The sequence below is a fragment of the Nerophis lumbriciformis genome, linkage group LG32 (assembly GCF_033978685.3).
Source record: "Nerophis lumbriciformis linkage group LG32, RoL_Nlum_v2.1, whole genome shotgun sequence".
NCBI lineage: Eukaryota > Metazoa > Chordata > Actinopteri > Syngnathiformes > Syngnathidae > Nerophis > Nerophis lumbriciformis.
This window is the reverse complement of record NC_084579.2, coordinates 5,915,952-6,060,130: the sequence shown is the minus strand read 5'-3', so window position 1 is coordinate 6,060,130 and position 144,179 is coordinate 5,915,952. Positions and strand designations below refer to the sequence as shown.

The 144,179-nt window shown below is 39.4% G+C and overlaps 4 protein-coding genes across 9 annotated transcripts; 2 read left to right on the top strand and 2 right to left on the bottom strand.

The window, feature by feature from the left end:
* Positions 1 to 3,909: 3,909 nt before the first annotated feature.
* LOC133574518 (sodium- and chloride-dependent GABA transporter 2-like) lies at positions 3,910 to 18,120 on the top strand. The gene is made up of 14 exons (XM_061926674.1): positions 3,910 to 4,093; positions 4,282 to 4,416; positions 4,555 to 4,695; positions 4,793 to 4,865; positions 4,937 to 5,069; positions 6,273 to 6,407; positions 6,491 to 6,594; positions 7,759 to 7,883; positions 7,959 to 8,071; positions 8,157 to 8,294; positions 11,224 to 11,323; positions 14,033 to 14,133; positions 17,752 to 17,922; positions 18,016 to 18,120. Exons 1-14 carry the CDS (start codon positions 3,916 to 3,918, stop codon positions 18,118 to 18,120), a joined length of 1,752 nt encoding a protein of 583 aa, XP_061782658.1. The 5' UTR covers positions 3,910 to 3,915.
* A 4,030-nt stretch (positions 18,121 to 22,150) lies between these two features.
* dmtn (dematin actin binding protein) lies at positions 22,151 to 49,436 on the bottom strand. 2 transcript variants are annotated; one of them, XM_072912088.1, is made up of 15 exons: positions 49,302 to 49,435; positions 48,630 to 48,659; positions 48,482 to 48,565; positions 48,274 to 48,417; positions 48,157 to 48,201; positions 44,629 to 44,740; positions 44,514 to 44,558; positions 44,290 to 44,424; positions 44,119 to 44,219; positions 39,859 to 39,964; positions 39,720 to 39,775; positions 39,592 to 39,642; positions 26,133 to 26,198; positions 25,993 to 26,073; positions 22,151 to 22,509 (listed from the first exon to the last, which is right to left on the bottom strand). In XM_072912088.1, exons 2-15 carry the CDS (start codon positions 48,636 to 48,638, stop codon positions 22,396 to 22,398), a joined length of 1,149 nt encoding a protein of 382 aa, XP_072768189.1. In that variant the 5' UTR covers positions 48,639 to 48,659; positions 49,302 to 49,435; the 3' UTR covers positions 22,151 to 22,395. The 2 variants fall into 2 exon arrangements, with proteins under 2 accessions (XP_072768189.1, XP_061783318.1); XM_061927334.1 differs by lacking the exons at positions 22,151 to 22,509; positions 25,993 to 26,073; positions 26,133 to 26,198 and adding an exon at positions 39,050 to 39,518 and having other exon boundaries at positions 39,600 to 39,642; positions 49,302 to 49,436.
* An 8,516-nt stretch (positions 49,437 to 57,952) lies between these two features.
* pbdc1 (polysaccharide biosynthesis domain containing 1) lies at positions 57,953 to 61,651 on the top strand. The gene is made up of 6 exons (XM_061927337.2): positions 57,953 to 58,002; positions 58,294 to 58,359; positions 58,422 to 58,481; positions 60,505 to 60,645; positions 60,729 to 60,840; positions 60,907 to 61,651. Exons 1-6 carry the CDS (start codon positions 57,973 to 57,975, stop codon positions 60,996 to 60,998), a joined length of 501 nt encoding a protein of 166 aa, XP_061783321.1. The 5' UTR covers positions 57,953 to 57,972; the 3' UTR covers positions 60,999 to 61,651.
* A 3,389-nt stretch (positions 61,652 to 65,040) lies between these two features.
* Positions 65,041 to 143,741, bottom strand: xpo7 (exportin 7). Of its 5 annotated transcripts, none has more exons than XM_072912074.1 (28): positions 143,658 to 143,741; positions 128,157 to 128,303; positions 121,978 to 122,071; positions 121,724 to 121,890; positions 121,598 to 121,663; positions 121,416 to 121,520; positions 117,267 to 117,432; positions 117,118 to 117,191; positions 111,437 to 111,556; positions 111,223 to 111,369; positions 110,980 to 111,152; positions 106,194 to 106,387; positions 105,927 to 106,032; positions 103,224 to 103,359; positions 101,838 to 101,911; positions 101,667 to 101,747; positions 101,459 to 101,522; positions 101,273 to 101,381; positions 96,016 to 96,122; positions 87,338 to 87,426; positions 87,149 to 87,256; positions 85,987 to 86,069; positions 85,694 to 85,908; positions 85,477 to 85,615; positions 75,486 to 75,643; positions 75,322 to 75,420; positions 75,113 to 75,240; positions 65,041 to 66,120 (listed from the first exon to the last, which is right to left on the bottom strand). In XM_072912074.1, the coding sequence occupies exons 1-28, from the start codon at positions 143,700 to 143,702 to the stop codon at positions 66,027 to 66,029; spliced, it is 3,288 nt and encodes a 1,095-aa protein (XP_072768175.1). In that variant the 5' UTR covers positions 143,703 to 143,741; the 3' UTR covers positions 65,041 to 66,026. The 5 variants fall into 5 exon arrangements, with proteins under 5 accessions (XP_072768175.1, XP_072768174.1, XP_072768171.1 ...); XM_072912073.1 differs by having other exon boundaries at positions 106,188 to 106,387; positions 111,437 to 111,569; positions 117,119 to 117,191; XM_072912070.1 differs by having other exon boundaries at positions 121,598 to 121,890.
* Positions 143,742 to 144,179: the final 438 nt, after the last annotated feature.

The window sequence follows — 144,179 nt, the reverse complement described above, 5'->3', positions numbered from 1 at the left end:
TTGTCCACCTATAAGCCGCCCGGTGTTGTAAGCCGCATCTAACTGCGCTAAAGGAATGTCAAAAAAACAGTCAGATAGGTCAGTCAAACTTTAATAATATATTAAAAACCAGCGTTCTAACAACTCTGTTCACTCCCAAAATGTACGCAAATGTGCAATCACAAACATACGTATATCAACATGGACAGAGCTGCGTGAAAAAAGCCACCCGGCCTCTTCGCGTAAACTTAAACTTACCTTAACCACTCGCTCATCTTTTCTTCATCCATCCCTTCGAGTCAGCTTTTATGATGACGCCGGCTGGAAAGGTCTCTTTTGGCAAGGTCTTCCTTTTGAATATCACCATGGGTGGAAGTTTCTGGCCATTAGCCTGGCAAGCTAGAACCACAGTGAAGGATGACTTCTCATTCCCTGTGGTGCGAATATTCACCGTACGTGCTCCCGTTGTATCCACAGTGCGGTTCACAGGAATATCAGTTGCTGTGAAATAGTAATCCGTGTGTGGATGGAGAGATTGCGTCTTTTCATGAACCGGATCCCTGATGCTTAGTAGGAGCCATTTTGTGGTCTTTACAGATGTAAACACACAAAGGAAATGAAACGTACGGTATATCCGCGCGCTTTTTCTTCTTCTACGCGGGCGGGTGGTTGCTTACAGTAGAAGAAGAAGCGCTTCCTGTTCTATGGGGGCGGGTGCTTACCTTGGCGGTTGCTTGCGTAGAAGAAGAAGCGCTTCCTGTTCTACCGGGAAAAAAGATGGCGGCTGTTTACCGAAGTTGCGAGATCGAAACTTTATGAAAATGAATCGTAATATTAATCCATATATAAAGCGCACCGGGTTAAAAGCCGCACTGTCAGCTTTTGAGTAAATTTGTGGTTTTTAGGTGCGGCTAATAGTGCGGAAAATACGGTAGTCAGCGGCGAGGCTCTTTATCCTGTCGTCCGTAATTACTGCCAGGTGTCTTGATTGATGATTGTCTCCAGCTGCGGCGGCATGTGGGTGCGGTCTGCACAGCGCGTGTGGGTGCGGTCTGCGCAGCACGTGTGGGGGTGTGTCTGGACGTGCTCAGAGTGGAGCTGCTGAGTGCTCCCGCAGACGAGGGAGAAACGGACTGTGCGTGTGTCGTAACACCGAGGAAGAAAACACTGACTAAACTGCCTGTAACTTCCAGTAGGAATGTCGTAAAGACATGAAACAAAAACTTCTATGTCGGTCTTACTTAGACCTACATTTCATATATTGACAACCCCCCACAAAAATCAACAGGAAGTTTGCAATTCCCCCTTCAAAACAAACGTTTTGTAAAAAACGGTCACCTTTTTAAAAAAAATAATCTCCTCTGAGCGCGTTTGTCGTGTCGGCTTCAAACTAGCACAGGAGAGAGATTGAACCCTTCTGATTAAAAGTTGACAAAAAAGTTTTAATTCTAATTGACCTCTTTCGTAACAAGGTTAATGAATAAGTATCTTGTCTTTGCAGTCTATTCATTCAATTGAATATAAGTTGAAAAGGATTTGCAAATCAATCTGTTTTTAATGACCATTTACACAACTTGCTAACTTCACTGGTTTTGGGTTTTGTACACAAACGTATGGCAAACACTGCACTCGACAGTACTATCATTGTATTCAAATAATAACACTCTTTCAACTCAAAATTCTCACTGGTTTGTGTTCAGTGCATGTCTGAACATATTTCTTACAAAAATATGTACAATCAAATCATTGTTTTAACCTGTTCCAAAACGTCAGACAACAACTAATTCTTATGAAAATATAAGCAGTTTTTTTCCATAACCATTTTTGAACCATTTCCCTTCGCCGTTTGCTAAGAGTTATTTCTTGAATTCAATCGTTTATCTCACCTTCCTTATCAAAAGCAACATTCTGTGGCTGTATGTTGACTTATCCAATAACTCGTTAAATAAACAGTGTAGTCTGAGTCACCAAGATGATGCTTTGGGTTCGGTTTAATGACATGTGAGCTACCAATCTAGTTTGTTACGAGCACTGTTTAAACATGACAACAATTCTAAAATAAAATGTTTTAAAAATCTTATAGAAAAAGTGTTAGGTTTGAAAACCAATGTTTGACTGCGAGTGTATGTACATTAGAGATGCGCGGTTTGCGGACACAACCGCGGAGTCCGCGGATTATCCGTGGGTCGGGCGGTTGAAATAAAAAAAATTAGATTTTATCCGCGGGTCGGGTCGGGCGGTTGAAATAAAAAAAAATTTGATTTTAAATAGATTCAGGCGGGTGGCAGTTAAACCAATTCGGAAATATATATACATAGATAAATGTTGTTACCCACATACGAAAAACGAGCAGGCACCTGCAGCATATGCCACAACAGAAGAAGAAAAAAAAAAGAGATGGACACTTTTACGGAGCGGAGATGGGACGCCTCGCCGGGGTCCGGGACCGAGGCCCCTTGCCCCGAGAGGGCCCCACCGGGAGCCGTAGCTGAGGTGATCCGCGAGAAGGGCCCGACGCACGTCCAGGGTCACCACCGCGCCCACCGCACCGACACCCCGCCTCGTCCGCCTTCGCCGCGGCCGGCGTCACGCGCAGCAGGTAAGCAGCTTACCTGCCCGCCACCCCCGTGGCCGGGGGCTCGTAACAGGGGTCACTCCGCGCGCTCCGCCCGCGCAGCGTACCTGCCCGCCACCCCCGTTGCCGGGGGCGGGTAACAGGGGTCACTCCGCGCGCAGTGCGCTCACGAAAGGGGTGGGGCTCACCCTGGTGAGCCGAGTGGGCCACTTTTGGTAAGCAGAACTGGCGCTGCTGGATGAACCCAACACCGGGTTAAGGCGCCCGATGCCGACGCTCATCAGACCCCAGAAAAGGTGTTGGTTGATATAGACAGCAGGACGGTGGCCATGGAAGTCGGAACCCGCTAAGGAGTGTGTAACAACCCACCTGCCGAATCAACTAGCCCTGAAAATGGATGGCGCTGGAGCGTCGAGCCCATACCCGGCCGTCGCCAGCAGTGAGAGCCGCGAGGGCTAAGCCGCGACGAGTAGGATGGCCGCCGCGGTGCGCGCTGAAGCCTCGGGCGCGATCCCGGGTGGAGCCGCCGCGGGTGCGAGGGACATTGCACCTCCACGCGGCTCCCAGATGATTGCGTACTGGTGTGCGTCTGGGCCGTGACAGCGTGGCACGCATTGAATGTCTCTGCTGCATTGGATCAGTCTCCTTTCTTTAACAGGCAAAAGCTTTATAACCTCACTAATGCCTTGCATCGTCTATGTTAGATATATAACAACGGGCGGGTGCGGGCGGGTGCGGTTTTGATTAAATGTTAGATCGGGTGGATGGCGGATGGTTGACGACTTTCGTGATGCGGTTGCGGATGAAATAATTGCCTATCCGCGCATCTCTAATGTACATATATTTTAGGGGGTGGAAATCACCTCAAGCCCTGCGATGAGATGGCGACTTGTCCAGGGTGCACCCCGCCTTCTGCCCGAATGCAGCTGAGATAGGCTCCAGCACCCCCCGCTACCCCAAAAGGGACAAACGGTAGAAAATGGATGAATGGATGGAAATCCCCTCAACTTAGACCAGATGACATCTATGATTAGCATCCAATTTGATTTGTAATTGGAACACAACTGTAATTATGTTAATGTAATGGCTACCTATGTTTACTTGGAGAAGAAAATGTGACAGTGTAGTTGGTAGTGTATTCATTTAACTTGTTTTGAGTAAAAAGAAGATACCATAAAGAGAGTCAGATCCTGGAAAATGCTCTTCAAAAAATCAATTCATTGATAAAGTCTTTGTTGGTGTTATGCCACTACTATCTTTTAATCCTAGTGACACTCCATTTACTTCCAGTATTTGCACATTTCAACTCAAAACTTGATATTGTTACAGTTTTATGACACCCACCCTAACTAAAGGTCAACATGGATCACTTCCCAATGAACCCAGAAAACCTTGAAAGTAAAGCAGAACCGGCACCCAAAGGCCAGCAGAGGGAGCGGTGGTCCAAAAAAATAGAGTACTTCTTGGCTGTGGCTGGTAGTATTGTTGGCTATGGGAATATCTGGAGATTTCCATACCTTTGTTCCAAAAATGGAGGAGGTAAATATAATTTCTTTAAATTTGAATACAAAATAATTTCTGCATGTGTGTTTTATTGCTACATTTCAGAATAAATACATAGCAAGATGAACCGTGACGGTAAACATAGGTGGAAATAAACTGAGCAAAATATGAATGAGAAAAGTTTGAGGACTATTGAACTAACAGATTGAATTTTGGCTTAAAAGGAGTCTTCCTCATACCATACTTTTTGTTCCTGTTCACCTGTGGCATCCCTCTCTTCATCCTGGAGACATCACTGGGCCAGTACACCAATCAAGGTGCAATAACATGTTGGAGGAAAATCTGCCCTCTTTTTGGAGGTGAATGACATGACATCCGTCTTTTTGACCTGGCTGGACATAAGCATGATATGTTTATGTACAGGTATAGGAAGACATAAGCATGATATGTTTATGTACAGGTATAGGAAGACATAAGCATGATATGTTTATGTACAGGTATAGGATATGGCAGCCAGGTGATTGTCGCCTGCACAATCATTTATTACATTATCATCCTGACCTGGGAATTCCTCTTCCTCTTCTCGTCCTTCCATTCGGAACTTCCGTGGGCTAACTGTTTCAACAGCTGGAACACAGGTACTATAAATATATATATATATTTTTTTTTTTTTTTTTTTTTGTGGTAATACACTATACTAATGTGTACAAATTAAACTCTCACCTCGCATGAAAGATACATGTCTGGGACGCAATCAAACTCTGCCAGAGTCCACAAACAACACATCTTCAGTTGTAGAGTATTGGGAGTAAGTACCACATCACATGTGTGTGTGTGTGTGTGTGTGTATGAGTGTTTTTCCTCTAATTTCTGTCACAGGAGAAGAATTTTGGGGCTATCAAGCGGCGTTGATGAAATGGGAAACATTCGCTGGGACTTGGCCCTTTGTCTTCTTCTTTCCTGGATATTGGTTTACGTCTGTATCTGCAAGGGAATCAAGAACACAGGCAAGGTGAAACAAGTTTTGAATACCTGACACTTAATAGCAATTTCATATACAATAATATTTTATTGGAAAACCTGCACTCCACACAGAAAGATCTCGAGCCCGGGATTGAACTCAGGACCTTCGTATTTTGAGGCACATGCACTAACCCAGGGGTCGGCAACCCGCGGCTCCGGAGCCGCATGCGGCTCTTTGATTACTCTGATGCGGCTCAGCAGTTTACTTGCCGACCCACCCAATTTTCCCGGGAAACTTCCGGATTTCAGTGCCTCTCGCAGGAAACTCCCGGGATTAATAGTCTCCAATTTTCACCCTTACAATTATAATAAGGGCGTGCCATAATGGTACAGTATTTAGCGCTCGCTACAATTTGCATTAACAGCGTGCCAACCAGCCTCTTATTATATAGTATGCATCTTCCGCTTGCACACGTACGTGACAGCAAGGCATACCTGGTCAACAGCCACACAGGTTACACTGACGGTGGCCATATAAAACAACTTTAACACTCTTACTAATAATGCGCCACACTTTGAACCAACACCAAACAAGAATGACAAACACATTTCGGGAGAACATCTGCACCTTAACACAACATAAACACAACAAAACAAATACCCAGAATCCCATGCAGCCCTGACTCTTCCGGGCTACATTATACACCCCTGCTACCACCAAACCCCGCCCCCACCCCAACCCTGCTCCCTCACACATCAACCCCCCCGCCCCCCTCCCCCTCTGTGCGTCGGTTGAGGTGGGCGGGGTTTGGTAGCAGGGGTGTATAATGTAGCCCGGAAGAGTTAGGGCTGCATGGGATTCTGGGTATTTGTTCTGTTGTGTTTATGTTGTGTTACGGTGCAGATGTTCTCCCGAAATGTGTTTGTCATTCTTGTTTGGTGTGGGTTCACAGTGTGGCGCATTATTTGTAAGAGTGTTAAAGTTTTTTTTATACCACCACCGTCAGTGTAACCTGTGTGGTTGTTGACCAGGAGGATTTTCCACTAATTTAAAGTGTTTTGCCAAGAGGATTATTTGTAATGTGTAACTTTTCAGAATGTGCGTGTTCTATTTTTGACCAAAGTAAGACAAGGAAACAATTGTCTTTATTTTTTAATTATTATGCCACGATTTTACTAGTCCGGCCCCCTGGGAATAGATTTTCCTCCATACGGCCCCTGAGCTAAAATGAGTTTGACACCCCTGATCTAGGTGCTGTACTTCACTGCCACGTTTCCATACGTCATACTTTTGGCATTGCTTGTTCGTGGTCTGACGTTACCAGGAGCCAAAGATGGGCTGACCTTCTACCTCTACCCAGACTTGACACGCCTCAGCGATTCAACGGTAGTAGAATTTTTGCTATCGCATGATGTTATCGCCACACTTATCGAAGGAGATCGTGCTGACAGAACTTACTTAATCTTCAGGTTTGGCTTGATGCGGCCAGCCAGATCCTATACTCCTACGTAATCGGCAGTGGGGTGCTGACATCTTTAAGTAGCTACAACAAGTACAACAACAATTGCTACAGGTAAGTATTTCACTTTTTCATTTGCACTTGGTGCAAATGCACTCTTTTTCAGCAATTTCTCAAAGAGACTATAGTATATACATGAATACCTGGATATGCTTTAGAGTAGTCAATGTATACTGGTATACCACCAGTCTATTTGGAACATCCCACAGGTGCCATGATTGGGTATAAAAGTAGATTCCATGAAATGCTCAGTTATTCACAAACAAGGATGGGGCGAGGGTCACCACTTTGTCAACAAATGCGTGAGCAAATTGTTGAACAGTTTAAGAAAAACCTTTCTCAACCAGCTATTGCAAGGAATTTAGGGATTTCACAATCTACGGTCCGTAATATCATCAAAGGGTTCAGAGAATCTGGAGAAATCACTGCACGTAAGCAGCTAAGCCCGTGACCTTCGATCCCTCAGGCTGTACTGCAGCAACAAGCGACATCAGTGTGTGAAGGATATCACCACATGGGCTCAGGAACACTTCAGAAACCCACTGTCAGTAACTACAGCTGGTCGCTACATCTGTAAGTGCGAGTTAAAACTCTCCTATGCAAGGCGAAAACCGTTTATCAACAACACCCAGAAACGCCGTTGGCTTCGCTGGGCCTGAGCTCATCTAAGATGGACTGATACAAAGTGAAAAAGTGTTCTGTGGTCAATTGTACGGAATATGTACTGTACTGTGCAATCTACTAATAAAAGTCTCAATCAATCAATCAAAAAAAGCACTTTATTAGTAGAAAGGTTTTGATAAGAAACCATTCTGAGCCTTATCTTATTTAGTTTTAATTGTATATATGTTGACCACATTAACCCTGGCAATGGACCCTGTGTGTATATGTATGTTATGCCATTGCTTATAAATTTGGTAAATAAATAACTAAAAAATGTATATTTTGTTGTTTTCTTACTGTACCGAAAATGAACCGAACCGTGACCTCTAAACCGAGGTAGGTACCAAACCGAAATGTTTGTGTACCGTTGAAAATGACAGTAAAAAAGTCAGTAGATTTTACAGTACAAACTGGCTGCTCAATCAGCAGAATTTTATTGTTGGAAATTGGTATGTTTTTGTTCCATTTACAGTACTACACTGTAAAAAAAAAACACCATAGATTTTACAGTTAAACAATTGGACCGCACTAACTGGCTTATATTTGACCCAACAGGGACAGTTTGTTGCTGTGCCTTTTAAACAGTATTACCAGCTTTATGGCCGGCTTTGCCATCTTCTCTGTGCTCGGCTTCATGGCCAAAGAGCAAGGCCTGGACATATCCATCGTGGTCGAATCAGGTATGGAAGATTGCCTCTACATTTTTTGAATGAAAGTTCCCCAGCTGTCATGTTTGACTGACGTGATGTGTGCAGGTCCAGTACTGGCGTTCATTGCGTACCCTCGCGCTGTGAGTCTGATGCCCCTCCCTCACATTTGGGCCATTAGCTTCTATTTAATGATGATTTTTGTAGGACTAGACACCCAGGCAAGACCACCTTGAACAAAATAAGATATACTACATGTTCGGGAGATCAATTGCAATAATAAAACAATCTGTGTCCTTGCTTTAGTTTACATACGTCGAGACGCTGACCACCAGCATCCGCGATGTGTTTCCTTCATTCTTTGTCAATAAGTATCGACGTCAGTTCCTTCTTCTCGCCATCTGCTTTGGAAGCTTCTTTGCAGGACTTACAATGGTCACAGAGGTGAGCTGTAAGTGAAATGTCTTCAACTTTTTAACAGACAACCATTTTATGCAAACTAGCCTGTAGGGCAGGGGTGTCCAAAGTGTGGATTAGAGGGGCATTTGTGGCCCACTTCTTGTTTTTTATTCAAATATGCTACGTATTAAACTTTGAGACTGTTTTTATGAGAATAGTGTAAATAATGTTAACAGGTGGACTTGCCAACTTTATTTGTGCCCGTCGAAGATACACACAGTGCACCACATTAGGTTAATATCTGTATACACAAGTGTAAATACTTATTATACTGTTATCTAATTACCGTAATTATCCAATTACAAACTCAAAGTATGTATCATATATTGGGCTGGGCAGATAAAACAATATCAATATATATCACCATAGACAAGTAATCTATATTAATAAAAAATGTGTTCGATAAAACGTTCGATATTATGTGTGTGTGTATATATATATATATATATATATATATATATATATATATATATATATATATATATATATATATATATATACACTGCTGCTCACTGCTCCCCTCACCTCCCAGGGGGTGATTAAGGGTGATGGGTCAAATGCAGAGAATAATTTCACCACACCTAGTGTGTGTGTGACAATCATTGGTACTTTAACTTTAACTTTATATATATATATATATATATATATATATATATATATATATATATATATATATATATATATATATATATATATATATATATATATATACATACAGGCCTCAAATCTTTTCTTTTCAGGTCAAGGCAAGTGTTACCTTAAAGGAGGGCTCATATTTTAAGGCACCAAGGCAAGTTATTATTTTCTTTCGAGGCAGGGGCTCTAATGCATATATATATATATATGTATGTATATATATATATATATATATATATATATATATATATATATATATATATATATATATTAGAGATGCGCGGATAGGCAATTATTTCATCCGCAACCGCATCAGAAAGTCGTCAACCATCCGCAATTCACCCGATCTAACATTTGATCAGAACCGCACCCGCCCGTTGTTATATATCTAATATAGACGATGCAAGGCATTAGTGAGGTTATAAAGCTTTTGCCTGTTAAAGAAAGAAGACTGATCCAATGCAGCACAGACATTCGCGTGCCACGCTGTCACGACCCAGACGCACACCAGTGCGCAATCATATGGGAGCCGCGCTGAGCGCACCTCCAAGCGCGTCTCGCTGCCGGCGACGGCCAGGTATATGGGCCCGACGCTCCAGCGCCATCCATTTTCAGGGCTAGTTGATTCGGCAGGTGGGTTGTTACACACTCCTTAGCGGGTTCCAACTTCCATGGCCACCGTCCTAGCTGCTGTCTATATCAACCAGGGTGAGCCCCACCCCTTTCGTGAGCGCACTGCGCGCGGAGTGACCCCTGTTACGCGCCCCCGGCAACAGGGGTGGCGGGCAGGTAAGCTGCGCGGGCGGAGCGCGCGGAGTGACCCCTGTTACGAGCCCCCGGCCACGGGGGTGGCGGGCAGGTAAGCTGCTTACCTGCTGCGCGTGACGCCGGCCGCGGCGAAGGCGGACGAGGCGGGGTGTCGGTGCGGTGGGCGCGGTGGTGACCCTGGACGTGCGTCGGGCCCTTCTCGCGGATCGCCTCAGCTACGGCTCCCGGTGGGGCCCTCTCGGGGAAAGGGGCCTCGGTCCCGGACCCCGGCGAGGCGTCCCTTCTCCGCTCCGTAAAAGTGTCCATCTCTTTTCTTTTTTTTTCTTCTGTTGTGGCATAAAACGAGCAGGTGCCTGCTCGTTTTTCGTATGTGGGTAACAACATTTAACTATGTATATATATTTCCGAATTGGTTTAACTGCCACCCGCAAAAAAAAAAAAAAAAAAAAAAAAAAAAATCTAATTAATCCGCCCGACCCGACCCGCGCGCGGATAAAATCTTATTTTTTTTAATTTCATCCGCCCGATCCGCGGATAATCCGCGGACTCCGCGGTTGTGCCCGCAAACCGCGCATCTCTAATATGTATGTATATATGTACGTATATATATATATATTGAATGTTTTCTATGGTTGTGTCGACATTTCCTTTTCTTTCTGCCTTGACGGCTGAGGAGATTATAATCAGAAGAAAGTTACATTTGAAAAAAAAAAAAAAAGTTCATATTTTATAAATGTTTGTACTGGTCCATATATTTCCATATATACATGTATGTGTGTGTATGTATATGTATATATTTATATATTTATATATTTATATATATATATATATATATATATATATATATATATATATATATATTTACATTTGAAAAAAAAAAAACATATTTTATACATTTTTGTACCGGTCCATATTTTCCATAGGTCATAAAAAATATCAATAATTATCGATATCGACCAATATAAAAAACATGTATAATGATACGGTGTTCAGCCATATCGCCCAGCCCTAATCATACACAGTATATGTATGAATAAAATGCATTTAAACAATATCAGCACACATATATTCAAGCTATTAATATGTTGTAATTTCAAAATATAATTTCTAAACTAGCCACATTAGCAACAACTAGCGTTAGCAGTGAGATGCTAGCTAGTAGCTACTGAACATCACAGCTGTAGTTTCGACTATAATGTTCTGAGAACGCCACTAAAACATTACAATAACTTAATAATCGCCATTATTACTTCAAACGTGTCTTGTACAAAGTCCAAATACTCACATAGTCATTGACTAGTTGTGTGACTGCAAGAAGGGTAGAGAAAACAAGTCGCCTGAAGTAGCGCAAGTCAGGGAGGAAGCGGAAGTGACACTATCAGATAAAATGCTTCAAAATAAAAGCAAAATGTAAACAAACATGGAGTATTCTTAACAAAATACTATACATTCCTTATTAATGGATGTGTTGGCGGTTTTGTGGAAGTGAAGCATTCTCTACTTTTTGCAGGGAGGCTTCTATGTTTTCCTCTTGATGGACTATTACACCTACATCGGGAGTATTTTCTTTTTACCCGTTCTTGAGTCCCTCTGCATCGGATGGATCTACGGTATGCACTGTTGGCCACCGTCATTCGCCAGGTCGGGGGTCTCCAACCCGTCAGTAGCTGGTAACGCATTTCATTAAACAATGCCGTATTATGATGTCTTTGCTGCACACGACGCCACGTCCGATTCGCAGACACGACACCGGCTCATGCACTTGGCTGGTAAACAAGCACCCTGTGGGGACTCCGCCGGACTGCTTCTAGCTATTGTTACAATTTTACGTGCCAACAAAGCAAAACACACCTGATAAAAAGCGTTCAAAAGTACAGAAAGGTTCCGCATTTGCTCAATGCTAATTTACATTGAATATATAATAGACCTGCTACTGATGATTATATAAATATATCCATCCATCCATTTTCTACCGCTTGTCGCTTTCGGGGTCAGCTGCACTCATGTGTGTGTGTGTGTGTGTATGTATATATATATATATATATATATATATATATATATATATATATACACATATATATACAGTACAGGCTAAAAGTTTGGACACACCTTCTCATCTCAATGCGTTTTTTTTATTTTCATGACAATATACATTGTAGATTGTCACAGAAGGCATCAAAACTATGACACCTCCATCAATCCATTTTCTACCGCTTATTCCCTTCGGGGTCGCGGGGGGTGCTGGAGCCACACCGGTGAAGTGAAAACCATTTCAGGTGACTACCTCTTGAAGCTCATCGAGAGAATGCCAAGAGTGTGCAAAGCAGTATGGCTATTTTGAAGAAGCTAGAATATAAAACATGTTTTCAGTTATTCCACCTTTTTTTTGTTAAGTACATAACTCCACATGTGTTCATTCATAGTTGTGATGTGACAATCTACAATGTAAATAGTCATGAAAATAAAAAAAACACCTTGAATGAGAAGGCGTGTCCAAACTTTTGGCCTGTACTGTATATATATACAAACGTTTGTGTGTGTGTGTATATATATATATATATATATATATATATATATATATATATATATATATATATATATATATATATATATATATATATATATACTGTTGCGTTTGGACCAGTTGTTCCTCCCAGGGAATTCAAGTTGCTGGTCACTCCCAAGCTCTTTTATGACACGTAAAGCTGAGTAGAAGAACCACCAGAGACAGAATAGGTATTTTGTAATTTTATTTCCAAAGCTTTGGAAATAGAATGAGACCAGTCGAGCATAGAACATTCAATCGCGCAGCTAAGATGGTCTAACTTTTCATACGGCAAAACTTCTTCTTTTATCTCGTCTCTCTTGCCCCCCACCCTCTTGTCCCTTTCTCCACAGCTGGGCAAAGGGAAAGATAAGAGAAATAATTTATTACTTCTTCTCCTTCCTCCTTGCTCACTCAAGGTCCCTTTTTGTTTATTATCTAAAGTCGGTTTTAGACGAAAAGCAGAGAAGACCTCCCCCTTGACATTCTCAAAAGTTGGCACACAGTATTTGCAGACAACCAAAAGCTAACAAATAAAGAACACTAGCTGTTTTGTACTATGACTATGGTTTAAAAGAAGTAACACACAAATATGGATATATCTAATTATCTGCCTCCGTCAATACACACACACATACATATATATATATATATATATATATATATATATATATATATATATATATATATATATATATATATATGTATATATGTATATATATATATATATATATATATGTATGTGTGTGCGTATATATATATGTGTGTGTATATATATATATATATATATATATATATATATCCATCCATCCATTCATTTTCTACCGCTTATTCCCTTTCGGGTCGCTGTAGCCTATCTCAGGTACAATCGGGCGGAAGGCGGGGTACACCCTTGACAAGTCGCCACCTCATCGCAGGGCCAACACAGATAGACAGACAACATTCACACTCATATTCACACACTAGGGCCAATTTAGTGTTGCTAATCGACCTATCCCCAGGTGCATGTTTTTGGAGGTGGGAGGAAGCCGGAGTACCCGGAGGGAACCCACGCAGTCACGGGGAGAACATGCAAACTCCACACAGAAAGATCCTGAGCTCGGGATTGAACCCAAGACTGCTCAGGACCTTCGTATTGTGAGGCAGACGCACTAACCCCTCTTCCACCGTGCTGCCCATATATATACTGTATATATATATATATATATATATATATATATATATATATATATATATATATATATATATATATGTCTTAATAAGGTTATCCAAAAAATAGTGCTCGATACCGTAGTAGAGCGCAATATATATATATATATATATATATATATATATATAAATCTGGCTTTTTTTTTGTTGTTGTGTTTTTTACTCGAGACTAGTTTGGGGACCCCTGATTTAAGGGATGGTCTGAAACTGACTTGGCCATATACTCGACTTCAAAACATAACAACTGGACGGAACAGTTATCATTACGAGCTCAGTGATAAATGTGAAATTACCCAATACCGGGATGTTATTATTAACCAGTTAACAAAATATTATCACACGGACATACACAAAAGTACTCAGAATTTGTACGGTTGAGTACTGTATTGACAAAACCATTTTACTTTGCTCGTTTTAGTAAACGATGAAAATAAATGTGACAAAAAATGAGTAGCTCTTGGCCATTTTCATTTCAAAACATTGTTGGAGACCCCTGACCTCGATGGACTTGTGTTTTATAGCAAGATATTTGGTGTTATTCTAATCAATGGTTTATTTTCTGCAGGTGCTGACCGTCTGTATGACAACATCGAGGACATGATTGGCTATCGACCGTGGCCTGTTATGAAATACTGTTGGCGGTACATCACACCAGCTCTCTTCCTCGTAAGTATAACTTCACTTCTGGAAGCTACCCTACTCAGACACCTACACTGACTACTTTAAAGTATATCCAAGTTTGCTTTCTATAACCTTGTCCCTGCAGAAGAAGAAAGTAATCCAATACGTACTCACTTAGTATGTCAGATTTTCTGAGCCATCATAAATACCGTATTTTTCGGACTATAAAATCCTTTCATTTTCTCAAAACTTGACAGTGCGCCTTACAACCCGGTGCGCCTAATGTACGGAATAATTCTGGTTGTGCTTACCGACCTCAAAGCTGTTTTATTTGGTACATGGTGTAATAAGTGTGACCAGTAGAGCAAAGTTAAAGTACCAATGATTGTCACACACACACTAGGTGTGGTGAAATTTGTCCTCTGCATTTGACCCATTCCCTTGTTCACCCCTTGGGAGGTGAGGGGAGCAGTGGGCAGCAGCGGTGGCCACGCCCGGGAATCATTTTTTGTTATCTAACCCCATATAATAGTGTGAGAGTCCAGTCCATAGTGGATCTAACATAATAGTGAGAGTCCAGTCCATAGTGGATCTTACATAATAGTGAGAGTCCAGTCCATAGTAAATCTAACATAATAGTGTGAGAGTCCAGTCCATAGTGGATCTAACATAATAGTGTGAAAGTCCAGTCCATAGTGGATCTAACATAATAGTGTGAAAGTCCAGTCCATAGTAGATCTAACATAATAGTGTGAGTCCAGTCCATAGTGGATCTAACATAATAGTGTGAGAGTCCAGTCCATAGTGGATCTAACATAATAGTAAGAGTCCAGTCCATAGTGGATCTAACATAATAGTGAGAGTCCAGTCCATAGTGGATCTAACATAATAGTGTGAGAGTCCAGTCCATAGTGGATCTAACATAATAGTGAGAGTCCAGTCCATAGTGGATCTAACATAATAGTGTGAGAGTCCAGTCCATAGTGGATCTAACATAATATTGTGAGAGTCCAGTCCATAGTGGATCTAACATAATAGTGTGAGAGTCCAGTCCATAGTGGATCTAACATAATAGTGAGAGTCCAGTCTATAGTGGATCTAACATAATAGTGTGAGAGTCCAGTCCATAGTGGATCTAACATAATAGTGAGAGTCCAGTCCATAGTGGATCTAACATAATAGTGTGAGAGTCCAGTCCATAGTGGATCTAACATAATAGTGAGAGTCCAGTCCATAGTGGATCTAACATAATAGTGAGAGTCCAGTCCATAGTGGATCTAGCATAATAGTGTGAGAGTCCAGTCCATAGTGGATCTAACATAATAGTGTGAGAGTCCAGTCCATAGTGGATCTAACATAATAGTGTGAGAGTCCAGTTCATAGTGGATCTAACATAATAGTGAGAGTCCAGTCCATAGTGGATCTAACATAATAGTGTGAGAGTCCAGTCCATAGTGGATCTTACATAATAGTGTGAGAGTCCAGTCCATAGTGGATCTAACATAATATTGTGAGAGTCCAGTCCATAGTGGATCTAACATAATAGTGAGAGTCCAGTCCATAGTGGATCTAGCATAATATTGTGAGAGTCCAGTCCATAGTGGATCTAACATAATAGTGTGAGAGTCCAGTCCATAGTGGATCTAACATAATAGTGTGAGAGTCCAGTCCATAGTGGATCTAACATAATAGTGAGAGTCCAGTCCATAGTGGATCTAACATAATAGTGAGAGTCCAGTCCATAGTGGATCTAACATAATAGTGTGAGAGTCCAGTCCATAGTGGATCTAACATAATAGTGTGAGAGTCCAGTCCATAGTGGATCTAGCATAATAGTGTGAGAGTCCAGTTCATAGTGGATCTAACATAATAGTGAGAGTTCAGTCCATAGTGGATCTAACATAATAGTGTGAGAGTCCAGTCCATAGTGGATCTTACATAATAGTGTGAGAGTCCAGTCCATAGTGGATCTAACATAATATTGTGAGAGTCCAGTCCATAGTGGATCTAACATAATAGTGAGAGTCCAGTCCATAGTGGATCTAGCATAATATTGTGAGAGTCCAGTCCATAGTGGATCTAACATAATAGTGTGAGAGTCCAGTCCATAGTGGATCTAACATAATAGTGTGAGAGTCCAGTCCATAGTGGATCTAACATAATAGTGAGAGTCCAGTCCATAGTGGATCTAACATAATAGTGAGAGTCCAGTCCATAGTGGATCTAACATAATAGTGTGAGAGTCCAGTCCATAGTGGATCTAACATAATAGTGTGAGAGTCCAGTCCATAGTGGATCTAGCATAATAGTGTGAGAGTCCAGTTCATAGTGGATCTAACATAATAGTGAGAGTTCAGTCCATAGTGGATCTAACATAATAGTGTGAGAGTCCAGTCCATAGTGGATCTAACATAATAGTGAGAGTCCAGTCCATAGTGGATCTTACATCATAGTGTGAGAGTCCAGTCCACAGTGGATCTAACATAATAGTGTGAGACTCCAGTCCATAGTGGATCTAACATAATAGTGAGAGTCCAGTCCATAGTGGATCTAACATAATAGTGTGAGAGTCCAGTCCATAGTGGATCTAACATAATAGTGTGAAAGTCCAGTCCATAGTGGATCTAACATAATAGTGTGAGAGTCCAGTCCATAGTGGATCTAGCATAATATTGTGAGAGTCTAGTCCATAGTGGATCTAACATAATAGTGAGAGTCCAGTCCATAGTGGATCTAACATAATAGTGTGAGACTCCAGTCCATAGTGGATCTAACATAATAGTGAGAGTCCAGTCCATAGTGGATCTAACATAATAGTGTGAGAGTCCAGTTCATAGTGGATCTAACATAATAGTGAGAGTCCAGTCCATAGTGGATCTAACATAATAGTGTGAGAGTCCAGTTTATAGTGGATCTAACATAATAGTGAGAGTCCAGTCCATAGTGGATCTAACATAATAGTGTGAGAGTCCAGTCCATAGTGGATCTAACATAATAATGAGAGTCCAGTCCATAGTGGATCTAACAGAATAGTGTGAGAGTCTAGTCCATAGTGGATCTAACCTAATAGTGAGAGTCCAGTCCATAGTGGATCTAACATAATAGTGAGAGTCCAGTCCATAGTGGATCTTACATAATATTGTGAGAGTCCAGTCCATAGTGGGGCCAGCAGGAGATCATCCCAAGCGGAGACAGGTCACCAGCACAGAGATGTCCCTAACCGATGCACAGGCGAGCGGTCCACCCCGGGTCCCGACTCTGGACAGCCGGCACTTCATCCATGGCCACCGGACCTGTGCCACCCACCCCCCTCCACACACACACACAAGGGAGAGGGGGGCAGAGCAGAAAAGAAAAGAAATGGCAGATCAACTGGTCTAAAAGGGGGGTCTATTTAAAGGCTAGAGTATACAAATGAGTTTTAAGATGGGACTTAAATGCTTCTACTGAGGTAGCATCTCTAACTGTTACCGGGAGGGCATTCCATAGTACTGGAGCCCCAATAGAAAACGCTCTATAGCCCGCAGACTTTTTTTGGGGCTCTGGGAATCACTAATAAGCCGGAGTTCTCTGAACGCAGATTTCTTGCCGGGACATATGGTACAATACAATCAGCAAGATAGGATGGAATACGGTACTTTAGACTGTGCTTGTTTCTTACAGTGCACACTACTATACAACACCATCACACACCAACCGCTCAAAGTCAACAACACCTATGAATACCCATGGTGGGGATACGCAGTCGGCGGAGTCTTGGCCCTGTCGCCATCACTCCTGGTCCCACTGTGGATGGTCTACGCTGTCAGTGTCACGCCTGGAACTCTAAGACAGGTGTGCCCATGTGGGGGACAGACATGTGTGATGTTTTGTAGCTAAAACGCCATATATTTGTATCGATTTGATATGACCATTTCTCCTTTGCAGAGACTCAAAGTTCTGTGCACGCCAGCAAGTGACTTACCTTGTGCAGCCTTGAAAAGGAAAAGGGCCGACCAAGAAGCACTTCAGACCTTCACAGAGACCCTCTGAGTGAGAGAAATGACACTCGCCACAGACGGCAGCGCTCTGTCCAATGTACATCAACGCGTTATTTTGTATTAACGATTCATCCACAACCTCAATCTAAGATTCTACTACGTCGGTCTGTGCTTGGCAAGTTGGCCTCCCGGAAGATACATATTGACACAACATTGTTTCAATAGGCAATCGAGAATAAAAACATATATTAAAGGGGAACATTATCACCAGCTCTGTTATTTCCCGTTTTTTCGACTGTTTTCCGTACCTTGGAGACATCATGCCTCGTCGGTGTGTTGTCGGAGGGTGTAACAACACGAACAGGGACGGATTCAAGTTGCACCAGTGGCCCAAAGATGCGAAAGTGGCAAGAAATTGGACGTTTGTTCCGCACACTTTACCGACGAAAGCTATGCTACGACAGAGATGGCAAGAATGTGTGGATATCCTGCGACACTCAAAGCAGATGCATTTCCAACGATAAAGTCAAAGAAATCTGCCGCCAGACCCCCACTGAATCTGCCGGAGTGTGTGAGCAATTCAGGGACAAAGGACCTCGCTAGCACGGCAAGCAATGGCGGCAGTTTGTTCCCGCAGACGAGCGAGCTAAACCCCCTATCGACCCTAGCTTCCCTGGCCTGCTGACATTGTTGCGTTTTGGACCAGTTGTTCCTCCCAGGGAATTCAAGTCACAATTTGCTCCCAAGCTCTTAAAGCTGAGTTGAAAAACCACCAGAGACAGAATAGGTATTTTGTTGTATATTCTCAAAGCTTTGCCAATATACATTGATTGAGACCAGTCTAACCCTAGAACATTCTATTGCGCCTCCCAAAATGGTCTGTCCTCCCAACGCCAAAAACCCCTTCTTTCCTTCCCCCTCCCTAGCCATAATACAAGCACAACGTCTCCCTAGCCATAATACATTCCAAAGAACTCAAGGTTAACACACACAGTATACTTGCTGACAGAGCATCAAGAGAAGAAATGGAAAACACGAGCTGTTTTCAAATATGACTAAGAAATAAAAGAAGTACAACTTAAATTCGGATATATGTAAATATCTGCCTTCGACAACATCAACTTTAAAACTGGACAGATCAGCTTTCAGGAAAAGAGCACGGATGAGGGTATGTCTACAGAATATATTAATTGATGAAAATTGGGCTGTCTGCACTCTCAAAGTGCATGTTGTTGCCAAATGTATTTCATATGCTGTAAACCTAGTTCATAGTTGCTAGTTTCCTTTAATGCCAAACAAACACATACCAATCGTTGGTTAGAAGGCCATCGCCGAATTCGTCCTCGCTTTCTCCCGTGTCGCTGGCTGTCGTGTCGTTTTCGTCGGTTTCGCTTGCATACGGTTCAAACCGATATGGCTCAATAGCTTCAGTTTCTTTTTCAATTTCGTTTTCGCTACCTGCCTCCACACTACAACCATCCGTTTCAATACATTCGTAATCTGTTGAATCGCTTAAGCCGCTGAAATCCGAGTCTGAATCCGAGCTAACGTCGCTATAGCTTGCTGTTCTTTCCGCCATGTTTGTTTGTGTTGGCTTCACTATGTGACGTCACAGGAAAATGGACGGGTGTTTATATAACGATGGTTAAAATCAGGCACTTTGAAGCTTTTTTTAGGGATATTGCGTGATGGGTAAAATTTTGAAAAAAACTTCGAAAAATATAATAAGCCACTGAGAACTGATTTTTAATGGTTTTAACAATTCTGAAATTGTGATAATGTTCCCCTTTAACGTTCTTCCCTTTGGGTAACACACGGCACACTGACAAAGCTGAACCTATTCTTACCATAACAATCTACAATCCATTTATCTGCTTTCTTTTGGGTATTTCAAGTTATCATTACATATATGTGTTGTTGCATTTGAAACAATTGTATTGTTGATAAAAAAGGTAATTGTCAGAATAATTGTATATAAGTTATCACCATATTTGCCAACCCTCCCGGATTTTCCGGGAGACTCTCGAAATTCAGCGCCTCTCCCGAAAACCTCCCGGGACAAATTTTCTCCCGAAAAACTCCCGAAATTCAGGCGGACCTGAGTGACGTGTTGACAACACACAACAACAGTGTCTACCGTAAAGCAGTTCGTCTGCCGTAAACAGCAATGTTGTGACACTTTTAAACAGGACAATACTGCCATCTACTGTACATGCATATGTGACCCACCCATAATCTGTCACATTTTTGTGTTGATTTATTTATTTTATTTTGTGGTTTGAATTCGTTTTTGGAGCTGTCATTACACATGCATCAGTATTCACATTGGTCAGTAGGGGGCAGTAGGGCGTTTCTTCCCAATTGAATGCTATCACCTGCAGACCGGAAGTGTCTTGTCATTCTGATGAGCGCGCCCACTCTGTGAACAATTGAAACGTCCTGTGTGCTTTTTCCTCCTGTATAACAGGTTAGTTTTGGTGAATCAACTCACTGAATAATATCCATGTGATCTTTATAAGTTTAAGTACACATTCTGATGGTGGAGCCTAACTCTAAAGTGTTTGTGAGTTGTAGTTTGTAAATGAACACTGAAATTCAAGTATTTATTTTATTTTTATATATATATATATATATATATATATATAGCTAGAATTCACTGAAAGTCAAGTATTTCTTATATATATATATATATATATATGTATGTGTGGGAAAAAAATCACAAGACTATTTCATCTCTACAGGCCTGTTTCATGAGGGGGGGTACCCTCAATCATCAGGAGATTTTAATGGGAGCATTCACATACCATGGTTTATATAGGGCACAGAGTGGGTGGGTACAGGCTGGCCTAGGGGCGTGGTGATTGGCTCATGTGTTACCTAGGAGGTGTTTCCGTCTATGGCGGCATGTTGTTACAATTTCGCTGCGCTTGTTGAGGGATGACAGGTCTGGACGGTAAATAATAAACAGTTTCTCTTTCAAGCATAGGTTGCATCTTTTATTACCACTATTGTAAGGTGTGCTGGATGCAAGAATTTGCCATGTTATTGAATATTCAACATTATTGTCTTTGAGGTCCCAAATGTGTTTGCTGAGTTCTGTGGTATTTCGCAGGTTTTTGTTCCTGAAAGAAGCCTTGTGATTGTTCCTTCTGGTTTTGAATTCTCCCTCGGTTAATCCTACATATGTGTCGGATGTGTTAATGTCCTTGCGTATTACCTTAGATTGGTAGACAACTGATGCTTGTAAGCATCCCCCGTTGAGAGGGCAATCAGGTTGCTTTCGACAGTTACAGTCTTTGTTGGTTTTGGAGTCGCTCTGTCTGGGGGCTGACGGCTCATTTGCAATTGTTTTGTTGTGGTTTGAGATGATTTGTCGTATATTGTTCATGCAGCTGTAGCTCAATTTAATGTTGTTCTTGTTGAATACTTTTCTTAGGGTGTTGTCTTTGGGAAAGTGTTTGTCGATCAGATTGAGGAATTTGTGTCCAATGTTAGTTGAGACGTTTTTGCTGTATGGGGGGTTGTACCAGATGATGTCGTTTCGTTTTCTGTATATATATATATCTTAACCACGCCCCCGCCCCCCACCTCCCGAAATCGGAGGTCTCAAGGTTGGCAAGTATGGTTATCACACAACTTGTTTGCTATGAGTTCAGCTTGCCCTGCGTGAAGACAAAAGCTGTATTTGATCTTATCAAGCAAAGGGCAGACTGCTTGTAAACCTCCACTGTGTGCGATGGAATGCACCATGGAGGTGTTGGTTTCTTTGATCTATTGGACTGCCACAGGAAGGACCTTATCAGGACCCAAAATCTATCCATTTACCATGAATTGATTAACTTGGACCCCGACCTAAACAAGTTGAAAAACTTATTGGGGTGTTACCATTTAGTGGTCAATTGTACGGAATATGTACTGTACCGTGCAATCTATTAATAAAAGTTTCAATCAATCAATCCTCCTTATACCAAATAATATAATGCGAGAATCGGTTTGAATCGAATCGAGTTGTTATTATTGCACTCTCAGGCTTTTATTTTGAAATGCTCCCAGCGCGTGGTTGGAAAATGACATCAGTCAAGTGTTTGTGGGCGGTTTATTGGCAGCAGTGAAACATCAGAACCTGAAACATGGCGGCGAGCAACACGTGAAAAGTCCAAAGCTGTGATCGGATAATTCCTCATGGGAGGCCGGGGAGTCGACTGGAGAGCGCCGCCACATCGCGGTGGCGCTGGTAACCATGACAACACAAGCTGCTTTCTAAGTAGCGTTTGTTAGCGTGCTGTGGTGTAGCCAAACACTTGCTTGGCCGTGATGTCACTTCCTGTTAGAAGAGCAAGGCCTTCTTCTTCAGGTCATTTCGTCTCCATAGAGATAGGCGGTCGAATTCGCCAGCGCTCATCCCGAAAATTTGCTGGAACTCGTGCGGCGCCAGATGTCTCTGAGGGCACGCACCACAAGCACGCTTAACATGTGCGACACACACACACACTTTTGTATTTGTTACCTTCTTGAGAGAAAAATGAGTTGGAATTTCACAAGAAAAACTTAGAATTTTGGCAGTATTATAATAAAAGTCGTAATTTTACTCAACGCAAGTCCAAAATTTACAAGAAAAACTGAACATTTGTGCAACATTATGATAAAAGTTGGAATTTTACTCAATGACAGTCGCAATTTTACAAGAAAAGCTTAAACATTTGGCAATTTTATGAAAAGTGTCAGAATTTTACTCGACAAAAGCCACAATTTTATAAGAAAACTTAAACATTTTGGCAATATTATAATAATATTCGGAATTTTACTTGGCAAAATGATGACAAAAGTCATTTTACTCAAAAAATTTCACTATTTTACAAGAACAAAAAAAATTGGCAATATTGTGATAACAGTCAGAATTTTATGTGACAAACGTCACCATTTTGCATTAAAAATGTATAATTTTATATTAAAAAAGTAATAATTTCACTTGGTAAAAGTCATAATTTTACTCAAAAAATGTCACTATTTTACAAAAACAAAAAACAAAAATTGGCAATATTGTAACGTCACCGTTTTGCATTAAAAAGTAATAATTTTACATTAAAAAAAATAATTTTACATTAAAAAAGTAATAATTTTACATTAAAAAAGTAATAATTTTAGGAGAAAATATTGCAATATTACAGAAACAGAAAAAATATGAGAAATTGTTCCCAATTTTATAAGAAAAAAGTCGACACATTGTGAGAAAAAGAGTGCTTTTAGTTCATTTATTTTTGAGGGAATTTTTTGTTTGTAATTGTTTTTTAATCTTCATTATTCAAGTTATTACAGTATGTCCCTATGTACACATTTATTTTATTTTTTGTATTAATTTTGGCCAAAGGGGGCACATTTCAATTGTTACTCAATGACAGACCTTTGGCAATTTTATGAAAAGTGTCAAAATTTTACTCGACAAAAGTCACAATTTTATAACAAAACTTAAACATTTTGACAATATAATAATAATTGGAATTTTACTTGGCAAAATAATGACAAAAGTCATCATTTTACTCAAAAAATGTCACTATTTTACAAGAACAAAAAAATTGGCTATATTGTGATAACAGTCAGAATTTTATGTGACAAACGTCACCACTTTGCATTAAAAATTAATAATTTTATATTAAAAAAGTAATAATTTTATATTAAAAAAAGTAATAATTTTACATTAAAAAGTAATAATTTTAGGAGAAAATATTGCAATATTACAGAAACAGAAAGAATATGACAAATTGGTCCCACTTTTATAAGAAAAAAGTCAACACATTGTGAGAAAAAGACTGCTTTTAGTTCATACATTTTTGGGGGAATTTTTTGTTTGTAATTGTTTTTTAATCTTCATTATTCAAGTTATTACAGTATGTCTCTATGTACACATTTATTTTATTTTTTGTATTAATTTTGGCCAAAGGGGGCACATTTCAATTTTTACTCAATGACAGACCTTTGGCAATTTTATGAAAAGTGTCAAAATTTTACTCGACAAAAGTCACAATTTTATAAGAAAACTTAAACATTTTGACAATATTATAATAATAATCGGAATTTTACTTGGCAAAATGATGACAAAAGTCATAATTTTACTCAAAAAATTTCACTATTTTACAAGAAGAAAAAAAATTGGCAATATTGTGATAACAGTCAGAATTTTATGTGACAAACGTCACCATTTTGCATTAAAAATTAATAATTTTGTATTAAAAAAGTAATAATTTTATATTAAAAAAGTAATAATTTTACATTAAAAAGTAATAATTTTAGGAGAAAATATTGCAATATTACAGAAACAGAAAGAATATGAGAAATTGTTCCCACTTTTATAAGAAAAAAGTCAACACATTGTGAGAAAAAGACTGCTTTTAGTTCATTTATTTTTGAGGGAATTTTTTGTTTGTAATTGTTTTTTAATCTTCATTATTCAAGTTATTACAGTATGTCTCTATGTACACATTTATTTTATTTTTTGTATTAATTTTGGCCAAAGGGGGCACATTTCAATTTTTACTCAATGACAGACCTTTGGCAATTTTATGAAAAGTGTCAAAATTTTACTCGACAAAAGTCACAATTTTATAAGAAAACTTAAACATTTTGACAATATTATAATAATAATCGGAATTTTACTTGGCAAAATAATGACAAAAGTCATCATTTTACTCAAAAAATTTCACTATTTTACAAGAACAAAAAAAAATTGGCAATATTGTGATAACAGTCAGAATTTTATGTGACAAACGTCACCATTTTGCATTAAAAATTAATAATTTTATATTAAAAAAGTAATAATTTTATATTAAAAAAGTAATAATTTTACATAAAAAAGCAATAATTTTAGGAGAAAATATTGCAATATTACAGAAACAGAAAGAATATGAGAAATTGTTCCCACTTTTATAAGAAAAAAGTCAACACATTGTGAGAAAAAGACTGCTTTTAGTTCATTTATTTTTGAGGGAATTTTCTGTTTGTAATTGTTTTTTAATCTTCATTATTCAAGTTATTACAGTATGTCTCTATGTACACATTTATTTTATTTTTTGTATTAATTTTGGACAAAGGGGGCACATTTCAATTGTTACTCAATGACAGATTTTTGGCAATTTTATGAAAAGTGTCAAAATTTTACTCGACAAAAGTCACAATTTTATAAGAAAACTTAAACATTTTGACATTATAATAATAATCGGAATTTTACTTGACAAAATGATGACAAAAGTCATAATTTTACTCCAAAAATGTCACTATTTTACAAGAAGAAAAAAAATTGGCAATATTGTGATAACAGTCAGAATTTTATGTGACAAACGTCACCATTTTGCATTAAAAAGTAATCATTTTATATTAAAAAAGTAATAATTTTATATTAAAAAAGTAATAATTTTACATTAAAAAGTAATAATTTTAGGAGAAAATATTGCAATATTACAGAAACAGAAAGAATATGAGAAATTGTTCCCACTTTTATAAGAAAAAAGTCAACACATTGTGAGAAAAAGGCTGCTTTTAGTTCATTTATTTTTGGGGGGAATTTTTTCTTTGCAATTGGTTTTTAATCTTCATTACTTACTTCAAGTTATTACAGTATGTCTCTATGTACACATTTATTTTATTTTTTGTATTAATTTTGGCCAAAGGGGGCGCATTTCAATTTCTTACACACACTTGTTATTACATATGTTGACCAGAGGGGGAGCACTTTTACACCCTCATGTTGATAGATGTCACCAGCAGGGGTGCCATTGAGACATTGTCTATTAGATGCAATGTTATTGGGACCATGATTTATGTCATCACTTGTTCACACCTCCTCATATGGAAGATACTTTTCCTTCTTCATGTCTCAAGAAGGGTAGAAATACAACACACACACACACACGTCATTGTTGTCCCGCCTCACCTCTAGACGAGTGCGGTCCACTCCGGGAGGAAGTTTGCATCGCCCCCTGTGGGTGACTATCAGCGCCTCGTAGGGATACACCTGCAGGGAAAGGCGCACAGGTGAAAGTGGACGCGACATGGCGGCACGGCGCGTCTCACCTTCTGCTCCAAGATGCTCGGCAACGAGTTCCCTCGATCCATGCGCTCCCTTTGGGCCTCGCCATTCTGTACACAAACACACACACATTCTTGTATTTCTGACCTTCTTGAGACCTCCGAAAACTGCCTACCGCTTTAAGAGCAGCCTTTCTAGATATATCAAGATTAGTATTTACAACATTAATAATATATACATACTATGCACATATAAAAAAGGTAAGCTTTTAGTTCATTTTTGTTTTGTTTAGTTTGTTTGTAATTGTGTGAATGCTCCAAAACATTCACACATACGTTTTTTGATTCCACATTTTTCACCGGATTCAAACCATTCCAACTTCAAACTGTTCAGGCTATTCGGGAATCGCAGGCTTTCCCTTGAAAAATTCCAAAAATTCCCAGATTTCCCAGAATTCCAGGTTTTCCGGGACATTTCTCCCATTCAAAATGAATTGGCCATTTTTCAAACTTCAACATCTTTCAACCCACTTCAACTGTTCCATCATCAAAACATTCCTCTTAATCAGGACAAAAAAACTAAGTTATTTTTTTAAATGGAAAAATTCCAAGGTTTTCACAAAATTCCAGGAAATACCATTTCTCAAGTCAATATGTTACTACTTCAACATTTCTCGACTGATTTTAAAAAATTCCAACACCAAACTTTTCAACCTATTCAGACCATTCAAGTTTTTTACTATTTAAAAAAAATTTTTTTCGCTTTTCCTGAAATTCCCAAATTTTTTTGGAAATGTCCCATTGAAATCAAAGGGACATTTTTCAAAGTTCCACAACTTCCAAATTTTTATCTGATTAAAACTGTTCCCACTTCAAAATATTCAGCCTTTTTGGGAAATTCTGTGCTCTACTTCAACAATTCTAAAAAAAAAATTCCAGGATTTCCCAGAATTGCTGTTTTTCTAAAACCCTATTTCCACCCTTTTTTCTGGCGACTACTCCTTCCACATCTTTCAACCCACTTCAACCGTTCCATTATCAAAACATTCCTCTTAATCAGGACAAAAAACTAAGTTCTTTTTTTTAAATGGAAAAATTCCACGGTTTTCACAAAATTCCAGGAAATACCATTTCTCAAGTCAATATGTTACTACTTCAACATTTCTCGACTGATTTTAAAAAATTCCTACACCAAACATTTCAACTCATTCAGACCATTCCAGTTTTTTACCATTTAAAAAAATTTTTTTTCGCTTTTCCTGAAATTCCCAAATTTTTTGGGAAATGTCCCATTGAAATCAAAGTGACATTTTTCAAAGTTCTACAACTTCCAAATTTTTGTATTTGATTAAAACTGTTCCCACTTCAAAATATTCAGCCTTTTTGGGAAATTCTGTGCTGTACTTCAACAATTCTAAAAAAAAATTCCAGGATTTCCCAGAATTGCTGTTTTTCTAAAACCCTATTTCCACCCTTTTTTCTGGCGACGACTCCTTCCACATCTTTCAACCCACTTCAACCGTTCCATCATCAAAACATTCCTCTTAATCAGGACAAAAAAACTAAGTTATTTTTTTAAATGGAAAAATTCCAAGGTTTTCACAAAATTCCAGGAAATACCATTTCTCAAGTCAATATGTTACTACTTCAACATTTCTCGACTGATTTTTTAAAATTCCAACACCAAACATTTCAACTCATTCAGACCATTCAAGTTTTTTACTATTTAAAAAAAAATTCAGATTTTCCTGAAATTCCCAAATTTTTTGGAAATTCCCATTGAAATCAATGGGACATTTTTCAAAGTTCCACAACTTCCAAATGTTTTATCTGATTAAAACTGTTCCCATTTCAAAATATTCAGCCTTTTTGGCGAATTATGTGCTCTACTTCAAAAATTAAAAAAAAAAAATTCCAGGATTTCCCAGAATTGCTGTTTTTCTAAAACCCTATTTCTACCCTTTTTTCTGGTGACTACTCCTTCCACATCTTTCAACCCACTTCAACCGTTCCATCATCAAAACATTCCTCTTAATCAGGACAAAAAACTAAGTTATTTTTTGAACAGGAAAAATTCCTGGTTTTCCCGATATTCCAGGAAATACCATTTCTCAAGTCAATATGTTACTACTTCAACATTTCTCGACTGATTTTAAAAAATTCCAACACGAAACTTTTCAACTCATTCAGACCATTCAAGTTTTTTACCATTTAAAAAAATTCCCACATTTTTTTGGAAATGTCCCATTGAAATCAAAGGGACATTTTTCAAAGTTCCACAACGTCCAAATTTTTTATCTGATTAAAACTGTTCCCACTTCAAAATATTCAGCCTTTTTGGGAAATTCTGTGCTCTACTTCAACAATTCTAAAAAAAATTCCAGGATTTCCCAGAATTGCTGTTTTTCCAAAGCCCTATTTCCACCCTTTTTTCTGGCGACTACTCCTTCCACATCTTTCAACCCACTTCAACCGTTCCATCATCAAAACATTCCACTTAATCAGGACAAAAAACTAAGTTCTTTTTTTTAAATGGAAAAATTCCATGGTTTTCACAAAATTCCAGGAAATACCATTTCTCAAGTCAATATGTTACTACTTCAACATTTCTCGACTGATTTTAAAAAATTCCTACACCAAACATTTCAACTCATTCAGACCATTCCAGTTTTTTACCATTTAAAATTTTTTTTTTCGCTTTTCCTGAAATTCCCAAATTTTTTGGGAAATGTCCCATTGAAATCAAAGTGACATTTTTCAAAGTTCTACAACTTCCAAATTTTTGTATTTGATTAAAACTGTTCCCACTTCAAAATATTCAGCCTTTTTGGGAAATTCTGTGCTGTACTTCAACAATTCTAAAAAAAAATTCCAGGATTTCCCAGAATTGCTGTTTTTCTAAAACCCTATTTCCACCCTTTTTTCTGGCGACTACTCCTTCCACATCTTTCAACCCACTTCAACCGTTCCATCATCAAAACATTCCTCTTAATCAGGACAAAAAACTAAGTTATTTTTTTGAAATGGAAAAATTCCACGGTTTTCACAAAATTCCAGGAAATACCATTTCTCAAGTCAATATGTTACTACTTCAACATTTCTCGGCTGATTTTAAAAAATTCCAACACCAAACATTTCAACTCATTCAGACCATTCCAGTTTTTTACCATTTAAAATTTTTTTTTTCGCTTTTCCTGAAATTCCCAAATTTTTTTGGAAATGTCCCATTGAAATCAAAGGGACATTTTTCAAAGTTCCACAACTTCCAAATTTGTATCTGATTAAAACTGTTCCCACTTCAAAATATTCAGCCTTTTTGGGAAATTCTGTGCTGTACTTCAACAATTCTAAAAAAAAATTCCAGGATTTCCCAGAATTGCTGTTTTTCTAAAACCCTATTTCCACCCTTTTTTCTGGCGACTACTCCTTCCACATCTTGCAACCCACTTCAACTGTTCCATCATCAAAACATTCCTCTTAATCAGGACAAAAAACTAAGTTATTTTTTGAACAGGAAAAATTCCAAGGTTTTCCCAAAATTCCAGGAAATACCATTTCTCAAGTCAATATGGTACTACTTCAACATTTCTCGACTGATTTTAAAAAATTCCAACACCAACCATTTCAACTCATTCAGACCATTCAAGTTTTTTACCATTTAAAAAAATTCCCAAATTTTTTGGGAAATGTCCCATTGAAATCAATGGGACATTTTTCAAAGTTCCACAACTTCTAAATGCTTTATCTGATTAAAACTGTTCCCACTTCAAAATATTCAGCCTTTTTGGTGAATTATGTGCTCTACTTCAAAAATTTAAAAAAAAATTCCAGGATTTCCCACAATTGCTGTTTTTCTAAAGCCCTATTTCCACCCTTTTTTCTGGCGACGACTCCTTCCACATCTTTCAACCCACTTCAACCGTTCCATCATCAAAACATTCCTCTTAATCAGGACAAAAAACTAAGTTATTTTTTGAAATGGAAAAATTCCAAGGTTTTCACAAAATTCCAGGAAATACCATTTCTCAAGTCAATATGTTTCTACTTCAACATTTCTCGACTGATTTAAAAAATTCCAACACCAAACATTTCAACTCATTCAGACCATTCAAGTTGTTTACCTTTTTTTTTTTTTAAATCCGCTTTTCCTGAAATTCCCACATTTTTGGGGAAATGTCCCATTGAAATCAATGGGACATTTTTCAAAGTTCCACAACTTCCAAATTTTTTATCTGATTAAAACTGTTCCCACTTCAAAATATTCAGCCTTTTTGGTGAATTATGTGCTCTACTTCAACAATTCTAAAAAAAAAAAATCCCAGGATTTCCCAGAATTCCTGGTTTTCTAAAGCCCTATTTCCACCCTTTTTTCTAACGACGACTCCTTCCACATCTTTCAACCCACTTCAACCGTTCCGTCATCAAAACATTCCTCTTAATCAGGAAAAAAAACTAAGTTATTTTTTGAATTGGAAAAATTCCCGGTTTTCCCAAAATTCCAGGAAATACAATTTCTCAAGTCAACATGTTACTACTTCAACATTTCTCGACTGATTTTAAAAATTCCAACACCAACCATTTCAACTCATTCAGAACATTCCAGTTTTTTACCATTTTCATAAAAAAAATCTGCTTTTGCTGAAATTCCTAATTTTTTTGGAAATTCCCATTGAAATCAATGGGACATTTTTCAAAGTTCCACAACTTCCACATTTTTTTATCCGATTCAAACTGTTCCCACTTCAAAATATTCAGCCTTTTTGGCAAATTATGTGCTCTACTTTAACAATACTAAAAAAAAATTCCAGGATTTTCCTGAATTGCTGATTTTCTAAAACCCTATTTCCACCCTTTTTCTGGCGACTACTCCTTCCACATCTTTCAACCCACTTCAACCGTTCCATCATCAAAACATTCCTCTTAATCAGGACAAAAAACTAAGTTATTTTTTTAAATGGAAAAATTCCACGGTTTTCACAAAATTCCAGGAATTACCATTTCTCAAGTCAATATGTTACTACTTCAACATTTCTCGACCGATTTTAAAAATTCCAACACCAACCATTTCAACCTATTCAGACCATTCAAGTTTTTTACCATTTAAAACAAATCCACTTTTCCTGAAATTCCCAAAGTTTTTGGGAAATGTCCAATTGAAATCAATGGGATATTTTTCAAAGTTCCACAACTTCCAATTTTTTTTATCTGATTAAAACTGTTCCCATTTCAAAATATTCAGCCTTTTTGGCAAATTATGTGCTCTACTTCAACAATTCTAAAAAAAAATTCCGTGATTTCCCAGAATTCCTGGTTTTCTAAAGCACTATTTCCACCCTTTTTTCTGGCAACGACTCCTTCCACATTTTTCAACCCACTTCAACCGTTCCATCATCAAAACATTCCTCTTAATCAGGACAAAAAACAAAGTTATTTTTTTAACTGGAAAAATTCCCGGTTTTCCCGAAATTCCAGGAAATATAATTTCTCAAGTCAACATGTTACTACTTCAACATTTCTCGACTGATTTTAAAAATTCCAACACCAACCATTTCAACTCATTCAGAACATTCAAGTTTTTTACCATTTTCACAAAAAAATCTGCTTTTGCTGAAATTCCCAAAATTTTTGGAAATTCCAATTAAAATCAATAGGACATTCTTCAAAGTTCCACAACTTCCACATTTTTTATCCGATTCAAACTTTTCCCACTTCAAAATATTCAGCCTTTTTGGTGAATTATGTCCTTTACTTCAAAAATTCAAAAAGAAAATTCCAGGATTTCCCAGAATTGCTGTTTTTCTAAAGCCCTATTTCCACCCTTTTTTCTGGCGACTACTCCTTCCACATCTTTCAACCCACTTCAACCGTTCCATCATCAAAACATTCCTCTTAATCAGGACAAAAAACTAAGTTATTTTTTTAAATGGAAAAATTCCACGGTTTTCACAAAATTCCAGGAAATACCATTCCTCAAGTCAATATGTTACTACTTCAACATTTCTCGACTGATTTTAAAAAATTCCAACACCAACCATTTCAACTCATTCAGAACATTCCAGTTTTTTACCATTTTCATAAAAAAAATCTGCTTTTGCTGAAATTCCCAATTTTTTTGGAAATTCCAATTGAAATCAATGGGACATTTTTCAAAGTTCCACAACTTCCAAATTTTTTTTATCTGATTCAAACTGTTCCCACTTCAAAATATTCAGCCTTTTTGGCAAATTATGTGCTCTACTTCAACAATACTAAAAAAAATTCCAGGATTTCCCAGAATTGCTGTTTTTCTAAAGCCCTATTTCCACCCTTTTTCTGGCGACTACTCCTTCCACATCTTTCAACCCACTTCAACCGTTCCATCATCAAAACATTCCTCTTAATCAGGACAAAAAACTAAGTTATTTTTTGAACTGGAAAAATTCCCGGTTTTCCCGATATTCCAGGAAATACCATTTCTCAAGTCAATATGTTACTACTTCAACATTTCTCGACTGATTTAAAAAAAATTCCAACACCAACCATTTCAACTCACTCAGAACATTCCAGTTTTTTTTACCATTTTCATTAAAAAAAAATCTGCTTTTGCTGAAATTCCAAATTTTTTTGGAAATTCCCATTGAAATCAATGGGACATTTTTCAAAGTTCCACAACTTCCACATTTTTTTATCCGATTCAAACTGTTCCCACTTCAAAATATTCAGCCTTTTTGGCAAATTATGTGCTCTACTTCAACAATACTAAAAAAAAATTCCAGGATTTCCCAGAATTGCTGTTTTTCCAAAGCCCTATTTCCACCCTTTTTTCTGGCGATGACTCCTTCCACATCTTTCAACCCACTTCAACCGTTGCATAATCAAAACATTCCTCTTAATCAGGACAAAAAACTAAGTTATTTTTTTGAATGAAAAAATTCCAAGGTTTTCACAAAATTCCAGGAAATACCAATTCTCAAGTCAATATGTTTCTACTTCAACATTTCTCGACTGATTTTTTTAAATTCCAACACCAAACATTTCAACTCATTCAGACCATTCAAGTTTTTTACCATTTAAAAAAAAAAAATTCCGCTTTTCCTGAAATTCCCAAACTTTTTGGGAAATGTCCCATTGAAATCAATGGGACATTTTTCAAAGTTTCACAACTTCCAAATGTTTTATCTGATTAAAACTGTTCCCATTTCAAAATATTCAGCCTTTTTGGCAAATTATGTGATCTACTTCAACAATTCTAAAAAAACATTCCAGGATTTCCCAGAATTCCTGATTTTTTAAAGCCCTATTTCCACCCTTTTTTCTGGCGATGATTCCTTCCACATCTTTCAACCCACTTCAACCGTTCCATAATCAAAACATTCCTCTTAATCAGGACAAAAAAACTAAGTTATTTTTTGAACAGGAAAAATTCCCGGTTTTCCTGATATTCCAGGAAATACCATTCCTCAAGTCAACATTTTACTACCTCAACATTTCTCGACTGATTTTAAAAAATTCCAACACCAACCATTTCAACTTATTCAGACCATTCAAGTTTTTTACCATTTAAAAATTTTTTTTTTCGCTTTTCCTGAAATTCCCAAATTTTTTGGGAAATGTCCCATTGAAATCAAAGTGACATTTTTCAAAGTTCCACAACTTCCAAATTTTTTATCTGAATAAAACTGTTCCCACTTCAAAATATTCAGCCTTTTTGGTGAATTATATGCTCTACTTCAACAATTCTAAAAAAAAATTCCAGGATTTCCCAGAATTGCTGTTTTTCTAAAACCCTATTTCCACCCTTTTTCTGGCGACTACTCCTTCCACATCTTTCAACCCACTTCAACCGTTCCATCATCAAAACATTCCTCTTAATCAGGACAAAAAACTAAGTTATTTTTTGAACAGGAAAAATTCCCGGTTTTCCCGATATTCCAGGAAATACCATTTCTCAAGTCAACATGTTACTACTTCAACATTTCTCGACTAATTTTAAAAAATTCCAACACCAACCATTTCAACTCATTCAGAACATTCCAGTTTTTTACCATTTTCATAAAAAAAATCTGCTTTTGCTGAAATTCCCAATTTTTGGGGAAATTCCCATTGAAATCAATGGGACATTTTTCAAAGTTCCACAACTTCCAAATTTTTTATCTGATTAAAACTGTTCCCACTTCAAAATATTCAGCCTTTTTGGTGAATTATGTGCTCTACTTCAACAATTCTAAAAAAAAATTCCAGGATTTCCCAGAATTCCTGGTTTTCGAAAGCCCTACTTCCACCCTTTTTTCTGGTGACGATTCCTTCCACATCTTTCAACCCACTTCAACCGTTCCATCATCAAAACATTCCTCTTAATCAGGACAAAAAACTAAGTTATTTTTTTAAATGGAAAAATTCCAAGGTTTTCACAAAATTCCAGGAAATACCATTTCTCAAGTCAATATGTTTCTACTTCAACATTTCTCGACTGATTTAAAAAAATTCCAACACCAAACTTTTCAACTCATTCAGACCATTCAAGTTTTTTACCATTTAAAAAAATTCCCAAATTTTTTGGGAAATGTCCCATTGAAATCAATGGGACATTTTTCAAAGTTCCACAACTTCTAAATGCTTTATCTGATTAAAACTGTTCCCACTTCAAAATATTCAGCCTTTTTGGTGAATTATGTGCTCTACTTCAAAAATTCAAAAAAAAATTCCAGGATTTCCCACAATTGCTGTTTTTCTAAAACCCTATTTCCACCCTTTTTTCTGGCGACGACTCCTTCCACATCTTTCAACCCACTTCAACCGTTCCATCATCAAAACATTCCTCTTAATCAGGACAAAAAACTAAGTTATTTTTTGAAATGGAAAAATTCCAAGGTTTTCACAAAATTCCAGGAAATACCATTTCTCAAGTCAATATGTTTCTACTTCAACATTTCTCGACTGATTTAAAAAATTCCAACACCAAACATTTCAACTCATTCAGACCATTCAAGTTGTTTACCTTTTTTTTTTAAAAATCCGCTTTTCCTGAAATTCCCACATTTTTGGGGAAATGTCCCATTGAAATCAATGGGACATTTTTCAAAGTTCCACAACTTCCAAATTTTTTATCTGATTAAAACTGTTCCCACTTCAAAATATTCAGCCTTTTTGGTGAATTATGTGCTCTACTTCAACAATTCTAAAAAAAAAATCCCAGGATTTCCCAGAATTCCTGGTTTTCTAAAGCCCTATTTCCACCCTTTTTTCTAACGACGACTCCTTCCACATCTTTCAACCCACTTCAACCGTTCCGTCATCAAAACATTCCTCTTAATCAGGAAAAAAAACTAAGTTATTTTTTGAACTGGAAAAATTCCCGGTTTTCCCGAAATTCCAGGAAATACAATTTCTCAAGTCAACATGTTACTACTTCAACATTTCTCGACTGATTTTAAAAATTCCAACACCAACCATTTCAACTCATTCAGAACATTCCAGTTTTTTACCATTTTCATAAAAAAAATCTGCTTTTGCTGAAATTCCTAATTTTTTTGGAAATTCCCATTGAAATCAATGGGACATTTTTCAAAGTTCCACAACTTCCACATTTTTTTATCCGATTCAAACTGTTCCCACTTCAAAATATTCAGCCTTTTTGGCAAATTATGTGCTCTACTTTAACAATACTAAAAAAAAATTCCAGGATTTTCCTGAATTGCTGATTTTCTAAAACCCTATTTCCACCCTTTTTCTGGCGACTACTCCTTCCACATCTTTCAACCCACTTCAACCGTTCCATCATCAAAACATTCCTCTTAATCAGGACAAAAAACTAAGTTATTTTTTTAAATGGAAAAATTCCACGGTTTTCACAAAATTCCAGGAATTACCATTTCTCAAGTCAATATGTTACTACTTCAACATTTCTCGACCGATTTTAAAAATTCCAACACCAACCATTTCAACCTATTCAGACCATTCAAGTTTTTTACCATTTAAAACAAATCCACTTTTCCTGAAATTCCCAAAGTTTTTGGGAAATGTCCAATTGAAATCAATGGGATATTTTTCAAAGTTCCACAACTTCCAATTTTTTTTATCTGATTAAAACTGTTCCCATTTCAAAATATTCAGCCTTTTTGGCAAATTATGTGCTCTACTTCAACAATTCTAAAAAAAAATTCCGTGATTTCCCAGAATTCCTGGTTTTCTAAAGCCCTATTTCCACCCTTTTTTCTGGCAACGACTCCTTCCACATTTTTCAACCCACTTCAACCGTTCCATCATCAAAACATTCAAGTTTTTTACCATTTTCACAAAAAAATCTGCTTTTGCTGAAATTCCCAAAATTTTTGGAAATTCCAATTAAAATCAATGGGACATTCTTCAAAGTTCCACAACTTCCACATTTTTTATCCGATTCAAACTTTTCCCACTTCAAAATATTCAGCCTTTTTGGTGAATTATGTCCTTTACTTCAAAAATTCAAAAAGAAAATTCCAGGATTTCCCAGAATTGCTGTTTTTCTAAAGCCCTATTTCCACCCTTTTTTCTGGCGACTACTCCTTCCACATCTTTCAACCCACTTCAACCGTTCCATCATCAAAACATTCCTCTTAATCAGGACAAAAAACTAAGTTATTTTTTTAAATGGAAAAATTCCACGGTTTTCACAAAATTCCAGGAAATACCATTTCTCAAGTCAATATGCTACTACTTCAACATTTCTCGACCGATTTTAAAAATTCCAACACCAACCATTTCAACTCATTCAGAACATTCCAGTGTTTTACCATTTTCATTAAAAAAATCTACTTTTGCTGAAATTCCCAATTTTTTTGGAAATTCCCACTGAAATCAATGGGACATTTTTCAAAGTTCCACAACTTCCACATTTTTTTTATCTGATTCAAACTGTTCCCACTTCAAAATATTCAGCCTTTTTGGCAAATTATGTGCTCTACTTCAAAAATTAAAAAAAAAAAATTCCAGGATTTCCCAGAATTGCTGTTTTTCTAAAACCCTATTTCCACCCTTTTTCTGGCGACTACTCCTTCCACATCTTTCAACCCACTTCAACCGTTCCATCATCAAAACATTCCTCTTAATCAGGACAAAAAACGAAGTTATTTTTTTTAAATGGAAAAATTCCACGGTTTTCACAAAATTCCAGGAAATACTATTTCTCAAGTCAACATGTTACTACTTCAACATTTCTCGACCAATTTTAAAAATTCCAACACCAACCATTTCAACCTATTAAGACCATTCAAGTTTTTTACCATTTAAAAAAAAAAATCCGCTTTTCCTGAAATTCACAAATTTTGGGGAAAATCCCATTGAAATCAATGGGACATTCTTCAAAGTTACACAACTTCCACATTTTTCGTCTGATTCAAACTGTTCCCACTACAAAATATTCAGCCTTTTTGGCGAATTATGTGCTCTACTTCAAAAATTCAAAAAAAAAATTCCAGGATTTCCCAGAATTGCTGTTTTTCTAAAGCCCTATTTCCACCCTTTTTTCTGGCGACTACTCCTTCTACATCTTTCAACCCACTTCAACCATTCTATCATCAAAACAGTCCTCTTAATCAGGACAAAAAACTAAGTTATTTTTTGAACAGGAAAAATTCCCGGTTTCCCCGATATTCCAGGAAATACCATTTCTCAAGTCAACATTTTACTACTTCAACATTTCTCGACTGATTTTAGAAATTCCAACACCAACCATTTGAACTCATTCAGAACATTCCAGTTTTTTACCATTTTCCTAAAAAAAATCTACTTTTGCTGAAATTCCCAATTTTTTTGGAAATTCCCACTGAAATCAATGGGACATTTTTCAAAGTTCTACAACTTCCACATTTTTTTATCTGATTCAAACTGTTCCCACTTCAAAATATTCAGCCTTTTTGGCGAATTATGTGCTCTAATTCAAAAATAAAAAATAAAAATTCCAGGATTTCCCAGAATTGCTGTTTTTCTAAAACCCTATTTCCACCCTCTTAATCAGGACAAAAAACTAAGTTATTTTTTTAAATGGAAAAATTCCACGGTTTTCACAAAATTCCAGGAAATACCATTTCTCAAGTCAACATGTTACTACTTCAACATTTCTCGACCGATTTTAAAAATTCCAACACCAACCATTTCAACCTATTCAGACCATTCAAGTTTTTTACCATTTAAAAAAAAAATCCGCTTTTCCTGAAATTCCCCAATTTTTTTGAAATTCCCATTGAAATCAATGGGACATTCTTCAAAGTTCCACAACTTCCACATTTTTCATCTGATTCAAACTGTTCCCACTTCAAAATATTCAGCCTTTTTGTCGAATTATGTGCTCTACTTCAAAAATTCAAAAAGAAATTCCAGGATTTCCCAAATTGCTGTTTTTCTAAAGCCCTATTTCCACCCTTTTTTCTGGCGACTACTCCTTCCACATCTTTCAACCCACTTCAACCGTTCCATCATCAAAACATTCCTCTTAATCAGGACAAAAAACTAAGTTATTTTTTTAAATGGAAAAATTCCACGGTTTTCACAAAATTCCAGGAAATACCATTTCTCAAGTCAATATGTTACTACTTCAACATTTCTCGACCGATTTTAAAAATTCCAACACCAACCATTTCAACCTATTAAGACCATTCAAGTTTTTTACCATTTAAAAAAAAAATCCGCTTTTCCTGAAATCCCCAAATTTTTTGGAAAATCCCATTGAAATCAATGGGACATTCTTCAAAGTTCCACAACTTCCACATTTTTCATCTGATTCAAACTGTTCCCACTTCAAAATATTCAGCCGTTTTGGCGAATGATGTGCTAAACTTCAACAATTCTAAAAAAAATTCCAGGATTTCAGTTCAACTTCAGCATTGGAGCATTCACACGCAATTCCTTCAGGAATCGCCTCATCTAGTTGTTTTTTAATCTTCATTGTAGCTGAGATAGGCTCCAGCGCCCCCCCGCAACCCCAAAAGGGATAAGCGGTAGAAAAATGGATGGCTGGATTATTTACTTCAAGTTATTACAGTATGTCTCTACATACATATTTTATTTTTTATATTAATTTTGGCCAAAGGGGGTGCATTTCAATTTCTTCCATACACTTGTTATTTCATATGTTGACCAGAGGGGGAGCACTTTTAAAAGCGACACACAGTCAATTAGAAAAATCCCTCCTTTTTGGGACCACCCTCATGTTGATAGATGTCACCAGCAGGGGTGCCATTGAGACATTGTCTATTAGATGCAATGTTATTGGGACCATGATTTATGTCATCACTTGTTCACACCTCCTCATATGGAAGATACTTTTCCTTCTTCATGTCTCAAGAAGGGTAGAAATACAAGAACATTAAATTTGTGCACAACGTGTTCTTTGCGTCGGCCGTCACGTTTATCCCGAAGTAAACCGCGCCTCTCGAATGCAGGCTCCGCCTCCCGTTGCCGCGCTCACCTGAGCCGCTGTGGAGACACAAAGAAGACAAGCGTCAAGTCAAGTTGACGGGCGCCGTCGGACAGGAAGTCGCCTAAGAGCCCTCCCACCTGTACGCGCGGCGGCGTCCGCGGGGAAGTCGGCCGACTGCATCTGAAGGAACAACGCGCTCGTCACCACGTCGTCCTGAACGGACAGGAAGTGGTCGACAAGAAACAGGAAGTACTCACTCTGGTCAGCCCCGAGCCCGAACGGGACGGTGACTGAGAAGCGCTCGCCGCCAGACCTGCGGACAGGAAACAGACGCGGCGTGAATCGGGCTCCACGAGAGTGCCGGTGGGTGCACTTGAGGGCGTTGGCGAGGCTCACTGGTGTGCATGTGACCTCTGTCAGGGAGGGACTGGGTCTTCCTGCGGAAAGAAGACGCTTTCTCCTTCTCTTCCTTCAGGATCAGACGTCCCAGGTTGGACTTGATCTGGACAACACAAACATTGAAGTAATGTCAACTCCTACGAATACTTCCTCAAGTACTACTTGTTCATACCGACAGCCATCAGACTGTATAACGCATACTGTATGTTCCTTTTGACTGTACATGTACTGTAAATGTATAATGTAGTTATGTTATTCACATGTGAATAATGCTGTATAATAGACTGTGTTTATGTTATTCACATGTGAATAATGCTGTATAATAGACTGTATTTATGTTATTCACATGTGAATAATGCCGTATAATAGACTGTATTTATGTTATTCACATGTGAATAATGCCGTATAATAATAGACTGTATTTATGTTATTCACATGTGAATAATGCTTTATAATAGACTGTATTTATATTATTCACATGTGAATAATGCTGTATAATAGACTGTATTTATGTTATTCACATGTGAATAATGCTGTATAATAGACTGTATTTATGTTATTCACATGTGAATAATGCCGTATAATAATAGACAGTATTTATGTTATTCACATGTGAATAATGCTGTATAATAGACTGTATTTATGTTATTCACATGTGAATAATGCTGTATAATAGACCGTATTTATATTATTCACATGTGAATAATGCTTTATAATAGACTGTATTTATGTTATTCACATGTGAATAATGCCGTATAATAGACTGTATTTATATTATTCACATGTGAATAATGCCGTATAATAATAGACTGTATTTATGTTATTCACATGTGAATAATGCCGTATAATAGACTGTATTTATGTTATTCACATGTGAATAATGCCGTATAATAGACCGTATTTATATTATTCACAAGTTAATAATGCTTTATAATAGACTGTATTTATGTTATTCACATGTGAATAATGCTGTATAATAGACTGTATTTATATTATTCACATGTGAATAATGCCGTATAATAGACTGTATTTATGTTATTCACATGTGAATAATGCCGTATAATAGACCGTATTTATATTATTCACAAGTGAATAATGCTTTATAATAGACTGTATTTATGTTATTCACATGTGAATAATGCTGTATAATAGACTGTATTTATGTTATTCACATGTGAATAATGCTGTATAATAGACTGTGTTTATGTTATTCCCATGTGAATAATGCCGTATAATAGACTGTATTTATGTTATTCACATGTGAATAATGCCGTATAATAGACTGTATTTATGTTATTCACATGTGAATAATGCTGTATAATAGACTGTATTTATGTTATTCACATGTGAATAATGCCGTATAATAATAGACTGTATTTATATTATTCACATGTGAAAAATGCTTTATAATAGACTGTATTTATGTTATTCACATGTGAATAATGCTGTATAATAGGCTGTATTTATATTCACATGTGAATAATGCTGTATAATAGACTGTATTTATATTATTCACATGTGAATAATGCTGTATAATAGACTGTATTTATGTTATTCACATGTGAATAATGCTGTATAATAGACTGTGTTTATGTTATTCACATGTGAATAATGCAGTATAATAGACTGCATTTATGTTATTCACATGTGAATAATGCTGTATACTAGACTGTGTTTATGTTATTCGCATGTGAATAATGCTGTATAATAGACTGTGTTTGTTATTCACATGTGAATAATGCCGTATAATAGACTGTATTTATGTTATTCACATGTGAATAATGCTGTATAATAGACTGTGTTTATGTTATTCACATGTGAATAATGCTGTATAATAGACTGTGTTTATGTTATTCACATGTGAATAATGCCATATAATAGAATGTGTTTATGTTATTCACATGTGAATAATGCCATATAATAATAGACTGTATTTATGTTATTCACATGTGAATAATGCTGTATAATAGACTGTATTTATGTTATTCACATGTGAATAATGCTGTATAATTGACTGTATTTATATTATTCACATGTGAATAATGTTGTATAATAGACTGTATTTATGTTATTCACATGTGAATAATGCTGTATAATAGACTGTATTTATGTTATTCACATGTGAATAATGCTGTATAATAGACTGTATTTATATTATTCACATGTGAATAATTCTGTATAATAGACTGTATTTATGTTATTCACATGTGAATAATGCTGTATAATAGACAGTATTTATTTCATTCACATGTGAATAATGCTGTATAATTGACTGTATTTATATTATTCACATGTGAATAATGCTGTATAATTGACTGTATTTATATTATTCACATGTGAATAATGCTGTATACTAGACTGTATTTATGTTATTCACATGTGAATAATGCTGTATACTAGACTGTGTTTATGTTATTCACATGTGAATAATGCTGTATAATAGACTGTGTTTATGTTATTCACATGTGAATAATGCCGTATAGACTGGATTTATATTATTCACATGTGAATAATGCTGTATAATAGACTGTATTTATGTTATTCACATGTGAATAATGCCGTATAATAATAGACTGTATTTATGTTATTCACATGTGAATAATGCCGTATAATAATAGACTGTATTTATGTTATTCACATGTGAATAATGCTGTATAATAGACCGTATTTATGTTATTCACATGTGAATTATGCTGTGTAATAGACTGTATTTATATTATTCACATGTGAATAATGCTGTATAATAGACTGTGTTTAAGTTATTCACATGTGAATAATGCTGTATAATAGACTGTATTTATATTATTCACATGTGAATAATGCTGTATAATAGACTGTATTTATGTTATTCACATGTGAATAATGCTGTATAATAGACTGTATTTATATTATTCACATGTGAATAATGCTGTATAATTGACTGTATTTATATTATTCATATGTGAATAATGCTGTATAATAGACTGTATCTATGTTATTCACATGTGAATAATTCCATATAATAATAGACTGTATTTATATTATTCACATGTGAATAATGCTGTATAATTGACTGTATTTATATTATTCATACGTGAATAATGCTGTATAATAGACTGTATTTATATTATTCACATGTGAATAATGCTGAATTTCCCTCAGGGATCAATAAAGTACTTTCTATCCAATTCTATTCTATTGTCTTCTTCTCTCACTCCACTTACTGCCTCTTGTATTACTCTTAACATACTATACTACACCATGGTACACCAATATTATACTACACCATAGCATACCTATAGTTCACCGTTGTAAACTAATTCTTTAGAATAGCACACCAACACTGTACTAAACCATAATATACATATACAAACGTATATATATATATACCATTGTATACCAATATTTTAACCGTTGCACAACAATACTGTATTATACCAGAGTATACTTAAATTATATTATATCATTGTTCACCAATACTATACTATACAAAAATAGTATACTTATATAACTCCACAGTACAATAATGATATACCATAGTACACCAATACTATACCATAGCATACCTATACTAATACATAGTACACCAATACCATACCATGGTACACCAATACTATGCTATATCATAGTATACCTAGAGTGTACAAATGCCATAATAAACTAAACTAAAGTATATTACTATTATACAATAGTATACCAATATATAACTATGATATATTTAGTCTAACAATAATACACAATATGTATTGTATACCAATATCATATTATAGCAGTAATACAATATACCTATGGTTGTAAAAGTACCACCTCAGAAAACACTTAGTTACCATGGTGACCAACATTAAAACACAGTAGCGTAGTAGGCCTAAGTATTCATTAAAAACAAGGCAGAGATTCAATTGAACAAGTTTGATATTTGTGGCCACTGTAGCATTACACACAGTTTGAACAGTCACACTGTGTTTGAATACAGGAAAATAAAACACTGTACTTTAATCAAGTGATTATTTGGCGTACCACGAGACGGAGCGGTACGCGGGCGCCATCTACTGGTACGCCAAAGAATCGCTTGATTAAATAGCCATACACAGTGTTACTGTTCAAACTGTGTGTAATGTTTCAGTGGACAAAAAGGTTGAATATACTTGTTAAATATAACTTCTGCCTTGTTTTTGATGGATACTTAGGCCTACTACGGTGCTGTATTTTAATGTTAGTCATCCTGGTGCTACTTGGTGGAAAAAGTACTATTATTATAGCACACAAATATACTCTTACCTTCTCTAGTTCCTGTTCTTGCAGCGTCTTGGCTTCGTCTGTCAAGTCGTCAAAGTCGTCGTCGTCTTCTTCTTCCATCTTCTTCCAGCGCCGCTCTATTTCTGCGAGAACACGACAGGAAGTCAGTCCGGCTCCCCGCTTGGCGAGCGAGCGAGCGTGCGAGTGCGTCACCCATGGCGGCCAGCGACGGCGGGCAGGGCCAGAACTCGGTCTCGATCTTGGAGGGTTGGTTGGGGTCCGGAGGCTGAGCGGCCGGGAACTTTGCCGACTGGATGACGCCGCCACCTTCGGGGTGCTTGGAGGCTTCTGGGGGGGCCAGAAAGGGGGCGGAACCAGAGTGAGGGGGAGGAGGAGGAGGGCGGGAGGCGTGGCTGAGCAGGTGAGGAAGGTCTGACCTTGTTTGTAGATGGGAGGTTTACTGTAGATGTTTGCGCCGTTATCTGCAACGTCACTCATGTTAGCGCGTGTGTGTGTGCACGTGTGTGCGTGTGCACGTGTGTGTGTGTGCACCTGGTCGGTGGAAGTGCTGCAGGCTGGCGCTGATTTTGCGTCCGGGCTGCAGTTGCAGCATGGAGCCTCCGGGGGAGCCGCCGCCGTCGCTTTCCGCTCGCCGCCCCTTCACCTAAGACGGGGAGTAAGGAGGGCGTCACTGCACGCCGCCTTGGCGTTCACCTGGTTCCAGAGGTGGGTAGTAACGCGCTACATTTACTCCGTTACATCTACTTGAGTAACTTTTGGGATAAATTGTACTTCTAAGAGTAGTTTTAATGCAACATACTTTTACTTGAGTATATTTCATACTTGCCAACCTTGAGACCTCCGATTTCGGGAGGTGGGGCGTGGGGGCGTGGTTGGGGGCGTGGTTAAGAGGGGAGGAGTATATTGACAGCTAGAATTCACCAAGTCAAGTATTTCATATATACAGGTAAAAGCCAGTAAATTAGAATATTTTGAAAAACTTGATTTATTTCAGTAATTGCATTCAAAAGGTGTAACTTGTACATTATATTTATTCATTGCACACAGACTGATGCATTCAAATGTTTATTTCATTTAATTTTGATGATTTGAAGTGGCAACAAATGAAAATCCAAAATTCCGTGTGTCACAAAATTAGAATATTACTTAAGGCTAATACAAAAAAGGGATTTTTAGAAATGTTGGCCAACTGAAAAGTATGAAAATGAAAAATATGAGCATGTACAATACTCAATACTTGGTTGGAGCTCCTTTTGCCTCAATTACTGCGTTAATGCGGCGTGGCATGGAGTCGATGAGTTTCTGGCACTGCTCAGGTGTTATGAGAGCCCAGGTTGCTCTGATAGTGGCCTTCAACTCTTCTGCGTTTTTGGGTCTGGCATTCTGCATCTTCCTTTTCACAATACCCCACAGCTTTTCTATGGGGCTAAGGTCAGGGGAGTTGGCGGGCCAATTTAGAACAGAAATACCATGGTCCGTAAACCAGGCACAGGTAGATTTTGCGCTGTGTGCAGGCGCCAAGTCCTGTTGGAACTTGAAATCTCCATCTCCATAGAGCAGGTCAGCAGCAGGAAGCATGAAGTGCTCTAAAACTTGCTGGTAGACGGCTACGTTGACCCTGGATCTCAGGAAACAGAGTGGACCGACACCAGCAGATGACATGGCACCCCAAACCATCACCCAACCATGCAAATTTTGCATTTCCTTTGGAAATCGAGGTCCCAGAGTCTGGAGGAAGACAGGAGAGGCACAGGATCCACGTTGCCTGAAGTCTAGTGTAAAGTTTCCACCATCATATATATATATATATATATATATATATATATATATATATATATATATATATATATACTGTTGCGTTTTGGACCAGTTGTTCCTCCCAGGGAATTCAAGTCACAATTCGCTCCCAAGTTCTTTCCGACACTTAAAGCTGAGTTGAAAAACCACCAGAGACAGAATAGGTATTTTGTTGTATATTCTCAAAGCTTTGCCAATATACATTTTGATTGAGACCAGTCTAACCCTAGAACATTCTATCGCGCCTCCCAAAATGGTCTGTCTTCCCGATCCCACCACCCTCTCTCTCCTCCCATCTCTGTAGACCAAACAAATGCCAGTCTAAACACATTCCAAAAGAACTCAAGGTTTACACACATAGTATACTTGCTGACAGAGCATCAAGAGAATAAATGGAAAACACGAGCTGTTTTCAAATATGACTAAGAAATGAAAGAAGTACAACTTAAATTCGGATATATGTAAATATCTGCCTCCGACAATACTTATATATATATATAGATAGATATCTACATCCTGAAAATATGCAAACAAAACTGTGTTTAGTGCTTTAAAAATTAGATGCAGTCACTGGTGACGTTTGACTCTGTTTCACCAATCAAACAGAGCCAGGCGGTCACATGATTGACTGCACATAAAGTTTTAGCGGCAACAAGCTTAAGCTTACATGAACTCAACGTCAAATTTGAGGAAGCACGTGGCGGTAAGTAACGTTAGTAGATATTTTGGATGTCACCGTAGGCTGATGTTAGCTTCCCTGCTATGAATCACTGTCAAAAGTACGCACTGCAAAAACGCAGCCTCATAGAGACAGACAAAGACACACACACAACACACACGCATGCATAGAAACACCAATCAGAAGTGCACAGTGTGTTCTCAGGTGCAGCCCACACCTGTCAGTTTATGGTTTGTGTAAAGGCTAACTTGTTATTTTCCTTTGTAATCTCTGCCTACTGAGCCTATGGTGCTGTTAAGTTATTGTGGCTCAATTTGCCTTCATTTTTTTTATATTAATGTATTATTATTTAATATATATTATTGTTTTAGATGCTCAAGAGATATTCCTGGCTCTGAATTTGCTCATTGCTATTTTTATGTTTTTGTGCATTATTTGTTGCCGCCATCATTAAACGAACAGGTTACTCATCAGTTACTCAGTACTTGAGTAGTTTTTTCACAATATACTTTTTACTTTTACTCAAGTAATAGAGATGCGCGGTTTGCAGACACAACCGCGGAGTCCGCGGATTATCCGCGGTTCGGGCGGTTGAAATAAAAAAAAATTAGATTTTATCCGCGGGTCGGGTCGGGCGGTTGAAATTAAAAAAAATTAGATTTTAAATAGATTCAGGCGGGTGGCAGTTAAACCAATTCGGAAATATATATACATAGTTAAATGTTGTTACCCACATACGAAAAACGAGCAGGCACCTGCTGCATATGCCACAACAGAAGAAGAAAAAAAAAAGAGATGGACACTTTTACGGAGCGGAGAAGGGACGCCTCGCCGGGGTCCGGGACCGAGGCCCCTTCCCCCGAGAGGGCCCCACCGGGAGCCGTAGCTGAGGTGATCCGCGAGAAGGGCCCGACGCACGTCCAGGGTCACCACCGCGCCCACCGCACCGACACCCCGCCTCGTCCGCCTTCGCCGCGGCCGGTGTCACGCGCAGCAGGTAAGCAGCTTACCTGCCCGCCACCCCCGTGTCCGGGGGCTCGTAACAGGGGTCACTCCGCGCGCTCCGCCCGCACAGCTTACCTGCCGCGACGAGTAGAATGGCCGCCGCGGTGCGCGCTGAAGCCTTGGGCGCGAGCCCGGGTGCAGCCGCCGCGGGTGCGAGGGACATCGCACCTCCACGCGCTTGGAGGTGCGCTCAGCGCGGCTCCCAGATGATTGCGAACTGGTGTGCGTCTGGGCCGTGACAGCGTGGCACGCGAATGTCTCTGCTGCATTGGATCAGTCTCCTTTCTTTAACAGGCAAAAAAGCTTTATAACCTCACTAATGCCTTGCATCGTCTATATTAGATATATAACAACGGGCGGGTGCGGGCGGATGCGGTTTGATTAAATGTTAGATCGGGTGGATGGCGGATGGTTGACGACTTTTGTGATGCGGTTGCGGATGAAATAATTGCCTATCCGCGCATCTCTATCAAGTAAATATTTGGGTGACTACTCCTTACTTTTACTTGAGTAATAAATCTCTAAAGTAACAGTACTCTTACTTGAGTACACTCTACCCACCTCTGCCTGGTTCTTACCTCAGGCGACATGGCGGGGGAGGTGGCGGGAGGCGACAGGGATCGCTGCGAGTGAACAAAAATGCAAGAGAGTCAGTCGGGCCGACGTGGGCGGGTGCGCGGCGAACGCGCGCCCACCTCTCTGCGTGGCATGTCGAGCGGCGAGAAGGTGAGGTGCGGCTGGTAGGTCATCAGGTCGGGTCGCTCCACCTGCAGGATGGCTTTGTCCCGGGGCAGCGCCGCCAGGTCCCGGTACGGCACCACCTGCTCGTCCACACGCGCCTTAAAAAAAACACGCACAAATTATCTTAGCAATTAGCACACTAGACAATCTAGCTGTGGGTACCGTGATGGCGTTGGCGGCGGGGGAGCCCGGCGTGCTCGGGCCTCGCGAGGACGCCAAGTGGACGGGAGTGGCCAGACCCTCCGCCTGTAACAACATATGTCCTAAAAAAGGGAAAAAGCTAACGATGCGAGGTGGGCGTGTCTCCTACCTTGTTCATGACAGATCAACTGTTGGTTCTCTGCAAACACACACACACACACACGCACACACACACACACACACACACACACACACACACACACACACACACACACACAGGTCACGTGACTTGGGTGGAGCTTTTTCTTTCTGATTGGTCGAATATGAAAAGCAGTTGGTGGGCGGGGTCAAAGAACATCACCACATCTGTAACCACGGTGATAAGTGAGGAGGGCGTCGGCCTGGCTGGGTGAGCTGATAAATAGGAAGGGCAGGGAGGGGCGGTAGGGGGGGGGGGTGTTATCTGACACTTCCTGTCCTCTAGAGGCGCCATTGAGTCACCATGGGGGGGGGGGGGTTTAACAAGGCTATGCTAGCTATACTACCTTACCATCAATGTTCTTAAGCCAGGTATTAGCTCCGCCCCCTGGTGTGTTTTTTTATTTTATTTTTTTATAAACATTGGCTTTGCTTCCCGGGGACCCAAAAACTGGAAGCCACATTAAATGAGGATGATGAGGATGATGCACCACCAACAACAGGAAGGATGCATCATGTGCGCGCGCACGACGCCGTTCGACGCCGACGAAGCATCGGCATCGTCATCATTATCGTCGCCGCGGCACGACAAAAAGAAACGCAAACCAACCCAAAAAAAATGATGCGTGTTTCTTTTTCTTACCCGCCAGCGGTGCCAAGTCTGCGTCGATGCTCGTGCACGCGCGAGGAGGAGGAGGAGGAGGAGGAGGACGACGGTCAGGTGTCACGTGACAGTCTCCTCCCGAAGAGAGGAAAGCGATGCTGTGACGTCATGTTGACTTTTTGGGGGTTTTTTTAAGTGCTTCTCAGGTCGTGATGTGTAAACGTAACTGTCAACGTGCTTCATCAAAGACCGAATAAAAATAAAATGAAACAAAAAATAAATGTTTGAAATGAATTATTGTAACCTATTTTTATGGACTTGCCTCTGTGATGTTAAATTCCTGCTTTAAGCTGTTATACAGTATATGCTTTGAGCTCTTATTTTGAAGGCGCTAAGAGCGGAAGTGGTGACACGTTGTTTTGAAAACAAACAAAATAAAAGTGGTCCTCGCGTAAAACTGGAGCCTCCGTGTTTGTTGTTTTGTAGTTTTATTCGGTATAGGCGACATATATAAACCCTCGGTTACATTGGTGGCGGCGGTGGGATCAAAGTCCCGCCAAAGAAAGGCGTTTAATCACCGTAAAGTTCGAAGAGTCAGCTAGCTTCATCTAAGTTAGCCGCGGCGGAGCTTCGTCTTGCCAGAAAGCACGAAGACTTCTTTCATCTTGCTGCTGCCTTCTGACTTATGTGGAATAAACACGAGGAAGACTTTATTTCGTTTGTTTTCAAAACTCCGCTCACACACAACCGTGTTATTACTTCCGCTCTTAACGCCTTCAAAATAAGAGCTCAAGGCATATACTGTATAACAGCGCATAACAGGAACTTAACATCACAAAGAGGCAAGTCCATAAAAACTGAGATAAAATGTGAGATAAAAAGTCGAGTTGATTGGATGAAAAGTAGTAGCTATTTATTAAAAAGTCGATATTGTAAGGTAAAAAGTCAAAATTATGACACAAAAGACATGCTTTTAAGATAAAAAGTCAAAATTATGAGATAAAAGGTAAAAAAAAAAATAGAGAAAAGGTCAAATTAATGAGGTAAAAAAAATCATGACAAAAACTCATAATTATCAGATAAAATGTAGAAATTATGAAATAAATAGTCAAAAATAAAGTTAAAGTAGAAATAATTAGACAAAACATCATAATAATTTGATAAAAAGTCAAAATAATGTTGTAAAAAAAAATCTTGACAAAACAAAATTATTATGAGATAAAAGGTTAAAATTATGAGATAAAATAATCATGATTATGAGATAAAAAAATCAAAATTATGAGATAAAAGGTAAAAAAATAGATAAAAGGTCAAATTAATGAGGTAAAAAAAATCATGACAAAAACTCATAATTATCAGATAAAATGTAGAAATTATGAAATAAATAGTCAAAAATAAAGTTAAAGTAGAAATAATTAGATAAAACATCATAATTTGATAAAAAGTCAAAATAATGTTGTAATAAAAAATCTTGACAAAACAAAATTATTATGAGATAAAAGGTTAAAATTATGAGATAAAATAATCATGATTATGAGATAAAATGTCAAAACTATGAGCCAAAATATAGATAAAAAGTCGAAATAATTGGATAAACACTAAATTGGCCCTAGTGTGTGGATGTGAGTGTGAATGTTGTCTGTCTATCTGTGTTGGCCCTGCGATGAGGTGGCGACTTGTCCAGGGTGTACCCCGCCTTCCGCCCGATTGTAGCTGAGATAGGCTCCAGCGCCCCCGCGACCCCAAAGGGAATAAGCGGTAGAAAATGGATGGATGGATGAGGTAAAGAGTAAAAAAATCATTGCTTACATAAAAAATTATTATAAGATAAAATATCGAAATAACAAACATTTATAAAGTAGAAATAATTAGATAAAATGTCATAATTATTTGATAAAATGTCCAAAATATGAGATAAAATGTCAAAATTATAAGATAAAATCATGGTTATGAGATAAAATGTCAAAAATAAGAGATACAAATTTGAATTGATTGGATAAAAAGTAGTAGTTATTTATCAAAAAGTCAATATTGTAAGGTAAAAAGTCAAAATTATGACACAAAAGACATGTTTATAAGATTTAAAAAAAGTCAAAATTATAAGATAAAAGGTTAAAAAAAATAGATAAAAGGTCAAATTAATGAGGTAAAAAAAATCATGACAAAAACTCATAATTATCAGATAAAATGTAGAAATTATGAAATAAATAGTCAAAAATAAAGTTAAAGTAGAAATAATTAGATAAAACATCATAATAATTTGATAAAAAGTCAAAATAATGTTGTAAAAAAAAATCTTGACAAAACAAAATTATTATGAGATAAAATGTTAAAATTATGAGATAAAATAATCATGATTATGAGGTAAAATGTCAAAATTATGAGCCAAAATATAGATAAAAAGTCGAAATAATTGGATAAAAAGTCCTTATGATTTGATAAAAAAGACAAAATATGAGGTAAGGAGTAAAAAAATCATTGCTTACATAAAAAATTATTATAAGATAGAATATCGAAATAACAAACATTTATAAAGTAGAAATAATTAGATAGAATGTCATAATTATTTGATAAAATGTCCAAAATATGAGATAAAAGGTCAAAATTATAAGATAAAATCATGGTTATGAGATAAAATGTCAAAAATAAGAGATACAAATTTGAATTGATTGGATAAAAAGTAGTAGTTATTTATCAAAAAGTCAATATTGTAAGGTAAAAAGTCAAAATTATGACACAAAAGACATGTTTATAAGATTTTTTAAAAAGTCAAAATTATAAGATAAAAGGTTAAAAAAAATAGATAAAAGGTCAAATTAATGAGGTAAAAAAAATCGTGACAAAAAATCATACTTAGCAGATAAAATGTAGAAATTATGAAATAGTCAAAAATATGAGATCAAAAGTAGAAATAATTAGATAAAACTTCATAATTATTTGATAAAAAGTCAAAATAATGATGTAAAAAAAAATCCTGACAAAAAATAATTACTTAGAGATAAAAGGTTAAAATTATGAAATACAATAATCATGATTATGAGATAAAATGTCAAAATTATGAGATAAATACCTATGTACTTGTATTTAGTTAAATAGTAGTTTGGAGACGGCGACTATTGACAAAGGAGCAGCTTTGCACTGTGGAGGGACGTTAGCCGCGAGATGGCTACATTGCATGGAGGACGCGGGCGTTTACTTGTCGCTGTCAAATTTGCAGGCCACATCTAAAAACATGTCGACAACATACGTTATCACGATGTAACAATCGCATTAAAAGCTCCAAATTAAATGTCGTCTATAGCGCGCAACTCGGGAGTGTTGGCCCAAATAAGTTTGGTTCAGGTGTTTCTCTGCAATCTTTGGATTGTGTCCTGACATCCAAACTTGATGGGATCCCTGCATTCACTCATGGAAATGTGCAGGTTAAAATTATGTTCGGTAGAATGAATGCGATAAAATGTATGACGTCGATGCCTTCTGATCTCTCTCTCTCTCTCTCTCTCAATATCCATTTCTCTGTTCTCAATTGTTGATGACTGATGATAACAACCAAACCAAGTTGGATGTCGTCATTGAGAGGTTTGATGCTCATTGCTCTCCCAAGAAGAACGAGACATATGAGAGATACAGTGGGGCAAAAAAGTATTTAGTCAGCCACCAATTGTGCAAGTTCTCCCACTTAAAATGATGACAGAGGTCTGTCATTTTCATCATAGGTACACTTCAACTGTGAGAGACAGAATGTGAAAACAAAAATCCAGGAATTCACATTGTAGGATTTTTAAATAATTTATTTGTAAATTATGGTGGAAAATAAGTATTTGGTCAATAACAAAAATTCAACTCAATACTTTGTAATGAAACCTTTGTTGGCAATAACAGAGGTCAAACGATTACTATAGGTCTTTACCAGGTTTGCACACACAGTAGTTGGTATTTTGGCCCATTCCTCCATGCAGATCTTCTCGAGAGCAGTGATGTTTTGGGGCTGTCGCCGAGCAACACAGACTTTCAACTACCTCCACAGATTTTCTATGGGGTTGAGGTCTGGAGACTGGCTAGGCCACTCCAGGACTTTCAAATGCTTCTTACGGAGCCACTCCTTCGTTGCCCGGGCGGTGTGTTTGGGATCATTGTCATGCTGGAAGACACAGCCACGTTTCATCTTCAAAGCGCTCACTGATGGAAGGAGGTTTTGGCTCAAAATCTCACGATACATGGTCCCGTTCATTCTTTCCTTAACACGGATCAGTCGGCCTGTCCCCTTAGCAGAAAAACAGCCCCAAAGCATGATGTTTCCACCCCCATGCTTCACAGTAGGTATGGTGTTCTTGGGATGCAACTCAGTATTCTTCTTCCTCCAAACACGACGAGTTGAGTTTATACCAAAAAGTTCTATTTTGGTTTCATCTGACCACATGACATTCTCCCAATCCTCTGCTGTATCATCCATGTGCTCTCTGGCAAACTTCAGTCTGGTGCAGGTCTACAATTATTTTCCTGGTGTCCTTCGACAGCTCTTTGGTCTTGGCCATAGTGGAGTTTGGAGTCTGACTGTTTGAGGCTGTGGACAGGTGTCTTTTATACAGATAACGAGTTCAAACAGGTTTATTAATTAATACAGGTAACGAGTGGAGGACAGAAGAGCTTCTTAAAGAAGAAGTTACAGATCTGTGAGAGCCAGAGATCTTCCTTGTTTGAAGTGACCAAATACTTATTTTCCACCATAATTTACAAATAAATTCTTTAAAAATCCTACAATGTGAATTCCTGGATTTTCCACATTCTGTCTCTCACAGTTGAAGTGTACCTATGATGAAAATTACAGACCTCTGTCATCATTTTCAGTGGGACGTCGATGTGAATGACTATGAGAAACCTTGGAGAGGACCGCAGATGTGGGTAACCTCCCCCCCTCTCTAGGGCAGTGGTTCTCAACCTTTTTTTAGTGATGTACCCCCTGTGAACAAATTCAAGTATCTCCTAATCAGAGCAAAGCATTCTTGGTTGAAAAAAAAGAGATAAAGAAGTAAAATACAGCACTATGTCATCAGTTTCTGATTTATTAAATTGTATAACAGTGCAAAAGATTGCTCATTTGTAGTGGTCTTTCTTGAACTATTTGGAAAAAAAAGATATAAAAATAACTAAAAACTTGTTGAAAAATAAACAAGTGATTCAATTATAAATAAAGATTTCTACACATTAGAGATGCGCGGATAGGCAATTATTTCATCCGCAACCGCATCACAAAAGTCGTCAACCATCCGCCATCCATACGAACTAACATTTAATCAAAACCGCACCCGCCCGCCATCCGCCACCCGCCCGCTGTTATATATCTAATATAGACGATGCAAGGCATTAGTGAGGTTATAAAGCTTTTGCCTGTTAAAGAAAGGAGACTGATCCAATGCAGCAGAGACATTCAATGCGTGCCACGCTGTCACGGCCCAGACACACACCAGTGCGCAATCATCTGGGAGCCGCGCTCTCGCCACTCAAACCACTGCAGGCAGCTGCGTTCTATCTTGTTTTAACATCCTGCGGCACTCTTCTGGGATCACGGCGGACGAAACTGTCATGCTCAGGGTGTTTGTGGAGGTTCGGGGTTTTGCACAAATGTGATGCACCATGTTAGATGTCTCGGTTTTGTGACTGTCGTAGACATAAACGCAGCTCTTGCAAATCACGTAGCCAGCATTACTATCATCCTGATTTACAACCTCATAAAAACGAGTCCACGCTGGACTTTTCTGGCCTTTTTTTTCCCTTGGTCTTTAGTATTCCCTTTTTTAGTTTGCCGGCGTTGCCATCTCTTTTTTTTTTCTTCTTCTGTTGTGGCATATGCTGCAGGTGCCTGCTCGTTTTTCGTATGTGGGTAACAACATTTAACTATGTATATATATTTCCGAATTGGTTTAACTGCCACCCGCCTGAATCTATTTAAAATCTAATTATTTTTTTTATTTCAACCGCCCGACCCGACCCGCGGATAAAATCTAATTTTTTTTTTATTTCAACCGTCCGACCCGCGGATAATCCGCGGACTCCGCGGTTGTGTCCGCAAACCGCGCATCTCTACTACACATAGAAGTAATCATCAACTTACAGTGCCCTCTTTGGGGATTGTAATAGAGATCCATCTGGATTCATGAACTTAATTCTAAACATTTCTTCACAAAAAAAGAAATCTTTAACATCAATATTTATGGAACATGTCCACAAAAAATCGAGCTGTCAACACTGAATATCAGAGGTGGGACCAAGTCATTGTTTTGCAAGTCACAAGTAAGTCTCAAGTCTTTGCCCTCGAGTCCGAGTCAAGTCCCGAGTCAAGACAGGCAATCCCCGAGTCAAGTCCAAAGTCAAGACTGGAAAGTCTCAAGTCAAGTCCTAAGTCCTGCATTTTGAGTTTCGAGTCCTTTCAAGTCCTTTTAACCACAGACTAATATATTTACACAGATTGTGTATGCTTTTCAAACGCTGTATTTATTTATTAAAACAAGTGCATTTTAAATTGCAGGAAAGAAAATTGTGCTGACATTGCACTTTATAATAGCACTATTAACCAGTCATTTTAAACATTAACTCATTCCTTTACAGAACAAACACATTGAAAAATAAAGTGCAAATGTACTTATTTGTACAAAAGTGTTAACATTGAAAAAACATGACATATACGTGAACATAACAAAAAAGTTGTACTTTTTATATGTCAGGGCCCTATGCTGCATTGCATCTGCAAAAGACCAAATTAGCCAAGAGTCTGTCAGTCATTTGTGCACGATGGGGGCGTAGTATGATGCCACCATGGCTGAAAACTCGCTCCACTGGAGCACTGGAGGCAGGCACTGCCAAGACTCTCATGGCCACTCGGAACAGTGAAGGAAGAGTCTTCATGTTCAATGCCCAGAACAAAAGGGGGGAGAGAGTTGTTTTGGGTTGGTGCACTACTTGTAAGTGTATCTTGTGTTTTTTATGTTGATTTAATTAAAAAAAGAAAAAGAAAAAAAAAATATTTCTTGTGCGGCCCGATACCAATCGATCCACGGACCAGTACCGGGCCGCGGCCCGGTGGTTGGGGACCACTGAGGTAAACAACCAACAGTATGTCAGAAAGCTAGCTAAAACGGTACACATATTCATAATATAGTATACATTTTAACTGACCTTTTACTATTTTTGTCTTTTTTTAGGTGGCTAAAATACGCGGTGCTGCTGACCGCCGTCTAACGTTACGTGTGATATATTGACTAACGTAACCCTGCTTAAAAAAAATCACTGAACAAAAAGTATGAATAAGGTAGTGAACTGCAACAGATTCCCGTGTTTGCAATAACGTTATAACATTAGCAGTGAGTTTACAGCCTCACTGATTTAACTACACAGCAAATAAAAGTCACGTTACTTAGCCAATAAACGTTATCTTACATTCAAAACTTACCGTTCTTTGTGCAACTTCAAATGCCGGACGAAGTTGGAAGTTGTTGCCTCTCCATCAGTAATTTTCGAACCGCATGTGTTGCTTACTGCAAACCGTTTTGTGTTGACCACCTCGTAATTTTTATACCCAAACAAAATTATTTTAGGTATCATTTTTTGTTCACTGGCGTGTGGTTTGGACATGTCTTCTTCCTTGGTTGTCCTGCAATTTGATTGGATGAATGCTGTGTGATGAAAACAAAGTAGATCTAATTTGATTGGCTGTTGTACTGAGACCACACCAGCTGACACACGCAACGCTGATACACAAGTACACAATGAAAATACGGAGCGCTCCCGAATAACTTTTTCATCTTTGGGTTTTGGGGAAAGTAGCAAGTCATGTCAAGTCATGTCAATTCAAAAGGCTCAAGTCCAAGTGAAGTCACAAGTCATTGATGTTAAAGTCTAAGTCGAGTTGCAAGTCTTTTTACATTTTGTCAAGTCGAGTCTAAAGTCATCAAATTCATGACTCGAGTCTGACTCGAGTCCAAGTCATGTGACTCGAGTCCACACCTCTGCTTTATGGTAATGAATGGAATAGCCTACTTGATTTGATGTTCAGTTTATGAACTTACATTCATATTTTGTTGAGTAGTATTCAATAAATATATTGTAACCTATTTTTATGGGCTTTCCTCTTGGTGATGTTAAGTTCCTGTTATACGCTGTCATACAGTATATGCCTTGAGCTCTTATTTTGAAGGCGCTAAGAGCGGAAGTGAGGTCACGTTGTTGGAGTGGAGCGAAGGTTTTGAAAAGAAGGTAAATAAAGGGTCCTCGTGTAAACTGGAGATTCCGTGTTTATTATTTTGTAGTTTCATACCGTATAGGCGACATATATAAACCCTCGGTTACAATATTATAAAGGATTTTTGAATTGTTGCTATTTTTAGAATATTTTTTTATAAATCTCACGTACCCCCATTTGAGAAGCACTGCTCTAGGAGACAATGATATTGAATGAATGCGATAAAATGTATGACGTCATGCAGGACAAAGATCGTTGTGTCTCACGCGCGCAGAAATGTTTGTATCTGATTTTTTTCGTGAGTGAATAAAGAGTGTCGTCAATGGGAGATAAAAACAGGAAAGTACATTTAGAATGTCATGGCTTCATTAAAGTCGCAATTGTAACATTTCGAGCGAGCACAAGCGGACTAAAGCCGGCACTGTTTTCTACCTGCTCCTTGTTCGCACGATAGACGATCTTTGGTCAACAAAGATGGCGTCGAGCAATGGCCTCGCCTCTCTGGTAAGAAGACGAACATTCAAACTTTGCTGGGTTTTTTCGTCACCTTTGTTTGTTTCTGAGACGTCAGCTTGTCAATCATTTTGGAGTGTGCGAGAAATACAATACATGTAAAAGGCAGACGCTAGCTAATGCTAGACTAAGGGGAAGTAAACACGTGGTTGCCGGTAAACAAGATGTAAAAAAAATCAAAGTGCCGGAGCTAAACGAAGATAATCTTTGATTTTGTCGGGTTTTACAGACGTGACGTCACGTATGTGTCGCCACATCAAAACTCGTGTTTTGTTTACTCAGGGTCCTGACGGAGCGAAGGCCGCCGCGCATGCGCTGTCTCTCCCCGCCGATGCGTACGGGAATGACGTGAGTTGCTCATTTCCACCACACGATCAGCGGCTGGAGGTAATGAGCGTGTTCTCTTTCAGGAGCGCCTGGAGGCGATGTGGGCCATGAAGGCCTACAACCACGCCGAGGTCTACTTCAACGTGAGTTCCACCCGCGGCATACTTGCCAACCTTGAGACCTCCGATTTCGGGAGGTGGGGGGTGGGGGCGTGGCTAAGAGGTGGAGGAGTATATTGACAGCTAGAATTTACCAAGTCAAGTATTTCATACATATACAGGTAAAAGCCAGTAAATTAGAATATTTTGAAACATTTGATTTATTTCAGTAATTGCATTCAAAAGGTGTAACTTGTACATTATATTTATTCATTGCACACAGACTGATGCATTCAAATGTTTATTTCATTTAATTTTGATGATTTGAAGTGGCAACAAATGAAAATCCAAAATTCCGTGTGTCACAAAATTAGAATATTACTTAAGGCTAATACAAAAAAGGGATTTTTAGAAATGTTGGCCAACTGAAAAGTATGAAAATGAAAAATATGAGCATGTACAATACTCAATACTTGGTTGGAGCTCCTTTTGCCTCAATTACTGCGTTAATGCGGCGTGGCATGGAGTCGATGAGTTTCTGGCACTGCTCAGGTGTTATGAGAGCCCAGGTTGCTCTGATAGTGGCCTTCAACTCTTCTGCGTTTTTGGGTCTGGTATTCTGCATCTTCCTTTTCACAATACCCCACAGATTTTCTATGGGGCTAAGGTCAGGGGAGTTGGCGGGCCAATTTAGAACAGAAATACCATGGTCCGTAAACCAGGCACGGGTAGATTTTGCGCTGTGTGCAGGCGCCAAGTCCTGTTGGAACTTGAAATCTCCATCTCCATAGAGCAGGTCAGCAGCAGGAAGCATGAAGTGCTCTAAAACTTGCTGGTAGACGGCTGCGTTGACCCTGGATCTCAGGAAACAGAGTGGACCGACACCAGCAGATGACATGGCACCCCAAACCATCACCCAACCATGCAAATTTTGCATTTCCTTTGGAAATCGAGGTCCCAGAGTCTGGAGGAAGACAGGAGAGGCACAGGATCCACGTTGCCTGAAGTCTAGTGTAAAGTTTCCACCATCAGTGATGGTTTGGGGTGCCATGTCATCTGCTGGTGTCGGTCCACTCTGTTTCCTGAGATCCAGGGTCAACGCAGCCGTCTACCAGCAAGTTTTAGAGCACTTCATGCTTCCTGCTGCTGACCTGCTCTATGGAGATGGAGATTTCAAGTTCCAACAGGACTTGGCGCCTGCACACAGCGCAAAATCTACCCGTTCCTGGTTTACGGACCATGGTATTTCTGTTCTAAATTGGCCCGCCAACTCCCCTGACCTTAGCCCCATAGAAAATCTGTGGGGTATTGTGAAAAGGAAGATGCAGAATGCCAGACCCAAAAACGCAGAAGAGTTGAAGGCCACTATCAGAGCAACCTGGGCTCTCATAACACCTGAGCAGTGCCAGAAACTCATCGACTCCATGCCACGCCGCATTAACGCAGTAATTGAGGCAAAAGGAGCTCCAACCAAGTATTGAGTATTGTACATGCTCATATTTTTCATTTTCATACTTTTCAGTTGGCCAACATTTCTAAAAATCCCTTTTTTGTTTTAGCCTTAAGTAATATTCTAATTTTGTGACACACGGAATTTTGGATTTTCATTTGTTGCCACTTCAAATCATCAAAATTAAATGAAATAAACATTTGAATGCATAAGTCTGTGTGCAATGAATAAATATAATGTACAAGTTACACCTTTTGAATGCAATTACTGAAATAAATCAAGTTTTTCAAAATATTCTAATTTACTGGCTTTTACCTGTATATATATTTCCGAATTGGTTTAACTGCCACCTGCCTGAATCTATTTAAAATCTAATTTTTTTATATTTCAACCGCCCGACCTGACCCGCGGATAAAATCTTTTTTTTTTTTTTTTTCAACCGCCCAATCCGCGGATAATCCGCGGATCGGGCGGTTGTGTCCGCAAACCGCGCATGTCTACTGGGTGGAAATCGGGAGAATGGTTACCCCGGGAGATTTTCGGGAGGAGCACTGAAAATTCGGGATGGTTGGCAAGTATGCACGTGACGCGGGAGTTCAAGTCCTGTTCTGCCTTCAGCTCATTTCTTCGGTCGACCCGAAGTTCCTGAAGCTGACAAAGATGGACGACGAGATCTACGCGTCCTTCAAGGAAACGTTCAAACACCTGGACCTGAAACTGCTGGACCCCGATGACCTCAAGTCCGCCGAGGCCAAAGAGGTGAGCGCCTCGTCGCCCTTTTTCTCCTTCTCTGCGCCCGAGTTGTTTTGTGCTAAGGTGGTCAATCAATCGCCCGTGTCCAGAAGTGGCGCCCTTTCTGCAACCAATACGAAGGCCAGGTGGAGGACTTCAACTACGGGACTCTGCTGCGCTTGGACTCTGGGAAGGACTACACGGACGAGAACACCATCTTCAGTGGGTTTCTACCTCAGAATAAATCCTGGTGGTCTGTCGCGACGTCAACCTTCTCCTTGTGTTCAGCCACCAGGATCCAGTTTTTTGCCGTGGAGATCGCCAGAAACCGAGAAGGCTTCAACGACGCCGTGTTCTCGTCGAGGTCGTCCAAGAGTTAGCCGGGAAGGAACCCGTCTTTTTGTATGGATCTGTATTGGGACTGTCATCTTGCACGTGTGCAGACCAAGGACACAATAAGAATAAATGTCACGCCACACGCACAAAACAGTCTGCAAGTCTTCTGCTGTGTCAGCACACTGCGTGCACCAGGGATCTTCGCTTTGTCTTAGGGGCCACAGTGCTGTTTTTAAGGACTTCTGCAAAAAATAAAAAAAAGCTAGTCTAAGATCATCTTTATGGCAGGGATGACAAAGGGTGGTTACCAAATGTAATACTTATTTATACTGACCTCTTTCAAGTTGCGCAATCATCCTGGCATGTCCACAAGGCTACGCTGTAAAACAAAAAGTCAGTCAATCGCCTGGAATGTACCGTTAAACCATCAGTGGTACCAGCCGCCGAGTCTTCAATATGGCCCGCAAAACGACACCAGTACAAGACACACTTGTATATAAATATGCAATGATCTAGTTGCATACCTGCCAACTACTCCGGTTTTCCCGTAATTAGTACGGTTTTCATCAACCTATTCCGGGTTACGGTTGCAGTGATAAAAAATACGGTTTTTCATTTTTTTAAGTTTTATTCACGAAATCGCGTAACAACAACGACAATCGACACTGCTTCCCGTAACTTCCTATCGAGCCTTTCCGAATGCCATGCGCGAGGCTATTTATAGCACCGCTGCCAAGCACGAGGCACCTGTTGCCCATTGTTTCCAAACGAGCGAACGATCATGGAATCAGCCGGAGAAAAATCGCAAACGAGTCTTAAACCGAAAAGAAAACCGCAGTCATTCCGTGAAGAATATTCAAAAAGCCTATCCGGGAATAATTATCCGTTCCAAAAAGGGTGAAAACTACGCGAATCGCACCTTGTGCAGACAAGATTTTTCGATCGGACACGGAGGAATTAGCGATGTAAAAGACCACGTCGGGACAAAAAAACACAAGTCTAATGCCGTTGCTAGCGATACAAGTGGAAAACTTTCAACGTTTTTCGGATTTTAGCCACAAAAAGGTAATGACACCAATGTTATCTATTGGAATTGTTTGGTACTGTTATACTGTTAAAAGTGTTTATACTATTTATGCTTTCAAGTCCAAGTTGAAGAAATCTTGTTAAATGTTGACAGCATAACTACCAAAATACAGAAGTATGTCCTTAATATTTTTGCAGTGCTATTTCTGTTGAAAAGTTCAAATGATTACATTAGAGATGTGATGTGCCACTTTTCAAGTGTCTGATGGCTTAAATTAATTTGCATTAATTTTTCATATTTTGAATTCTTTTGAAAGGCTTACAAAAAAACTACATTTGAATTGTAATTCCATGCTATTGACAGGACTATTAATTTTAATGAAGTTATCTTACCATGTTTACAGTATGATAATTGTGATAGAAATGTGAATTTTAGGCACAGAATATTTTTTACAATTGAACAAGGCAGTAGATTATACAAGCTTGGACAGAAAGTTAATAATGACACCAATTTTTTTTTTAATGGAATTGTTTAGTACTGTTTTACCATTTGTTTACTGTAAAAAGTGTTTATACTTTCAATTAACAAATGGAAGTCTTGTGAAAGGTTGACAGGATAACTGGCATTAACTGTCAAAATAATTTCAAACTATTGAAGTTAGCTTACAGAATAAACATGTCAATCAACCCATATGATTTTTGCAGTAATATTTTTGTTTTGAAAAGTCACTGTGACTGATAGAAAAGTGATGGTTTTAGCAACATTTTAACCTGTCTGAATGCTAATAATCATTTTGCGTCGGGGGGCGAACCTGAACCCCCCACCAGGACTTTGTCCTGGACCTGCGGCCCCTGGACCCTGGCTACTAGGTTTTTCTGATTTCAAAAGTTGGCAGGTATGTAGTTGTTGTCATTTTGTCACCCTCTAGTGGCCAATGAAAGTAACTCTGCCATTACTTGTACTTTCAAGTCAATGATGCACAGCATTCACGTATATAACATAATCCAAACAACCTTCCTTAGTCATAGTGCAAAAATAATAATAATCAACAAACAAGGTCAGACATAACACTACCTGCTCATTGAACTTTGTGGATATTATGAAAAAAAAAAAAAATCTAAATGACACCTGTTGAAATCCATTACAAGGGATGATGGGAAAAATCTAAAACACCCATAATAAATTCATAAAAGAAGCAAACTTCATGAATGTTTTTTGTGACCAACAAGTTTTTTTTTTACAGGTTTGTGTGCCCAACAATAACATTCTCTTGATGAACTTCAAGAGGTCGTCACCTGAAATGGTTTTCACTTCACGGGTGTGCTTGAAGCTCATGGAGAGAATGCCAAGAGTGTGCAAAGCAGTAATCAGAGCAAAGGGTGGTTATTTTGAAGAAACTAGAATATTAAACATGTTTTCAGTTATTGCCCCTTTTTTTTGTTAAGTACATAACTCCACATGTGTTCATTCATAGTTTTGATGTGACAATCTACAATGTAAATAGTCATGAAAATAAAGTGAATGAGGAGAAGGTGTGTCCAAACTTTTGAGCTGTACTATAGATACAATTTAACCTAGTTTGAATGAAAAGGTGGTGACTTGTCCAGGGTGTACCCCGCCTTCCGCCCGATTGCAGCTGAGATAGGCTCCAGCGACTCCAAAAGGGATAAGCGGTAGAAAATGGATGGATGGATGAAAAATCTATTGAGTTACAGTGAGCATACCTGCCAACTTTTGAAATCAGAAAAACCTAGTAGCCAGGGTCCAGGGGCCGCAGGCCCCGGTAGGTCCAGGACAGTCCTGGTGGGGGGTTCAGGCTTCGCCCCCCCGACGCAAAATGATTATTAGCATTCAGACAGGTTAAAATGTTGCTAAAACCATCACTTTTCTATCAGTCACAGTGACTTTTCAAAACAAAAATATTACAGCAAAAATCATATGGGTTGATTGACATGTTTATTCTGTAAGCTAACTTCAATAGTTTGAAATTATTTTGACAGTTAATGCCAGTTATCCTGTCAACCTTTCACAAGACTTCCATTTGTTAATTGAAAGTATAAACACTTTTTACAGTAAACAAATGGTAAAACAGTACTAAACAATTCCATAAAAAAAAAAATTGGCGTCATTATTAACTTTCTGTCCAAGCTTGTATAATCTACTGCCTTGTTCAATTGTAAAAAATATTTTTAGATTGGAAGTTGTAGATCATTTGGTAAAATGACTGTTTTGTTGTTGTAATTTTCGAACACACCACCAGGGTGTGCACATCAGGGAATCAGTTATTACCACTCTCTCATGCAGTGCGTATGTAAAATTGCTGTCCTCCTGAAGTCTTTATTAAAGCCAAGTTATTCATGCAGCTCGACATGGTTCTTCCTACTGGTAACCACAAACAACAACAGAAGTCCATGCTCAATTATTGCCTCCGTAAATAAAACTTCGGCATTTATCACATCCAAAGAATCTGTTTGGGCGACGAAAAACGTTGAAAGTTTTCCACTTGTATCGCTAGCAACGGCATTAGACTTGTGTTTTTTTTGTCCCAACGTGGTCTTTTACATCGCTAATTCCTCCGTGTCCGATCGAAAAATCTTGTCTGCACAAGGTGCAATTCGCGTAATTTTCACCCTTTTTGGAACGGATAATTATTCCCGGATAGGCTTTTGAATATTCTTCACGGAATGACTGCAGTTTTCTTTTCGGTTTAAGACTCGTATGCGATTTTTCTCCGACTGATTCCATGATCGTTCGCTCGTTTGGAAACAATGGCCTCGTGCTTGGCAGCGGTGCTATAAATAGCCTCGCGCATGGCATTCGGAATGGCTCGATAGGAAGTTACGGGAAGCAGTGTCGATTGTCATTGTTGTTACGCGATTTCGTGAATAAAACTTAAAAAAAAAAAAAAAAATTTAATTAATGAAAAAACGTATTTATTATCACTGCAACCGTAACCCGGAATAGGTTGATGAAAACCGTACTAATTACGGGAAAACCGGAGTAGTTGGCAGGTATGAGGGAGGGGATGTGGGCGTGGTCGTGAAAGAGGAGGCGTGGCCTAGTAAAAATGATGAGGTTTATTTGCAGTCACAATGCTGACACTACACGAGCAGACTTCCAAACACATTCAGTCACAAACCAGGAAGTAAACACCCACCAGGCGGGAACCGCGCACCGTGAACGCCCGACGACCTTCCTGCCACTAGACCGACTTCCTCCAGGGGGCGCTAGTGTTGCCGTCACGGGGCATACACACACACACACACGCACACACGCACGCACCAAAAATGACCACAACCCGCTCCGAGGAATCCAGAAAGTAAAAACGGTGGAAGCAGCGCTCCGATCAGTCGAGACGCTCCACGGGTCCACAAAGCGCCATCAGGATCTTGTGAGAGGGTTTGGAAGTGAGCTGAGCTGCCCCCCCACTCCCCCCCCTCCCCCGGTGGCTTGGAGGACCGAGCCCGGACGTGAGGCGCTGGTAAAAGGGTCACTGAGAGCTACGGGAAGTAGCCGTGTGCCACGTCCAGGAAGTGAGGTCCTCCGAGGGCCACCTAAGACTGGCCGTTTTGGTTTTCTACTTCACTTTGAACCCGATGGCCAGGGACTGACTCCACCGGCGTGGACGCGTCCACTAAGTCCTACGCCGTAAAAAGCTCAATCACGCATCATAGAAACATTGTGGAAAATGTTACCAAACAAAATGTACACTTGTGTCCTTTTCTATACAAGGCAGGCAGAAGCAGATCACTACAGCGACCCTCGCCCCGGCCCCCGGCCCCCGGCCCCCGTGCTGCCACGTGCCACCCCCCCTCCCCTCCCCAATCTTCCTCGTGCAACCGAAGCTGACTGGCGTTAAAATAGATCTGTATATATTTATATATGCTCATATCAAAAAGGAGGGGGCGGGGTGGTGTGACACAGGTGCTTATTGGCTGAATATTATCAATGATCCCGTGGGGTGGGGGGCACGAGGCGGGGGTCGCACGGGGGCGGGGCCGTGGCACTCCATCTGCTGCTGGGTAGGACTCGGCCGCGTGGAATGTCAGCTCATCATGTCGTTGCTGTTGACGCCGTACGTAGAGTTCTTCATGCTGTCGTTGACCTCCCGCCGGAACACCGACAAGTTCTGAGTGAACCTGCGAGTGCAAAACATGGAGAGTTCAGTCACACACACAAATAATGTGGCGTTTAAACTGTTTTCTATCACTCCGTGTATGTTCGAGCAGGGGTTCAAACTCGGTTTCATTGAGGGCCACATTGCAGTTTTTGCTACTAAAAAAAAAAAAAGAAAATAAATAATCAATTTGTAAAATTGGCAGTGTTTTTAAAAAAAACATTTTTTACAGCATATTACTGTAAAAGGAAAAACTGTACCACTGTTTTTTGATGGCTAAAAACTGTAAAAATTTCCTTATTTTTTTTTTAACAGCATATACTGTAAATGAAAAACTGTACCACTGTTTTTACGGTTAATAAAAAAAGTTGCCAGAAACTTACTATACATTTTTTTTTTAACAGCATATTACTGTAAATTTATTTGAATAATGTAGTTTTTATTTGAATAATGTAGTTTTTTTGTCTTTCTTTCAGCATATTACTGTAAATGAAAAAGTTGCCAGAAACTTACTGTAAAAATGTAGGTTTGCAGCATATTACTGTAAATGGAAAAACTGTACCACTATTTTTTACGGTAAAAAAACTGCTGGCTTAATTGCTAGAAACTTACTGTAAAAATTTACTTTTTTTTTTTTTTTTTTTTTTTTTACAGCATATTACTGTAAAGGAAAAAAACTGTACCACTATTTTTTACGGTAAAAAAAAACCTGCCGGCTCAGTAGCCAGAAACTTATTTGAATAATGTAGGTTTTTTTTCCTTTCTTTCAGCATATTACTGTAAATGAAAAAGTTGCCAGAAACTTACTGTAAAAATGTAGTTTGTTGTTGTTTTTTTTACAGCATATTACTGTAAATGGAAAAACGGTACCACTGTTTTTTTACGGTTATAAACTGCTGGCTCAATTGCTAGAAACTTACTGTAAAAATTAACTTAAAAAAAAAATTTTTTTTACAGCATATTACTGTAAATGAAAAAACTGTACCACTGTTTTTTACGGTAAAAAAAAAACTACCGGCTCAGTAGCCAGAAACTTATTTGAATAATGTAGTTTTTTTGTCTTTCTTTCAGCATATTACTGTAAATGAAAAAGTTGCCAGAAACTTACTGTAAAAATGTAGGTTTGCAGCATATTACTGTAAATGGAAAAACTGTACCACTATTTTTTACGGTAAAAAAACTGCTGGCTTAATTGCTAGAAACTTACTGTAAAAATTTACTTTTTTTTTTTTTTTTTTTTTTTTTACAGCATATTACTGTAAAGGAAAAAAACTGTACCACTATTTTTTACGGTAAAAAAAAAACTGCCGGCTCAGTAGCCAGAAACTTATTTGAATAATGTAGGTTTTTTTTCCTTTCTTTCAGCATATTACTGTAAATGAAAAAGTTGCCAGAAACTTACTGTAAAAATGTAGTTTGTTGTTGGTTTTTTTACAGCATATTACTGTAAATGGAAAAACTGTACCACTGTTTTTTTACGGTTATAAACTGCTGGCTCAATTGCTAGAAACTTACTGTAAAAATTAACTTTAAAAAAAAAAATTTTTTACAGCATATTACTGTAAATGAAAAAACTGTACCACTGTTTTTTACGGTAAAAAAAAACCTACCGGCTCAGTAGCCAGAAACTTATTTGAATAATGTAGGTTTTTTGGGGTTTTTTTTTTACAGCATATTACTGTAAATGAAAAAGTTGCCAGAAACTTATTGTAAAAATGGTTTGTTGTTTTTTTTACGGCATATTACTGTAAATGGAAAAACTGTATCACTGTTTTTTACGGAAAAAAAAACCTTCCGGCTCAGTAGCCAGAAACTTATTTTAATGTAGGGTTGTTTTTTTTTACAGCATATTACTGTAAATGGAAAAACTGTACCACTGTTTTTTTTACAGTTAATAAAAAAAGTTGCCAGAAACTTAATATAATTTTTATTTTATTTTTTTTACACAGCATATTACTGTAAATGGAACCACTGTTTTTTGACGGTTAAAAACTGCTGGCTAAGTTGCTAAAAACTTACTGTACAAATTAACTATTATTTTTGTTTTGTTTTTTACAGCAAAATAATGTGGCGTATAAACTGTTTTCTATCACTCCGTGTATGTTCGAGCAGGGGTTCAAACTTGGTTTCATTGAGGGCCACATTGCAGTTTTTGCTACTAAAAAAAAAAGAGAAAATAAATAATTAATCTGTAAAATTGGCAGTGTTTTGAAAAAAAACATTTTTTTACAGCATATTACTGTAAAAGGAAAAACTGCACCACTGTTTTTTGATGGCTAAAAACTGCCGGCTCAGTTGCTAGAAACTTACTGTAAAAATTTCCCCCTTTTTTTTTTAAATTTTTTTTTTTACAGCATATACTGTATATGAAAAACTGTACCACTGTTTTTTACGGTTAATAAAAAAAGTTGCCAGAAACTTACTATACTTTTTTTTTTTTTTTACAGCATATTACTGTAAATGAAAAAACTATCACTGTTTTTTTACGGTTAAAAAACTGCCGGCTCAGTAGCCAGAAATTTATTTGAATAATGTAGGTTTTTTTTCCTTTCTTTCAGCATATTACTGTAAATGAAAAAGTTGCCAGAAACTTACTGTAAAAATGTAGGTTTGTTGTTGTTTTTTTTTTTACAGCATATTACTGTAAATGGAAAAACTGTACCACTGTTTTTTACGGTTAAAAACTGCTGGCTCAATTGCTAGAAACTTACTGTAAAAATTAACTTTTTTTTTTTTTTTTTACAGCATATTACTGTAAATGAAAAAACTGTACCACTGTTTTTTACGGTAAAAAAAAAAACCTGCCGGCTCAGTAGCCAGAAACTTGTTTGAATAATGTAGGTTTTTTTTGGGTTTTTTTACAGCATATTACTGTGAATGAAAAAGTTGCCAGAAACTTATTGTAAAAATGGTTTGTTGTTTTTTTTTTACAGCATATTACTGTAAATGAAAAAGTTGCCAGAAACTTATTGTAAAAATGGTTTGTTGTTTTTTTTACAGCATATTACTGTAAATGGAAAAACTGTACCACTGTTTTTTTACGGTTAAAAACTGCTGGCTCAATTGCTAGAAACTTACTGCAAAAAAATATATATATATAATTTTTTACAGCATATTACTGTAAATGGAAAAAACTGTACCACTGTTTTTTACGGTAAAAAAAACCTGCCGGCTCAGTAGCCAGAAACTTATTTGAATAATGTAGGTTTTTTTTGTTTTTTTTTACAGAATATTACTGTAAATGAAAAAGTTGCCAGAAACTTATTGTAAAAATGGTTTGTTATTTTTTTTTACAGCATATTACTGTAAATGAAAAAACTGTACCACTGTTTTTCATGGTAAAAAAACTGCCGGCTTAGTTGCTAGAAACTTACTGTAAACATGTAATTTTTTTACAGCATATTACTGTAAATGGAAAAACTGTATCACTGTTTTTACGGGGAAAAAAACTTCCGGCTCAGTAGCCAGAAACTTATTTTAATGTAGGGTTTTTTTGTGGGTTTTTTACAGCATATTACTGTAAATGGAAAAAATGTACCACTGTTTTCTTACAGTTAATAAAAAAAGTTGCCAGAAACTTAATATAATTTTTTTTTTTTTTTTTTTTTTACACAGCATATTACTGTAAATGGAACCACTGTTTTTTGACGGTTAAAAACTGCTGGCTAAGTTGCTAAAAACTTACTGTACAAATTAACTATTGTTTTTGTTGTTTTTTTTACAGCAAAATAATGTGGCGTATAAACTGTTTTTTATCACTCCGTGTATGTTCGAGCAGGGGTTCAAACTCGGTTTCATTAAAGGGCCACATTGCAGTTTTTGCTACTAAAAAAAAAGAGAAAATAATCAATCCGTCAAATTGGCAGTGTTTTTAAAAAAAAACATTTTTTACAGCATATTACTGTAAAAGGAAAAACTGCACCACTGTTTTTTGATGGCTAAAAACTGCTGGCTCAGTTGCTAGAAACTTACTGTAAAAATTTACTTTTTTTTTTTTTTTTTTTTACAGCATATTACTGTAAATGAAAAAACTATCACTGTTTTTTTACGGTTGAAAAACTGCCGGCTCAGTAGCCAGAAACTTATTTGAATAATGTAGGTTTTTTTTCTTTCTTTCAGCATGTTACTGTAAATGAAACTTACTGTAAAAATGTAGGTTTGTTGTTGTTTTTATTTTACAGCATATTACTGTTAAAACGGTTAAAAACTGCTGGCTCAGTTGCTAGAAACTTGCTGTAAGAATTAACTCTTTTATTTTTTTCTACAGCATATTACTGTAAATGAAAAAACTGTACCACTGTTTTTTACGGTAAAAAAAAAACCTGCCGGCTCAGTAGCCAGAAACTTGTTTGAATAATGTAGGTTTTTTTTGTTTTTTTTACAGCATATTACTGTAAATTAAAAAGTTGCCAGAAACTTATTGTAAAAATGGTTTGTTTGTTTTTTTACAGCATATTACTGTAAATGGAAAAACTGTACCACTGTTTTTTTACAGTTAAAAACTGATGGCTCAATTGCTAGAAACTTACTGTAAAAATTAACTTTTTTTTTTATTTTATTTTATTTTTTTTTACAGCATATTACTGTAAATGAAAAAACTATCACTGTTTTTTTACGGTTAAAAAACTGCCGGCTCAGTAGCCAGAAATTTATTTGAATAATGTAGGTTTTTTTTCCTTTCTTTCAGCATATTACTGTAAATGAAAAAGTTGCCAGAAACTTACTGTAAAAATGTAGGTTTGTTGTTGTTTTTTTTTTTACAGCATATTACTGTAAATGGAAAAACTGTACCACTGTTTTTTACGGTTAAAAACTGCTGGCTCAATTGCTAGAAACTTACTGTAAAAATTAACTTTTTTTTTTTTTTTTTACAGCATATTACTGTAAATGAAAAAACTGTACCACTGTTTTTTACGGTAAAAAAAAAAACCTGCCGGCTCAGTAGCCAGAAACTTGTTTGAATAATGTAGGTTTTTTTTTGTTTTTTTTACAGCATATTACTGTGAATGAAAAAGTTGCCAGAAACTTATTGTAAAAATGGTTTGTTGTTTTTTTTTTACAGCATATTACTGTAAATGAAAAAGTTGCCAGAAACTTATTGTAAAAATGGTTTGTTGTTTTTTTTACAGCATATTACTGTAAATGGAAAAACTGTACCACTGTTTTTTTACGGTTAAAAACTGCTGGCTCAATTGCTAGAAACTTACTGTAAAAAAAAATATATATATAATTTTTTACAGCATATTACTGTAAATGGAAAAAACTGTACCACTGTTTTTTACGGTAAAAAAAACCTGCCGGCTCAGTAGCCAGAAACTTATTTGAATAATGTAGGTTTTTTTTGTTTTTTTTTACAGAATATTACTGTAAATGAAAAAGTTGCCAGAAACTTATTGTAAAAATGGTTTGTTATTTTTTTTTACAGCATATTACTGTAAATGAAAAAACTGTACCACTGTTTTTCATGGTAAAAAAACTGCCGGCTTAGTTGCTAGAAACTTACTGTAAACATGTAATTTTTTTACAGCATATTACTGTAAATGGAAAAACTGTATCACTGTTTTTACGGGGAAAAAAACTTCCGGCTCAGTAGCCAGAAACTTATTTTAATGTAGGGTTTTTTTGTGGGTTTTTTACAGCATATTACTGTAAATGGAAAAAATGTACCACTGTTTTCTTACAGTTAATAAAAAAAGTTGCCAGAAACTTAATATAATTTTTTTTTTTTTTTTTTTTTACACAGCATATTACTGTAAATGGAACCACTGTTTTTTGACGGTTAAAAACTGCTGGCTAAGTTGCTAAAAACTTACTGTACAAATTAACTATTGTTTTTGTTGTTTTTTTTACAGCAAAATAATGTGGCGTATAAACTGTTTTTTATCACTCCGTGTATGTTCGAGCAGGGGTTCAAACTCGGTTTCATTAAAGGGCCACATTGCAGTTTTTGCTACTAAAAAAAAAGAGAAAATAATCAATCCGTCAAATTGGCAGTGTTTTTAAAAAAAAAACATTTTTTACAGCATATTACTGTAAAAGGAAAAACTGCACCACTGTTTTTTGATGGCTAAAAACTGCTGGCTCAGTTGCTAGAAACTTACTGTAAAAATTTACTTTTTTTTTTTTTTTTTTTTTTACAGCATATTACTGTAAATGAAAAAACTATCACTGTTTTTTTACGGTTGAAAAACTGCCGGCTCAGTAGCCAGAAACTTATTTGAATAATGTAGGTTTTTTTTCTTTCTTTCAGCATGTTACTGTAAATGAAACTTACTGTAAAAATGTAGGTTTGTTGTTGTTTTTATTTTACAGCATATTACTGTTAAAACGGTTAAAAACTGCTGGCTCAGTTGCTAGAAACTTGCTGTAAGAATTAACTCTTTTATTTTTTTCTACAGCATATTACTGTAAATGAAAAAACTGTACCACTGTTTTTTACGGTAAAAAAAAAACCTGCCGGCTCAGTAGCCAGAAACTTGTTTGAATAATGTAGGTTTTTTTTGTTTTTTTTACAGCATATTACTGTAAATTAAAAAGTTGCCAGAAACTTATTGTAAAAATGGTTTGTTTGTTTTTTTACAGCATATTACTGTAAATGGAAAAACTGTACCACTGTTTTTTTACAGTTAAAAACTGATGGCTCAATTGCTAGAAACTTACTGTAAAAATTAACTTTTTTTTTTATTTTTATTTTTTTTTTTTACAGCATATTACTGTAAATGAAAAAACTGTACCACTGTTTTTTACGGTAAAAAAAAAAACCTGCCAGCTCAGTAGCCAGAAACTTGTTTGAATAATGTAGTTTTTTTTTTTTTTTTTTACAGCATATTACTGTAAATTAAAAAGTTGCCAGAAACTTATTGTAAAAATGGTTTGTTGTTTTTTTTACAGCATATTACTGTAAATGGAAAAACTGTACCACTATTTTTTTACGGTTAAAAACTGCTGGCTCATTTGCTAGAAACTTACTGTAAAAATTTACTTTTTTTTTTTTTTTTTTTTACAGCATATTACTGTAAATGAAAAAACTGTACCACTGTTTTTTTTACGGTTAAAAACTGCTGGCTCATTTGCTAGAAACTTACTGTAAAAATTTACTTTTTTTTTTTTTTTACAGCATATTACTGTAAATGAAAAAACTGTACCACTGTTTTTTACGGTAAAAAAAAACCTGCCGGCTCAGTAGCCAGAAACTTATTTGAATAATGTAGGGTTTTTTTTGTTTTTTTTTACAGCATATTACTGTAAATGAAAAAGTTGCCAGAAACTTATTGTAAAAATGGTTTGTTGTTTTTTTTTTTTTACAGCATATTACTGTAAATGAAAAAACTGTACCACTGTTTTTCATGGTAAAAAAAACTGCCGGCTTAGTTGCTAGAAACTTATTTTAATGTAGGGTTTTGTTTTTTTGTTTTTTTTACATCATATTACTGTAAATGGAAAAACTGTACCACTGTTTTTTTTACAGTTACCGTAATAAAAAGAGTTGCCAGAAACTTAATATAATTTTTCTTTTTTTTTTACACAGCATATTACTGTAAATGGAAAAACTGTACCACTGTTTTTTTTACGGTTAAATATAACTTCCGGCTCAGTAGCCAGAAACGTATTCTAATGTACCGGTAGTTTTTTTTTTTTTTTTTTTTTTTTTTTACAGCATATGACTGTAAATGGAAAAACTGTACCACTGTTTTTTTACAGTTAATAAAAAAAGTTGCCAGAAACTTACTATAATTTTATTTTATTTTTTACACAGCATATTACTGTAAATGGAACCACTGTTTTTTGACGGTTAAAAACTGCTGGCTAAGTTGCTAGAAACTTACTGTACAAATTAACTATTGGTTTGTTTGTTTTCTTTACAGCATATTACTGTAAATTAAAAAACTGTACCACTGTTTTTGACAGTAAAAAACTGCCAGCTCAGTTGCCAGAAACTTTGTAAAAATGTATTTTTTTTTTTTTTTTACAGCATATTACTGTAAATGGAAAAACCGAACTACTGTTTTTTTAACGGTAAAATTTTGGCAATTCAGTTTACCGTAAAATAATAAAACTGTGTAGTTTTTACAGTGTATCACCTTACATGGAAAAACATTAATGCCATTTTTTTTATGGGGGAAAAAATTACAACTTATTTGGCAGAATTTTAACCCCCCAAAAAATCTATGGAACTGTTTTTCTAAATTACAGTATTGTGTTATTTGGCGACAAATAAAGTACGTTTTTACAAGTATCATTATCACTGGAGGACAAGGAATAGCTAAACATGCTTCACCACACACCGTATGGAGGATACAATAGCTCACCGGCGTCACTGCTAACATAAGATAGCGCTCTTGAATGTAAACATCCACTGTAATGATACCAAGTACAAGAGCGTATCTAGTCGATACTACTATGATTACATCTACATTTTTTATCGTCACAAAATCTTTTGTCCTTTAGAAAAAAATTGTGTATATTATGTTTATAAACTCAGGAAATACGTCCCTGGACACATGAGGACTTTGAATATGACCAATGTATGATCCTGCAACTACTTGGAATCAGATTAATACCTAAATGTGAGGTATCGTCCAAAACTAATGTAAAGTATCGAATAAGTGATTATTACATTTTAACAGAAGTGTAGATAGAACATGTTAAAAGAGAAAATAAGCAGATATTAACAGTAAATTAACAAGTGGATTAGTAATACATTTTTACAGTTTGTCCCTCATAATGTTGACAAAATAATAGAATGATAAATGACAATATGTTACTGCATACATCAGCAGACTAATTAGAAGCCTTTGTTTGTTTACTTACTACTAAAAGACAAGTTGTCTAGTATGTTCACTATTTTATTTAAGGACTACATTACAATAATAAACATATGTTTAATGTACCCTAAGATGTTTTGTTATAATAAAGCCAATTATGCCTTTTTGTGGTCCCCTTTATTTAGAAATGTATGGAAATACATTTTGGTACCGGTACCAAAATATTGGTATTGGGACAACACTAGTTACCTGTCTCTGTTCTTGGTCAGGAGGTTGCGTTCAATTCCTTCCATGAGGTTCTCAAAACACAAGTGCATGGCCTGCTGCTTCTCTGGAGGCTGGCTGTTGACGATGCTGTTCCTCAGGTCGGCAAAGTACTGCCAACCAAGCACACTTTTAAGTACCGGTATCACCAGGCGTGTGTGTGTGTGTGTGTGTGTGTGTGTGTGATCATTCACCTTCTCGTTGAGGAGGATGAGGCCTAAGAGGGGTCGGGACATGGACCACTGGTTTCTGCAGTCCTCAAAGATGATGATGTTCAGGACCGTGGACAGCATCTGCGCGACCATCACTCGTTAAAGAAAGAAGGAGGAGAAGAATGGCGGGCACCGAGGTGGGTCACCTGTTGGATCATCTCAGGGTGCTGCTGCATGATGTGCAGGAAGCGGTCGTCCGTGGCCATGGGTGTGGGGCGCTTCTTGGTGGAGCGAGACAACTGCTTGAACAGGTAGGTGACGATGTGGTCCAGACTGGAGCAGCAGCCCGTGCACACCATTGTGTCTGCAACACACACACACACACTGATAACACACAATGTTTTCCATACTTCTCAATCTTCCTTTAGAGAGTTTGGTGCTTATAAGTCTGTAAGCAAGAATGCATTTGTCCATTTATGTCATTTTTGTTAAACCTTTGTACAAGTTTAAAACAATCCCAATGCTAATTCTCTTTAGCCTGACAATGGGCACGGCCATTGTATGTTAGCATTAAGCTAGCGGCACAGAAGTCAAACTTTATCCTGTATGGTTGTATTGCTTTTTTCACTTTATACCAAACTGTGTTGTTGATTTAAAATGATTCCCACATGTTTGTGCACTTCATGGGTATATCAATGTACCGTATTTTCCGCACTATTAGCCGCACCTAAAAACCACAAATTTACTCAAAAGCTGACAGTGCGGCTTATAACCCGGTGCGCTTTATATATGGATTAATATTAAGATTCATTTTCATAAAGTTTCGGTCTCGCAACTACGGTAAACAGCCGCCATCTTTTTTCCCCGTAGAAGAGGAAGTGCTTCTTCTTCTACGCAAGCAACCGCCAAGGTAAGCACCCGCCCCCATAGAACAGGAAGCGCTTCTTCTTCTACTGTAAGCAACCACCCGCCCGCGTAGAAGAAGAAGAAGCGCGCGGATATTACGTTTCATTTCCTTTGTGTGTTTACATCTGTAAAGACCACAAAATGGCTCCTACTAAGTGACAGGTTTCCGGTTCATGAAAAGACGCAATCTCTCCATCCGCACACGGACTACTATTTCACAGCAACTGCCTAAAGACTTTCAAGAAAAGCTGGCTACTTTCCGTGCATATTGTAAAAACAAGATAGCTGAAAAAAAGATCCGGCCAGAGAACATTATCAACATGGACGAGGTTCCACTGACTTTTGATATTCCTGTGAACCGCACTGTGGATACAACGGGAGCACGTACGGTGAATATTCGCACCACAGGGAATGAGAAGTCATCCTTCACTGTGGTTCTAGCTTGCCATGCTAATGGCCAGAAACTTCCACCCATGGTGATATTCAAAAGGAAGACCTTGCCAAAAGAGACCTTTCCAGCCGGCGTCATCATAAAAGCTAACTCGAAGGGATGGATGGATGAAGAAAAGATGAGCGAGTGGTTAAGGTAAGTTTACGCGAAGAGGCCGGGTGGCTTTTTTCACGCAGCTCCGTCCACGTTGATATACGACTCCATGCGCGCCCACATCACGCTGGTTTTTAATATATTATTAAAGTTTGACTGACCTATCTGACTGTTTTTTTGACATTCCTTTAGCGCAGTTAGATGCAGCTTATAACACGGGGCGGCTTATAGGTGGACAAAGTTTTGAAATATGCCGTTCATTGAAGGCGCGGCTTATAACCCAGGGCGCCTTATGGTGCGGAAAATTCGGTACTTTCCTTTCTGTGTTTAGTTTTACCTTAACTTTATTGTGGACACTATAAATAAACTACTTAAAGTGTTTTTTTCCATCTCTAATTTAAAAAGGACTCTTTATCTGCCAAACTAAATTCCAACATTTAAAGAAGGCATAATAATAAATATAATTAAACCAGGGGTAAACAAAGAAAACAATTGATAAAAGAGCAAAACTATAAAAGAGAAAACACATGTTGATACTAATAAGATTTGTCTTTGAATATTTGTATACATTTTTTAGCCTTTTTAAATAAAAATACATGCATCTGACCAGTAGGGTTGTCCCGGTACCAAAATGTATTTCGATACTTTTCTAAATAAAGGGGACCATAAAAATCGGCATTATTGTCTTTATTTTAACAAAAAATCTTAGGGTAAATTAAACATATGTGTAACTGTTGCTACTAATAATTATTATAAATTGTTTTATTTCTCTAAAAACAGAATAATAAGTTAAGTTCATAAAAGGGAATTCAAATCAAAATGCATAAAAGTTCATAAGAAGGCTATATTTAAGTTACTATGGTTAAAAATGTAATTTCATGCCTTTTTGTTAAGTTTGTGGCATACTTTTATTTTGAAGTGTCTCGTTTGGTCTGTCGTCTAATGTAAGGAAGCTACTTCCGGGTATGAGTAAACATTTTTCATGCCATGTGAAGGCAGAAAGAGAGAAACTGACTGTCCCAAAGACTAAAAAGTGTCACTAGGACTCTAAGTGTTTGGGCTATAAGAGCCTGAAGACCACAATTTCCTCCTAAAAGAAGCATGCAGGCCAACGAGGTATTTGTTTGTCACTTCTGTTTGTATTTACTTCGGTAAAATGTTCGATCCACATGCTGTGCATGTTGTTATTTTTACGTTTATAACGTGCTTTATTTTATTTCAGTTTTCACGGTGAATTTGAAGGGAAAGAAGCCTTCAAATAAATCAGTTCAAGAAAGCCATTGTGTCTGTGCTATTTGGAGGGAGTTACAATATGTTTATTATTGCTGTTTTGTCCGCTCTTTTAGCTCTTATTTCCAAAATTGTGTACACTATTGAATTGGGTTCTTATGGCCGCTTATGTGTACACTTATACTGCCATCTGGTGGTGTCAGAAGAGTATAACACACAAAGGAATTTGGGGGAAAAAAGTGTAAAAATAAGAATTAGCATGTCACTACACATGAAGTATACGTTTGTGTACTTATGGGCTAAATACATCATATCAAAAGATGATTCTTAGTTTTTATTCTAATTAGGGTCCAATAAGCCCAAATAGCAAAGAGAAATTAAAAAAAGCATGTAAACAAACAGCTTGGGCCTTAAGAGGATAAATAAAATAGTGAACATACGGGACAACTTTTCATTTATTAGTAAGTAATAGAGATGCGCGGTTTGCGGACACAACCGCGGAGTCCGCGGATTATCCGCGGATCGGGCGGATGAAATTTAAAAAAATAAGATTTTATCCGCTCGCGGGTCGGGTCGGGCGGATTAATTAGATTTTTTTTTTTTTTTTTTTTTTTGCGGGTGGCAGTTAAACCAATTCGGAAATATATATACATAGTTAAATGTTGTTACCCACATACGAAAAACGAGCAGGCACCTGCAGCATATGCCACAACAGAAGAAAAAAAAAAAAAAGAGATGGACACTTTTACGGAGCGGAGAAGGGACGCCTCGCCGGGGTCCGGGACCGAGGCCCCTTCCCCCGAGAGGGCCCCACCGGGAGCCGTAGCTGAGGCGATCCGCGAGAAGGGCCCGACGCACGTCCAGGGTCACTACCGCGCCCACCGCACCGACACCCCGCCTCGTCCGCTTTCGCCACGGCCGGCGTCACGCGCAGCAGGTAAGCAGCTTACCTGCCCGCCACCCCCGTGGCCGGGGGCTCGTAACATGGGTCACTCCGCGCGCTCCGCCCGCGCAGCTTACCTGCTTGCCACCCCTGTTGCCGGGGGCGCGTAACAGGGGTCACTCTGCGCGCAGTGCGCTCACGAAAGGGGTGGGGCTCACCCTGGTTGATATAGACAGCAGGACGGTGGCCATGGAAGTCGGAACCCGCTAAGGGAGTGTGTAACAACCCACCTGCCGAATCAACTAGCCCTGAAAATGGATGGCGCTGGAGCGTGGGCCCATACCTGGCCGTCGCCGGCAGCGAGATGCGCTTGGAGGTGCGCTCAGCGCGGCTCCCATATGATTGCGCACTGGTGTGCGTCTGGGTCGTGACAGCGTGGCACGCGCAAGTCTGTGCTGCGTTGGATCAGTCTCCTTTCTTTAACAGGCAAAAGCTTTATAACCTCACCATACCTGCCAACTTTTAAATCAGAAAAACCTAGTAGCCAGGGTCCAAGGGCCGCAGGCCCCGGTAGGTCCAGGACAAAGTCCTGGTGGAGGGTTCAGGGCTTCGCCCCCCGACGCAAAATGATTATTAGCATTCAGACAGGTTAAAATGTTGCTAAAACCATCACTTTTCTATCAGTCACAGTGACTTTTCAAAACAAAAATATTACAGCAAAAATCATATGGGTTGATTGACATGTTTATTCTGTAAGCTAACTTCAATAGTTTGAAATTATTTTGACAGTTAATGCCAGTTATCCTGTCAACCTTTCACAAGACTTCAATTTGTTAATTGAAAGTATAAATAGTATAAACACTTTTAACAGTATGTCGTGCTGTGAAATACAGCCGACAGGATGGCGCACCAAACACGAAGCAAGGCCATGCTGCAGGAGAACAAAGGACTTCTTTCATTTAAGGTTTGTGATAAACCATCAAACTCATTCGTTAAAAGGACTCTATAGTAATATAAAGCGAATTTTTCTGGACATTATCATGCAAGAAAAGTTTATTTTTGGGATCGCGATCACCGCGTAATGATTTTTAAAGGTTGCATTACATTATTAACTGTCCCATGTGATCAGCCAGTGCGATTGGAAGTCCATGCTCAATTATTGCCTCCGTAAATAAAACTTCGGCATTTATCACATCCAAAGAATCTGTTTGGGCGACGAAAAACGTTGAAAGTTTTCCACTTGTATCGCTAGCAACGGCATTAGACTTGTGTTTTTTTGTCCCAACGTGGTCTTTTACATCACTAATTCCTCCGTGTCCGATCGAAAAATCTTGTCTGCACAAGGTGCAATTCGCGTAGTTTTCACCCTTTTTTTTTTTTTTTTATTAATATTAGATATATAACAACGGGCGGATGGCGGGCGGGTGCAGTTCTGATCAAACGTTACATCGGGTGGATGGCGGATGGTTGACGACTTTCTGCCGCGGTTGCGGATGAAATAAATTGCCTATCCGCGCATCTCTAGTACCGGTAAGTAAACAAACAAAGGCTCCTAATTTAGCTGCTGACGTATGTAGTAAAATATTGTGTCATTTATCATTCTATTATTTCGTCTACATTAATAAGGACAAGTGGTAGAAAATGAATTATTAATCTACTTGTTTATTTACTGTTAATATCTGCTTATTTTCCGTTTCAACATGTTCTATCTACACTTATGTTAAAATGTAATAATCACTTATTCTTCTGTTGTTGAGTTTATAAACAATATACATAAAAAGAAAACGAAAAAAGATTTTGTGATGCTAAAAAATATCAATGTAATCATAGTAGTATCGACTAGATACGCTCCTGTACTTGGTATTATTACAGTGGATGTCAGGTGTAGATCCACCCATGGCGTTTGTTTACATTGTGACGGCGGTGAGCTGTTGTATCCTCCTAAAAAAAAATGGGCCAATTGAATAGGGAAAATTGACCAATTGAATGGGTACGCAACCTTTATAATGGCGGATATTGCCAGAAGGACGCGCCAAACTGCGAGATTACCTCCTCTGGTAGCTCTGCCATCCTTCACGTAGCTCAGTGCTTAACGTCTCATTTTGTCCACACACTTGTCTACTTTAACCCTGGCTAAAAAGTTTTTTCGTCCAATGTTTGGTTTTGGCTGGATGGCCATCAGAAGGAGGCGAGCGCCATTGGCCTTCCTCCATTAAAGCGGATCCATCCATCTTCTTCCGCTTATCAGAGGTCGGGTCGCGGGGGCAGCAGCCTAAGCAGGGAAACCCAGACTTCCCTCTCCCCAGCTCCTCCCGGGGGATCCCGAGGCGTTCCCAAGGCCAGCCGGGAGCGATAGTCTTTCCAACGTGTCCTGGGTCTTCCCTGTGGCCTCCTACCGGTCGGACGTGCCCGAAACATCTCTCTAGGGAGGCGTTCGGGTGGCATCCTGACCAGATGCCCGAACCACCTCATTTGTCTCCTCTCCATGTGGAGGAGCAGCGGCTTTACTTTGAGCTCCCCCCGGATGGCAGAGCTTCTCACCCTATCTCTAAGGAGCCCCGCCACCTGGCGGAGGAAACTCATTTCGGCCGCTTGTACCCGTGATCTTGTCCTTTCGGTCATAACCCAAAGCTCATGACCATAGGTGAGGATGGGAACGTAGATCGACCGGTAAATCGAGAGCTTTGCCTTCCGGCTCAGCTCCTTCTTCACCACAACGGATCGATACAGCGTCCGCATTACTGAAGACGCCGCACCGATTCGCCTGTCGATCTCACGATCCACTCTTCCCTCACTCGTGAACAAGACTCCGAGGTACTTGAACTCCTCCACTTGGGGCAAGATCTCCTCCCCAAACCCGGAGATGGCACTCCACCCTTTTCCGGGCGAGAACCATGGACTCGGACTTGGAGGTGCTGATTCTCATCCCAGTCGATTCACACTCGGCTGCGAACCGATCCAGTGAGAGCTGAAGATCCTGGCCAGATGAAGCCATAAGGCCCACATTATCTGCAAAAAGCAGAGACCTAATCCTGCAGCCACTAAACCAGATACCCTCAACGCCTTGACTGCGCCTAGAAATTCTGTCCATAAAGGTTATGAACAGAATCGGTGACAAAGGGCAGCCTTGGCGGAGTCCAACCCTCACTGGAAACGTGTCCGACTTACTACCGGCAATGCGGACCAAGCTCTGACACTGATCATACAGGGAGCAAACCGCCACAATAAGACAGTCCGTTACTCCATACTCTCTGAGCACTCCCCACAGGACTTCCCGGGGTACATGGTCGAATGCCTTCTCCAAGTCCACAAAGCACATGTAGACTGGTAGGGCAAACTCCCATGCACCCTCAAGGACCCTGCCTTCTCTCATTAAAGCGGATGGCGTCCACTCTAATTTACTAGAGCGTGGAAGCCCCGAAAACGTGCTTTTTTTTTTTTTTCAACAACCTGTCCTCACGGCCTCATCTTTTATCCCACTGTCATGTGTTTCACTGAAAACGTTGACACACACGTCCTCTCTCAGAGAATGTCACTTTAATGGAGGACATGTGTCCCATTTCGCTTCTGTTGGCCTTCAAAGCCAAGAGAGTCAGCTAAATCTCTCATTGACTCCAATGTTAATGTCGGTGCGAAAAAACAACAATTCTTATTTTCCCTACTTGCTTTAACTCGGCCATTTCTCCACTTATCGGAAATCAAAGAACACCGGAATGTTCCTCAAAGCCTTGAGGCGCTCACGTTTTTTTACGAAAAGTCGTTATTTCAAGCTTAGAGGTGACAGAGCTTTCGCCGTTGCTGCTCCCAAGCTCTGGAACGACCTACCCCTGAGTGTTAGACAAGCCTCCTCTCTTCCTGTTTTTAAATCTCTCTTAAAAACATACTTTTATTCCATGGCTTTTAACACTGAGTGATATCCATCCTGCAATGGCGCCCCATAATACACCTGCTGTGAACCTGTTTTTATGTTTTTATTTATTCTATTTTAATTATTTATTTTTTATCGTGTTCTGTTTGTGTTGTGTTGTGTTTGCTCGGTACTCGTTTAATCTTTTAACCTGTTCATTGTACAGCACTTTGGCTACCCCTGTGGTAAATTTTAAATGTGCTTTATAAATAAAGTTGATTTGATTTGATTTGATCTCGAAGTGTTAGACTACAATCAGACATTGTTTTTCAACAAATCCTACATCTCACACTATTATGTTAGATCCACTATGGACTGGACTCTCACACTATTATGTTAGATCCACTATGGACTGGACTCTCACTAGTATGTTAGATCCACAATGGACTGGACTCTCACACTATTATGTTAGATCCACTATGGACTGGACTCTCACTATTATTTTTAATCCACTATGGACTGGACTCTCACACTATTATGTTAGATCCACTATGGACTGGACTCTCACTAGTATGTTAGATCCACAATGGACTGGACTCTCACACTATTATGTTAGATCCACTATGGACTGGACTCTCACACTATTATGTTAGAAACACTATGGACTGGACTCTCACACTATTATGTTAGAAACACTATGGACTGGACTCTCACACTATTATGTTAGAAACACTATGAACTGGACTTTCACAATATCATGCTAGACCCACTCGACGTCCATTGCATCCGGTCTCCCCTAGGGTGGGTGGGTGGGGGGGTTACCCACATTTGCGGTCCTCTCCAAGGTTTCTCAAAGTCATTCACATTGACATCCCACTGGGTTGTGAGTTTTTCCTTGCCCTTATGTGGGCTCCGAACCGAGGATGTCGTTGTGGCTTGTGCAGCCCTTTGAGACACTTGTGATTTAGGGCTATATAAATAAACATTGACTGACTGACTGACTACATAAACTGCTGTAATGGTGGCAGGTTCATCTAATTACGTGACGTCCTTTGAAGTCACGTGACAGCCCCTCCCCTCAGGTATCTGAGTCCGGTGTTTGTACAGGGCTGGAAGGTTGTGAGTTCAAACCCCGGCCGAGTCATACCAAAGACTACAAAAATGGGACCCATTGCCTCCCTGCTTGGCACTCAGCATCAAGGGTTGAAATTAGGGATGTCCCGATCCGATATTTGGATCGGCTGCCGATATTTGCCAAAAATTGCGTATCGGCAAGGCATGGGAAAATGCCGATCCAGATCCAGTTTTAAAAAAAACTCTGGTCCGTGTTTTCCAACGCACCGATTTCAATAATACATTCCACTTTTCTGCTGCTCCGTAATTTCCGTTCCGCATTTTCCAGCACACCTTCAACACATCCACAATTCTCACGCAGTTGCTTTTAGCTGCTGGCATTACACGACAGGCTCTTCTCACACTTTCCCGTGTCTCCCTCTCACAGACAGACAAGCGCACCTTCTTACACACGTCACATACTGTCACGTCATACGTCACATACTTTCACGTCATACGTCACATACTGTCACGTCATACGTCACATACGTATACGTCCTCTCCCAGCAGAGAGGTAGCAGCATGGCTAACGTTAGCTGTGATGCTAGCGCAGCCGTGCGAGCAACGCTCCCTCTAAGGTGCTCGCATATCAAACTCTTTTGGCTGTCTTTTTGACACTTACATCCGGCGCCCCCCTCCACACCCTGAATTATAAATAATGTAAATAATTCAATGTGATTATCTTGTGTGATGACTGTATTATGATGATAGTATATATCTGATAGTATATATCTGTATCATGAATCAATTTAAGTGGACCCCGACTTAAACAAGTTGAAAAACTTATTCGGGTGTTACAATTTAGTGGTCAATTGTACGGAATATGTACTTCACTGTGCAACCTACTAATAAAAGTCTCAATCAATCCATCAAAACACATAGAATCATCATACTGCTGTGATTATATGCATCAAGTGTTCATTCAAGGCTAAGGCAAAATATCCAGATATATATTGTGTATCGCAATATGGCCTTAAAATATCGCAATATTAAAAAAAGGCCATATCGCCCAGCCCTAGTTCAATGATGCCATTTCTGTTTGTCATGTATAATTTTGTCTATTTTGTGTTTATCCTTGAATAAACAGGTCAGTTTCTTGTTACCAACCATTGTGTATTATTCAAACTCCCCTAATTCAGCTGGCTAGTTGTTATCAAGAGTACTAAAACCCTTTTCAACATGATTCTGACAACTAAGTAGGCTAAATAACTTTAAACTTTAATACACGCTCGGATAGGCCAGTATCGGTATCGGATCGGAAATGCAAAAACAATATCGGTATCGGATCGGAAGTGCAAAACCCTGGATCGGGACATCCCTAGTTGAAATTGGGGGTTAAATCACCAAATGATTCCAGAGCGTGGCGCACACTGCTGCTCACTGCTCCCCTCACCTCCCAGGGGGTGAACATGGGGATGGGTCAAATGCAAAGGACAAACACCTAGTGTGTGTGTGTATGAGAGAATCGTTGGGACTTTAACTTTAGTGTAAAATGTTTTCCAATGAGATGGATATGTGACCACACAAAGCGGCCAATGACAAGGTTAGTAAGGTCTGCAACGTACTTGCAAAGTTCAACTAAAGCATTAAAATGACGCCATGTTTGCCAAGTCAACGGATGACGCTGAAGGCGTGGCTGTTTGCAAGTGAGACGAGACAAAAAGAGGCAGTTACCAAGCGCGGTGAGGCCCTCTGATATGGACGACAGGATGTACATGACCATGTGAGGCTCCAGGCTGGCGATAAAGTTCATGTGGTCCTGGGTCAGAACCTCCAACAGGGAGTAGAAGGACTGGCTGAGTTTGGGATAGTCCTGTGGGGGCGCAGCATTTGAAAAAGGTAAGCGACTCAGCGGCGCTACGTGACACTTGAGATGTGAGGCGACACGCACCAGCAGGTCGCTGTGAGGGATAGACAGCAGCAGCTTGATGAAGGTCTGTAAGGCGTTGTCCAGGGCGTCGTCGCCGTAGAGACGGAACACGCCGAAGTTGACGTAGTTCCCGCTGAGCACCGCCTTCAGCATGGCGAAGCACACGCTGACCCCCTTCAGCTTCACGCTGTACACCTGGTCCTTCGGGACGTCGCCCAGCGTCAGGATGCGATTGCCTGTCGGACACACAAGTCCAAACCTGTAAATGAACCTGCTCTGTTTGAGCTTTCCGACAAGGTGGAAGCGCAGGTCACCGTAGGTTGTGATCATCTTGCTGGTTTCTCGGAAAAGCAGGATGCCGTTTGGCGACGACACGTCGAACTGGAGCCGCTGAGATCTGCAACATTTAAGACAATAATAATAATTTTACAAAAATGTTGTTTTGAAGGGGGAATAGCAAATTCCTGTTGATTTTTGCTGGGGGTTGTCAATTTATGAAATGTAGGTCTAAGTGAGACCTACATTGAGGTTTCATGTCTCTCCGACCTTCCCAGTGGGAGTTACAGGCAGTTTTGTCATTTTTTTCTTCCGAGGAGCAGTTTTTTCCTCAATTTTATTAAAAAATTGCTCTAGAGCGCAATTTTTAAATTTGGGGTTAGGTTTTTTTATTAGATCGCAATTTCTGCTAGTCCTGATGTGTGTGTTCAGTTCGGTGAGTTTTGAAGCATGTTAAGGGGGTCAAATTACAGCTCAAAGAGGCAAAAGTGACTGTTTTTAGTACATTTTTGTCTTGAAGGGGGAATTGCCAACTTCCTGTTGATTTTTGCCCGAGGAAATTAATTAATGAAAAGTAGGGCTAAGTGAGCTCTACATAGAGGTTTTTGTTTCATGTCTCTACAACATTCGTACTCGGAGTTATAAGCAGTTTTCTTTCTAGGGGGCGCTAGAACGCAATTTTGAGTTTTGGGGTTCGTTTTTTTTAATTAAAAGACAATTTTCGCAGGTCCTGATGTGTGGGTCAAATATGGTGAGTTTTGAAGCATGTTAAGTGGGTCAAATTAGTGCTCAAAGAGGCGGCGGAATAATAATAAAACCTTAGAAAAACAATAGGTCCTTATGTCCCATTGCAAAAGGACTCCCGTTGGGATTCCTTTTACAATGGGCCATGCGGGCCCTAATAATAATAGATTTTATTTGTAAAAAGCACTTTCCATTGAGCAAACAACCTCAAAGTGCTACAGTGTATTAAAACAATAAATAAAAATAAAAACTAGAACGAGCACGCATATATCTAAAAAAAGGCTTTTCTAAAAAGAAAGGTTTTTAAGCCTTTTTTAAAAGCATCCACAGTCTGTGGTGCCCTCAGGTGGTTCGTGAGGGCAATCCACAGACTGGGAGCGACGGAGCAGAAAGCCTGGTCTCGGGACAAAAAGACTGCACCCCCCCCTCTCCTCGTGCGCTTTGTGCACGCCTTACCTGTTGTGAACCAGCTCAGCCATGAGTTTGAGCACAGGCGTGGTGCATGCCGGGTCGTGGTACCACAGCTCGATGGCCCGCTGCAGGATGGGCATGTAGGCTGGGTATCTGCGGATCTGAATCAAGGAAAGCTGCACACTCGACAAGAACGTGGAACTCAAAGCAGGGCTACGGCGGCTGCAAGGATACATCCAGTCAAAGAGCATCATGAAGCTGGTCTTGGCATTAAAGGCGAACGCGATACCTCGTAAATCGCGCACCAAACCCACCAAAGTTCTCTGAAAATAAAAGAAAAGAAAAAAAAGAGGTTGCGTCTTAGACCACATTCTGGACACAAGAGTGTTGGCGCGTGTGGAAACAAAGACCCTCCAGAAACTTCTCAACCTTGAAGCTATGTGTCTGTCTTTAAAAGCACCAATTGTTCCAAATATGTATTTCAACACTGAGTGGTACACAAGTGTCCTGTTGGACAAAAAAACATGTATTTTATCAAAAGAAATTGTATCCTTTTTTACAAGTGATCCCCTTCCATTTTTCTTATGTAGAGAGTCTGCTGGGAAAAATGGCGGGTTCATAAAGGAAACAATCCACTCATGGTGGTGTTTTCAATTTTATGTGCCAGAAAAAAGAGACGATATTTTGCAGCAGATAATATGGATGAACTCTAATATTGTAATAGATGGAAAGCCTTTCTTTTGGAAAAATATGTTTGAAAGAGGAATCATTTTTGTCAATGATATTATCAATGAGAATGGTAAGATTATGAAGTATGAAGAATTTACAACTATGTATGGTGATGCTTGCTCAAGCTTTTTATTTACCGTAATCAACTAACTGGAGTCATTGGGAAAAGATGGAAACAAATAATTAATTATGGAACTACTAAATTATTACAGTTTGTAAATCTCTAATAAGAAATTCAAGTTGGCAAAAAGGAACTAAAATAAATAGAAAAATATATAAGTTGTATTTAATAAAGAAATCTTTGAAGGCTGCCCCATACAACACATTTGGAAAATGGGAGGACTTTTTTGACTGCCCGTTGCCGTGGGATGCCATATTCAAACTAATCTATAAAACTACTATTGATGTGCAAAATCGTTATTTTCAAATTAAAATTATTTATAACTTCTTACCCACGGGGAAAATGTTAAAATTATGGAATATGACAGAGTCAGATGACTGCCGATTTTGTTGTCAGGAGTCTGAATCCACCCTGCATTTGTTTTGGTATTGTCATATTGTGTCTTCCTTTTGGGTGGAAGTTGAAAAAATGTGTTTAAGGATTGGTTTGTTTATGAAGCTTGATGTGGTTTCTGTTATTTTGGGAGAGTTCATTGACAATCATGATTTAATCAATTGAATTATAGTACTCGGTAAAAGGTTTATTTTTAAGGCCAAAAACAGATATTCACTTAGTATTACTTTCTTTAAAACATTTATTCAGTATTTTTTAACTTTAGAAAGTTACATGGTTGAAAACGATAATGATGCCAAAAAACATAAAAAAAAGATGGGAAGTCCTCAAAGGCTTATGTTGAAAGTGTAATTATGTTTATAGATTATATGCTATCTGTTGTTGTATTCCCTAATTTTTAGTGACCTGAACATAAGCTGGACTGTACATACATTTTTTGTTTTTGTTTTTAAAATGTAATTTTGTTTATAGATTATATGCAATCTGTTGTGTTCCAAAATTTTCTGTTTTTGTTTTTGTTTTTGTTTTTTTCTCAGTGTACATGAATGAAGGTGTGTGTTGCTGGACCCGACTTGGACATTATCTGGACTGGACCTGGTTTTAAAAAAAACAACAACCTTTAAACGAAGCTAATTTCATTTACAACCAGGTCTGGTGAAGATAAGGTCCTTTCTTTCCTTTTTTTTTTAATAGATAAGATAAATAAATATTTTCTTGGATAAAAAGGAAAGTAAACAATATAAAAATAATTACATAAGGGAGAAAAAAAAAAAAAAAAAAAAGTAATTAAATGAAAATGTTAGTGGACCAGCAGCACAAACAATCAAGTGTGCTTCAGGGACTGTGTCCCTTGCAGAAGTGTTGTCCATGTTGTGGAAACCAGAGTATTGATGGCAGAAAGAAACAACCCCTTTTGTGTGAGTGTGTGTGTGTTAGTGTGAATAGGGGAGGGAGGGTTTTTTTTGGGGGTTGATGCACTAGTTGAAAGTGTATCGTGTGTTTTTTTTCTATGTTGATTTAATAAAAAAAATAAAAAAAATAAAAAAATAAAAAAAGACCCTCCAGAAGTTTGTGATGGCGCCAACTCACGCACATGCTTTCTAATAGGGATGGGCGATATGGCCTAAAATCTATATTGTGATATACTGTATATTGCAGCCTCTTGCAATAATGATATACATCACTATATATTATTTGGTTTGTAAACGTTAATAGAATCATTCTGATAATTTTCATTAACATATTGCATAATTTCTCGTTGTATTATTTGATCAAAACTATTAATAATCCACTTATTAATATTTGGTTACTTTCTGTTTTAACATGTTTTTGTTTACACTTCTGTTAAAATTTAATAAGCACTTATTCTTCTTTAACTTGGACACTTTACATTAGTTTTGGGCGATACGACAAATTTGGTATCGATCCAATACCAAGTAGTTACAGATGCAGTATTGGTCATATCAATGCTGACAATACAAATTTTTAATTAATGGATTCCGGTTTTGATCATAATTAACATCAGAAAAAAACACAGGCTGACGGCGCTACAATATCAATTATATGTTTAAACCTCTAAAGGCTTAGTGGCCACATGCATGGACAGCACCTTTTAGCTCTTATTTCCAAAATTGTGTACACTACTGCATACCTGCCAACTTTTGAAATCAGAAAAACCTAGTAGCCAGGGTCCAGGGGTTGCAGGCCCCGGTAGGTCCAGGACAAAGTCCTGGTGGGGGGTTCAGGCTTCGCCCACCCCGACGCAAAATGATTATTAGCATTCAGACAGGTTAAAATGTTGCTAAAACCATCACTTTTCTATCAGTCACAGTGACTTTTCAAAACAAAAATATTACAGCAAAAATCATATGGGTTGATTGACATGTTTATTCTGTAAGCTAACTTCAATAGTTTGAAATTATTTTGACAGTTAATGCCAGTTATCCTGTCAACCTTTCACAAGACTTCAATTTGTTAATTGAAAGTATAAACACTTTTTACAGTAAACAAATGGTAAAACAGTACTAAACAATTCCATTAAAAAAAAAATTGGTGTCATTCTTAACTTTCTGTCCAAGCTTGTATAATCTACTGCCTTGTTCAATTGTAAAAAATATTCTGTGCCTAAAATTCACATTTCTATCACAATTATCATACTGTAAACATGGTAAGCTAACTTCATTAAAATTAATAGTCCTGTCAATAGCATGGAATTACAATTCAAATGTAGTTTTTTTGTAAGCCTTTCAAAAGAATTCAAAATATGAAAAATTAATGAAAATTAATTTAAGCCATCAGACACTTGAAAAGTGGCACATCACATCTCTAATGTAATCATTTTAACTTTTCAACAGAAATAGCACTGCAAAAATATTAAGGACATACTTCTGTATTTTGGTAGTTATGCTGTCAACATTTAACAAGATTTCTTCAACTTGGACTTGAAAGCATAAATAGTATAAACACTTTTAACAGTATAACAGTACTAAACAATTCCAATAGATAACATTGGTGTCATTACCTTTTTGTGGCTAAAATCCAAATGTATCCAAAGAATCTGTTTGGGCGACGAAAAACGTTGAAAGTTTTCCACTTGTATCGCTAGCAACGGCATTAGACTTGTGTTTTTTTGTCCCAACGTGGTCTTTTACATCGCTAATTCCTCCCTGTCCGATCGAAAAATCTTGTCTGCACAAGGTGCAATTCGCGTAGTTTTCACCCTTTTTGGAACGGATAATTATTCCCGGATAGGCTTTTGAATATTCTTCACGGAATGACTGCAGTTTTCTTTTCGGTTTAAGACTCGTTTGCGATTTTTCTCCGGCTGATTCCATGATCGTTCGCTCGTTTGGAAACAATGGCAACAGGTGCCTCGTGCTTGGCAGCGGTGCTATAAATAGCCTCGCGCATGGCATTCGGAATGGCTCGATAGGAAGTTACGGGAAGCAGTGTCGATTGTCATTGTTGTTACACGATTTCGTGAATAAAACTTTTAAAAAATATATTTTTTAAATTAATGAAAAAACGTATTTTTTATCACTGCAACCGTAACCCGGAATAGGTTGATGAAAACCGTACTAATTACAGGAAAACCGGAGTAGTTGGCAGGTATGCTACTGAATTGGGGTCTTATGGCCGCTTATGTGGACACTTATACTGCCATCTGGTGGTGTCAGAAGAGTATAACATACAATGGAATTTGAAAGAAAAAAAAGTGTAAAAATAAGAATTAGCATGTCACTAAACATGAAGTACATGTTTGTGTACTTATGGACTAAGTACATCATGATTCTTACCGTATTTTCCGCACTATAAGGCGCACCTAAAAACCACAATTTTTCTCAAAAGCTGACAGTGCGCCTAATAACCCGGTGCGCTTTATTACGATTCATTTTCATAAAGTTTCGGTCTCGCAACTTCGGTAAACAGCCGCCATCTTTTTTCCCGGTAGAACAGGAAGCGCTTCTTCTTCTACGCAAGCAACCGCCAAGGAAAGCACCCGCCCCCATAGAACAGGAAGCGCTTCACCCGCCCCCATAGAACAGGAAGCGCTTCACCCGCCCCCGGAAGAAGAAGAAAAAACGCGCGGATATCACCGTACGTTTCATTTCCTGTTTACATCTGTAAAGACCACAAAATGGCTCCTACTAAACGATCCGGTCCATAAAAAGACGCAATCTCTCCATCCGCACACGGATTACTACCGTATTTCACAGCAACTGAACCGCACTGTGGAACGGGAGCACGTACGGTGAATATTCGCTCCACAGGGAATGAGAAGTCATCCTTCACTGTGGTTCTAGCTTGCCATGCTAACTTCCACTCATGGTGATATTCAAAAGGAAGACCTTGCCAAAAGAGACCTTTCCAGCCGGCGTCATCATAAAAGCTAACTCGAAGGGATGGATGGATGAAGAAAAGATGAGCGAGTGGTTAAGGGAAGTTTACGCGAAGAGGCCGGGTGGCTTTTTTCACACAGCTCCGAAGGCGAACACACCTTCACTAAGACGGGCAGACAGCCTCGGACGACATACGCCAACATCTGCCAGTGGATCGTAAATGCTTGGGCAGATATTTCGGTCACAACTGTGGTCCGAGCTTTCCGGAAGGCAGGATTCACAGAACAACAGCGACACTGACTCCCGATGACTTCTACGAGACGGAACCGGCCATTTTGGATACCACGCTTGCACAACTTTTCAATTCGGACACCGAAGACGAAGAATTCGAAGGATTTACGAATGAAGAATAACTTCAGAAGGTGAGCGCTATGTTTATTTTGTGTGTTGTGACATTAACGTTCGAGCAACATTATGTTGCTATTTATTGCTCTACACCATTTTGAATTTTACTATGTTTGTGATTGCACATTTGCGTACATTTTGGGACAGAGTTGTTAGAACGCTGGTTTTCAATATATTATTAAAGTTTGACTGAACTATCTGACTGTCTTTTTGACATTCACTTTAGCGCAGCGTTTTTTTGACATTCACTTTAGCGCAGCGTAGGCGCGGCTTTTAGTCCGGGGCGGCTTATTGGTGGACAAAATTATGAAATATGTAATTCATAGAAGGTGCGGCTAATAATCCGGTGCGCCTTATAGTGCGGAAAATACGGTAGTTTTTATTCTAATTAGGATCCAATAAGCCCAAATAGCAAAGAGAAATAAAAAAATCATGTAAACAAACAGCTTGTTTCTTACTACTGGTTCTGATTTAAATCCTTTGGTTTTTGCCCTTTAAATCCTTATTTCCTGAGTTTGTAAACAATCACAGGAATGACAAACGTTTTTTGGATAATAAAAAAATAATCTTACCACTGTAATATAGACTTTGTATGGATACTACCCTTGGTATTGTTACTTTCAATATTTGCATCTATCCGCCCACCTTTGTTTACATTCAAGAGCTCTACCTTGCAGTTAGCAGATCCTCTTACAGTGTGTAATGTAGCATGTTTAGCTATTCCTCGTCCTCCAGCGACTCGTAACAAAGTTCGTTTATTTGCCGCCATGGAGGTGAGGATAGCTGACTTAGAAGTGGGTTTGCACTGAGGAGAAACATTAGCTGCAAGCGGTACATTGAGTTAAGGACGCGTTTGGTCACTTGTCGTCTGCAAATTTGCAAGACACGGCTAGAATGTGTCATCAACATGCATTGTAATGGTATAACCATAGTATTAACGGCTCTATCGTCAACCGAATTCATATAACTTATACAGTGCAACACTAATGTCTAACTCAGGGGTTCCCATTACGTCGATTGCGAGCTATGGTGGAGGGTGTGTCAGTCAATCGCCAGCCAGGCATTAAATAATTAAACCTAAAAATTAGCAATCGTCAATCTTCACCAAGACGTCACTTTCGTCACTTGATTGACATTCACGGCACCTGAGGGTCTTGTGAGATGACGCTGGCTGCTGCTAGATCATCATTAAGAAAAAATGACCGACAGGAAGGCGGGACACACTTTTTATTTCAACACTCTCACGCCGTACCTGCCGTCAAAACTCTAAAGACCGACTGCACAGTTCCTATCTTCACAATAAAAGCGCTGCTTCATCCTGCCTGCGCTAACAAAATAAGAGTCTCAGAAAGCCGGCGTGCACAAGCTAGCAAGCTATGGAGTTTGCCGCCAATGTATTTCCTGTAAAGCAGGGGTGCTCACACTTTTTCTGCAGGCGAGCTACTTTTCAATTGATCAAGTCGTGGGGATCTACCTCATTCATATATATAATTTATATCTACTTATTTATGAAATATATGTTTTTGTTAACAAGTTAAAGGTGTTTAATGATAATGCAAGCATGTTTAACACATATAGTTAATATTGTTAATACATTAAAGGTGTTTAATGATAATACAAGTATGTTTAATACATATAGTTAATATTGTTAACAAGTTAAAGGTGTTTAAAGATAATGCAAGCATGTTTAACACATATAGTTAATATTGTTAACAAGTTAAAGGTGGTTAAAAATAATACAAGCATGTTTAACACAAATAGTTAATATTGTTAACTTAAAGGTGGTTAAAGATAAAACAAGCATGTTTAACACATATAGTTAATATTGTTAACAAGTTAAAGGTGGTTAAAAATAATACAAGCATGTTTAACAAATAGTTAATATTGTTAACAACTTAAAGGTGGTTAAAGATAAAACAAGCATGTTTAACACATATAGTTAATATTGTTAACAAGTTAAAGGTGGTTAAAGATAATACAAGCATGTTTAACACATATAGATTCCTTTCTTTCATGAAGACAAGAATATAAGTTGGTTTATTACCTGATTCTGATGACTTGCATTGATTGGAATCAGACAGTGGTGATGATAACGTCCGCATTTTCGAATGGAGGAGAAAAAAAATCCTCCTTTCTGTCCAATACCACATGAAAGTGGTTGGTTTTTGGCATCTTATTTGTCCAGCTTCCGTACTCCTTTGTATACACTTTACAAGAAATACATTGTCGGCAAACTCCGTAGCTTGCTAGCTTGTGCACGCCAGCTTTCTGAGACTCTTATTTTGGTAGCGCAGGCAGGATGAAGCAGAGCTTTTATTGTGCAACTGTGCAGTCGGTCTTTGGAGTTTTGACGACAGGTACGGCGCCAGAGTCTGTTGAAATAAAGTGTTTCTCGCCTTCCAGTCGGTAATTTTAATGAGCTGGCAGCAGCCAGCGTCATCTCAGAAGACCCTCGGGTGCCGTGAATGTCAATCAAGTGATGAAAGTGACGTCATAGTGAAGATTTATGATCGCTCATTTTTAGGACTATTTTTTTAATGCCTGGCTGGTGATCGACTGACACACCCTCCGAGATCGACCGGTAGATCGCGATCGACGTAATGAGCACCCCTGCTTTAAAGTGTAAAAAAGGGAGTATGGAAGCTGGACAAATAAGATGGCAAGAAGCAACCACTTTCATGTGGTATTGGACAGAAAGGAGGACTTTTTTTCTCCTCCATTTGAAAATGTGGACGTTATCATCACTACTGTCTGATTCCAATCAATGCAAGTCATCAGAATCAGGTAATACTCCAACTTATATTCTTGTCTTCATGAAAGAAAGGAATCTATGTGTTGTAACGTACTTGTTAACAAATACGTCTTTCGTAAATAAATCAATATAAATTATATATATTAATGAGGTAGATCCCCTCCACTTGGACAATTGAAAAGTAGCTCGCCTGCAGAAAAAGTGTGGTCCAACCAATCAAAAGTGATGTGGACATGCAACCATCATGTCTCATAGTCTCTCATTCACCAACAAAAATCAGCGCTAAAGGTTTACAATCCGGGTAACATTGGTGTAACAACTTGTAGCCTTCAAAATAAAAGCACTTTTTTTTAAAACGGCAGGAGATGCAACAAGTAACAGGGCTCGTAGACAGAATGTGTGAACTGTTAAAAAAGGACACGGAAATGATAGGGCAGCTAACAGGTACTACAGAACGGCTGCTTTAACCAATCAATCAATCATTGTTTACTTATATAGCCCTAAATCACAAGTGTCTCAAAGGGCTGCACAAGCCACAACGACAACACATTAGATTATAAACACACTTAAAGGCCGCCAAAATCACACAAAAAAAAGCCTGTGAAATCCTGGAGGGAGTGGATAATCACATCCTGCAGGTAAAGTAAGCATGATGCTGCAACAGGTCTGTTACCTTGGCCTCCTGCTCGTTGAAGGTGCTAGTGCTCAACATCTGGGCCACGGCTTCAAAGGCCACCGTCAGGGGAAGCATGAACTGTTCAAACTGCTCCTCATCCTCACCTGAAGAACAGTGCGTGTTCAGTGGCTTACAAGAGAAAACATATTTCAAACAACACGTGAAATCTTACTCTTAGAATTACAACTTTTGCGCGATAGATCGATAGATAGATAGATAGATAGATATAGTAAAAATCTGATGTACAGTATGTGTGCTTGGGTTCTTTTTCAAGAACATTAACACAAAAACTCACAATAATGTCTGATTGAATGCTAAAACGTTATGACAGACCACCTCCAAAACGGACTGGAATTTTACTTTTTTTTTTTACTGAATAAGACTTCCATAATGTACCGTATTTTCCGCACTATAAGGCGCACCTAAAAACCACAAATTTTCTCAAAAGCTGACAGTGCGGCTTATAACCCGGTGCGCTTTATATATGGATTAATATTAACATTCATTTTCATAAAGTTTCGGTCTCGCAACTTCGGTAAACAGCCGCCATCTTTTTTCCCGGTAGAACAGGAAGCGCTTCTTCTTCTACGCAAGCAACCGCCAAGGTAAGCACCCGCCCCCATAGAACAGGAAGCGCTTCTTCTTCTACTGTAAGCAACCACCCGCCCGCGTAGAAGAAGAAAAAGCGCGCGGATATTACCGTACGTTTCATTTCCTTTGTGTGTTTACATCTGTAAAGACCACAAAATGGCTCCTACTAAGCGACAGGGATCCGGTTCATGAAAAGACGCAATCTCTCCATTCGCACACGGATTACTATTTCACAGCAACTGATATTCCTGTGAACCGCACTGTGGATACAACGGGAGCACATACGGTGAATATTCGCACCACAGGGAATGAGAAGTCATCCTTCACTGTGGTTCTAGCTTGCCATGCTAATGGCCAGAAACTTCCACCCATGGTGATATTCAAAAGGAAGACCTTGCCAAAAGAGACCTTTCCAGCCGGCGTCATCATAAAAGCTAACTCGAAGGGATGGATGAAGAAAAGATGAGCGAGTGGTTAAGGTAAGTTTAAGTTTACGCGAAGAGGCCGGGTGGCTTTTTTCACGCAGCTCTGTCCATGTTGATATACGATTCCATGCGCGCCCACATCACGCTGGTTTTAATATATTATTAAAGTTTGACTGACCTATCTGACTGTTTTTTTGACATTCCTTTAGCGCAGTTAGATGCGGCTTACAACACGGGGCGGCTTATAGGTGGACAAAGTTTTGAAATATGCCGTTCATTGAAGGCGCGGCTTATAACCCAGGGCGCCTTATGGTGCGGAAAATACGGTACATGAAAATTAAAAAAATTGAGATTTACACTATTAACTACGAACGATAAAACACTAAAGATCAACATGTGAACGTCGCTCCTTGTTTTTACTTCTTCGTTTTAGCTCTTTGATCGACATCTTTTAAAATACAGCTCAATGCAACACATTTTCAACAAACACGGCGAAATATGCACACAAGGGTAAAAAACACCTACAATCTGACGTAATATCACTTTTCTGCGGACCTTGTAAAATCTGCTTGCGCAACTGTCCCTGACACCCGCGTTTCAGGCTGGTTGCCCTGGAAACAATCCCCGCCCACACTGCTTGGTGCCTGTCTCAGCTGCTGTGACGTAGATTATAATACGAGCCTGTGGACTGAATTTAGCCCAGGTCTGGTTTAAGGGTTTCCACTTGTGATTATGGCACACTGCCAGGTCAAAACTCAAGCCGCCACCCCTTAAAAATAAGTGTTCCTTACATGAAAACAAATGAAAGTCATATAATGTATTATAGCATCCAGAAGAAGTCACATAAAGTGAGATGCTATTTTTAACTTCTATTGCTAATCTGATGCGGACAATCGGCCCAATTCCAACACAAATTTCCTCCCATGCACATACCTCAGTGCTCCACACAACTGCAGGTCATTACAGTAAGAGTGGATATATATATATATATATGTATGTGTGGGGGAAAAATTACAAGACTACTTCATCTCTACAGGCCTGTTTCATGAGGGGTTCCCTCAATCATCAGGAGATTTGATTGAGGGAACCCCTCATGAAACAGGCCTGTAGAGATGAAGTAGTCTTGTAATTTTTTTCCCACACATACATATATTGCGCTCTACTACGGTATCGAGCACTATTTTTTGGATAACCTTATTAAGACATATATATATATATATATATATATATATATATATATATATATATATATATATATATATATACATATAGCCTGTTATTGGCACACTATTGATAAGTGATGCATTGGAAAATTTGGCCATCCGAAAAAAAACACCGCTGCCGATACAGGATGTTGTGACGACGTAGACAACATGCATGAGATTTTCTGCAGCGAAGGAAGAATGTCTGCAATGTGGACATATTTTAAAATATCCCGATATGTATCCGCAGACAGCAAGCTACAAAATGTGGCGCTATTAAGAGGCTTTTAAGAGGCAAAGCAAGTGTGACGTCATGCTAGCCTATTTGGTGGCAGACATCAAAGGACAGAAAGTCTCCAAACACAAGTTCTCTAATAACACCATAAAAAAAAGTCTGGATTTGTTGCTACTAGTTTTAAAAAAAGATCACTAAAAGTCCTTAAACACTTGATTTTTTTTTTAGAAAGTACATTGTACAATAAGCAGCAAAAAATAGAGCAAAAAGATATACAATAAAAAATAAATGTTAATACTAATAAAATACATATTTTTAAATGTATGTTAGGGGTGTAACGGTACGTGTATTTGTATTGAACCGTTTCAGTACGGGGGTTTCGGTTCGGTTCGGAGGTGTACCGAACAAGTTTCCACACAAACATATGAAGTAGCCGCCTAAGCTAAAGTCTTAACAAGCTGCTCCGCTTTCTGCCTCTTCTCTGCCAGTACTCTACACAACACCCAGCATTGTCCCACCCACACAACCATCTGATTGGTTACACGCAGAGCGGTAACAGCCAATTAGCAGTGCGTATTCAGAACGGTAACAGCCAATCAGCAGTGCGTATTCAGAGCGCATGTCGTCAGTGCTTAGCGTTTAGCAGGTGAGCATCAGGCAGCGGACTCTCCCCAAATTATAATAAACACCCACCAGTCAACTACTAGTAACATCACTATGAGCGCGTTGACCTTCTAGAAATATAAAAGGCAGCTCAGCTCGCTCGCAGTCCTGGCTTGAGGTGAAGGCTAATTCGCTTTTAGCGTAACGTTAGCTCATTTTGCGGTGTGTGTGTGTGTTACGGACAGCAAAGCCCTGTCTGTCTGTTATTTCACTTTACCTTTTTCTGTGTTGATTGAGCTGTGTTGAAGCAGCAAAAAAGGGCATTATGTTAAATGAAGAGTTTCTGTCTGATAGTTGATATAATAATGTAAGTGCATCATAAAGCGTACATGAACTCCATGGTGTTCAGGGATGAATAGTCTCTCCTATTGCTATTGTACTATTTTTTTCAGCTATAGTTACATTAATCATTAGTAATGGAGCAGCCTAGTTTTGAATTGCAGGGTCCCTGCTACCACATGTTGAAAAAAATATAACATTTACTGTACATAATAAAAATCAACTACAGGCTTCCCAAATGCTGTAATAAATTAAGCATGATGAGAGTATGGGGTATCGGACTGTCTGATTGTGGCTGTCCGCTCCCTGTATGATCAGTGTCAGAGCTTGGTCCGCATTGCCGGCAGTAAATCGGACACGTTTCCAGTGAGTGTTGGACTCCGCCAAGGCTGCCCTTTGTCACCGATTCTGTTCCTAACTTTTATGGACAGAATTTCTAGGCGCAGTCAAGGCGTTGAGGGGATCCGGTTTGGTGGCTGCAGGATTAGGTCTCTGCTTTTTGCGGATGGTGTGGTCCTGATGGCTTCATCTGGCCAGGATCTTCAGCTCTCGCTGGATCGGTTCGCAGCCGAGTGTGAAGCGACTGGGATGAGAATCAGCACCTCCAAGTCCGAGTCCATGGTTCTCGCCCAGAAAAGGGTGGAGTGCCATCTCCGGGTTGGGGAGGAGACCCTGCCCCAAGTGGAGGAGTTCAAGTACCTAGGAGTCTTGTTCACGAGTGGGGGAAGAGTGGATCGTGAGATCGACAGGCGGATCGGTGCGGCATCTTCAGTAATGCGGACGCTGTATCGATCCGTTGTGGTGAAGAAGGAGCTGAGCCGGAAGGCAAAGCTCTCAATTTACCGGTCGATCTACGTTCCCATCCTCACCTATGGTCATGAGCTTTGGGTTTTGACCGCAAGGACAAGATCACGGGTACAAGCGGCCGAAATGAGTTTCCTCAGCCGGGTGGCGGGGCTCTCCCTTAGAGATAGGGTGAGAAGCTCTGTCATCCGGGGGGAGCTCAAAGTAAAGCCGCTGCTCCTCCACATCGAGAGGAGCCAGATGAGGTGGTTCGGGCATCTGGTCAGGATGCCACCCGAACGCCTCCCTAGGGAGGTGTTTAGGGCACGTCCAACCGGTAGGAGGCCACGGGGAAGACCCAGGACACGTTGGGAAGACTATGTCTCCCGGCTGGCCTGAGAACGCCTCGGGATCCCCCGGGAAGAGCTGGACGAAGGGGCTGGGGAGAGGAAAGTCTGGGCTTCCCTGCTTAGGCTGCTTCCCCCGCGACCCGACCTCGGATAAGCGGAAGAAGATGGATGGATGGATGGATGGAGTTGACTTCAAACTGTTTAATGTTGTACTTTTTATATGTAGAAGAAAAGTTTTGTCATTTTATTTACTCTGAGCAAAAACTTGAGGCAGTTTAATGTTGAGAATTATTATAGTGTTCCCAATGTTAAAAGGATAAAGCCATTGTTTACAAATTTGGTAAATAAATAACCAAAACATTTATATTTTGTTGTTTTCTTACTGTACCGAAAATGAACCGAACCGTGACCTCTAAACCGAGGTACGTACCGAACCGAAATTTTTGTGTACCATTACACCCCTAATGTATGTATACATTTTTTAGCCTTATTGAGGAAAATCTTATTATCATAGCAAATTATACGATGACATCATGACGCCACAGGTTTCTTGGTAATCTACGGGAAACGGTGCAGCTCTTAGGGAAATAAGATAAATAAAACCATTGCACTTCTTTAAATGTAAAGACCTGTTCTATATAAATGCTATTCTGAAATGATTATAACAATTCAATCAGCGGTGATGAACTTGATGGCAGGTCAAGGAGAACATGCATCTGCGCTTACCCAGATCTACCATGAGGAGGCGCCCCAGTGCCGTGTAGAAAGTGGTACGACATCTCATGTCGCTCAAGTTTGACTGGTTGTTGACACCCAGAAAGGAGAAGTGCTCGCTCTAAAAGAAGACACCGAGAAGACGTCAGCGCGGGCGCACACCGTGCACGTGTGGGCATCTGCATGGAACATACTCACCGTGTGATTGTTGAGCATGAACTGGACCGCACTGAGCTTCACCAACTTCCTGACACTACTGTATGTGGAGACGTCAATCAAGGATCAAGACTTGATATTCGGGTTTTCAATCGATTACAGGTCGCTACGACACTTAATGAGCAGACATGATCAGAAATGCTCTTCCAAAAGACGCCTGAAGACTACGTGGCGTGATTGTCAAGGATATCCTAAAGAAAGATCGTTGAGCAGCTGGAGGGTCTTGGAGGTGATGGGTTCACATTGGCCCCAGTACTTCAAGTTTGTGATGCTGGTGGGGGAGAGAAAAAGAGAGTGAGAGAGACACGTTCTTGTCCACTGCCACGTTTGGAAGCGTCACAGGTCAGTGAGCGCCACTTACATTTTCCCAATGAAGACACTCAGGACCATCGTCTCGTCATTTAGGCCAAGAACTTCCGAAAGTCGACGATAAAGCTACAACACACACACACAAACAGTTAGCAGCTGTGCTTCCTGGACAAACGAGGACCTGCGGCTAAGGCGAGCGTTCAACCAATTTTGCTTAGATCAGATTTTTATTGATATTTCTTTTTTCTTTTTTTTTTTTTAAACACAGGAAGTGATATTTTGATGCAAAAATTATTGTTTTAAAACGCAAATTTCTGCGAACATTCCACATGCATGGTATTTAAAGACATTTACACTTTTGCGGAGGGGGAAATGTAAAAAGATATACAGTACAGGCCAAAAGTTTGGACATACCTCATTCAATGGGTTTTCTTTATTTTCATGACTATTTACATTGTAGATTGTCACATCAGAACTATGAATGAACACATGTGGAGTTATGTACTTAACAAAAAAAGGTGAAATAACTGAAAACATGTTTCATATTCTAGTTTCTTCAAAATAGCCACCCTTTGCTCTGATTACTGTTTTGCACACTCTTGGCATTCTCTAGATGAGCTTCACAGGCGTCATAGTTTTGATGCCTTCAGTGACAAGAAAAGGCATTGAAAAGAGAAGGTGTGTCCAACCTTTTGGCCTTTAATTCAACCAAAAATAATCACGCCCCGCCTGCAGTACTTCTACGGACCCCTGTTGAAGACCTCTACTCTAAAGGGTTCCTAAAAAGGAAGAAAGCATTCACAAAGACATTGTGGCCGAAAACTAAACCAGGTAAATTTGTCCAGGTAATTTCATCCAGAGTGTTCCAAAAAAATAAACCTCCTGTTTCTAATAATTTACAGTGGAGTTGATAAAGAAAGCATCGCTGTTTGTCTCTGGGGCAAAAAAACGAAGGAATGCAGAAAAGAAGGCTTTGCTAGGGGGAAAAGTAAGTGAGACGCTGATGTCAATCTTTAGCCACGTGTACAAACATTTATTTAGTCTGATCATAATTCGGATTTGAATGTTACCGTGTACAAGGAACCTGAAAGCAATGATCTCTTTTCATGCATCACACCTAAATTCGGAATAGTTTATTTTGACATGCGCACTACATACCGTAAACGGAAGTCGAAGAGGGTGTATCTTATACATGAAGTTACATTTAATACATGTGCTATAGAAGCTGTGTCTAGTAAAGCTTAACCTAATCTTGCGTTGAAAGGGTAGGGAGCGCTACGACTAAAGGAGAGGGCAACACTTATCTGGGCGTAGTGAGCCTCTGCCCCGCAACACAGAGAACAGTCAGTCAGTCGGACATCGCAATAATGACAAGCAGTGTCGCTTTGGACTGGCCAGCGACGTGTTCCTGGTGACGGTGGGTGTGGCGTGTTCTCACCTTGGAAGATTTCTGCACCTGGTCGCCAATGTAGATCTTTCTGAACTGCTCGAAGAAGCTGAGCATGGCGAGCTCCAGCCTCTCGTTTCCCGCCTGGGCCAGTCGTGAGTCTGTCAGGTTCATTAACTGCAGAACCCTGAAAAAGGAGAAGAAAAAGGAGGAGAGGGAAAATAGAAGAAAAAAAAAAAAGCAATAGAAGATGAGGTAGAAAGAAGGATGATGACAAAAAAATACAGAAGTAGAAGACGAAAAGAGAGCTCAGTGTAGGTCAGTTTAAGAATAGTATTAAAGAACCATATGGATAAACTGATGTTGTTGTTGTTGTTGTGCTGGGACTCTTCACCCGTGAGCGTACTCCGGTTAGGGAATAAGGACACCGTTTTACGTTTCAACTTCTTCTTTTAATGTAACTTTTAGCAGCAGCAGCTAAGTACACTGTCACATACACACTGTTTAACACACTGACTCAAGGACCCCGGGAAGTAAACATAGCTGCCCGGTAAACTGCCTGACTCAAACAGACTCAACTTAAAAGGTGCATGACTACATTAATAGCTTGTTTACGTCAACAATAATATAGTCAATTATATTCAACAATTAACATATTAAATAGGGAACTTTATCTTCTATCTTAATCACTGACAATGGGAATTTATAACAAATAGCATCACAGAATTTTCCCGAGACTACTAAGATACCGTGGGGGCGCCATTGAGACATTTGCATAATTTGCTATGATATGATCCTCTTTAAAAAAGCTGAACAAATGTATACATACATTTAAAAACAAATCTGTTATTTTTAGTTAGTATTAACATATTTTTTTTTATCGCTTGGCCATATTTGAAATTGTTGCTGCTTGCAATGTACTTTGTTGAGATTTTTTCCGGTGCTTGGAGACTTTTAATGACTTTTTCAAAGTAAAAACAACTAGCAACAAATCTAGCATCCTCTTCTGGTGTTATAAAATGTACACGTGTTTATAGACTCTTTACTTCTGTCCCTGCATGTCCCCGACGAAAGAGGGGAGCTGCAGCGAACATGATGTCACGCCTGCTCTGCGCTGTTGTTCCAGTTGGATTTTCCCTCTTTAAAAGCCGCCACTGTGCTCTTAATATTTGCACATTTTGTAGATGGCTGTCCGCGGGTATATCTGCGATATATTCAAATTACGTCCACATCACAGACATGCTGACAACACTCCAGACAGTGGCGTGCGTTTTGTTTACATTCGATTTCGGCTGCGCGGGTTTTCGGTAATCAAAGTCTTTTTTCGGTGCTCAAGTTTTCAGTACATCACTTGTCAATAGTGTATAATATAAACAATTCATATATCAATTCATACTGTAACGACTAGCTGTCGTTAATGTGTGAATAATGCTGTATAATAGACTGTATTTATGTTATTCACATGTGAATAATGCTGTATAATAGACTGTATTTATATTATTCACATGTGAATAATGCTGTATAATAGACTGTATTTATGTTATTCAGATGTGAACAATGCTGTATAATAGACTGTATTTATGTTATTCACATGTGAATAATGCTGTATAATAGACTGTATATATATTATTCACATGTGAATAATGCTGTATAATAGACTGTATTTATATTATTCACATGTGAATAATGCTGTATAATAGACTGTATTTATGTTATTCAGATGTGAACAATGCTGTATAATAGACTGTATTTATGTTATTCACATGTGAATAATGCTGTATAATAGACTGTATATATATTATTCACATGTGAATAATGCTGTATAATAGACTGTATTTATATTATTCACATGTGAATAATGCTGTATAATAGACTATTTATATTATTCACATGTGAATAATGCTGTATAATAGACTGTATTTATATTATTCACATGTGAATAATGCTGTATAATAGACTGTATTTATGTTATTCAGATGTGAACAATGCTGTATAATAGACTGTATTTATGTTATTCACATGTGAATAATGCTGTATAATAGACTGTATATATATTATTCACATGTGAATAATGCTGTATAATAGACTGTATTTATATTATTCACATGTGAATAATGCTGTATAATAGACTATTTATATTATTCACATGTGAATAATGCTGTATAATAGACTGTATTTATATTATTCACATGTGAATAATGCTGTATAATAGACTGTATTTATATTATTCACATGTGAATAATGCTGTATAGTATTTATTGTCTATTGTGAGTGAACTGTGGTGCTGAATTTCCCCCAGGGATCAATAAAGTACTTTCTGTTCTATTCTATTTTATGTTCGTGTGGTTTGGATTTGATGTCGGTTTTTATAATGTTTGCAAACATGCAAACCGTCCGTGCTTGAAAGGTGATTGGCAGAGAGTGAGTAAGTGTTATGTGTTCGGGGAAGCACTGACTCACAGAGACAAAAGTGTTTGCTTGGGAGGTCAAACCTGTTGGAATTGTGCCGTTTGCTATCATACAATTGGTAATAAAAGTTAAAAATAGCGTCTGACTTTTTGTGATTTCTTTTGGGGGCTACATTTACATACTATTAATTGGTTTTCAGGTAAAAATAAAACCCTAATTTTCAAGTTGTGGCGGTAATGAAAATGGCATGGCGGCGCACCACATTCAATTACATTAGGGAGAAACCCTGCATCAACAACTATGATGATGATGATGATGACAATGTCTTAGCTGTGTGATTCTTACCGACACACTAACTCGCCGTCCATGGCGTCCTGCTCGTCAGTACTGGCAAATGACACCCGGCCGCCGATCACAGCCCCGATGATGTAAACCAACCACGTCAAACGACCTGCAGCGTAAAATAAATTAATTTAAAGTCACAGTCAGCAGTTTTACTGTCATGTGTCTTTTCAAGCACATGACAGAACCTGGTCTGGTGGCGTACATTGCGCTGGACTAACATTGAGCAATTTTAACTTAGTTGGGTGTAAAAGAGACACGCACACATACCCTCCTGGACAGTGATGTCGGCGGCGCTGGAGTTGGTGGACTGCAGCAGCTCCTGGTAGCTTTGTGCCGCCTGGTCGAAGAGCTGGACCAGAAGAGCACAGGTCTTCTCGTACTCACACCTGCCGATGGTGGACAGCTGGTCCAACTGCTGCTGCACCAGCCCCGCGTCATCAAGCGGGTCCTCCAGACCATCTCTGCGCTCAACACCAAAATGTGTCACAGCATGCATACCCTCACTCAAACGTACGTATGTGCACATGCACATGTACTAATATGGGCATATGCACGGGTAGGGATATTACGATTATCGTGACCACAATGATCGTTATTATCGCAGTATTGTTGAATGTGCCGAAAAAATTACTTATACGCACACTAAAATCTGTTAAGTTCTTATTTTAAATAACTAAAATAAATACACACACTTTTAGAAAACCTACTGTGTTGCATGTTTTGTGTTTCTTATGCTTCACTGATAGTGTTTTAGTCTCAAGGTTTTATCTGTTTTGTAGCTAAGCTTTTATTTTTTTGAATATTGATCTGTACTGTTAAGATTGATTTCAAGGAAAAGTGCGAAACAAATTAAACCTATTATTACTCATTATGTCTGGTGGGTGTTTACCATGAATTGATTAACGTGGACCCCGACTTAAACAAGTTGAAAAACTTATTTGAGTGTTACCATTTAGTGGTCAATTGTACGGAATATGTACTGTACTGTGCAATCTACTGATAAAAGTTTCAATCAATCAATCAATCAATCAATGTTGTGGCGTCCTATTCTGTTTAGCAGTCCTTGAATGTACCGTAAAAGCTCCTCTGTCTCGTATTCCTCCGAGTATAGTATGACCACTCTGTTTTAAGAGAGCACAGCTTGGAGGTTCAAGGTTCACAATTGAATTAGAAATCAACCAATTATCGGAGCTAAATTTGGCATTTTCACATATATTGGTATGGGTCTTTTTGGTTTTTTTTTTTAACTACAATATTACCAGATACAATATGTACACATATGATACCAGTATTTAGTATCTACAAACAATTAGTCAAGTAGATAGTTAACACCAGAGGTGGGACCAAGTCATTGTTTTGCAAGTCACAAGTAAGTCTCAAGTCTTTGCCCTCAAGTCCGAGTCAAGTCCCGAGTCAAGACAGGCAAGCCCCGAGTCAAGTCCAAAGTCAAGACTGGAAAGTTTCAAGTCAAGTCCTAAGTCCTGCATTTTGAGTTTCGAGTCCTTTCAAGTCCTTTTAACCACAGACTAATATATTAACACAGATTGTGTATGCTTTTCAAACGCTATATTTATTTATTAAAACAAGTGCATTTTAAATTGCAGGAAAGAAAATTGTGCTGACATTGCACTTTATAATAGCACTATTAACCAGTCATTTTAAACATTAACTCATTCCTTTACAGAACAAACACATTAAAAAATAAAGTGCAAATGTACTTATTTGTACAAAAGTGTTAACATTGAAAAAACATGACATATACGTGAACATAACAAAAAAGTTGTACTTTTTATATGTCAGGGCCCTATGCTGCATTGCATTTGCAAAAGACCAAATTAGCCAAGAGTCTGTCAGTCATTTGTGCACGATGGCGGCGTAGTATTTATTTTACCTTTATTTTACTATTTTTGTCTTTTTTTAGGTGGCTAAAATACGCGGTGCTGCTGACCGCCGTCTAACGTTACGTGTGATATATTGACTAACGTAACCCTGCTTAAAAAAAATCACTGAACAAAAAGTATGAATAAGGTAGTGAACTGCAACAGATTCCCGTGTTTGCAATAACGTTATAACGTTAGCAGTGAGTTTACAGCCTCACTGATTTAACTACACAGCAAATAAAAGTCACGTTACTTAGCCAATAAACGTTATCTTACATTCAAAACTTACCGTTCTTTGTGCAACTTCAAATGCCGGACGAAGTTGGAAGTTGTTGCCTCTCCATCAGTAATTTTCGAACCGCATGTGTTGCATACTGCAAACCGTTTTGTGTTGACCACCTCGTCATTTTTATACCCAAACGAAATTATTTTAGGTATAATTTTTTTGTTCACTGGCGTGTGGTTTGGACATGTCTTCTTCGTTGGTTGTCCTGCAATTTGATTGGATGAATGCTGTGTGATGAAAACAAAGTAGATCTAATTTGATTGGCTGTTGTACTGAGCTCAGTACAACAGCTGGTGTGCTCTAGAGCACACCAGCTGACACACGCAACGCTGATAGACAAGTACACAATGAAAAATACGGAGCGCTCCCGAATAACTTTTTCATCTTTGGGTTTTGGGGAAAGTAGCAAGTCATGTCAAGTCATGTCAATTCAAAAGGCTCAAGTCCAAGTGAAGTCACAAGTCATTGATGTTAAAGTCTAAGTCGAGTTGCAAGTCTTTTTACATTTTGTCAAGTCGAGTCTAAAGTCATCAAATTCATGACTCGAGTCTGACTCGAGTCCAAGTCATGTGACTCGAGTCCACACCTCTGGTTAACACTGTCAAGCACTAGCCTTCTTACCCTGCTTGTGAAGAGATAACTATTTTTTTCCCCCCAACAATCCCAATTTTGTGTAAATATATTGACAAATAGGACACTTATTACATACGTAAAGAACAGCAGGCAGCAGCTAATACATTCTCATACTCTGTAACATCCAGGGAGAATGTCACCCAGCTTCAAAAATGTCTCATCTATAAGCTACATGAACAAGCCTAGGATTGATTTGATTTAAATATTTGCAATATTTCAGCACATTTAGAGGAAAAAAATACAAATAAATAAATTATATACATACATATATATATATATATACACATACATATATATACACATATATACATACATATACACACACACACAAACATACACATATATATATATATATATATACACACACATACATATATATACATACATATACACACACACAAACATACACATACACGTATATATATATATACACACATACACATATATACATACATATACACACACACACAAACATACACATATATATATATATATATATATATATATATATACACACACACACACACACACACACACACACACACACACACACACACACACACATATATATATATATATAAAAATAAATATAAGCACACACGCATACACACATATAAACTGTGACAATCTGCTGTACAATGTGTGTGTGTTTTGGGTCCTATTTTTAGGAACACGAATACAAAACCTCACAATAATGTCTGATTGAATGCTAAAAACGTTATGACAGACCGCCTTAAAAAACAGAATGGAATTTAAAATTTTCTACTGAATGAGACTTCCAGAAAGTACATGACGATAATGTGGGATTTACGATATTGTTTATGAACGATAAAACACTGAATAATGACAACATATGAACGTCGCTCCTCTTACTTCTCACACCCCTTCTCGATCGAAATTATTTACAGTCAAGCGAAACAACAAAAATGCAACAAACACGGCGAAATATGCATGCGAAGGGTAAAAAAAAACAAAAAAAAACACCTACAATCTCATATATCACTTTTCTTGCAGAACTTTGCTGTAAAAATCTTCCGACCGCATCTGTCCCTGACACCCGCATTTCAGGCCGCTCTGGAAACACTCCCACCCACACTGCTAATGCTTTAAAATGTAATATCGGAAATTATCGGTATCGGTTTCAAAAAGTTAAATGTATGACTTTTTAAAACGCCGCTGTACGGAGTGGCACACGAGTGTCCCGAATTTCAGTGCCCCTACCGAAAATCTCCCGGGGCAACCATTCTCCTGAATTTCTCCTGATTTCCACCCAGACAACAATATTGGAGGCGTGCCTTAAAAGCACTGCCTTTGCATGCCGGCTCAATCACATAATATCTACGGCTTTTCACACACACACACAAGTGAATGCAAGGCATATTTGGTCAACAGCCATACAGGTCACACTGAGGGTGGCCGTATAAACAACTTTAACACTGTTACAAATATGCGCCACACTGTGAACCCACACCAAACAAAAATGACAAACACATTTCGTGAGAACATCCACACCGTAACACAACATAAACACAACAGAACAAATACCCAGAACCCCTAGCAGCACTAACTCTTCCGGGACGCTACAATAAACACCCCCCGCTACCCCCTAACCGCCCCCCCCCACCCAACCCCGCCCACCTCAACCTCCTCATGCTCTCTCAGGGAGAGCATGTCCCAAATTCCAAGCTGCTGTTTCTGCTGTTTTGAGACATGTTAAAAAAAATAATGCACTTTGTGACTTCAATAATAAATATGGCAGTGCCATGTTGGCTTTTTTTTCCATAACTTGAGTTTATTTATTTTGGAAAACCTTATTACATTGTTTAATGCATCCAGCGGGGCATCACAACAAAATTAAGCATAATAATGTGTTAATTCCACGACTGTATATATCGAAATCGGTAATTAAGAGTTGGACAATATCGGAAATCGGCAAAAAAGCCATTATCGGACATCTCTACGAATTAGGTTACCATCGTAACTAGTACAGGTATATCATTCAAAAGCGCAGATTCCAACCATTTAAATACTTTGTATAGTTCAAGACTTCCGGTAATTTAAAAACATCACCGCACATCATAATGGCAGCTACATACAGTTTCCATCTTAAAGATCTAAAAAAATGATTTGGGAATGTCCGGCGGGCCAGATTGAAAAGCTTAATGGGCCACATGCCTTTATTTGCCCAGGTCTGCTGTATGTGGTTACATGGTTATGCACACATGTATGTAAACGCACACACACACAAACTCACCTGAGGATGACATGGACCGACTCCAGTCGGGATGTGATGTAGGCCTTGGTGACTTCGGGGGTGTAGGTCTCCAGCAGGTGTGGCTCTGTGGCTTTGACGTAAGGGACGGACGCCGCTAGACGCTGCCACAGACTGAGCAGGTAGTGGACGCTGTTGGGTGCAAACTCCCAGTGCTGAAACACAGACACTAAGCCATGACCACATGCTCACAGGCAGCGAAGTCCCTTTATGGCATTTGCTCACCTGCAAACTGGTGACGGTGAAGTTGGCGATGAGGCGGATGACTTCAGGGTAGTTCTCCACTTTAACCAGCTCGCCCAGCTGGTAGTTGCTCTTCAGCCTCGCCAACAGCCGACAGAACTCATGGTAGTTGTTTGGGTCGGGCAGACACTGGGCCGCACAGCGCAAAGTCACGCACGCACCTCCACTGCTCGCGTTTGTTTGTGTTGAGACTTACCTGAGGGTTGGCGAGTATTCTCTTCACTCCGTCCACCAGGTGTGAGAGGAACTTCGCTCTCTCCGCATTGTTGAAGAGCGACCTCCTGACAGAAGCTATCTGGACTAGACATGACAACACCTGTTGCCCCCCCCACACACAGACACGAACACACACAGGTGTAAATGTACAAGCTAATAGAGAAGAGTAAATGTTCAAGGAATGGAGGCAACTGGACATTGATGGCTTCTCCTTTCAAAGTATCAGTCCTCTGTGTCCTAACTGGGTCTTTTTCAAAGCCAACATAAAATGAAGAGCCACTCGTCTCCCACCGATTGAGAGAAGCAAATCAAAAGTGGGAACGTTCGAATCGTAGTCCCTAACAAAAATGACTTGCCAAAGTCCTCCTCCACGGCCAAGGCCTCTTCGACTGTGTCTCCACCCCGTCGGCCATGTTGTAGTTTTTAGCGTTGTGCTTCCATATGGAGTCTACAGATATAAGTTGGAACTAGGGCTGGGCCATATATCGCGGGTTTGTCTCTGTGCGATACAGAAAATGACTACCGTATTTTCCGCACTATAAGGCGCACCTAAAAACCACAAATTTTCTCAAAAGCTGACAGTGCGCCTTATAACCCGGTACGCTTTATATATGGATTAATATTAAGATTCATTTTCATAAAGTTTCGGTCTCGCAACTACGGTAAACAGCCGCCATCTTTTTTCCCCGTAGAAGAGGAAGCGCTTCTTCTTCTACGCAAGCAACCGCCAAGGTAAGCACCCGCCCCCATAGAACAGGAAGCGCTTCTTCTTCTACTGTAAGCAACCACCCGCCCGCGTAGAAGAAGAAGAAGCGCGCGGATATTACGTTTCATTTCCTTTGTGTGTTTACATCTGTAAAGACCACAAAATGGCTCCTACTAAGCGACAGGTTTCCGGTTCATGAAAAGACGCAATCTCTCCATCCGCACACGGACTACTATTTCACAGCAACTGCCTAAAGACTTTCAAGAAAAGCTGGCTACTTTCCGTGCATATTGTAAAAACAAGATAGCTGAAAAAAAGATCCGGCCAGAGAACATTATCAACATGGACGAGGTTCCACTGACTTTTGATATTCCTGTGAACCGCACTGTGGATACAACGGGAGCACGTACGGTGAATATTCGCACCACAGGGAATGAGAAGTCATCCTTCACTGTGGTTCTAGCTTGCCATGCTAATGGCCAGAAACTTCCACCCATGGTGATATTCAAAAGGAAGACCTTGCCAAAAGAGACCTTTCCAGCCGGCGTCATCATAAAAGCTAACTCGAAGGGATGGATGGATGGATGAAGAAAAGCTGAGCGAGTGGTTAAGGTAAGTTTACGCGAAGAGGCCGGGTGGCTTTTTTCACGCAGCTCCGTCCATGTTGATATACGACTCCATGCGCGCCCACATCACGCTGGTTTTTAATATATTATTAAAGTTTGACTGACCTATCTGACTGTTTTTTTGACATTCCTTTAGCGCAGTTAGATGCGGCTTATAACACGGGGCGGCTTATAGGTGGACAAAGTTTTGAAATATGCCGTTCATTGAAGGCGCGGCTTATAACCCAGGGCACCTTATGGTGCGGAAAATACGGTATATCGTGATATTCGAGTATACGTTCTCACGCAGTTGCTTTTAGCTGCTGGCATTACACTACAGGCTCTCCTCGCTCTTTCCTGTGTCTCCTTCTCACAGACAGACAAGCGTACCTTCTACATACGTCACATATTGTCACGACATACGTCATATACGTATACACCCTCGCGCAGCAAAGAGGTAGCAGCATGGGTAACGTTAGCTGTGATGCTAGCGTAGCCGTGCGAGTGGTAATACGAGAGAAAGAAGGTGCGAATCTGGTAACAAATGAAGGAAGAATTAATTCCCCCAAAAAACAGCAGGGGGTCCATCGTCTGGCGGTGGTTTGGCTTCAAGTGGGAATATGTCGAAAAGACAACCGTAATTTGTCAAGTGTGGGGCAAAAGCGTTGCTTTAAAAAGTAGCATTACTGCTAATATGTAGCATCATTTCGAAAATCACCTGCTAGAGAATGAAGAGTGCTTACTCCGCATGTCAACATCTCCGTTCGGTGCCACACGCCCACACCATCAAAATGCCGAGGCAAACATTTCCAGATCAACACCGTATGAAAAAAATAGTGATTTTTTTTTTTGTGATTTCCTTCTCTGCATGAAAGTTTTAAAGTAGCATATATTAATGCAGTATGAAGAAGAATGTTTTAATGTAGACACATAGAATCATCATACTGCTGTGATTATATGGATCAAGTGTTCATTCAAGGCTAAGGCAAAATATCGAGATATATATCGTGATATTATACATCGCAATATTTTGCCTTAAAATATCGCGATATTAAAAAAAGGCCATATCGCCCAGCCCTTTGTATTAGAAATGGCAACAGCAGAGGACACATGTGCATGTACAAGCCAGTCTGCCCCACAAAAAGAGGATGGAGAAAAAGAAGGCATTTGGTGGCTACAATGGCAAACTCCTGCAAGACTCTTTGTGTAAATCTCTACCACAGTGGTTGTCAAAAAAAAACTAAACACTTGGTTCTCCAAGTACCACCGTAATGACCAACATTAAAATACACTAGCGTAGGTAAAGTGTTTATTAAAAACAAGGTTTTATTTAACAACCATTTATAATAGCTTGGCCACTGTAACATTAGACACGTTGCACAAACATCAACAATGACACTCCATATACAGTACATATTTAAATACCACTAAATAGAACCTTCGTGCCACAGTTTAAAAATCACCAACTCTCCCATATATGGAGATGTCTGCTACGTCACCCATTGTAAGACATCACAACTATGGACAAATTCCAAATGGCTCCTTTGGAGGAAGTATGAAAGAAGGCAAGATTATTTTATAAATTCTTCCGCCACGCCTCCATCGTTTGATTTCAAATTTTCGGGACTAATGCAGATCCCAAATACAGGTACGATATGGGATCGGGACACACCTAGTAAGCACTATCACCTGTTGTCAGCTTACAACATCCCAGAATGTCTCACACTTCGATGAAAGTGGTCACTAACAAGCCCTTGGTCTCCTTGGACGACAATGATCGGTTGTTTCAGAAAAAAATTCAGAACTGAAAAAGCCTTTTGGATTAAAATGTGTAACGTCTTCAAATACAACAAGTGGTCCAGTTACTTCCATTCAACTTTTGCAGATAAAATTGGTTTGGTTGAGCTTTGAGCCAACATTCTTTAGGTTATGTGGATCTATAGCAATTAGGGCTGCAACGATTAATCAATTAATTTGATTATAAAAAAGCTTCAATTTATAGTCTGTTGCTTCGATTAATCGTTTGAGTGTAACCAATAAAAAATTATAAAATTCGGACGGCATAAAAGAAGGTAAAACAAGTATAATTGAAGGTAAAATAAATAAGGTAAAAGGTAAATAAATTAAATAGAAGCTAAAAGAAGGTGGAAAAAGGTAAATGGAAGGTAAATAAAAGTTAAAAAGTAATATAGAAGGTAAAGGCGGTAAATTAAAGTTAAAGAAGGTAAAGGCAGTAAAGGTAAATAGAAGGTAGAAGAAGTAAATAGATAAAAGAAGGTGACAAAATGCACATAAAAAGGTATATAAAGGAATAGAGAAGGTCAAATGATGTATGTAAAAGGGTAAATAAATGGTTAAAGAAGAAATAAAGAAGGTTAAATAGACGGTAAAACATGGTCAAAAAAGGTCGAGGAAAGTAAATATAGGGTAAAAAAAAACACTTAAAAGGTAAATAGAAGGTAAATAAAAGGTTAAAAAAAATATAAAAAGGTAAAAAGAGGTAAAAGACAGTCAAAGAAGGTAAATAGAAGGTAACGCAGATCATGGCAAGTACAAAAATCTTTATTTCAACTAATTTACCTTAAATACACAAGACGATAAAGTAGGGCTGGGCGATATGGCCTTTTTTTAATATCGCGATATTTTAAGGCCATATCACGATACACGATATATATCTCGATATTTTGCCTTAGCTTTGAAGTGAAGTGAAGTGAAGTGAATTATATTTATATAGCGCTTTTTCTCGAGTGACTCAAAGCGCTTTACATTGTGAAACCCAATATCTAAGTTACATTTAAACCAGTGTGGGTGGCACTGGGAGCAGGTGGGTAAAGTGTCTTGCCCAAGGACACAACGGCAGTGACTAGGATGGCGGAAGTGGGGATCGAACCTGCAACCCTCAAGTTGCTAGCACGGCCGCTCTACCAACCGAGCTATACCGTACCTAATGAATGAACACTTGATGCATACAATCACAGCAGTATGATGATTCTATGTGTCTACATTAAAACATTATTCTTCATACTGCATTAATATATGCTCATTTTAAACTTTCATGCAGAGAAGGAAATCACAACTAAAAAAAGTCACAATTTTTTTCATACGGTGTTGATCTGGAAATGTTTGCCTCGGCATTTTGATGGTGTGGGCGTGTGGCACTGAACAGAGATGTTGACATGCGGAGTAAGCACTCTTCATTCTCTAGCAGGTGACTTTTCAAATGATGCTACATATTAGCAGTAATGCTACTTTTTATAGCAACGCTTTTGCCCCACACTTGACAAATTACGGTTGTCTGTTCGACATATTCCCACTTGAAGCCAAACCACCGCCAGACGATGGACCCCCTGCTGTTTTTTGGGGGAATTAATTCTTCCTTCAATTGTTACCAGATTCGCACCTTCTTTCTCTCGTATTACCACTCGCACGGCTGCGCTCGCATCACAGCTAACGTTAGCCATGCTGCTAACGTGGGCGTATACGTATGTGACGTATGACGCGACAATATGTGACGTATGTAGAAGGTGCGCTTGTCTGTCTGTGAGAAGGAGACACAGGAAAGAGCGAGGAGAGCCTGTAGTGTAATGCCAGCAGCTAAAAGCAACTGCGTGAGAACGTATACCGTATTTTTCGGAGTATAAGACGCACCAGAGTATAAGTCGCACCTACCGAAAATGCATAATAAAGAAGGAAAAAAATATATATAAGTCGCATTTTTTGGGGAAATTTATTTGATGAAACCCAACACCAAGAATAGACATTTGAAAGGCAATTTAAAATAAATAAAGAATAGTGAACAACAGGCTAAATAAGTGTACGTTTTATGAGGCATAAATAACCAACTGAGAACGTGCCTGATATGTTAACGTAACATATTATGGTAAGAGTCATTCAAATAACTATAACATATAGAACATGCAATATGTTTACCAAACTCCTAATTGCTAAATCCCATGAAATCTTATAAGTCTAGTCTCTTACGTGAATGAGATAAATAATATTATTTGATATTTTATGGTATTATGTTAATAATTTCACACATAAGTCGCACCCCCGGCCAAACTACGAAAAAAACTGCGACTTATAGTCCGAAAAATACGGTACTCGCATATCATGATAGTCATTTTCTATATCGCACAGAGACAAACCCGCGATATATCGAGTATATCAATATATCGCCCAGCCCTACTATAAAGTGTGTTTTATCCAATTTAATCGAACAAACTAATCGATCGATACCCGATTTTTAAAATAATCAATAGCTGCAGCCCTGATAGCAATTGTACATTGATACAAGCGTAGCAGTAACACAAAGGCAACCTGTATTGGGTTAAAGGTTATGTGACTCACCAATGGGGAGAGCGATGGCGGTATGGAATGATACAAGTTGAAAAAGAGCTGCAGGGTGGAAGAGTCCAGGAACGCTGCAGGGGTGAAACAGGAAGTCACTAACTGTTTGCCATGAAGCGTGCTGGACTTTACGTAGGCCAACAGATCACCTGATCGCCACGACGTGGGGATCTGCACGGTGCAGAGGTCGTCTGAGGACTCGTCGGTGGACGTCCCGATGAAGTCGTAGTTGAGGCAGTTGTAGCTCAGCTTGAGCAGCTGCATTAGGAGGCCATGCTGGGACTCATCATTCAGGTTGAGGTTCTTCCCAGACGCCTGAACGAGACAAAAGCAGCACTTAAAGGGGAACATTATCACAATTTCAGAATTGTTAAAACCATTAAAAATCAGTTCTCAGTGGCTTATTATATTTTTCGAAGTTTTTTTCAAAATTTTACCCATCACGCAATATCCCTAAAAAAAAGCTTCAAAGTGCCTGATTTTAACCACCCGTCCATTTTCCTGTGACGTCACATAGTGAAGCCAACACAAACAAACATGGCGGAAAGAACAGCAAGCTATAGCGACATTAGCTCGGATTCAGACTCGGATTTCAGCGGTTTAAGCGATTCAACAGATTACGAATGTATTGAAACGGATGGTTGTAGTGTGGAGGCAGGTAGCGAAAACGAAATTGAAGAAGAAACTGAAGCTATTGAGCCATATCGGTTTGAACCGTATGCAAGCGAAACCGACGAAAACGACACGACAGCCAGCGACACGGGAGAAAGCGAGGACGAATTCGGCGATCGCCTTCTAACCAACGATTGGTATGTGTTTGTTTGGCATTAAAGGAAACTAACAACTATGAACTAGGTTTACAGCATATGAAATACATTTGGCAACAACATGCACTTTGAGAGTGCAGACAGCCCAATTTTCATCAATTAATATATTCTGCAGACATACCCTCATGTCAGCAGGCCAGGGAAGCTAGGGTCGATATTCTTCTCTTGATCATCTTGGGACGGTGTGAGCCAAGACATCCAGGGGGGTTTAGCTCGCTCGTCTGCGGGAACAAACTGCCGCCATTGCTTGCCGTGCTACCGAGGGTCCTTTGTCCCTGAATTGCTCACACACTCCGGCAGATTCAATGGGGGTCTGGCGGCAGATTTCTTTGACTTTATCGTTGGAAATGCATCTGCTTTGAGTGTCGCAGGATATCCACACATTCTTGCCATCTCTGTCGTAGCATAGCATTTGTCGGTAAAGTGTGCGGAACAAACGTCCAATTTCTTGCCACTTTCGCATCTTTGGGCCACTGGTGCAACTTGAATCCGTCCCTGTTCGTGTTGTTACACCCTCCGACAACACACCGACGAGGCATGATGTCTCCAAGGTACGGAAAACAGTCGAAAAAACGGAAAATAACAGAGCTGTTTTGACCCGGTGTGTGAGAAAATGGTGGATTGCTTCCCGATGCGACGTGACGTTGTGACGTCATTGCTCCGAGAGCGAATATTTAATTCGCCAAAATTCACCCATTTAGAGTTCGGAAATCGGTTAAAAAAAAAAAAGGTCTATTTTCTGCAAAATCAAGGTATATATTGACGCTTACATAGGTCTGGTGATAATGTTCCCCTTTAAACAGTCTGGAGACCAACGTTAGCGCTGGCTTTGAAGAGCTCCTTAGCTGGGAGTAACAACAGGAAAATTCTGTATCACGGTTATCGTGACCATTATTATTGCTGGATTGTTGCAAGTGCTCAAAAAGTACATATACATTGAAATCTTGTGATCTATTGGCGTCAGTGAGTTCATCAAAGTGCAGTTATCAATCAAGATTTTTTGATCATTTAAAGTAGCAATACGGGAGTTTTATCATTAATAACCTTTATTGTTACGTTACATCCCTAGCTGGTAGGATAGTAGGAATTCTCAATCCCAACAAAGAAATTTACTTAAAAAAAAGGCTCCAACATAAGTAAAGTAAAGCTCAACTCTTCCTAAAATGCACTAGCTGAATGCTAATATATATTGGCTTTGCTATTGACATGCTACCGATTAGCATTACCCGGTAGCAATTTTACATGGCGATTTCAACACCTCCAAATTTGCTAATGAAAACTACAACTGAGTTGCACCTTACAAGCAAATACCTTGTGCATAATAAGTAGGGCTGCGAATCTTTGGGTGTCCCACGATTCGATTCAATATCGATTCTTGGGGTCACAAGTCGATTATAAATCGATTTTTTTCCGATTCAACGCGATTCAAAACAATTCTCTATTCATTCAATACATAGGATTTCAGCAGGATCTACCCCAGTCTGCTGACATGCAAGCAGAGTAGTAGATTTTTCTAAAAAGCTTTTATAATTGTAAAGGACAATGTTTTATCAACTGATTGCAATAATGTACATTTGTTTTAACTATTAAATGAACCAAAAATATGACTTATTGTCTCTTTGTGAAAATAATGGACACAGTGTGTTGTCAAGTTTATGAGATGCGATGCAAGTGTAAGTCAATGTGACACTTTTTATTTTTATTTTTTGTAAATGTCTAATGACAATGTCAATGAGGGATTTCTAATCACTGCTTTGTTGAAATTGTTACTAATATTGATACTGTTGTTGATAATATTCATTTTTGTTTCACTACTTTTGGATTGTTCTGTGTCATGTTTGTGTCTCCTCTCAATTGCTCTGTTTATTGCTGTTCTGAGTATTGCTTGGTCAGGTTTGGTTTTGGAACTGGATTGCATTGTTATGGTATTGCTGTGTATTGGTTTGTTGGATTGATTAATAAAAGTAAAAAAAAATAAAATAAAAAAAAATAAAAAAAATCGATTTTTGAAAAATGAGAATCGATACTGAATCGTACAACGTGAGAATGGCGATTTGAATTCGAATCGATTTTTCCCTCACAACCCTAATAATAAGTATAATACTTACAGTATTAACACTTTGTAGGGCGCAACAGAAAGCAAAACTTGAACTGACCAACACAAACGATAAACTATTGTCATTTCACATCTTGGACTTGCAACTGTAATTAGTGTCATGCCAAAAATGTGATAAAGAAACAAGATCTAACAAGTGAACAGCAGTTACCGTATTTTCCGCACTATTAGCCGCACCTAAAAACCACAAATTTACTCAAAAGCTGACAGTGCGGCTTATAACCCGGTGCGCTTTATATATGGATTAATATTAAGATTCATTTTCATAAAGTTTCGGTCTCGCAACTACGGTAAACAGCCGCCATCTTTTTTCCCCGTAGAAGAGGAAGTGCTTCTTCTTCTACGCAAGCAACCGCCAAGGTAAGCACCCGCCCCCATAGAACAGGAAGCGCTTCTTCTTCTACTGTAAGCAACCACCCGCCCGCGTAGAAGAAGAAGAAGAAGCGCGCGGATATTACGTTTAATTTCCTTTGTGTGTTTACATCTGTAAAGACCACAAAATGGCTCCTACTAAGCGACAGGTTTCCGGTTCATGAAAAGACGCAATCTCTCCATCCGCACACGGACTACTATTTCACAGCAACTGCCTAAAGACTTTCAAGAAAAGCTGGCTACTTTCCGTGCATATTGTAAAAACAAGATAGCTGAAAAAAAGATCCGGCCAGAGAACATTATCAACATGGACGAGATTCCACTAACCGCACTGTGGATACAACGGGAGCACGTACGGTGAATATTCGCACCACAGGGAATGAGAAGTCATCCTTCACTGTGGTTCTAGCTTGCCATGCTAATGGCCAGAAACTTCCACCCATGGTGATATTCAAAAGGAAGACCTTGCCAAAAGAGACCTTTCCAGCCGGCGTCATCATAAAAGCTAACTCGAAGAGATGGATGGATGAAGAAGAAAAAGAAAAAGATGAGCGAGTGGTTAAAGTAAGTTTACGCGAAGAGGCCGGGTGGCTTTTTTCACGCAGCTCCGTCCATGTTGATATACGACTCCATGTGCGCCCACATCACGCTGGTTTTTAATATATTATTAATATATTATTAAAGTTTGACTGACCTATCTGACTGTTTTTTTGACATTCCTTTAGCGCAGTTAGATGCGGCTTATAACACGGGGCGGCTTATAGGTGGACAAAGTTTTGAAATATGCCGTTCATTGAAGGCGCAGCTTATAACCCAGGGCGGCTTATGGTGCGGAAAATACGGTACTCATCCCTAGGATATAGTCCACTAAAAGTCCCGTCATAATAGTATAACTTTTTCAAGTAAAATTCTGACTTTTCTCGCAACAAACTTCCTTATTTCACACTGATCACACAAGAAACTCCTGATTTACTTGGACTTACCTGTTTGAGGAGGTTGCAGGAGAGCGTGAAGATGTCAAAGAGGGAGGAGTCTCGGAAGGACGACGCTATCTTTCTGTGTTTGGTCAGCGGGTGCGTCGTGTCCGCCTGTAGAAACGAGGCACGGCAGTGGCCGATTTGCGCGTGCGGCGTTGAGCGAGGTTCGGCGAGGACGGCGCCCTTACCTGGTTGATCTCGTTGGTCAACTGGGAGAGGATGGTGACGCCGATGATGCAGTGCTCCACGCTGTCCTGTAAACACAGGGGGGGTGTCACTTTGCACAGGTGTACCCCGCTCCCGCCCGGACGCACCTGTAGGAAGCGCGTCACGTCAGCGATGACATTCCTGAAGACGTAGTCGTCCTTCTGAGAGTCGAACCAGCCCAGCTTGGTGATCCTGGCGTACAGCTGGATGAGTGCCTGCGTCACGAAGGCGGCCAACTTGGGCCGCGTGGCCAGGTAGTTCAGCACATAGTTCCCTGCGGTGACGTCGCACACATCAAATCGCCTGTGTGGCTGTCTCCAAGCCCCGCCCCCCTCTCCCCCAAACACAAAGGCACACTCACGGATGTCGATGCGTTGTTCGAGAGGCAATGGGTTGCTGGTCCGAGACACCAGTTTGGACAAGCATGTGGCGGCCAGCAGCTGAGAGTACGACGACTGCGGACACAAACGCTCATCAAACCTCCACATACCTGCCAACTTTTGAAATCAGAAAAACCTAGTAGCCAGGGTCCAGGGGCCACAGGCCCCGGTAGGTCCAGGACAAAGTCCTGGTGGGGGGTTCAGCTTCGCCCCCCGACGCAAAATGATTATTAGCATTCAGACAGGTTAAAATGTTGCTAAAACCATCACTTTTCTATCAGTCACAGTGACTTTTCAAAACAAAAATATTACAGCAAAAATCATATGGGTTGATTGACATGTTTATTCTGTAAGCTATCTTCAATAGTTTGAAATTATTTTGACAGTTAATGCCAGTTATCCTGTCAACCTTTCACAAGACTTCAATTTGTTAATTGAAAGTATAAACACTTTTTACAGTAAACAAATGGTAAAACAGTACTAAACAATTCCATTAAAAAACAAATTGGTGTCATTAACTTTCTGTCCAAGCTTGTATAATCTACTGCCTTGTTCAATTGTAAAAAATATTCTGTGCCTAAAATTCACATTTCTATCACAATGATCATACTGTAAACATGGTAAGCTAACTTCATTAAAATTAATAGTCCTGTCAATAGCATGGAATTACAATTCAAATGTAGTTTTTTTGTAAGCCTTTCAAAAGAATTCAAAATATGAAAAATTAATGAAAATTAATTGAAGCCATCAGACACTTGAAAAGTGGCACATCACATCTCTAATGTAATCATTTGAACTTTTCAACAGAAATAGCACTGCAAAAATATTAAGGACATACTTCTGTATTTTGGTAGTTATGCTGTCAACATTTAACAAGATTTCTTCAACTTGGACTTGAAAGCATAAATAGTATAAACACTTTTAACAGTATAACAGTACTAAACAATTCCAATAGATAACATTGGTGTCATTACCTTTTTGTGGCTAAAATCCAAATGTATTCTATCAGATTGATCATACTGCAAAAATGATATAGTAACTTTATGATAAGTTTACTTGAAGTGGCATAAAACACTGAAAGTGATTGTTCCTATAACCCCTTTGTTTCAAATGTTTGTTCCACTTCTGGCAGTCGGGCACCAGCATACCGTCTTTGACAACTTGAAGTGGCATAAAACACTGACAGTGATTGTTCCTATAACCCCTTTGTTTTAAATGTTTTATGCCACATCAAGTTGTCAAAGACGTGCTGTGAATTACAGCCGACAGGATTGCGCACCAAACACGAAGCAAGGCCAAAGCGCATGCATGGTGCAGGAGAACAAAGGACTTCTTTCATTTAAGGTTTGTGATAAACCATCAAACTCATTCGTTAAAAGGACTCTATAGTAATATAAAGTGAGTTTTTCTGGACATTATCATGCAAGAAAAGTTTATTTTTGGGACCGCGATCACCGCGTAATGATTTTTAAATGTTGCATTACAAACATTTAACTGTCCCATGTGATCAGCCAGTGCGATTGGAAGTCCATGCTCAATTATTGCCTCCGTAAATAAAACTTCGGCATTCATCACATCCAAAGAATCTGTTTGGGCGACGAAAAACGTTGAAAGTTTTCCACTTGTATCGCTAGCAACGGCATTAGACTTGTGTTTTTTTGTCCCAACGTGGTCTTTTACATCGCTAATTCCTCCGTGTCCGATCGAAAAATCTTGTCTGCACAAGGTGCAATTCGCGTAGTTTTCACCCTTTTTGGAACGGATAATTATTCCCGGATAGGCTTTTGAATATTCTTCACGGAATGACTGCAGTTTTCTTTTCGGTTTAAGACTCGTTTGCGATTTTTCTCCGGCTGATTCCATGATCGTTCGCTCGTTTGGAAACAATGGCAACTGGTGCCTCGTGCTTGGCAGCGGTGCTATAAATAGCCTCGCGCATGGCATTCGGAATGGCTCGATAGGAAGTTACGGGAAGCAGTGTCGATTGTCATTGTTGTTACGCGATTTCGTGAATAAAACTTTTTAAAAAAAAATTGTTTTTAATTAATGAAAAACCGTATTTTTTATCACTGCAACCGTAACCCGGAATAGGTTGATGAAAACCGTACTAATTACGAGAAAACCGGAGTAGTTGGCAGGTATGCCTCCACAAATATAAAAATAGTGCAGGGCAGCATGATTTTAAGGAAAAAATTAATTGCGATTTTCCTCTTCAAAATTGCGATTCAATATGCGAGTTTCCTATTTTTTAGATATAAATGCATAAAAATGCGGAAAAAAAGTGTTACTATGGACTGGACTCTCACACTATTATGTTAGATCCACTATGGACTGGACTCTCACACTATTATGTTAGATCCACTATGGACTGGACTCTCACAATATTATCTAGATCCACTCGACGTCCATTGCACCGGACGCCCGGGGGGGTTGTAGCCCATACGTTACTCTTAGACTGTCAATCAGCACATACATTAAAACAATATACAATAATTTACTGAAAAAATATATTTGGCTTTATGCAGAAAGACCATCATGCTCTTAAACACAATAATTTGCCGATATAAAGTATACAATTATGATGTAATGTGATAATATTAATAATGATGCAAGTAACCATTTATTTGGCATTACTGTAGAATTATTTAGCATTGTACTGTAAATGGAAGGTATATAACTGTTATCCTGAATGAATAAAAAAATAAATAAAATGGTCATATTTCTGTAAGCAAAAATGTAACTTAAATAAATATTGAACCTCTGAAAGTGCATTTTTTTCCCCAGTTGAAAAAAACGAGGTCAGACGTTATCTTTTTTTTTTTTTTTGCCATCACACCACCCTCATGCGGGGTTTCCCCTTAATGTAACTGATGGTGGTGCACCGTCACGGCAAAATTGTAGCCACACCTTGTAGAAGACAAATCCAACTGGAGCAGCGCAAAGCTAGAGTGACATCATGCTTGCTGCAGCTCGCTTTTCGTCACGGACATCGAGGGACAGAAGAAAAGTCTCTAAACACGAGTACATTCTATAATAACACCAGAATAAGATGCTACATTTTTTCAAAACAAATTAAAATAGCATAATATATTGTAGCACCCAGAAGAAATCACACTAAGTATGACGCTATTAGGCATGGACGGTGTTTGCAAAAAGGGGAAAAACTAAAAACGAACCACGCGAATATAAAACAGAGAAAATCATATCATAGCAAATTATGCAAATTACTCAATGACGTCAATGAGTCTCTAAACACAAGTACATTTTAGAACGCCGGAAGAAGATTCTAGATTTGTAGCTAGTTCAGGGGTCAGCAACCCGCGGCTCTAGAGCTCTCTGGAGCTTTTTAAATAATGCATGAAAAATGGAAAAAGATGAGGGGGAAAAAAATTATTTTTTGTTTTAATATGGTTTCTGTAGGAGGACAAACATGACACAAGCCTCCCTAATTGTTACAAAGCACACTGTTTATATTAAACATGCTTCACTGATTCGAGTATTTGGCGAGCGCCGTTTTGTCCTACTCATTTTGGCGGTCCTTGAACTCACCGTAGTTTGTTTACATTAGAGATGCGCGGTTTGCGGACACAACCGCGGAGTCCGCGGATTATCCGCGGTTCGGGCGGATGAAATTAAAAAAAATTAGATTTTATCCGCGGGTCGGGTCGGGCGGTTGAAATAAAAAAGAATTAGATTTTAAATAGATTCAGGCGGGTGGCAGTTAAACCAATTCGGAAATATATATACATAGTTAAATGTTGTTACCCACATACGAAAAACAAGCAGGCACCTGCAGCATATGCCACAACAGAAGAAGAAAAAAAAAAAGAGATGGACACTTTTACGGAGCGGAGAAGGGACGCCTCGCCGGGGTCCGGGACCGAGGCCCCTTCCCCCGAGAGGGCCCCACCGGGAGCCGTAGCTGAGGTGATCCGCGAGAAGGGCCCGACGCACGTCCAGGGTCACCACCGCGCCCACCGCACGACACCCCGCCTCGTCCGCCGCGGCCGGCGTCACGCGCAGCAGGTAAACAGCTTACCTGCCCGCCACCCCCGTGGCCGGGGGCTCGTAACAGGGGTCACTCCGCGCGCTCCGCCCGCGCAGCTTACCTGCCCGCCACCCCCGTGGCCGGGGGATCGTAACAGGGGTCACTCCACGCGCTCCGCCCGCGCAGCTTACCTGCCCCCCACCCCCGTTGCCGGGGGCGCGTAACAGGGGTCACTCCGCGCGCAGTGCGCTCACGAAAGGGGTGGGGCAAGCAGAACTGGCGCTGCGGGATGAACCGAACGCCGGGTTAAGGCGCCCAATGCCGACGCTCATCATACCCCAGAAAAGGTGTTGGTTGATATAGACAGCAGGACGGTGGCCATGGAAGTCGGAACCCGCTAAGGAGTGTGTAACAACCCACCTGCCGAATCAACTAGCCCTGAAAATGGATGGCGCTGGAGCGTCGGGCCCATATCCGGCCGTCGCCGGCAGCGAGAGCCGCTAGGGCTAGGCCGCGACGAGTAGGATGGGCGCCGCGGTGCGCGCTGAAGCCTCGGGCGCGAGGGACATCGCACCTCCACGCGCTGGGAGGTGCGCTCAGCGCGACTCCCAGATGATTGCTGCATTGGATCAGTCGCCTTTCTTTAACAGGCAAAAGCTTTATAACCTCACTAATGCCTTGCATCGTCTATATTAGATATATAACAACGGGCGGGTGCGGTGTTGATTAAATGTTAATTCGGGTGGATGCGGATGGTTGACGACTTTTGTCATGCGGTTGCGGATGAAATAATTGCCTATCCGCGCATCTCTAGTTTACATGTATAACTTTCTCCGACTTTCTAGGACGTGTTTTATGCCACTTCTTTTTCTGTCTCATTTTGTCCACCAAACTTTTAACGTTGTGCATGAATCCACAAAGGTTAGTTTTGTTGATGTTATTGACTTGTGTGGAGTGCTAATCAGACATATTTGGTCACTGCATGACTAAGCTAATCGATGCCAACATGCTATTTAGGCTAGCTATATGTACATATTGCATCATTATGCCTCATTTGTAGCTATATTTGAGCTCATTTACTTTCCTTTAAGTCCTCTTAATTCAATTTATATCTCATGACACACTATCTGTATGTAATATGGCTTTTAATTTTTTGCGGCTCCAGACAGATTTGTTTTTGTATTTTTGGTCCAATATGGCTCTTTCAACATTTTGGGTTGCCAACCCCTGAGCTAGTTGTTTAATAAAAAAAAGTCATTAAAAGTCTCTAGACACTTAAAAAAAATCTCCACAAAGTACATTGTACAATAATCAGCACCAATTGAAAATATGGCAAAATCATTCAAAAATGGGTTATAACTAATTAATAGGAACATATGTTTTTAAATGTATGTATACATTCTTCGAGCCTTTTTAAAGAAATATAATTATTATTCAACGACATCATGTGACCAAGCCCATAACTACGCCCCTGACCACGCTACCACAGGTATGTTGGCAGGAGGGTAAACTCTGAAGCATTTTGTGATGCCTTTAAAAAAAGCTGCACACAGAAATATTATTGGATTATTGATTAATTACTGTCATTTATAGCATTCTAATAGACTCAATACATAAAATTCTTAACATTTTAGCTGTCTACGAAATTGTACGTTTAATTTTTTTATGATACCGGCGCATCGGTGACTAGTGTTTAGTGTGCGATCGACGTTTGTTATTGTGCATTTCTTCCTTGCATTGCAAATTGACGCTGCTTTAAGAAGTACTTGAGTTGATTTAAACAAAGTTTAGCTGGTGGCTAAAATGAGAGTTCAATCAATTTTTCACACAACTTTGTCTCACGCTCGTTAGCTGACGAGCAAGGTGGCAAGCTAACAATCTTACAGAGTTCAAATCGCATCCTCCAGATGTCCAACATTTCTTCGCTTGAAATGCTCCCGCATCACGAATATATTTGTCGGTGACAAATTGCATTCTACATTGCAATATGATTATTGCACACTCGTGATGACCATGCTTAAATGATATACTGTGCAGCCTTACTGTCCAAAAGTCCTAAAAGGACCCAGACCCGGAAGTCAACTTTTAGTCCTTTCTAGTGGCAGTACTTTCATGGTGTTGGACGGCAGTCCAGAAAACTCCTTGTGTGTGTGTTGGTGTGCTACTACTCACACTTCCTCTTTCCAGCAGCAGCTGACACTTGCTGAGGCAGTCTGGACTGTTGGTGAACTCCACCAGGGCCTTCTCAGCCTGGTGCCGCACGGTGGTGTCCGTGGTCTCATACAGCTGCTTGCACAGGATCTCTAGCTGGGCGAGGCCCTTATCAATGACAAACACACAAGCGGCGAGGATGAGTGTGTGTTTCGTTGGCGCTCACACACCGAAACATATCAGCACTTAAGTGATGCGCGGTAAATCCTTGACTCCATGATAAGACACTATAAAGTGCCGAGTCACCCAGAGACAGCCAAGATGGCGACGCCAGTTGAAAGGTCAGCTGGTGGTGAAAAAAATCACACACACACACACACACACACACACACACACACGTACAAAAACAAGTGTCGGCGGGACAAGAAATTCTGTTGAGCCCTGATGAAATGGCACCGCCACGTTTGATGAGGCGATCAACAAGTTACACTTCAAGTTAAACATTACAAAAGGCACAAAAAGTGAACTCTCTGTGTGGGTTGAGTGTATTTACACATTCATCAACAACACCCAGTCCACCAGTCACGTGACCATTCATTCATTAAATTTGGTTAAAAAAAGTTAAAAATATTTTTAAAAAATTAAAAAAAAATTTAAAAATTTAAAAAAAATTTAAAAAAAATTAAAATTTTTTAAAAACAATTAAAAATTTAGAAATAAAATATTTTTTTTTGAAAAAATTTAAAAAAATAGAATTTTTTAAAAAAAAAATCAAAAATTCAAAAATTTTTACAAAAATTCAAAAAAAAAAAATTCAAAAAGTTAAAAAAAATTAAAAAATTCAAAAAAAAGTGTTTGAAGTTAAAACATGATTTTCAAGGTAAAAAATGATTTTCAAGGTAAAAAAAAATTTTCAAGGTACATTTTTTTTTTCAAGGTTAAAAATGATTTTCAAGGTAAACAAATGATTTTCAAGGTAAAAAAAAATTTCAAGGTAAATTTTTTTTTTCAAGGTAAAACATTTTTTTCAAGGTAAAAAATCATTTTCAAGGTAAAAAAAAATTTTCACGGTAAATTTTTTTTTTCAAGGGTAAAAATGATTTTCAAGGTAAAAAATGATTTTCAATTTTTTTTAATTTTTTAAAAATGTTTTTAAATTTTTAAATTTTTTTAAATTTTTTAACTTTTTAAAAAATGTTTTAACTTTTTTAAATTTTTTTAAAACAATTTTAAACAACTTAAAAAATTTTGATTTTTTTTTTAAACAATTTTAACAATTACAATTTTTTTTTTAGGGTTAGGGTAAAAAAAAAATATTTTAATTAAAAAAAGTTAAAAAAAAGTTTTAAAAAAAGTTTAAAATATTTTAAAAAATATATATATATTTAAAAAAAAAAAAAAAAAAATTTAAACAAATTTAAAAATAAAATAAAAATTTTTGAAAAAATTTAAATTTTTTAGAATTTTTTTAAAAAAGTAAAAAAATTGAAAAATTTTAGATACGACTTTAAGGTTTTACAACTTACGTATAAAATACTTAACGGTCTAGCTCCATCCTATCTTGCTGATTGTATTGTACCATATGTCCCAGCAAGAAATCTGCGTTCAAAAAACTCCGGCTCATTAGTGATTCCCAGAGCCCCCAAAAAAAATCTGCGGGCTATACAGCGTTTTCTATTGGGGCTCTAGTACTCTGGAATGCCCTCCCGGTAACAGTTAGCGATGCTACCTCAGTAGAAGCATCTGGGTGTTGTTGATAAATGTGTGAATACACTCAACCCACACAGGGGGTTCACTTTTTAAGTTAAAAAGTTAAAGTACCAATGATTGTCAAACACACACTAGGTGTGGCGAAATTATTAAAACTTCTTAAAACTCATTTGTATACTCTAGCCTTTAAATAGACCCCCCTTTTAGACCAGTTGATCTGCCGTCTCTTTTCTGCTCTGCCGTCTCTTTTCTGCTCTGCCCACCTCTCCTGCGTGGAGAGGCTATTAGGCGACCACAGTTGACGCGCTAGCTGTTCAAAGTCAGGACCCGGGGTGGACTACTCATCTGTGCATCAGTTTGGGACGTCTCTGCGCTGCTGACTTGTCTCCACTCAAGATGATCTCCTGCTGGCCCCACTATGGACTGGACTCTCACTATTATGTTAGATCCACTATGGACTGGACTGTCACTATTATGTTAGATCCACTATGGACTGGACTCTCACTATTATGTTAGATCCACTATGGACTGGACTCTCACTATTATGTTAGATCCACTATGGACTGGACTCACACTATTATGTTAGATCCACTATGGACTGGACTCACACTATTATGTTAGATCCACTATGGACTGGACTCTCACAATATTATGTTAGATCCACTATGGACTGGACTCTCACATTATTATGTTATATCCACTATGGACTGGACTCTCACAAAATTATCTAGATCCACTCAACGTCCATTGCACCGGACGCCCGGTACCCTCCAAGGTTTCTCATTGTAGCCCATTGGGTTGAGTTTTTCCTTGCCCTGATGAGGGATCTGAGCAGAGGATGTTGTCGTGGCTTGTGCAGCCCTTTGAGACACTTGTGATTTAGGGCTATATAAGTAAACTTTGATTGATTGATATTTATCTGTACTGTAATCTATGTATTTATATCTGCACCTTATTGCTGCTTTATCCTGCACTACAACCAGCCAATGCAAAAAAATGTCGTTCTTATCTGTACTGTAAAGTTCAAATTTGAATGACGTCTAAATCTAAGTCTCTAAACGGCGATCAACAAGTTACACTTCAAGTTAAACATTACATAAGGCACAAAATTAGAGTGTCCGCCCTGAGATCGGTAGGTCGTGAGTTCAAACCCCGGCCGAGTCATACCAAAGACTATAAAAATGGGAGCCATTACCTCCCTGCTTGGCACTCAGCATCAAGGGTTGGAATTGGGGGTTAAATCACCAAAAATGATTCCCGGGCGCGGGCACCGATGCTGCTCACTGCTCCCCTCACCTCCCAGGGGGTGATCAAGGATTATGGGTCAAATGCAGAGAATCATTTCGCCACACCTAGTGTGTGTGTGACAATTAGGGATGATGTTCGTTAAGAATTTATCGAGTTCGAGCCCATTATCGAATTCTATAATCGAACCGATTCCTTATGGAATCCAGATAGGTTGTTGTGTGTGCACTGAGTTCCAAAAGCCATAGATGTTATGTGACTGGGCCGGCACGCTGTTTATATGGAGGAAAAGCGGACGTGACTGAGGACAGCATGCGGACGTTATAGGGTAGAGATGCGCGGTTTGCGGACACAACCGCGGAGTCCGCGGATTATCCGCGGTTCGGGCGGTTGAAATAAAAAAAAATTAGATTTTATCCGCGGGTCGGGTCGGGCGGTTGAAATAAAAAAAAAAAAAGATTTTAAATAGATTCAGGCGGGTGGCAGTTAAAACAATTCGGAAATATATATACATACCGTATTTTCCGCACTATAAGGCGCACCTAAAAACCACAAATTTACTACCCACCTCTGCCCGTAACTGACACGGCGTATTTTAATACGGTGCGCCCTATGGTCGCGAAAATACGGTGTAGTGGCCTCGATAACGGGCACCGGTTCTCAAAAAGGGATTCCAATCCATGGAATCGGTTCTTTTCTTATCGAACAATCGGGAGAACCGGTTTCGAACATCATCCCTAGTGACAATCATTGGTACTTTAACTTTTAGACTTAAAAGGTGAACACCCTGTGTGGGTTGAGTGTATTCACCAGAGGTGGGTAGTAACGCGCTACATTTACTCCGTTACATCTACTTGAGTAACTTTTGGGATAAATTGTACTTCTAAGAGTAGTTTTAATGCAACATACTTTTACTTTTACTTAAGTATATTTATAGAGAAGGAACGCTACTTTTACTCCGCTACTTTTATCTACATTCAGCTCGCTACTCGCTACTAATTTTTATCGATCTGTTAATGCACGCTTTGTTTGTTTTGGTCTGTCAGACAGACCTTCAAAGTGCCTGCCTTACTGGTGACGTTTCACTTCGTTCCACCAATCAGATGCAGTCACTGGTGACGTTGGACCAATCAAACAGAGCCAGGTGGTCACATGACCTGACTTAAACAAGTTGAAAAACTTATTGGGGTGTTACCATTTAGTGGTCAATTGTACGGAATATGTACTGTACTGTGCAATCTACTAATAAAAGTTCCAATCAATCAATCAAAAGTGTGAAGGAAAAAAGATACTTTTTTATTTCAACCGTACATCCCGTCAAAAGCCTAATGACTGACTGCACATGAGGACGTTCCTGTTTTCACAATAAAAGTGCCGCTCCATCGCGCCTGCGCTTTCAAAATAAGAGTCTCCGAAAGCCAGCGCAAAACAAGCTAGCAAGCTACGGAGTTTGACGCCAATGTATTTCTTGTAAAGTGTATAAAAACGAATATGGATGCTGGACAAATAAGATGCCAAAAACCCACCACTTTCATGTGGTATTAGACAGAAAGGAGGAACTTTTCTTCTCCTCCATTTGAAAACGTGGACGTTATCATCACTACTGTCTGATTACAATCAACGCAAGTCATCAGAATCAGGTAATACACCAACTTATATTGTAGTCTTCATGAAAGAAAGGAATCTATATGTGTTAAACATGCATGTATATTCATTAAAACACCTTTAACATGTAAACAAAAACAGCAAAATAAATACATATAAATTATATACTGTATGTATATATATATATACCGTATTTTCCGCACTATTAGCCGCACCTAAAAACCACTAATTTTCTCAAAAGCTGACAGTGCGCCTTATAACCCGGTGCGCTTTATATATGGATTAATATTACGATTCATTTTCATAAAGTTTCGATCTCGCAACTACGGTAAACAGCCGCCATCTTTTTTCCCGGTAGAACAGGAAGCGCTTCTTCTTCTACGCAAGCAACCGCCAAGGTAAGCACCCGCCCCCATAGAACAGGAAGCGCTTCTTCTTCTACTGTAAGCAACCACCCGCCCGCGTAGAAGAAGAAAAAGCGCGCGGATATTACCGTACGTTTCATTTCCTTTGTGTGTTTACATCTGTAAAGACCACAAAATGGCTCCTACTAAGCGACAGGTTTCCGGTTCATGAAAAGACGCAATCTCTCCATCCGCACACGGACTACTATTTCACAGCAACTGCCTAAAGACTTTCAAGAAAAGCTGGCTACTTTCCGTGCATATTGTAAAAACAAGATAGCTGAAAAAAAGATCCGGCCAGAGAACATTATCAACATGGACGAGGTTCCACTGACTTTTGATATTCCTGTGAACCGCACTGTGGATACAACGGGAGCACGTACGGTGAATATTCGCACCACAGGGAATGAGAAGTCATCCTTCACTGTGGTTCTAGCTTGCCATGCTAATGGCCAGAAACTTCCACCCATGGTGATATTCAAAAGGAAGACCTTGCCAAAAGAGACCTTTCCAGCCGGCGTCATCATAAAAGCTAACTCGAAGGGATGGATGAAGAAAAGATGAGCGAGTGGTTAAGGTAAGTTTAAGTTTACGCGAAGAGGCCGGGTGGCTTTTTTCACGCAGCTCCGTCCATGTTGATATACGACTCCATGCGCGCCCACATCACGCTGGTTTTAATATATTATTAAAGTTTGACTGACCTATTTGACTGTTTTTTTGACATTCCTTTAGCGCAGTTAGATGCGGCTTACAACACGGGGCGGCTTATAGGTGGACAAAGTTTTGAAATATGCCGTTCATTGAAGGCGCGGCTTATAACCCAGGGCGCCTTATGGTGCGGAAAATACGGTATATATATATATGTGAGTGTGTATGTTACTCATCAGTTACTCAGTACTTGAGTAGTTTTTTCACAACATACTTTTACTCAAGTAAATATTTGGGTGACTACTCCTTACTTTTACTTGAGTAATAAATCTCTAAAGTAACAGTACTCTTACTTGAGTACAATTTCTGGCTACTCTACCCACCTCTGGTATTCACACATTTATCAACAACACCCAGTCCACCAGTCACGCGACCAACTCCTAAAAGATTTGCCTTCATCCATTAAGTGTATGGCACAATCAGAGGTGGGTAGTAACGCGCTACATTTACTCCGTTACATCTACTTGAGTAACTTTTGGGATAAATTGTACTTCTAAGAGTAGTTTTAATGCAACATACTTTTACTTTTACTTGAGTATATTTATAGAGAAGAAACGCTACTTTTACTCCGCTACTTTTATCTACATTCAGCTCGCTACTCGCTACTAATTTTTATCGATCTGTTAATGCACGCTTTGTTTGTTTTGGTCTGTCAGACAGACCTTCATAGTGCCTGCGTTTCAACAAATACAGTCACTGGTGACGTTCACTCCGTTCCACCAATCAAACAGAGCCAGGCGGTCACATGACCTGACTTAAACAAGTTGAAAAACTTATTGGGGTGTTACCTGCCCGCCACCCCCGTGGCCGGGGGCTCGTAACAGGGGTCACTCCGCGCGCTCCGCCCGCGCAGCTTACCTGCCCGCCACCCCCATTGCCGGGGGCGCGTAACAGGGGTCACTCCGCGCGCAGTGCGCTCACGAAAGGGGTGGGGCTCACCCTGGTTGATATAGACAGCAGGACGGTGGCCATGTAAGTCGGAACCCGCTAAGGAGTGTGTAACAACCCATGCCGAATCAACTAGCCCTGAAAATGGATGGCGCTGGAGCGTCGGGCCCATATACCCGGCCGTCGCCGGCAGCGAGACGCGCTTGGAGGTGCGCTCAGCGCGGCTCCCATATGATTGCGCACTGGTGTGCGTCTGGGCCGTGACAGCGTGGCACGCGAATGTCTGTGCTGCATTGGATCAGTCTCCTTTCTTTAACAGGCAAAAGCTTTATAACCGCACTAATGCCTTGCATCGTCTATATTAGATATATAACAACAGGCGGGTGCGGGCGGATGCGGTTCTGATTAAATGTTAGGGCGGGTGGATGGCGGATGGTTGACGACTTTCTGATGCGGTTGCGGATGAAATAATTGCCTATCCGCGCATCTCTACCGCCAATGTATTTCTTGTAAAGTGTATAAAAACGAATATGGAAGCTGTACAAATAAGAAGCCAAAAACCAACCACTTTCATGTGGTATTAGACAGAAAGGAGGAACTTTTTTTCTCCACCATTTGAAAACGTGGACGCTATCAGCACTACTGTCTGATTACAATCAATGCAAGTCATCAGAATCAGGTAATACACCAACTTATATTCTTGTCTTCATGAAAGAAAAGAATCTATATGTGCTAAACATGCATGTATATTCATTAAAACACCTTTAACATGTACCGTATTTTCCGCACTATAAGCCGCACCTAAAAACCACAAATTTTCACAAAAGCTGACAGTGCGGCTTATAACCCGGTGCGACTTATATATGGATTAATATAAATATTTATTTTCATAAAGTTTCGGTCTCGCAACTACGGTAAACAGCCGCCATCTTTTTTCCCCGTAGAAGAGGAAGCGCTTCTTCTTCTATGGTAAGCAACCGCCAAGGTAAGCACCCGCCCCCATAGAAGAGGAAGCGCTTCTTCTTCTACTGTAAGCAACCACCCGCCCCCATAGAAGAGAATCCCCCGGATATTGCGTTTCATTTCATTTGTGTGTTTACATCTGTAAAGACCACAAAATGGCTCCTACTAAGCGACACGCGTATAACGCAGAATTTAAACTTAAGGCAATATTTAACCAAAGAACTCCAACCGCTCGATATTGGTGTCAACAGGGCATTTAAAGCACGACTGCGAACGGCGTGGGAACAATGGATGACCGAAGGCGAACACACCTTCACTAAGACAGGGAGACAGCGCCGGACGACATACGCCAACATCTGCCAGTGGATCGTAAATGCCTGGGCGGATATTTCGGTCACAACTGTGGTCCGAGCTTTCCGGACGGCAGGATTCACAGAACTGCGACGAGATGGAGCCAGCCATTTTGGATCCCGTATTCGCCCAACTTTTTAATTAGGACACCGAAGGAGAAGAATTCGAGGGATTTATGAATGAAGAATAACTTCAGAAAGTGAGCGTTATGTTTATTTTGTGTGTTGTGACATTAACGTTCGAGCAACATTAAGTTATTGATGCTTATTGATTGCACATTTGCAGAGTTGTTAGAACGCTGGTTTTTAATATATTATTAAAGTTTGACTGACCTATCTGACTGTTTTTTTGACATTCCTTTAGCGCAGTTAGATGCGGCTTATAACACGGGGCGGCTTATAGGTGGACAAAGTTTTGAAATATGCCGTTCATTGAAGGCGCGGCTTATAACCCAGGGCGCCTTATGGTGCGGAAAATACGGTATATATATATATATATATATATATATATATATATATATATATATATATATATATATATATATATATATATACACACATATATATATATATATATATATACACACATATATATATATATATATATATATATATATATATATATATATATATACACATATATATATATATATATATATATATACACATATATATATATATATATATATACACACATATATATATATATATATACACACATATATATATATATATATATATATATATATATATATATATATATATATATATATATATATATATATATATATATATTAGAGATGCGCGGTTTGCGGGCACAACCGCGGAGTCCGCGGATTATCCGCGGATGAAATTTAAAAAAATTTGATTTTATCCGCGGGTCGGGTCGGGCGGTTGAAAAAAATTAAAAATAGATTTTAAATAGATTCAGGCGGGTGGCAGTTAAACCAATTCGGAAATATATATACATAGTTAAATGTTGTTACCCACATACGAAAAACGAGCAGGCACCTGCAGCATATGCCACAACAGAAGAAAAAAAAGAAAAAGAGATGGACACTTTTACGGAGCGGAGAAGGGACGCCTCGCCAGGGTCCGGGACCGAGGCCCCTTCCCCCGAGAGGGCCCCACCGGGAGCCGTAGCTGAGGCGATCCGCGAGAAGGGCCCGACGCACGTCCAGGGTCACCACCGCACCGACACCCCGCCTCGTCCGCCTTCGCCGCGGCCGGCGTCATGCGCAGCAGGTAAGCAGCTTACCTGCCCGCCACCCCCATTGCCGGGGGCTCGTAACAGGGGTCACTCCGCGCGCTCCGCCCGCGCAGCTTACCTGCCCGCCACCCCCATTGCCGGGGGCGCGTAACAGGGGTCACTCCACGCGCAGTGCGCTCACGAAAGGGGTGGGGCACACCCTGGTTGATATAGACAGCAGCTAGGACGGTGGCCATGGAAGTCGGAACCCGCTAAGGAGTGTGTAACAACCCACCTGCCGAATCAACTAGCCCTGAAAATGGATGGCGCTGGAGCGTCGGGCCCATATACCCGGCCGTCGCCGGCAGCGAGACGCGCTTGGAGGTGCGCTCAGCGCGGCTCCCATATGATTGCGCACTGGTGTGCGTCTGGGTCGTGACAGCGGGGCACGCGAATGTCTGTCCTGCATTGGATCAGTCTATATTAGATATATAACAACGGGCGGGTGCGGGCGGATGCGGTTCTGATCAAATGTTACATCGGGTGGATGGCGGATGGTTGACGACTTTCTGATGCGGTTGCGGATGAAATAATTGCCTATCCGCGCATCTCTAATATATATATATACCGACACCAGCAGATGACATGGCACCCCAAACCATCACCCAACCATGCAAATTTTGCATTTCCTTTGGAAATCGAGGTCCCAGAGTCTGGAGGAAGACAGGAGAGGCACAGGATCCACGTTGCCTGAAGTCTAGTGTAAAGTTTCCACCATCAGTGATGGTTTGGGGTGCCATGTCATCTGCTGGTGTCGGTCCACTCTGTTTCCTGAGATCCAGGGTCAATGCAGCCGTCTACCAGCAAGTTTTAGAGCACTTCATGCTTCCTGCTGCTGACCTGCTCTATGGAGATGGAGATTTCAAGTTCCAACAGGACTTGGCGCCTGCACACAGCGCAAAATCTACCCGTGCCTGGTTTACGGACCATGGTATTTCTGTTCTAAATTGGCCCGCCAACTCCCCTGACCTTAGCCCCATAGAAAATCTGTGGGGTATTGTGAAAAGGAAGATGCAGAATGCCAGACCCAAAAACGCAGAAGAGTTGAAGGCCACTATCAGAGCAACTTGGGCTCTCATAACACCTGAGCAGTGCCAGAAACTCATCGACTCCATGCCACGCCGCATTAACGCAGTAATTGAGGCAAAAGGAGCTCCAACCAAGTATTGAGTATTGTACATGCTCATATTTTTCATTTTCATACTTTTCAGTTGGCCAACATTTCTAAAAATCCCTTTTTTGTATTAGCCTTAAGTAATATTCTAATTTTGTGACACACGCAATTTTGTATTTTCATTTGTTGCCACTTCAAATCATCAAAATTAAATGAAATAAGCATTTGAATGCATCAGTCTGTGTGCAATGAATAAATATAATGTACAAGTTACACCCTTTGAATGCAATTACTGAAATAAATCAAGTTTTTCAAAATATTCTAATTTACTGGCTTTTACCTGTATATATATGAGTGTGTATGTTACTCATCAGTTACTCAGTACTTGAGTAGTTTTTTCACAACATACTTTTTACTTTTACTCAAGTAAATATTTGGGTGACTACTCCTTACTTTTACTTGAGTAATAAATCTCTAAAGTAACAGTACTCTTACTTGAGTACAATTTCTGGCTACTCTACCCACCTCTGGTATTCACACATTTATCAACAACACCCAGTCCACCAGTCACGCGACCAACTCCTAAAAGATTTGCCTTCATCCATTAAGTGTATGGCACAATCAGAGGTGGGTAGTAACGCGCTACATTTACTCCGTTACATCTACTTGAGTAACTTTTGGGATAAATTGTACTTCTAAGAGTAGTTTTAATGCAACATACTTTTACTTTTACTTGAGTATATTTATAGAGAAGAAACGCTACTTTTACTCCGCTACTTTTATCTACATTCAGCTCGCTACTCGCTACTAATTTTTATCGATCTGTTAATGCACGCTTTGTTTGTTTTGGTCTGTCAGACAGACCTTCATAGTGCCTGCGTTTCAACAAATACAGTCACTGGTGACGTTCACTCCGTTCCACCAATCAGATGCAGTCACTGGTGACGTTGGACCAATCAAACAGAGCCAGGCGGTCACATGACCTGACTTAAACAAGTTGAAAAACTTATTGGGGTGTTACCTGCCCGCCACCCCCGTGGCCGGGGGCTCGTAACAGGGGTCACTCCGCGCGCAGTGCGCTCACGAAAGGGGTGGGGCTCACCCTGGTTGATGTAGACAGCAGCTAGACGGTGGCCATGGAAGGCGGAACCCGCTAAGGAGTGTGTAACAACCCACCTGCCGAATCAACTAGCCCTGAAAATGGATGGCGCTGGAGAGTCGGGCTCATACGCGGCCGTCGCCGGCAGCGAGACGCGCTTGGAGGTGCGCTCAGCGCGGCTCCCATATGATTGCGCACTGGTGTGCGTCTGGGTCGTGACAGCGGGGCACGCGAATGTCTGTGCTGCATTGGATCAGTCTCCTTTCTTTAACAGGCAAAAGCTTTATAACCTCACTAATGCCTTGCATCGTCTATATTAGATATATAACAACGGGCGGGTGCGGTTCTGATCAAATGTTACATCGGGTGGATGGCGGATGGTTGACGACTTTCTGATGCGGTTGCGGATGAAATAATTGCCTATCCGCGCATCTCTAATAGATATATATATATATATATATATGTACCGTATTTTCCGCACTATAAGCCGCCCCGGGTTATTAGCCGCGCCTACGCTGCGCTAAAGGGAATGTCAAAAAAACAGTCAGATAGGTCAGTCAAACTTCAATAATATATTACAAACCAGCGTTCTAACAACTCTGTTCACCCCCAAAATGTAATGTGCAAATGTGCAATCACAAAAATAGTAACACTCAAATTACTGCAGAGCAATAGCAACATCAATAACTCAACGTTGCTCGAACGTTAATGTCACACAACACACAAAATAAACATTTAAAGCTCACTTTCTGAAATTATTCCTCATCCATAAATCCCTCGAATTCTTCTTCAGTGTCTGAATTAAAAAGTTGGGCGAATACGGCATCCAAAATGGCCGGCTCCGTCTCGTCGAAGTCATTAGAGTCAATGTTGCTGTTGTTTTTCCAGCAGTTCCATGAATCCTGCCTTCCGGAAAGCTCGGACCACAGTTGAGACCGATATATCCGCCCAGGCATTTACAATCCACTGGCAGATGTTGGCGTATGTCGTCCGGCGCTGTCTCCCTGTCTTAGTGGCGCAGGTCATCTTGTTGCTTCCTCTACCTTGCTGCTCTATTTCCGTGTTCTACTGCGTGACTTATTGCCTTGAGTTTGAATTCTGCGTTGTACGCGTGTCTCTTAATAGGAGCCATTTTGTGGTCTTTACAGATGTAAACACACAAATGAAATGAAACGTAATATCCGCGCCCTTCTTCTTCTACGGGGGCGGGTGGTTGCTTACAGTAGAAGAAGAAGCGCTTCCTCTTCTATGGGGGCGGGTGCTTACCTTGGCGGTTGCTTACCGTAGAAGAAGAAGCGCTTCCTCTTCTACGGGGAAAAAAGATGGCGGCTGTTTACCGTAGTTGCGAGACCTAAACTTTATGAAAATGAATCTTAATATTAATCCATATATAAAGCGCACCGGGTTATAAGCCGCACTGTCAGCTTTTGAGTAAATTTGTGGTTTTTAGGTGCGGCTAATAGTGCGGAAAATACGGTATGTGTGGGGGGGGAAATTCTCCTAATGATTGAGGGAACCCCTCATGAAACAGGCCTGTAGAGATGAAGTAGTCTTGTGATTTTTTTTCCCACACATACATATATTGCGCTCTACTACGGTATCGAGCACTATTTTTTGGATAACCTTATTAAGACATATATATATATATATATATATATATATATATATATATATATATATATATATATATATATGAGTGTGTATGTTACTCATCAGTTACTCAGTACAGTAGTCGGAACCCGCTAAGGAGTGTGTAACAACCCACCTGCCGAATCAACTAGCCCTGAAAATGGATGGCGCTGGAGCGTCGGGCTCATACGCGGCCGTCGCCGGCAGCGAGACGCGCTTGGAGGTGCGCTCAGCGCGGCTCCCATATGATTGCGCACTGGTGTGCGTCTGGGTCGTGACAGCGTGGCACGCGAATGTCTGCGCTGCATTGGATCAGTCTCCTTTCTTTAACAGGCAAAAGCTTTATAACCTCACTAATGCCTTGCATCGTCTATATTAGATATATAACAACAGGCGGGTGCGGGCGGATGCGGTTCTGATCAATGTTACGACTTTCTGATGCGGTTGCGGATGAAATAATTGCCTATCCGCGCATCTCTAATATATATATATATATATATATATATATATATATATATATATATATATATATATATATATATATATATATATATATATATATATATATATATATATATATATGAGAGTGTATGTTACTCATCAGTTACTCAGTACTTGAGTAGTTTTTTCACAACATACTTTTACTCAAGTAAATATTTGGGTGACTACTCCTTACTTTTACTTGAGTAATAAATCTCTAAAGTAACAGTACTCTTACTTGAGTACAATTTCTGGCTACTCTACCCACCTCTGGTATTCACACATTTATCAACAACACCCAGTCCCACCAGTCACGCGACCAACTCCTAAAAGATTTGCCTTCATCCATTAAGTGTATCGACTTTAGAATTGACCCAAACTCTCCTTCGATCGCTAGTTTGTGGGCTTTTGCCGTCAGTGGCTAGCTTAGCTACCAGCTAGCTAAACAACACATCGCTGCTTGGTAACGATGATAAACAAAAGTCGACATTGGAATCGTCGCAATTGTTATTTTTTGTTTCTCCCCCCCGAGATTTGTCTGGATTCACTAGTCGTACAACACACGTTTAGTCAAACACGAGGATGTTTACCAAAGGGTCGGGCGGGAGAAGTTGATGCTAAAGTTAGCACGGCTTGCTAACGGAGAGGTTGGACTTGATAACAGTTGGGAAAAAGTCAATCGGAGATTGAATAAAAAGCAGAAAAGTGGCCATTCCGCCTCACATTGCGCCTCTCAGCGGTGCCGAGCGGACAGGTGAAAGCGGTTAGCTCCAGCGACCTAACGCGTCCATTGTTTACCCGACTCAAATGCCAGCGTTAAACACTCGCCCTACCGCCGCGCGGTCCCGCCGGCCAACCGACACCGGGTGGCGCGGGTCCGAATCCTCCGCGCTCGGTGACGCTTCACGGCCGCGGTCGGAGTGGGGGGAAAAAGTGTCCACGCCGCTAGCGAGCTAACAAGCGGCAGCCTGCGCGATGACAGCAGGCCCACAAGTCAACACGAGCGGCCTCGTCCTTCTCCATTCGGCGGGCCGCCGTCCCGCGTCCTCCCAGCGGACACACACCGTCGCCCCCTCGCCCGGGACGCGACGCCCGCGTCCGCTTTTCAACGGTGTCCCGCACGTGTGCGGGGAGCGGCAGTTAGAAAAACGTGAAAGCTCCACTTACCTGCACATGATCCGCCATTTTTCTCCATTTCATGCACCTCTCCCCCGCTTATGGCTATTCAAGCAGACAACGGCGCCCCTGCTGGCGGTGCCGCGACATTGCAAGCGGCGTCCACAACTGAAGCGGAATGTTGACTTTGATTTGACGTTTTATTGTCCACGTCCTCTTTAAAAACACCCTACACATTTTACTACACCCTCCATGGGTGTGTACCTATTCAATCTCAGGAAGAATAAGTGCGCATTGCAGCAAACAGACTCATATTTTGTTTTTCAATGAATCTATTCATTCTTCTATTTGTGAAATGCTGTCAAAAAGTGATGTATAGCACATAATTATCTAATAAACACATGTATACAAACTAAAAGAGTGTTTTTGTTATCGACAATCGTCGTTGGAGACAGAACAACCTACTTTTTTAACAATGTGTAGCACTGTAAAACTGCAATCCTATATTTCGCCACCAGGGGGGTGGGCGCCTCCAATGGTTCCTTTTTTTTTTTTTTGCCCCAGAAGAAGCCAAACCGAAAGCGGGCCACCAGGATGGACGTTCATTCATTCAAACGTCAAAATAAGTCAAGGGTGAACATTTACCGCTTCATCTGTGCTCATTTTCTCCCGGCTCGACAGCGTGTTGCGTTCCAATGTGCCGTTGACGTCAGCGACGGGTCGATTTTTATTTTCAAAGAAAGCAGGGGCGGAAGCGCGCGGTGCGTTCAAGTACAGTAACTATGAGAACGATACACTAGTTCAACTGAGAGTAGTTTCTCACATTTGGTTCCTCTAATTCCTCATTTTTTGGTTTTGAAAAATATCCAACACGAATACATTTTTGTATGTGTACTGTTTTCACTTCAGTTCAACACAGAAAGTACGCCTTTTGCTGCTACTAGCTAATGTCGGATAAATACATTGGCGGCAAGTGTCGGTGTCCTCCTGCAGGGGGCAGTATACATTCCCACTGCTCGTTTGGACGCTGAAGTAGAGGCCCCGCCCCTTCCACCATTTGGATGACGTCATCCTCAGAAGCCCTCTCACAAAAAAATACGCACCTTATTTAGGAAACATAAGCAGAGGTGGGTAGAGTAGCCAGAAATTGTACTCAAGTAAGAGTACTGTTACTTTAGAGATTTATTACTCAAGTAAAAGTAAGGAGTAGTCACCCAAATATTTACTTGAGTAAAAGTAAAAAGTATGTTGTAAAAAAACTACTCAAGTACTGAGTAACTGATGAGTAACATACACACACACATATATATATATATATATATATATATATATATATATATATATATATATACACACACACACACACACACATATATATATATATATATATATATATATATATACATACATTGATATATACAGTATATAATTTATTTATTTATTTTTTTGCCGTTTTTGTTTACATGTTAAAGGTGTTTTAATGA

What these genes read in the sequence shown, in the direction of transcription:
- LOC133574518 (XM_061926674.1), top strand. Translation starts at nt 3,916, where the DNA reads ATGGATCACTTCCCAATGAACCCAGAAAACCTTGAAAGTAAAGCAGAA. An exon ending in TACAACAACAATTGCTACAG is followed by an intron (nt 6,595 to 7,758) that starts GTAAGTATTTCA and finishes TTGACCCAACAG; the next exon opens with GGACAGTTTGTTGCTGTGCC. An exon ending in GACTTACAATGGTCACAGAG is followed by an intron (nt 8,295 to 11,223) that starts GTGAGCTGTAAG and finishes TACTTTTTGCAG; the next exon opens with GGAGGCTTCTATGTTTTCCT.
- dmtn (XM_072912088.1), bottom strand. An exon ending in GCCGTCGCTGGCCGCCATGG is followed by an intron (nt 44,220 to 44,289) that starts GTGACGCACTCG and finishes GTGTTCTCGCAG; the next exon opens with AAATAGAGCGGCGCTGGAAG. An exon ending in TGGACCGCACTCGTCTAGAG is followed by an intron (nt 22,510 to 25,992) that starts GTGAGGCGGGAC and finishes GCGTGCCCTCAG; the next exon opens with AGACATCTGGCGCCGCACGA.
- pbdc1 (XM_061927337.2), top strand. Translation starts at nt 57,973, where the DNA reads ATGGCGTCGAGCAATGGCCTCGCCTCTCTG. An exon ending in GCAATGGCCTCGCCTCTCTG is followed by an intron (nt 58,003 to 58,293) that starts GTAAGAAGACGA and finishes TTGTTTACTCAG; the next exon opens with GGTCCTGACGGAGCGAAGGC. An exon ending in CCGATGCGTACGGGAATGAC is followed by an intron (nt 58,360 to 58,421) that starts GTGAGTTGCTCA and finishes GTTCTCTTTCAG; the next exon opens with GAGCGCCTGGAGGCGATGTG.
- xpo7 (XM_072912070.1), bottom strand. Translation starts at nt 143,702, where the DNA reads ATGTATACTGCCCCCTGCAGGAGGACACCGACACTTGCCGCCAAT. An exon ending in CGCCATCGCTCTCCCCATTG is followed by an intron (nt 111,557 to 117,117) that starts GTGAGTCACATA and finishes GGGGGGCAACAG; the next exon opens with GTGTTGTCATGTCTAGTCCA. An exon ending in AGAGGGCCTCACCGCGCTTG is followed by an intron (nt 75,644 to 85,476) that starts GTAACTGCCTCT and finishes TGTGTGTTGCAG; the next exon opens with ACACAATGGTGTGCACGGGC.